Here is a 137,633-nt window from a genome sequence, read left to right as displayed (position 1 = left end):
TAGTGTAAAATGCTTAATAAGAGTTAAGTTTAAATGAACCGACATGATCTCGTATGACCTACAGCTCCTTAGTTTTTTAAAAATGTCTTTTCTGTTTATAGGAAAGTTATTATGAAACTCTGAAAGCGAACATTCTATGTTTAATTTCGTAGGTTTTCAGAATGACTAGACTGGCGTTATTTAAATCAGTTCTCTGTTATTCCATCATAAGAAACCTCTTCAAGAAATAAATGTATCATTGCTCTCCAATAAGAATAAAAGTATAGCAAACTTAATTTCAAATGTTAAGCATTTCGTTATGAATTGTTTAAACCAATTTTGAATGATTAACAAATGTTTTAGGAAATGTTCCATCTAATTTATTATTCATTGAAATACCTGCAATCTTTTTAGGATTACGGGTACACCCGCCTGAAGGCGCACAACGGCACCCATCTGCACTTCGAGCAGGTGTCCGACGACCAGGACGGCGCCATCGTGGACTCCTTCTGGGTGATCAAGGACTCGCACGGCTCCTACCCAACGCCTCCGTCCCAATAGTGCGTTAGTCAATCCGTTCTACTTAAATAAATTACGATTTTTATTACGTTTTTTTTTATAGCATCTTTTAATAAAAATAAAGTTAGAAAAAAATATCGAAGAAAAAAAATAAATTCCACTAGCTTAGATCTTGAACGTTGGGCTTTGCTAGACGGCTGCTCCCGCAGCTCCGCCTAGTAGACGGTTCCCGAGATGCCGGAACCGTAGTTGTACCCGGATCCAATGGGCGGCACTCCTCCGAGGGCGCCCAATCCTCCGCCCACCACGCTGTTGCCGTAGTTACTTGTGTAGTAGCTCGATGGATAGCCCCCGCTCCGAAGCGGGTGTTGTAGTACGGGTAGCCAGTGCCTGCCCCTGCTCCCAATCTGCTGTTGTAGTAGGATAAGGCGTAGGGATTCGAGTTGTAGGAGCCGGCGTAGCCGCCCAATCCCGATCCGTAGCCACCCAAGGCGGATCCGTAGCCACCGAGAGCGGATCCATAGCCACCGTATCCAGCAACTGCTGCGCCATCTGGGGAGGTAAACAGCGGAGGTCAGTAGGAGTTCCCCTGGCCCGAGGGCTCTCTCTACGAGATTCTATTCCACGCTCTCACCCTCACCTAATCCTCCCAACGCCCGCGATCCATAGGGATTGTAGTAGCTGTCCACTCCGATTCCGCTGCCGTAGGCTCCGCCGTAACCCGCTGCCAGTCCGGATCCGTAGCCCCCGTAGCCGCCGTATCCTGCTCCATAGCCTCCGTATCCGCCGTATCCGCCTGCTCCATAGCCACCGTATCCACCAACATAGCGCTTCTCCTGCTTCTTGTCCTCCAGCGGCGCATAGCTGCTGGCGGCGCTCACCTGGTCCTCCACTGCCACCGCTGCCGGCGCCGATGCCGGAGCCACCTGAACCAGGTCAGAGTCCGCCGCATCCTGGGCCCGGGCACTCAGCACCAGGCTGGTCGCTATCAGGATCAACTGTGCAGGAGAAAAAGTTACTTAAATGTTGAATAGAGGAGAATGACTATGCTATTTATGGGTTTCCAATCCTATTTATATGTGGTAGGATTTTAAAAATATTCTAAAGACAACTTGCTTATTTTTTTCAAGATTAAAAGAAAAATTAATTATTAGAGTATTTTAAACTTTTTGCTTTTTAAAATTATCTTTTAAGTTTGTCCAAATGATATTCACTAAACGTAATATTTGTACAGAAAGAAGAACTGATTTGAATCAACCAACTTAAGTATTCAACTTTTTAGTTCATATTTTGCACTTGATTTGACCAAAAAAAATACAACTTGGAAAAAAAATTAAGAAACACGTGAGCTTGTTTAGAAAAAGATACGAAAGTGAACACTTGATGATTAAATTGCAATACACAGTTTCGAAATTTAATTTTGTGTAGCACTCTATGAAACGATTTCCTAGAATGTTAACTGAATGAGTTAGGAGAAGATAATCCGAGAGAGATCCTTCGGCGAGTCCTTACAAAGCACTTCATGTTGTGGCTGCCTGTTTGTGGTGTGGTGTTCACTGCTTGCTGGTGGCTTGCTGCTCCTCGAAAACTCTGTTGCGCACGCGCCGCTCGACACTTGTCTAATGATTCCACTGCCGGCACAGCACTCGCTTTTATACTCACCGGCGATGGAGCGATCCCAATCCCAGCGAGAGAGCCCAGCGAAGTTGGAGCCCGGTGGCTCAAGTTGCTGCTGCTGCTGCATCAATCCCCACTCATATGTTAGTTATATTCTGCGCTGACATTTATGACGCATGCCACGAGCCACTGGCCAAATTATATGGTTAAGGCTCTTGGATCAATCACAGGGAATGCTGCATAATAAAAGAACTTGATTGAAAGGAAGCGATTTATTGCTAACTTAGGAACTGTTAACAGTTTAAACCAATTAAATAAATAGGTAAAATGTAAATGTGTTGTTTCTAATCATGATTCATTTACGATTATATCTCAAAGGACATATTAGAAGCATTTCCTGTATTCGTAGGCTCGATTTTGTTGTATTTTTAATTAAGTTTGAAATTTTAATTAAACTTTTATATACATTTTGAAATGATGATATAATGATGATGCATATAAATATGTATAACATATTAGGTGTCCTTCGCCCCAAGAACTTGATATAATACAAAGATCTTAGAGCTCCTATAAACTAATACAAAATGTGTATGCCTTTAATTTTAATTTAAGTGAGAATGCATTAAGGATGTATTTGACTTACAGGAACCACTCCCGTCATATTGATCTATATATTAACCTTGAAGGGCGTGTGCCTGATCACACATCATTATAAATATTCCCACGATCTGGGGATCAATTACACCACTCAGCACAGGAGAAACAATAACAATGATGACAAATGCTAATTGAATCATTAACTTGACCCTGGAACAGGTAATTGGTCAACATAAAACGCAAAATAGCAACACTAAAAAACAAAAACACCGACCATCCGAGTCCAGTCGAACGATTTAGATAGATAAATATTGAGGCTAATACGTGACTCATTTCGTGAGTGAGGTAAACTCGGGTTGGGTTTTCACTTTCCGGGCTTTATTTTTTCGCGAACTGAAGTCTCAGAAGTTCAGCACTTAAAAGAGAAACCCAAGCGGATCTAAATGTTTGATTTTGGCAACAAAGGGCACAATTGTCAATTGCCAGAGGGTGTGCACTTAGAGAGTTCGGGTTTTGGCCAAGAGCCGAGCAATTCCACTTTCAACCTGTGACATATTTCAAAAGCATAACGGCTCGGAACGAACTCTTTGGTGGGTTGAATGACTGCTGTCATAAATTTGAAAGAAGATTGAGAACTTTACGAACCTAACAAAAGCGGAAACATAGAGTAAACCTTAAGAAATTGAAGTAACTGAAAATGTTAGATACTTTATAAATAATATATACATATTTATTACCATTTATTATAATATGATATTACCAATTCTTATGATCTGCACATTAAATGGATTCTTTGGTTTAAAATCCAAAATTATACAAAATATCATCAAAGCATTGACATGTTCGATTTAAAATATACCTTGTTTTTATTTTTAATGGAACCAAAGATGTGTCAATAGATGAAAAATTTAATTAATTGGTTCTTGTGCGAAATTTTAAATTTTTTGATATTAGGGGTTTTTTTCTTGCACCTACCTCTAGATTCCCATAAAAGGTTACTCAATTGAAAAGTACAATCGATTTTACCCAGCACTTGGCCGGCCGAATGACCCATCTATATATGTGTGTACATATGTACATACCGTATATGAACTCACTGCCAATGGAGGCGATACTCTTCCATAGAAACCTGCAAAATATGTCAAAATAGTTGTCGATGCTATAGATTTTGCTGTTGCTGCCGCCGTCGATTGCGGCGATGCTGTTGTGGCTGTTCGGTGTCATTCCGCCCCCAAATCCATATGAGTGGGGCCACATTGTTCGGCCCACCGGGCATGTGAAAAGTGCTAACTGGCTGGAAGCTCTGAGGCAACACACCAAATGCAAAGGCAACAGCAACAGCAACAGCAACAGCAGCAGCAAAGGCAACCACTGCGATGACTCGACTTGGCCATGGGTGTACCGCGGCGATGGCCTGGGATTTTTTACCCCACTGAGACAATGATTCTTTAATGCCGAGGCCTAAAAGCCCATTACACGAGCAGCCCGTGAATCTCTCGGTACATAAGTGGTAGCCTCCAAAGCCAAAGACCCATTTCTTAGGCACCGCACATACGCGGCGAATATGCAATCAAGAAATCGCTGGCACAGGGAAAAATATTTATTTGAAAACTATTTAGGAGTGAATCCACAGGCGATGCTAAGAAGTAAGAGAAACCAAACCCCAGGAAGAAGTTGGAAATGTTTAAGTGATCGTTTGAGTGGAATATGTATTTATTGGGAAGTTATTTTTTGAGATTTATATACCAGCAATTCAAACATTGAAATATTGTTTTGTTTGTAAGCTATAAATGTTTTATGTAGTTCACTGCTACTATTATAAAAAATGTGATCCTGCGAATTTGGTTTAAAAGTATTTTTTCTCCAGATAAATATTGTACTATTAAAACTATTTGTAACAATAAATAGTTGGTTTTTTCATTTAGTTAAATAAACCCTTTTTGTTTGCTGTGCTTTCGAAGGGAAGAACCGAAAGCAAGATTAGACAGCCAAGAAACATTTTGCCGGGGCGTTGCCATTATTCGTTGTTCTAATTTGCAAAAGCGAATCACGCTCGGAGCCAAACAGCAATCTTGCATCATTCGAGTCAGTCGCACGCCCACCAATTATATTTACAAACAGATTTAATTATAATTGAACAACGGGCCGCTTAGCTGAAAAAACTAAAACGAACCAAATGAAACGAAAACCGCAAGTTAGATACACCACCGACCGTCAAACCGAGCAAATGAAGCTGAAAATTATGATTGCGATGTGGATGATGATGATGTTGATGATGGGAACTGGGAGGAGTGGGTGGTGCAGTGGTGCAGTGGGTGGCTAAGCTAATCCGCCGCAGAGCCACAAATCTCAGCCAGGGAAACAATGGAGGCGACAACAAAAACCCAACAAAGCACAACAAAACGAAATGAAACCATGGCCTTTTCCGTTGAACTTGCACTTTGCATAATTGCATATTACCATCAGCCAAGACCAAGAATACTTCGCACGATTATCCATGTGCATTGTGCGAACCCCCAGAGCCAAAAACCCTCGCTGATCCGATGACCACCACTCATGGATCACGGATCCGAACCCCGAGCTTCTGCCTTGGCCTTAGTTCATGACTCCAAGACACAATAGAATTTTGGGAGAAAATAGTTTATACTAATCCGAAATAACATAGCAGCCTGGACCCAATAAAATTGCTTGATTTTCAGCAATATTAGTTTGTTTTTAGGAAAAGATTAACAATAAAAGAGCATTTTTGGAAATTAAATATGAGCACCAGAAAGAAAATGATCAAGTATACATTGCTGATTCTGATTTATATTGTGTTTTAAAGGAAATATAAGAATAAATTGGTATAAAAGGTTCAAATAAACTTTCACTTTTTTTAGGAATATTTTCAAAGTTGACCAAAATGGTTTGGATTTTTATTGGTATTCCAAGTACTTTAGGCTTTGAAAAACGTTCTCATCCTGTTTCTTTATTTTGCAATTATATTCCAATTTTTAATCTTAAAAATAAAAAACCAACTGATGTAAACACGATCAGCTAATTACCATTTTTGAAGTGAAAGCCCTTCAGGAGATCAAACTTGCATAATACCTATCATAAGTGAGTTAATCAGTAAACTATACCACTTTTGTTGACACTTTTTTAGCTAACTTAAAATTTTGTTGACTTGTCCAACTTAAACTATGTAGACTACCTACCTTGAAATTGGATGCAATAATAAGCGATTGCCAATATGACAAACAACAAATAGTCTTGAAACCGTGTTTGTCAACAAAACATTTTTTGAATTCAGCTAATAATGTACTATTGCCTACTTTGTAGAGCTTGCACTGCAATTAGCACAATAAAGTATGGGATGCCAGAGGTCCAGCAACTTCAATCGATCGGCTCTCGAAGTGATTCATCTCCAATTGATTAGACGAGTCTCGTGAATAACTAGATGTCTCCAATGATGAGTTCCAGTTCCCATTCAATTCGATTTAAAGCGAAACAATGAATAATTGAGAGAAGAGGGCTGAGGAGCGCTGCTCAGATGCATGACATATCCATAAATCTCCAGTCAAGGTGTGGTTGGGCAAGGCATAAATCGAGGCGGGAGACAATGCATAGGGTACTTGGTTCAAAACATTTAGTGTCTCTAAAACCCCCGATCTTTAGAACCCAATTAAAAACACAGTTTGGATTTGAATGCTGTAAAAAATATACATATACAAATATATACAGGACTGGGTCGCCATATATATCATGTATTCGTGTATATATCAGTTTATTTAGTCTTCTTCAAAAGTTCTTTGGCGAGCTGCCCGCGGAGCTTCCCTCGTGAAATGGCACCTCGCCTAATCTAACTATTTTCTGTAATTTCACTTCTTTTTTCATTCTTTTCGTTTCGTTTCGTTTCATTTGATTTGATTTGATTTTTTTGTACGTTCTTTTTTGTCAATTTTTTCTTTCGATTTGTACAAAGAGTAGTGCTGAAAGAAAATTAGGTATAGGTTTTTATATATGACTACAATTAGGGTAATATCTGCATCGTCACTCTAGATCGTCTATCTCTGCTCTGCATCTACGCACGGGCAAGACAGAGACAGAGCGACATTTGCATTAGAGCGCGTGCGAAAAAGAGATGGGGTGATGAGACAGAGAAAGAGCGGGATGGGGAACACTGGGGGTACAGTTGCCATCGAAAAAAGTTTCTTTGACATTTTTTAGGTTAATCTTAGTGTTGGGTTATTGGGACAACTGATATTGCGAGGGTGTTGGGATGGGATGAGGTCAATTTGGCTGGGTAACAAAAACAGGATCATGAAGAGGGATGGGGGATATATGTTACAAACTATAACAAAATCAAACAATTCGTCTAGGGCTAACAAAACAAAAATCTTTAGGCGTGTAGTATAGAAACAGGATATCGTTCAAAATGCTTAAAATTATAATAAATATTTACGGGTAGGTTCGTGCACACATAGAGAGTAACTTTCTAGGTATACGTAACTAACATCGAATAGTGTTTGCATTTCTGCTAGTCGTTCTTAACTATACACATAGGTAAAATGTATTGACGAATCGAACTGAAAATAAGCTGGGGAAAATGCGAGGAAAGTCAGGTGTTGTATTGTGGGCCCAGCGTTTAATCTAGTGCCGAGAAATGGACTTATACATAAATAGTCGTCGATCACAACCGAACCCGACTCCATTCCACCCCCTTCTTCCCCGACAATTTTACAGTACTTTATATCACACATAAATGACTCCCTAATTTCTGACTCGGAATGGAGTGTTGTTGGCCTGGTTGCGAACCGATTTATCTAGCACTTAATTCTATTATTTGATTTGATTTGATTTAGTCGTGGTCTTTGAGGTGTACAAAATAAGAAATTAAGAAGAGTGGGTGGGTGGGTAAACAAATTATGTTAGGGGAGTGGGCCGTAATGGATAGTTGTTATATAGTAGTATAGTACTTTATGCATAATAATAAGAATAATATAAAAATAATCACAGACTCGGATTTGCTGATTGGAATCATATTTGTTTTTGTTATTTGTTTTCGCTATTTGTGTTTTCCACTACGAGTGTTGATCGGTTTGTTTCAACTTAGTTCTTAAAAAGCTAAAATCACTTGGAATAATTTTAGATGTTTATACAGTTATGCTGCCGCACGCTTTTATGTGTGCACGTAGTATAGTTGGTTTTTATTAGTCCATATATTATCATATTGTGTAGCATTAAGGTTACTAGAGTTATAGGTATTCCTATGAATATACGACTTTTTTATGCGCTTCCATTTAAATCTTATAATTTTCTAGCGTTGCGACTCTCTACAATTACAGGTTTTTTAGGCTCATAATTAGTTAGTTATATTTATACCTTTGTGTTGTCACATGAATAAAAGTTACAATTACATTACTGCAAAGTCAAGCTCAATTGTGGACTTGCTTGGACCAAACCGAATGCCACAGCATTGGGATTCGATTCGTTTAGATCATAATAGAGCGGTTTTAGTACATTTCATGTCACATATAGGTTTGCTATATCCCTACGGCGCGCCTTTGCCTTATCCCTTCCTAGATATCTTGAGTCGAGCTCAGATTTTCTTTAGTTACAATACAAATGACGCACATTAACATAATAATGAGCTTATCAATACAGTTAGAGCTTTCAAATTACAAAGGCTATTGCAGATCTTTCGAGGATTTAGGTTTGGGTTTCAGTAGAAGTGGCAATAATTTAACAATCTCTTTAGTCTAGGCATTAAGCATTATTTCAGATACGAGTAATGTAAATGAAGTTATGGCTGTTGTCCTTAATAGAATAATGTTCTCAGCTTTCAAACGGATTGATGTGTACACGAATGGGGGGGGAGTGGGTGTGTGGTACGTTCACATAAATATGATTAAGCGAATAGTGTGTGTGTGTGTGTGTGTGTGTTTGGGTGTGTGTAGTATGTACAATTACTTAATGGCTAGGGCATCTTGAATCTTCGTTCCGCTGGAACTGGCCCGTCGTTTGTTATGTAGAGTAAGACTGTATTCTATGTTCTATGCTATTGTATGGTTTGATCATTCTGCATTCCCAGTTATCGGTACCATTCTGTATCTGCGTTTTTTTTTCAGGCCATAATGGTATTGCTTTCTGTGTATATATACGTAATATGCTACAAACTTTCAAGTTTATTAGTTAAACTAGTTGACAAGCAAAACATAGTTCTCTATATGGTTAATAATCGTTACAAAGAACACAATGGGACAGACAATCAATTTCATTTACAAGCAACGGGTCACAAAGTAAAAAATAATCAATAAAATAATCCAGGTAGGGGTTATAACTTAATTACAAGGTAAACTTTTCAAGAGCTGCTTAATTTTGAGCTATAAAACTTTTTGTTGTTGTTGTTTTTGATTTTTTCTCTCTCTTTAATTTCAACCAAACTATCATTGTAAAAAAAATAGGGTTCATCAGCTCGTTAACTTACAACTAATCTGAAGTATTTATAATTATTTATAGTAGTGTAAGTATATATCATATTTAAATTGATTACATAGGCTATATGCATGCACATAAAACTGCATTTTTGGGTTCTAGTGGTTTTGTTGCTGTGGTTGTGGTTGTGGTTCTGTTAATTGTTTTGTTTTGTTTTGTTGTCCAGGTCAAGCTTAAAGCATCCCATTAAATTCTAAATTTAAATACAAGTTTTGGTTAAGAAAACGAAGCACGTTTTAGTCATTGATAAGGTTTGTACACTTAATGCTAAATGGATATATATATGTATGTATACCGGTATGGCGTACGTTGTAGACACCCGTACGCATACTCACCAAACAAAATGACATATACATATATATATAAGCCGCTATTTATATATAGACGTTGGGTATACAAGTCTACAGATCAACAAGTAGCAACTTTATAACTTAGAGCTAAAGTTCCTCTTACTACCTACGCCTCCTCGCCGTCGCACATGACATACTCATCTTACCCGCTACAGAGATAATCGAAATAAAAAAGTGTTAGGCTTAAGTCTAGGTCTCCTTATTAATCATGTTTGAGTACGATGCGGGCGGGTGCCTTGGAGCGCTGCTTGTGGCTGCTCCCGCCGCCTCCTCCTCCTCCTCCTCCGCTGCTTCCTCCCGAGGAGGTCTGTCGCTTCTCCAGTCGATCGAAGATGCCTCCTCCTCCTCCGCTTCCTGAGCCACCTCCTCCTCCTCCTCCTCCGCCGCCGCTCTTCCGCTGCAGTGCGTTCTCCTCCCGTTGCCTGCGATCCCGCTGCCTGCCGCCGTGCGACGACTGCTGCTGATCCCCTCCTCCTCCTCCGCCTCCGCCTCCACTGCCATTGCTGGTGGGCTTGAGCACCACCCGCCGCTGGCCGGAACTGAAGCTGGGCGCCGTCGCCGAGCTGCCACCGCGCACCACCTTGTGGTTCCGCTTGACCACCAGCAGATCCGGCGTGGCCGACCGCTTGCTGCTCGCCTTCTGCGGCGGCGGCGATGGTGTGGCCAACAAACGATCCTCCTCGTCCAGCAGCAGGTCATCGTCGTCGTAGTCCAGCTCCACTTCATCATCGCTCGGCGTGCCCAGGCGCAGCATGTCGCGCGGTTTCGGCGGAGTGCCGCCAGCCACGACTCCTCCACCTCCACCTCCACCGCCACTGGATCCTCCAATCGTTCGCGCCGGCGCCGCTGCATTCAGCTGGTGGTGCTGCTGCTTGGATGAGGGCACCAGGTGCTCGGTTATCGTGCGCTTCGCCTCCGGCGCTATCTTTGCTGCCGTTAGTTGCTTGCGCGCCGGGTGATGCTGCTGCTGCTGCTGCGACTGCTGCTGGTGACCTTGCGCTGGCTGGGCACTGGACTGCGATGGCGCCTGCCTGCTGCGAGCATTGCCGCCCGCATCCTGGTCTTCGCGGCGCTTCAGCGAGATCACCTTCCGTTCGCCGCCGGCTGGCTGGGCAGGCCGATGCTTTTGCGCTGCAGCTGCCGCGCTGGCAGATCCTTGTCCGGCGGCCGCCTCCTGGTCGTCGCGGGCTGGCGAGTTGTGCTGCTCGGCGCGCTTTTCCTAGAAAGTTTAGTTCGATTGTGGATTTCTCTTCGTTTCGGAAAGCTACAGTGAGGCTTACTGTTTAAAGGCTGGCTTCGGTGGCCGAAGGATTATTGTCCTTGCAAATAACTTAAGATCATGAATTCCCTGTAGTTATTTATCTATTTTAAAATTATATTTTACGAGTTTTAAAAATATATGTTTTTAGAAAACACTCTTTTGATAACTTTACTCCCGATTTTATTAAAAAGCTGAAAATCTACTCAATCTTAAAAAAACTAACTGAATAATTAAATAAACGGTTATTATATATTTTACGTTGCATCTCAACAAAAAGAAAGCCCTGCTATAGAATCCCAATATGTAATTATAACTTCTTTAAAAATTGTTTCTCCAGTGAAAAAAATCATATGAAGGCAATTTAAGATTTTTAAAATATATTTATTAATACCCAAGCCCCATAGGAAAATGCCAATTGATCATGGTTTTACAGGCCATTCTATGTATAGTACATGTTATATGAATAAAGACACGATATTATATGAATAAAGACACTTCCAGTTTACATATACATACTAATTGTCTTTAAAAGGTCGTACCTTACGTGTTGATTTTATTATAATCTGAACTGTTTTAACCTTGAGTTGTCAGAACCGCTTAATACAAAGTGAAGGTCGAAAATTTCAAGTTTAGTTTGAAGTACAAAGCAAAAATGGAAACAAATATACCTTTAACAATTACAAAAACTAATCTTTAAGATCTGCCCAGGAAAAGATTGAAGAGCACAAATCCTGTAAAGATGGTTTGGGTTTACCCTAAACTTTGAAATGGCTAAATCGTTAAAAATTCTACAAATTCGGGAATAAAGGGTAGGACCCAGAAAATGTCCTTCCAAATTCTTTAAAGGAACTTCCGAAGAGGGACAAATTAAAACAGAAAATACTTGAATAGTTTACAAGGAAACACTATCGGACATTTTGTATTTACATACATATATTGACTGATTATAACGGTACATGAGTACATTTAGTAAAGCAGAGTGTCAACCCTTTTTAATTTTTAATTTAAACATGTTACTTAAATTCAACGATTTAGCAATTTTAAAAGTGGAGAAATACCAGAGATATATGTATATATTTCTAAGTTGTGTAATGATCTGATCTAATAATCTAATAAATCTGTTATTTTCCTAAGTACAAAGATGACAGTTAACTAAAACCGCCTCCAAACTGCCTTTTCAAATTGTTCCGCGTTAAAAGATTAACAAGGAGAAAGTGCTAAAGCGGCATTACTATCATTGTTCCTTTTTAACTTCCTTCCTATTGTCACCTCTTTAATAATTGCAACGCTGTCAGGCATCTGCACAACCAGCCTTAAGAGCCTCAACTAACATGCTTTTCCCTAACTCTTTGGATATTTAAACTATTCATCAACCCCCTGCAAGGGCGTTGGAATGGTGTACGAGTATAAACCTGCACATTCCGATTGGTTAAACCCTGCCAGTTTAGAAGATTGGGGACTTACCTCGTGTTGCTTCTCCTCGGCAGCGCGCCGGCGCTTCAGCTCCTTGTCGCGCATGATCTTCTCGCGCAGTTGCTTCTGCTTCTCGATCTCCAGCCTGTAGTTGCGGGTCTCCTCGTCCTCGTCACTGGGCTGCAAGTGGAACAAGTTGAGTAAATACATTGCAGCCAATTAGGAAGTCTTTGTCTTGCACTCACCACACTGCGGCTGCTCGATTCCGAGGGACGGCCGCGAGGCTCGCCGGAGAAGGGATTCCGGGCGGTGCCTGTTCCGGCAGAGCCACTCCTTCGGCGCTTTGGAGGTGCCGCACCACTTGAAGCTCCTCCTCCAGCTCCTTGAGCACCGGCAGCACTTGCTCCGCCGCGATTCTCGTCCCGATCCCGACTTGATGCGCGTCGGAATCCTCGGTTTCCTGCCACTCGATTGGCGCCGTATCGCTCACGCTCTCGCTCCCGATCTCGATCCCGCTCCCGATCCCTCTCGCGATCCCGCTCCCGCTCGCGCTCCCTCTCCATGCGCTTCACAGGCGAGTAGCTGCGTCCTCGGGAACGACTGCGACTGCGGGTGCGTCTGCGTTCGCCCGCCTGCGCAGATGACACTGCTCCCGAGTTGGAACCCGACGACGGCGGCGAGCGCTCCATGCGTCGCTTCTCGAAGTACTGCCGGTTCTTGTTGATGAACTCCTCCTGCTGGCGCAGCAGCTCCGCCTCGCTGTTAATGGCGGGCATGAAGTGGGTCTCCTTAATGAACTTGTTGGTGGCCGCCTCCACGCCGCCCTTGAAATTCGGATTGATGAGTACCTTGCTGACGCGCGGCACCGACGACGAGCCCTGCTGCTGGGGCGGTCCGTTCGGCTGCGGCGGCTGCTGTGGCTGGCAGGGATTGCCGCCGGGCTGCTGCGATGGATGGCCGCCCGGTTGCAGCGGGACTGGCTGCTGCTGCTGCTGCTGCGGTGACTGTTGCTGCTGCTGCTGCTGGGGCGGCGGACCACGCAGTCCCATGCCGTTGGCGTAGTTGGGCGGGGCACCGGGCATCATGTGCGGCGGCAAGGTCTGGAGCGGCGGACGCTGCATGCGCGTGTTGTCGCCCTGCGGCCGCCAGCCGTTGTGCGGCCGCATAAACTGCGGATGCTGCGGCGGATGGCCCTGCTCGTAGCCGTACGATGGCGGGGCGTTGCGATAGAGTGGCGGGCGCATGCCCGTCTGCTGCTGGTGCGGACCAGGTCCTGGTCCCGGACCGAGGAGCGCTCCGTTGCGATAGCCGCCCGGATTGGGATTGTACGCCAGCGGCGGTGGCTGCAGCAGACCCAGACGCACCTGCTCGTGAGGATGCGGCAGCAGGTGCGGCACCACGACTCCGTTCGGGTTGTGACTGTGGTGCATCATGTGCGAATGCGTGGGAGTGTGGAGGGGAGAGGCAGGAGCGCTGTGTGGCTGTGGCGTGTTGGTCGGTGCTTGTTGTGGTGACTGGTTGGGTGGCTGAGTTGGCGGGTACTGGCCTGGAATTGGAATGAATGTCGGATTGTTGAGTGTCGACTGTTGTTGCTGTTGTTGATGGGTCGAATGGGTCGGATGGGTCGAATGGGCGGGTGGTAGTGACAAGGTGAGTGGGGACACGGGAACGGTTAGTGGAAGGAGGCAGGCGGCGGTGGGAGCAGCACCCACTGGCGTGCTCATCAGAGCCAGGTGCTGCGGTTGTTGAGCATTACCCGGCATGCCGTATCGTTGCGGCGGCGGCTGCATCCCGGCCATGCCCATTCGCTGCTGCTGGACGCTGCCAAACATTGGCGACGGGTTGCGCAGTAGGTGGTGGCGTGTTCCAACTCCGCGCGGCGGCTTGCCCATTTGGTTCTGCTGCTGCTGCTGCCCATGCATAAAGCGTCCACCTCCGCCTACGCGCGATTTGTCTGCAAAAGAAATATCAGTAATATTCGGCTTAAACAAGGAGCCTGTTTGACCCACCTCCATGGCCACCATGGTGACGCCTCTGCTGGTGCTGGTATGGCGACATGTGTGCGTGTTCCTGCTGCTGTCTCGTATTATTATCGGACCGCTCGCTGGCCGTCTTGTAGTTGGTGCGCTCCTCGCGCTCTTCTTCGTCCTCGCGCGGATCGGGCAGCTCTGAGATCACCGAGGCGGAGCTGGCACTGGGCAGGCTCTCTTGTGAGGATGCCAGCAGCGAGTTAAGGCCCAATCCGTGCTCAGTCTCGTTGTGGCTGCTTGAGCTCTCTGCTGCCTCCTCGCCGTTGCCATTGTTCTGGGCAACTGGTTCTCTCTTGGCGCTTTCTGCAGGCGGTGTCTCATCTTTCGGTTGCTGTTGGACATGCTGATCCGGGTTTTTGGAATCCTGAGTGGTCACTTTCTTTGTCACCAGCTCATTTGCTGGCTCTGGTGTGGCAGCAGGAGCTTCAACCGGTTTCGTTACAGCTCCACTTGGCTGGATTGGTTCAGTGGCTGCCGCAATGGGTGCAGCTGATTTTACAGCAGCTGGAGCAGTTGCAGGAGCTGGGGCTGGAGTGTAGGTCGAGGGCTCTGTCCTCGGAGGAGCCTCCGCTGGTGGAGCCGCAGCGGCAGCGGAGACCGCCTGCAACTGCTCCTTGTGCTTGCGCTCGTGCTGGCGAATCTGCTCCTGGGCCCACTCCTCGGCCTCAGCGCGCATCTGCAGCTTTACCTCGCTGGTAACATCCTTTTCGAGCTCTGCCGGGATAAACGATCGCTGATGTCAGCTGGGGAAGTATTTTGATTTTGGGTGCAAAACTTACCTTCGTCCGAGAGAAGCAACTCATCCTCGTCGGCGCCGAGCAAAGCCTGGTCATCGATGTCGTCGCCCAGTTCGTAGTTGAGCAGGTCATCACTGTTGGGGATAGGATGGCACATAAAGGAGATCAAGAGGTTAATACCAAGCTAAGACTTTTTCTCCTTCGAGGTTCCATTGAAAAAACCTCGCACACAGGCGCAAGTACACACGCACACTCACACTCAGCCGGGGGCATTCACTCACACGCACACCCACACACACTCAGCCAACCCGAAAATGTTATACACATGCAGGTCGCCCCCGCCACTGTTTGCTGCGGATTTCTAACCCCGCACCACCTCCACTCACGCTGCAACTGATCGCAGAAAGGTCCTTGGACCGTCGGGGCGAACCACCCACAGTCGAACACCCACTTACTTAATGTCCGACATTTTGCCAGGGCAGCTGTTGACACTCGGCGGCGCGCTTGTATGTGTGCCCGTTCCCGTCCCTCGTCCACTGGCCGAGTGTTATTTAGAAAAGTAGAACAGCGATTTTCTACTGGCAGCGCGGCTCTTTTAAAGCATTTTGCCAACTTTCGGATCGAATCGCACTCTCAGTTCGCTAAACCGCGCTTTAACAGTTAAAAATAACGCCCGAAAAAGTGTACAAAAACTTCGTGTCTTTTTCACACGCAGTTTTGCTATCAATTTTTAGAGGGATGCAACATCGATGTTTTTAGTATTGATAGTGACACAGTTACCGATGCCTATTCGATACAATCGATTGTTCGTTGGAAATGAGCGAGCATCGATTATTTTAATGTGGAAAAGTTTCAGATTGAAATATAATGTGGTATTCATTTAATGCTGCACTTCATTCGTATGCCGCGTATTAAATTCTAAAAAATCCGAATATGAAATGCTCCAAAAAGATGGTTTCAGGAAACCCCCTAATGCTTAATCTACATTTTTTTGACGATAAGGTAGCGCTGCCACTCGTTTCACAGCACTGAATCGCCAGTGTGTGATAGTTGTACAGTTTAAAATTTACCGGTGTAGCAAAGTCACTTAGCGTCCATTTTTCTTATACGAACTGATTGTATTATTTTACTGATTCGATCTAATTCCACCCTATGAAAGCGGTACCGATTAGGCCGTGACAATGATTTTCACCGAACACAAGGCGAAGATCCTGGCGATGACGGCGGCTCACACGGACGAGCTGCACGCGATGTGGTCGCGCATGTTCGAGCCGCAGACCTGTGAAGATTGCCTTGTCCGCTTGATGGACCACTCGAACAACTTCTACACAGATCTCCTTAAAGAGTCGCGCGAGAAGGAGCAGGGCATAATAAGCGAAATAGCGTCGCTGCGGACGGAAGCCATCGACCTGACACGGCTGCTCCACGAGTCGGTGGACATGGATGCGCTCATCCAGCCCGACGACATGCCGCTGGTCATCTGGCAGCTGAAGCTGGACAAAAGCGTCGATCACCTGCGCGAAGAGGTGGCCAGGCGCAGGGCAGAGATCACTGAGCTGCTGCTTCAGCAGGAGCAGCTCTGCGAGGAGCTGGGCGAGCTGCCCCAGCCGCTGCTGGCCGATACCCTGCCCCTGCCTGAGGAGATGGTTGCCTTCCGCGATCGCCTCGAGCAACTGCGCCACCAGCGGGTGCAGCGCCGGAAGGAGATGGACCAGCTGCGCCTGGAAATCAAGGAGGACATGAAGCGGCTTGAACTGCATGTCCAAACAGACACCGGTAAGCGGTTCCTTAACCAGGAGAACCCCTGCCTGAGGCCCGAGTCCTTCGAGCGGCTGCGCCTCATGCGCCAGGAGTATGCCGACCAGGTGCAGGAGTTGCGCAACCAGATCGACGAAATGCGCGGCAAGGTGGATCTGCTCTGGGAACGACTCAAACTGACCGATGAATTTGCCAAGCGTCGCGTACGGGAATCCACGTCCTACACGCAGCGCACGTACGATATCCTACGGGAGGAGCTGCAACGCTGCCAGGCTATGCGGCGCCAGAACCTCAAAGCCTTCATCGAGCAGCTGCGCATCGAGATCAACGAGTGGTGGGACCTCACACTGAAGAGCACGGAGGAGCGCAGGCGCTTCAACAGCTACTTCAGTGATCCCGAGAGCGAAGATGTTCTGGAGCTGCTTGAAATGGAATTGGACGAACTGAAGAACTTCTACAACAGCAACAAGAAAATCTTCGAGCTGTATGCCAACCGTACGGAGCTCTGGTCTCGCATGGAGGCGCTGGAGGCCAAGGCCAACGATCCGAATCGCTTTAACAATCGCGGCGGCCAGCTGCTCAAGGAGGAGAAGGAGCGCAAGGCCATGACCACCAGACTGCCCAAGATCGATCAGCAGATCACAGAGCTGGTGAAGTCGTACATGGCCCACGCCAACACACCGTTCCTCGTGAACGGAGAGGACATACTGGAGAGCATGTCGGCGGACTGGGAGCACCACCGGCAGTCGAAGAAGCAGCCCTCGGCGCACAAGAATTATCCCACCATCACGGCCAGCAAAATGAAGCCGCCCTCAGTGCCTCTTACGCCGAATACACTGAAGAGCAACAAGGCCATGAACGGATCCTCTTCCTCGCTGAAGAAGTCGCCTTCAAAGATGCACGCGACCAGTGAGGCGAAAAGCACGGGAAACCTGCAGAAGAGGCGACACCCCACTAACGGAAAGACCAGTCCAAAGCCAGTGGCTGCGGCCAAGCGGAATCTAATCTCGTCGCTGGAGTGCAACAATTCGGGGCCAGTATTGGGCGTCAATGGCCAGAAGCTGCTGAAGTCGCCGCAGAAGAAGGTGCGCGTGCTGGAGTACTCGGTGCGGCGAGGCAAGCCAACCGGCAGGCCAAGCACCGGCAGCCGGAATAATCGCAGAATCCCCCCGATTCCACAAGTCCGTGTGCAGCCTCCATCGAGCGAGGAGAACGAGAGCGAGGACAGTGAGGAGCCAGAAACGCAAACCTCCGTAGAAGCCTACCCCAATCACATTTAATTGGAATCAAATCGCCAACCGATCTGTGTTTAATCTATACCTGAACCGATGTATTTAGCTCACTTACTATCACGAATGCGGTTACATGCTTTACACTTCGCCTTCGAACTTTGTAAAGGACCTTATACTAATTTAGCTATTCGTGAAAACATGATGTAGTCGAAAACATAGACAACTTATTTTGAAAACTTTGTGTTTTTTACAAAATTGCATTGTTTTAGCTATGACTGTACTGGGTAAAAGAGCAATTTCTCATCTTTTAAATTTTAGTAAAATAAATATGTAAATAAAAATGCATTTTTTACATTATCCTGACTTGGTTATTCAGTTTGTCTTGTAATCACCGTACAATTTCAACATGATTTCAACAAATTCTTATAAGCTGGTGCTTATAGCACCTGATTTAAATTAACCGCATATCTTGCCATATCTGAATATATATTCTATTAAAACCTATTTAGAAGTATGTATAAAAAAATCAAACACATTAAACAAAAATGTATATTAAAAATATAAAACAAACACTGTGTTTAAAAATTGTAGTATATAATTACAACCTACAAAATACTATTAAAACAATTATATGTATTCAAAATCTGTTCATAATTTGATTGTATGTATTATGAAAACATTAATTGCAAACACATTTAAGATTTGTGGAAAACGAAACCAATCAATATTTTAACCTGAAATGTACATTTTGTCCTAGACCATACTTTCGGTTTGAGCTAATAAAATAGAAATGTGCCTCTAAAATAAGATATCCATTTTTGGTTATTTATTTTCCAGTTCGTTGTAAAAGTGTTTTCGTACCAGCATGGGTAACGAAAACCGACATAAATTAAAATAATAGTTAGTCTTCTGCTTGATTAGTGTGGATGCATTTTAACGTACTCTGAAGCCCTGGTTTCAGTATTTGTTGTTATGCAACACTGTTTTTAACCGGAGTGGCATCATTGGCTTGGCCGCCATTTCAGTTTGAATTTACCGAAAATTTCAGTCTGGCGTCATTGTCATTCAGTACTTAATTTCGTGCAGCGATGCACTCTAAATAAACTCACATTCCCCGTCCAGTACTTGACATACAAAAGACTACATCGAAGTGAAAATAGTCACAGAAAGCAAAGTAGTTTCCGAAATCCCCACAATCCCTAAAATCCCCAACACAACGATATCATGAATACTCCAAATGCCATCGCGGTGAAGGCCCAGATCCTGGAGATGACGGGCGCGCACGTGGATCAGTTGCACGCGATGTGGTCGCACTTGTTCGAGCCGAAGACCTGCGACGAATTCCTCCTCCGGCTGAAGGACCACGCCCACAGCTTCTTCACAGACCTGCTGAACGAGTCCCGCGAGAAGCAGCAGGCGATCCTCGGCGACATAGCTGCCCTGCGGGCGGAGGCCACCGACCTGACGCGGCTGCTTCACGAGTCGGTGGACATGGGCGAGCGGCCCGACGACATGCCACTGGTCATCTGGCAGCTGAAGCTGGACAAGAGCATTGAGCACCTGCGCGAGGAGCTGGGCAGGCGCAGGGCGGAGATCTGTGAGCTGCTTCTCCAACAGGAGCAGCTCTGCGAGGAGCTGGGCGAGCTGCCCAAGCCTCTGCTGGCCGATCCCTTGCCACTGCCTGAGGAAATGGACGCCTTTCGCGATCGCCTCGAGCAACTGCGCCACCAGCGAGTGTTGCGAATCAAAGAGATGGACGAGCTACGCCAGAGCATCAAACACGACATGAAGCTGCTGGAATGCTTGCCCCAGACGGACACCGAGGAGCGCCTGCTCAACCAGGTGGACCACTGTCTCACACCCGAGACCTTCGAACGACTACGCCACATGCAGAAAAACTTCGCTGACCAGGTGAAGGAGCTGCGCGAGCGGATCGACGACATGCGCGACAAGATCCACGTTCTGTGGGAGCGACTGCAGGAGGCGGACGAGTATGCCATGCGTCGCGTGCGAGAATCCACGTCATATACCCAACGCACCTACGACATCCTTCGCGAGGAGCTGCAGCGCTGCCAGGCCCTGCGGCGCCAGAACCTTAAGACCTTCATCGAGCAGCTGCGCATCGAGATCAAGGAGTGGTGGGACCTCACGCTGAAGAGCCAGCAGGAGCGCAAGCGATTCTCCAACTACTACAACGACTGGTACAACGAGGATCTGCTGGAGCTGCACGAACTGGAGCTGGACGACCTGAAGACCTTCTACAACAAAAACAAGGAAATATTCGATCTGTATGAGAGTCGCGCCGAACTCTGGTCTCGCATGGAGGCACTGGAGGCCAAGGCCAGCGAGCCGAATCGCTTCAACAACCGCGGCGGGCAGCTGCTCAAGGAGGAGAAGGAGCGCAAGGCGATCACGTCCAAGCTGCCCAAGATCGAGCAACAGATCACAGAACTGGTGCAGGCCTACGAGGCCCAGGAGAACACTCCCTTCCTGGTGCACGGCGAGAACATTCTCGAGCGGATGGCCGCCGACTGGGAGCGCCATCGCCAGGCCAAGCTGCTAAGTTCGGCGCGCAAGAAGGCACCGGCGTCGGCCAGCAAAATTATGCCGCCTCCGGCGCCGGGATCCACGGCTCCTCGTACGCCGCGCACACTGCGCAACATGTCGACCTTCTCCAGCTCCACGATGTCGCTGCGCAAGACGCCCTCGCAGCAGCACTTGCGTCCGATGAACATCACCAAGAGCACGGGCAATCTGCACAAGCGCCTCAATCCCTCCGCTCTGCAAACGGGCCCCAAGACGCCGAACGCGAAGCGCAGCCTTATGAACACCCTGAACTCGATGAAGGCGTCGCCGGCGCAGCGCCTGCTGACCGCCAGCCAGAAGCAGAACCAGCTAAAGGCCACCAAGTCACCGCTGAAGCGCGTGCGCGTTCTGGACAACACACTGCGTCGCAGCGGCGGAATGGGCAGACGCAGCGTGGGCACGCGCTCCTGCAAGAAGCCGCGCACCAAGTCCACGGATCAGGAACCGCCGAGCGACACGGACTACACAACTGATGAGAATAACGAGCAGAACGGCGTGAGCTACGAGGAATTCCAGCCGACCAGTCGCTCCTCAATGCTGCCCCGCCAGCGCCATCAGCTGGCCATTCCCAGGAAGCGGCACCCGGAGGTCAATGCCAATCTGCCGGTGCCGCGGGAGAGCCTCCTGGTGGTCCTGCCCCGGAGACCGCAGTAACTCCACCGGAGATCATCTTAATTTAACACGTACCTTCTACTCTTTACAGTTGGCGTTTCTTATTGTATTGCATTTTATTTTCTGTTTTACGTTTTTCTAATAAAAATTAAGTGTGTTGCTTGACCACGAATTATGTGTAGTTAGCCTTGCTAAAGAACAATCATTGTTAGTTAATTTAAAGACGTTGAATTATCGCATTTACAATCGGAAAACTTTGATCTTACTAAAACCACTGTCCGGCAACTTCAGGTTCATATTGATAACACTTTATTATTCCTTTTGAAAAGAGTTATATTATTTTTTAAAACTTTTTTTTAACTTACTTAAGATTATTAAATAAAACTACAGAAGAATCTAAAGCATTTAAAAAGAGTTCATTTTTAAGATTATACGATTTTCGTAAGATTTATCAAAGTAAATAAATGGTATGGTATTTGAGTCAGAAGAGGTTTTTAAAATGTGTGCAACATTTTGAAGTCTGCGTAATAGTCCCAAAATAATAATGTTATTTACAAGTACTGAAATATGAATGGTATAATTAACTACTTTCCATATTTGACAATTTTCATACATGTTATTATTAATAACACCTTATATATCATACAACTTGATCGAAATAAAACAACTTGATGTAACTTTAGATGTTTTACTATTTCAAGATTTATTGGCTCATCAATTACAATTATTAGGGGGATGGGAGCGATTTTTACTTTATTATACATACATGCGCACTGATGTAAGCTTTATAAAATGATCCAACCGCCCACATAGCGCATTAAAATGTAAGCAGTTCTTATTCGACTATTAAATACATACATATTAACACATTAAAACGGCCGCCCTTGTGATGTACCCCCTTCGATTGGGCAGCCCGGTGGCGGCGACCACTCTCCACTTCGCCAACTATTTACAGAGGGCAGCTTAAGACTACACTGGAATAGTTGTGTGTTCGGGATGCGGTGCAGCAGTGTCCCCAGGAGCAGGAGCATCCATAACCAAAGCCACAGCCAATGCGATGGCTATTTGCCCGTTTCACTGCCGCTCTGGCTGTGCTGACTGCTTCCTCCGTGATTGTACATGAGATGCGCTGAAACCAAAAGAGACAGAGGAATTAGACAAGGACAGTCAATATTATTGAACTATTTCTATAAGGGTGCGTCCATTTATAAGGCTGTTATTATATAAACTTGGGATTCATTACTTGTTATTATCTTTGTATCAGCTTTGAAAATTTAAATGCCCTTTATTTTATAAATCGATCTACACGAATTTTGGTAACACAACTTTTAAAATGTTTTCTTTTAAGAAACAAAAAATTCCCACTATGTAATTACTGTTACAGAGCAGAAAATGCACAAATTTTTCGAAAAAAATCACATATGATTCAAAATTAAGGAATACAATTTAAGCGTTTTAAAGGTACGGAAGGAGTTATGGTTCTAAAGTCTAATGAGATCAGAATCTCATTCCTGTTTATAAAAATACGGTGCAAAAGAGCAATGATGAAACTTTAAGATTATATTTGGTACACTTAATTTCAGCGGTGCTTACCCACAACGGCCGGCGGAAAATTAAAGGCGCCAAAGGGAGCCGTCGCATTCATCGCCGTGGGCGCGAAGCTGGCTCCATCGAGCGTGCTGGCTGGAGCAGCAGACGCTGACCCCGGACCGGGCAGTCCGGAGGATGTGGCGTTGTACGTGCCCGGCGAGTGGATGACGGCGGTCGAGGACGAACTCTCGGCCCCGGCAGCAGCAGCCACCGCCAGTTGGGGATCCATTCCTGGCTGATACCGCGCTGGCGGCATCACCACAGTGGTCAGATGCGACTGACCGCCATCGTCGAGGAGTCCCGTCCGCTGCAGGCGCCCCGTCTTCGTCTCGATGTGCTTGTTGTGGGCACTCAAGCAGTGGTTGCGCATGTTGTACAGCTGCAGGAAGTAGGCGTCGCAGTGCGGGCACTTGTACCGCTCGCCCGTGTGCCGACGGATGTGCGCCTTGAGGTCGTTGCTCTGCGTGAAGCTCTTCGGGCACTGGTCGCACTTGTACGGCCGTTCGCCGGTGTGCGTCCGCATGTGGATGGTCAGGTTGTAGGCCCGGTGGAAGCTCTTGCCGCAGGTATTGCACAGATTCGGTTTAGTGCCCGTGTGGTACCTGCAATAAAGGGACATTTATTAAAAAACATTTAAAAATATTAATAAAATGAACTATACACCTAATAACCTATAAATATATTTATATATTTAAAGAGGTAATCGTTTGTCTATGTTGGATTCCAATAGAGCTTTATATACTTATATACAACCCGTACTGGAACTGAGAATTGAACTTCACTTACCGCTCATGGACCTTGAGATCGGTGGCGCGCGGGAACGCCTTGACACAGTAGCGGCACTTGTAGGGCTTCTCGCCGTTGTGGCGTCGCATGTGCACGCGGAGGTAGTCGTTGCGGGCGAAGCTGTCGCCGCATATGCAGCAGAGGAAATTGCGCTGACCGGTGTGGGTCTTCTCGTGCTCCCTGAGCTGCGCTCGCTCGCGGAATGTCTCCTCGCAGGTCTTGCAGGCGTACAGGAAGTCCGTGTGCAGCAGGGTGTGCTTGCGCAGGTAGGTCTTGCTGGAGAAGCGCTTCGAACAGTACTCGCAAGTGTGCTCGGCCAGCTGCAGCTTCAGCTCACTGCCCGGCTCCAGGCCCTCGCCGTTGTGCTTGCTGACCTTGTGCCGCTCCAGGGCGTCCAGGCGCGAGAAGGCGGCCTCGCAAAGCCCGCACTTGTGCTCCTTGTTGCTGTGCAGGCTCTGCACGTGCGCCTTGAGGTGGTCGCTGCGCGCGAACGCCTTAGGGCAGTGCGGACAGTTGTGGGGCTTCTTCTCCAGGTGCGACAGCTTGTGGCGTAGCAAGTGGCAGTGGCGGGAGAAGGTGCGCTGGCACACCTCGCATCGGTTTTCGGGGTTTGGCTCGCCCTGCTTGTTGCGCCGCCGGCGCCGACCGGACTTGGTCTTCTTCGGCAACTTCTCGCCGTCCAGCGGCTCCTCCTTGAGCCGGAACTCGCCGTCCTCATCTCCGTCCTCGTCGTCGCCCTCATCGTCGTCAATATCGCTTTCTTCGTCAATGAAGTCATCGTACCGGTCCTCATCGCTGAGCGGCAGGTCTCCGCTGACATGTAGCTTCATAAAGTCCTCCACTCCCATCGGTGCTTCGTCTTCGCTGCCCACAAGCTGGTTTTCCTCCTTGATGCTGAACTGCCCGTCGCCGATGGCAATGGGTTCATCTGGAATTTGTGCAAAGAATTAGGCATTGGTTTGTAGACATATGAATCCTCCCATGCGAAAAACACTCACTCTTCACTGTGCGGTCAATCGAGTCCTCAGCTTGAGGTTCCGCCTTCTCACGTCGCCGCCGCTTCTTCTCGAGCTTCAGCTGCATGGCCAGGTCCACTTCCTCCGCCTCCAAACAGGGCTCCGGCTTGATGTGCAGCCACAACGTTTGGTTAGCCACATTGCCTTCGTCGTCCTCGTCCTCGTTGCTGGAAATGGGATTCGTGTTGCACTGAAAGGTGTCGCCAACTCCGTCGTGTTCATCGTCCTCCTCGTTTAGCAGCACCTCTGCGGAGACCAGCTCATCCCCGTCATCGCTCAGCATGGTGTTCTCATCCGCCGGCGGCCAGGTGCGCAGCAGGTCCTCCTCCACGAGCCGGTGCTGGTTGCGCATGTGGCGCAGCAAGTGATCCCGCCGGCTGAAGGTGCGCTGGCAATGGGAGCACTGGAGGCGGGCTGTCTGTTCGTGACTGCGCGCCAAATGACTGCGCAGCTGCCGAAGATGGGGGAAATGCTGCGGGCAAAACTTGCACTTGAACTCCTCGATCTGCGTGCCCTCCGTTCCAGTGGCCGTGCCCTCCTTGGTCGTCCTGTGCACCTGGTTTCGGTGCAGGCGCAGCTCTAGGCTGTTGAGGAACTGGTCGTGGCACATCTCGCACGGCAGCAGGGCCACCTGGTCCGTTTGGCTGCTCACCTCCGCTCCGCGGGCCTTCAACTGGGGCGATCGTCCTAGCAAAGCCACCAGCGAGCAGTAGGAGCGCTCCGCTTGCCGCTTGAAGCGGAAGGCATGGCGGGCTGCCTCCACACAGGTTCCACACATGTGCGGGGGCATCCCGTCGTGCCGCTGGCATTGGTGCAAAGTACACTCGTCCAGAATGTGGGCTAGATTGGCGCCCTGCTCAACGGGGGCATCTGCGAAGATGAAGTGCAGTTCCCCGTCCAGCGATTCTGCGTCTTTCAGGCAAACCCGGCAGACGCGGTCCGCATCCACCGAGTTGAGCTCCACGGACACCAACTTGCTGTCCACCGCCGGCTCACCTTCCGAATCCCGACCAGAACCAGTACCCGAACCCGGCTCCAGCTGTGGATGCGGATGCTGGTGCGTTGCCATGGCTGTTTCGCGTCCTCGAGTCCTTGCTATTGCATGTGGGCATCAACAATTAGCACAACTGCTGCTGCTGCATTTCCTTAATTTTCTTTTTACCAATACGAGGCGTTTGTTGTGACCTCAAGTGCGGTCATACTGGGTGTGCCATTCGCTGTGTTACCGCTAACGGTCACACGAAACATTGTGCAAAGTATCGATAACGATTTTACGTGGTAATATTTTTAAGCCAAACCGGCTTTATTCTACTAAATACTTGATATTTAGTCAACAAAATTCTTTGATTTCTATTCTTTTTTTTTTCTAGATATTACAATCGTTTAGCCTTTATACAAAAAATTTTCGGTCGCTAACCAAATATATTTAAAATATATATAACGAAATAGTCTTCATCTAAATAATCTTCAGGGAATTTATAATTTCAGCGGCGACATATTTATTTTCATTTTTTTAATACACCCCTCAGTTTTCTCAAAAAAAAATAAAAAAATCCTTCTGTATAAAAATATTTTTATTATCAAGAAAGAAAGCAAGCATTGCTAAGGCAAAGCTGATATACTCTTTCATTAAGGTTTACTGTGTAGTTTTTCTTTAAATATTTCACAGTTTTTCTATGGCAGGTTTATGATATAGTAGTCCGATCTTTATGGAAACAGCTTTTTAGATCTTTGGGGTCGGAGGTATCTTATTAACTGCTTTGCAAACTTTAGACTGAAATAAAAATACCCTCTGCAAGGATATCACAAGATTCATTATCACTAATAAATGTCATAACTATGCTAAAAGTTCTTTTGCAGCTCCTTCGTCTACAATCAGCATCAATTCTCCATCTGTGGGTTTCACCCAGGCAGCAGGATACTTCTTGTCCTGATCGACAAACACACTCTAAAATAAAAAGAAAATTTAAGAATTTAGAACGCAAAAGTTTTAAGAAATGTTGGAAGAACGCGACGCTTAGTAAATTTGCAACTTGCGAAACAATTTTAAAGCATTCACTGTTATCTTACCTTAACGACACTGGCCTTTCCAGCGCCCGTGACCACGAAAGCTACACTCCAGGCGTTATTGATCAGTGGCAGGGTGAAGGTGATCCGCTCAGGCGGCGGCTTGGGGGAGTTGCGGATGGGGATGACCAGTCGCTGGGATTCCTGGAGCGAGGCCGGCTGCTCGGGAAAGAGGGAGCATGTGTGGCCATCGGGACCCATGCCCAGGAGCAAGAGGTCGAAGCGCGGTAGGCACCCGCAGCCCACCTGATCCTTGACCTTGGTCTCATAGTCCGTGGCACAGTCATCCAGCGACTTGGTGGTATCGGCACGAACGAACTGCGAGTCCTGAATACCGGGGAAGTTTGTCAGCCACTCGGCTTTGTACGCGCCGTAGGTGGAATCGCCGTCATCCAGGGGGACATACCGCTCGTCACAGAAATAAAACACCCACTTTTCAGTTTTCAGGCCTCCCCATTTGAGGGCTTTCGTCAATAGCTGGATAAGGGATCCACCTGCCAAGAGAGCAGACGAGACACTTGACTTTGGGCGCACGAGTTCACGAGCAAGGTCACCCTAAGTTGGGCTTATCAGTACTTGACCTTTCCGACCCCGATCCTCACCTGAGAGTCCCACGTTGAACTTGTCCTGTCTCTTCAACGCCGCCTCGGAGCTGCGCACCAAAAGATCGGCCAGCACAAGGACCAGTTTGTCCTCCGAATTGGCCGGGACTATTCTTACCTGATTGCTTGGCTCCGACATGTTTGCTGATAATGAATCCCGACTCTCCGCCATGGTTTCCATAAATCACTTTTCGGGTTACTGACTATCGATTGCCAGATTGGTGAAATTTACACTGCAACTGCCGAGAATTTATTGAGTATTGAATTTTGATATTGGAGAAAAAATTGTACCTTAATTTTTCATTAAAACGCTTGATTAATTTTTAATAAACAAAGTAAGCTTAGCTCTCGGTAATGGTAATTGTGTAAATCAGCCTGTTTTCAATTCAAAATTATAGACATGTTAGCTTTAGGTTTTTACAACTATACAAAACTATGTTTTATTGACTTTGCTGAGAAATAATTAAAACAGAACTTGACTAAAAACTTTATTTTCTATAAATGGTAGAATAAAATCAAATGTGATCTAAAAAAATAAAAAATGAATTGAAATTTATTTTCTTAGGAAAAGTCCCGCTGAAAATATCGAAATGAATACAAAGAACCAAAGGTCCATCACTGATCACGATGTGGGCGATAGTAACCCACTATTCGCCATCATCGATAAGTTCTGCCGAAAGTGGTAAAACGAAAACAACACAAGATAAATTCTGCAAACACAGTTGCTTTTGATTTTTGCTTTCCTGTTTTGTTGCTTTTCAATAGCATACAATTTTTTCCGAGAACAGCAGGTCATTACATTTCGGATACTACCGAAAAATCCTGCAAAACCACTAGTCGCAGTACTTATCGAACTGAGATCGTTCGTCTCTAGCGACTAAAAAAACTAATTTCACAAAATTGCGTTGTATTTACGCTGTTAAATTTGCAAACAATATTTCGCTGGCCAAACAATACTTAATGCAAGGATTTCGGTAAAAGGACTTCAGCAGCAAGCCTAAGCAATTAGTGGCACTGTGTGTCCGAGGGCATTCGTTTGCGCAAATAAATTTGTACCCAGAAGACAGTTTTCGCAACAACAAACACAACAACAAAAGCAGCCGCGAAAAACGTGTGTGCGCGTGTTGAAAGCAACTATTATATATTTTGTATAAATTTCGGACGACAACAGTCCAAGATGCCCAAACGCGGTGGCGGTGGTGGCCGCGGGTACAACAACAATGTCGGCAATGGCGGCGGACGTTACTCGGCTCTTGAGGATTTCGATGGTCAGTACAGCTAGATAAAAATTTATAAGGCGACCACTAACTAACCATATATGTAATATGTAATAATCGTTGCAGAAGTGGAGGACCGCCAAAGGCGTAAGGATCGCAACAAGCGCCGCGTCAGCTTCAAGCCATCACAATTCCCGCACAACAAAAAGGATATCAAGCTGCGTCCTGAGGATCTGCGTCGCTGGGACGAGGATGACGAGATGAACGAAATGACATCAGCCGCCAAGGTTGGTCACCACATGCCCACATTAACGTTTGACTGAAATACCCAATTAAGTCTCTTATGATATCTTCCCAGGACCGACCCACCTCTCGTCGTCGAGGATCGCCCATTCCGCGTGGCAAGTTCGGCAAACTGATGCCCAACAGCTTTGGCTGGTACCAAATCACGGTGAGTCCAAGCATATTGCCTTTTATGTAGACTGCTCTGGTCCATATAGATACCAGATTTATAGTGGCAGTCGTAAAACTATTCTCTTTAGTCTGCAAGAATGTCATGTGATTTGCGGGTCGCCTGTTGTTTCGATATTACCTATAGGTCGCTAAGATACATACGATTTATTAATGCACACATACGATTATGATTTCATAGGTGTCTCTTTAATATAAAGGTTTCACTTGTGGTTCTCTTTAAGTGCTTCGGCATCCATTGAGAACTAATACCCTTGATTGTTTATTGTAAACACAAAATACTTTGTTTTTTCTCGTTTATTTGTACTCTGCCCGAAGGCTTTGTGTCCGCCACAACTAGGTACAATCGCCAGACTGGTCCATATAGATACCAGATTTATGAAAGCGCCGTAAAACTATTATTTTTAGCCTCTTCAAAATCATGTGATTTGATAGCCGGCTGTTGGTTAGCTTCGAGCCCGGAAACATCAGCCAAGAACCGCTTAGGTTGCCACTTCTTGTAAGCACTAAATGTTGCGGCTTGTTTGTTTATGTGTACTCTGCTGCCCCAGTGCTCCACTGACTTCTCGCCCGGGCCCGTTGTGTCTATTAATTAATTTCCCTCGTAAAAATCGTAAAGCAAACAAGCCAGCCAGGAGGGGGAAGCAGCTCAACAGCTCTACACAGCTAACGACAATCGCTACAACAATTACAATTGCAAGCCGACGAGCGGGCAAATAAATATTTATGGATGGCTAAACTCTGTCGGCCACAGTGCCAGAGACAAGTTTGCGTCCCCGCGAGCCAAAAAGTGCAGTGGAGCCGAGCCTCCGGTGGTTTTGGGCTCGTGGGATGACCCACTCCGAATGGGATTCCCAAGGCTTTTGGGCCTGCGGTCGGGCCATCGGCAGTTGGCCAATGGCCATCCTTTGCCCAGCGGCCCCGTTTTCCAGCCACACGTGGTGCAGCACAACGGGCTGATATCTCTCGACGGGGTCGTAAATGGCGTACATGCTGGCCTGGCTCACCGAACCCGTTTGGTTCCGTTCCGTTTGGACCTTTATTTTACCGACGGCCGGCAGACGGTAAAGACGTGTTCCCGCGTCCGACGACCAACGTCCGCAGCCCCAAAGCATACTCGCTGAATCTCAAGAGACCCGATTACGGGCCGACTTATCAGCCGGAGCGATTAGATGTGCGATTAGGGGAGACCGGTGAATAAGAGCTCAGCTAGCATAGCACCTGCACCGGAATAACCGCCCGTCGGCGATGGCTACTCTGGGCGCCTGGGACTACACCATCCTGGCGGTGGTGCTGGTCATCTCCGTGGCCATCGGCATCTACTACCGCTTCGTGGGCGGCAAGCAGAGCACCACCAGCGAGTACCTGCTGGCAGACCGCTCCATGGGCGTGGCCCCGGTGGCCTTCAGCCTGATGGCCAGCTTCATGTCCGCGGTGACCATCCTGGGCGTGTCCATGGAGAACTACCAGTACGGCACGATGTTCGTGCTGATCAACCTGTCGTACGTTCTGTGCACCCCGGTGGCCGCCTACCTCATCATTCCGGTCTTCTATCGCCTGAAGACGGCCAGCGTGTACGAGTATCTGGAGCTGCGCTTCGGCTACGCCACCCGACTGGCCGCCTCGCTGAGCTTCACCCTGCAGATGGTGCTCTACATGGGCATCGTGGTGTACGCTCCGGCGCTGGCTCTGGAGGCCGTCACCGGACTGAGCCAGGTCTTCTCCATCGTGATCGTCGGCGTCGTCTGCACCTTCTACGCCACGCTCGGCGGGATGAAGGCGGTGCTCATCACGGACATCTACCAGTCGCTGCTCATGTTCGCCGCCGTCTTCAGCGTGATCATTTGCGCCTGGGTGAAGGCTGGCAGCCTGGAGGAGATCTGGCGGGTGGCGCAGGAGGACGGACGCATCGATCTGAGCAACTTCAGTGTGGATCCCACGGAGCGGCACACGTGGTTCACCCAGATCCTGGGCGGCAGTGCCACCTACCTGGCCATCTACGGGGTGAACCAGGCGCAGGTGCAGCGCCTGATGGCGGTGCGCAGCCTGAGTGCCGCCAGGGCGGCCCTGTGGTGGTGCCTGCCCATCCTGTGCCTGCTGAGCGTGAGCACCTGCTTCTCGGGGCTGTGCATCTACTGGTACTACCGCCACTGCGATCCCCTGCTGGAGGGCAGGGTCAGCTCGCGCGACCAGGTGATGCCGCTCTTCGTCGTGGACACGATGGGCGGGTACACCGGCCTCGCGGGACTCTTCGTGTCGGGGATCTTCTGCGCCAGCCTCTCCACCATCAGCTCGATCATCAGCTCGCTGGCGGCCGTCACGCTGGAGGACTACCTCAAGCCACTGGTCAGCTGCTGTGCCAAGCGCACGCTCACCGATCGCCAGACCCTGTGGTACTCCAAGCTGCTCTCCCTGTTCTACGGAGCCCTCTGCATCGGCATGGCTTTCATGGCGGGCTCGATCGGAGGACTCCTGCAGGCGGCGCTCTCGATCTTCGGCATCATCGGAGGTCCGCTGCTGGGACTCTTCACGCTGGGCATGTACGTGCCCAAGGCGAACGAGAAGGGAGCCCTCGCGGCACTGGTCACCTCGCTGGCCTTCTGCTTCTGGATTGGGTTCGGCCAGCCGAAGCCTCCGCTGGTCAGCTTGGCCATGTCCACCGAGGGCTGTCCGCTGAACAGGAGTTTCGCCCGCGACGTGTTCCTTGGGAGAGCCAGTGTGGAGGAGCAGGAGGAGCAGCACTACTTCTACCTGTACAGGATTAGCTACATGTGGTACGCTGCTCTGGGCTTCGTCATCGCCTTCTTGGGCGGTTGGCTCCTCTCCTGGCTGTGCGCCCTGCTCAAGTGGGACGACAACAGGCGCATCTACCAGGACGCGGACTGCACGCTGATCAAGCACGATCTCTTCGTGCCGCCGCTGGCCAAACGGCTGCAAAGGCGCCAGATGCCCCTGCTGGTGGTCACCGGGACCAGTTCGGAGATCGGTGGCATCTCGGTGGAGACGGCCACGGCGCCACCGCGGCTGGACGAGATCGAGTGGGAGAAACCCAAGGCGGTGGCGTAGCTTAATCACTTTTCTGAAACTTCGGACCTGTGCTTTTCCCACCTCTGCCGCTTGCTTACCTTTGCGAATCCAATCCGGGTCAGCTGCACTGGGGACTCGGTTCGTCCCTCCAAGTGACTAGAACAAACAGTGGCGTATTTTAGTATGGTTACGTTTAATAGCAGTTGTATACGAGCCTAAGCACTTTTACTGTAGCTGTTGTAGAACTAATTGTCGAAAAAAAAAGGAAAAACAAATTGCAATTGCCTTTGTAGTTACACATGTATCGTATCGGAATATCATATCATCATATAGATCTGCCAGGGAACAACTCCCCGAATCTCGGCTAGCCTTATTCTCTTGTCACATTCGATTTGGCCAAGACCTGGGCTTTGGCTGCGGCGAACAGGGATCGCTCAGCGGGCATCGATGGCCTGGTCGGGCTGCTGGTCGGGTCCGTTGGCCTCGTAGACGTTGCGCTCCTGGTTGATGTGCCAGAGGGCCAGCAGGCGGACCAGCTCCTTGTAGCTCAGCGTGCTCAATGCCCGCCGATCGGCGGACTCCACGCCGGCCGCTTCCAGTTGCTCCACGAGATGAACGGCGAACTCGGGATCCTCCTCGACGCTGTGCTCGTCGTGCGGCGGAATCCTGCCCACGTACTCCGACTCCGCCTCGCTCTTGGCCACGTGCGCCAGCTGGTAGGTGATGGGCCGCACGTCCGTGCGCAGCTCCTGCTCCTGCTCCGGCGTCATGGGCAGCGACCACACCAGGCAGCCGCCGAGGGCCGCCGCCAGGAGCAGGACGTTTCCCGGGAATGAGAGAGTCATTTGGTTGCCGTGCGTCCGTCCGACTGCGGGTAGCTCTGCTTTGGCACTGTGCCGTCTCGTCTCGTCTTGACTTGACTCGACTCGCATCGCATCGCATCGCGTCGCATGGCATCGTCCAACGACGATCGTGGCCCGGACTCGGATTCGGACTCGGACTCGGGGTGCGCTCCAATTTCTGTCCGCCTCCCCGCACCACTCTACCCTTTCCCTTCCCCTTCCCATCCCCATTCCCCATTCCCCCTTCTGCCCACTTGACGGTGGTTCCTATCACTCACTTGGACGCCCCGTGGGACAGTGCTGGCGTCCATATTTGTGGCATCTGGCTTTTTGTTTGCCATTTCGATTTGGGAGACCGAAAATATTGTGAACTCATGAGGTCAGATCTGCTGAAAGTGCGTTTTTTTCTAAATACATTATTATAAGAAGTTTTGAAAGAAAAGCAATTTAAATTGCATTCGTCGATCTTAAAAGAATACCCCCAAATGTAACTACACTCTATAATAACCTTAATTTATTTACACCAATTAAAGTGTACGCTCCTTCATACAATCAATTGGATTTAAAATATCCCTAAAACTAGAACGAATTTATGGTTTCCAAAAATTAGGAAAATGAAAATGATTTTATATTGCATCAATCTAAAATATTATCACACTCTTTTGATAAATGTAATTTTAATCTAATTACACGAATTAAAATCTGTAGTTTTTAAACATTTTTAAGCCTTTATAACATCTTACCAAGGATTTGTTAGGTTCCACTTTTAAGATAAAAGATATTGGTTTAGCTAAAAATGAAACTTTGCGACAACACTGTCACTGGGGATGCTTTTGATTGAAAAGTCTGTTTAGGGTCGGTTAAATCATTTTATCTGCATATGCCATGCTATATGCAGCACTACGAGCACATCCCATCCATCGACCCCTCGTTCGCTCTTCTCCATATGTATGTTCTTTAATTGCCTTCGTTTGATTTCGCTTTTGTGGTTTTTGTTACGTTGTTTTGTCCGCCTCCAATTCAATTTATCTGCGCAGTTTGTGCCCTCGCCGACTTTTATTTTCTGCATGTTTGCTGGCCTAATCTTATCTGTTGCAGTTGTAACTCCACTCTCTGTCCGAAAACCCAGTTGAACAAGCCGTTGTAAAGTGAAGAATTGTTAATGGTTTCAAAAGATATGCTTTACCAATTACAAGTCTTAAGTAATCCACACGCTTTACAGTTTTCGTTTAGTATTAACTTGATTATGTTTTTGGTTTGAAAATAACCCGAAAAATTGGGATTCCATTTTTATTTAATTTTTGTAGTTTTAAGTTGCATACAACCCTAATTTATTATTCGACTGAACAGTTCAAACAGCAGTCGCATTTAAAAACATGTACAGTGGCGAGCAAAAGTGAGTGCATGTTCGGAAAACTGACTTTCGTCGTCAATAAAAACGGAACGGTACGAGATAATTTAACAAAGTAAATTTTTTTATGTTTACTATTTTATTTATAACAAATGCGAAAAAGAATCAATATCATATAAGGTAAATTCTAAAAGTTAGAAAGAAAAAACCAAAAAAACACGCATAAACTCACTTTTGCACGTTTGAACCAAATTATTTAAATATATCCATTTTAATATTTGGTCCGCAAACCCTTATTAGCCATAATTTTTTTAATGCATTTTGGCATTCCCTCTACCAAATTTTTTATAACATCTTCAGGGATTTGATCCAATTCCGATGTTACACGTTCCCAAAGGTTGGCCATGTTTGTTGGGGCTGCTTCTTACTGCCGGAGCCGTTTTTTCAAAATTGATCAAAGATTTTCAATCGGATTGAGGTCGGGACGTTGTGCTGGCCATTCCATTAGCTGAAAATGTTGTTTGCCAAACCATTTTTTGACAATTTTAGGTGTTTGCTTTGGATCACCCTTCTTGGTGAAAAACAATTTAGTCTTCAGGATAAGCATATTTTTCCATAAAATTGGGAAGATTGATTTTTTAAAATTTTAGGTAGTCCTCTTTTCGCATTTTACCTTCTACCAAATGCAGAGGGCCAACATGCCACCATGTGAAGCATCCCCAAACCATTATGTTTCCGCCGCCATGTTTTACAGTTTGCTTTACATGGTGCCTTTGAAGACGTTCACCGGGCTTGCACCAGCAGTATTTCTTTCCATTGAAAACGGTTAAACTTGGATTCGTTAGACCAGATAACACGTTTCCAATCATCAGTAGTCCAGTTTTTGTCGTCTTTAATATGTCCAATTATGCTTTAACGTTCTAGGCAGATAATGCAGGTTTAACGATTGACACATAACCAATGTTATGCAGTGCTCTCCTGGCCGTCCACTGGCTAACATTTTTATTAATGGCCTTAGAAGCACCCTTTGGTATGAGCAGCTTGACTTTTCACATTTTGGACATCATAAGTCGAGCATCTGAGTCTGTCAATAATTTTTTTCTACCTTTGACTAGCGGTTTGGGAGTCATATTTCGCCTTTTTTGAGCTGCAGTCCGAGAAACACACCGAAAATTGTCAAAAAATGGTTTGGCAAACAACATTTTCAGCTAATGGAGTGGCCAGCACAACGTCCCGACCTCAATCCGATTGAAAATCTTTGATCAATTTTGAAAAAACGGCTCCGGCAGTAAGAAGCAGCCCCAACAAACATGGCCAACCTTTGGGAACGTGTAACATCGGAATTGGATCAAATCCCTGAAGATGTTATAAAAAATTTGGTAGAGGGAATGCCAAAATGCATTAAAAAAATTATGGCTAATAAGGGTTTGCGGACCAAATATTAAAATGGATATATTTAAATAATTTGGTTCAAACGTGCAAAAGTGAGTTTATGCGTGTTTTTTTGGTTTTTTCTTTCTAACTTTTAGAATTTACCTTATATGATATTGATTCTTTTTCGCATTTGTTATAAATAAAATAGTAAACATAAAAAAATTTACTTTGTTAAATTATCTCGTACCGTTCCGTTTTTATTGACGACGAAAGTCAGTTTTCCGAACATGCACTCACTTTTGCTCGCCACTGTATGTGTATTTTTTACTAAAGTCAATATTCAAATCGAACGCAAACGGGTTTATAATTTAAAACCACTTAATGATTTTTAACTTTTTCGCTTATCAGACTCTCAACAATCTCAATTGCAAAGAAAATCAAGTCATTTCACTCAAATTTCTCATAATGGTACTTAAAATGGCAACGAAAAGACAATTATAAATATTGAATGATAGTAATTTAATTAGGTAAAAACGAAAAGTTTTTAAAACAACAGCTGAATGCTGTCAGAAGAAAAGCTTAATTGATTCAATAACTAATACATATTTTTAAACTAAAAACAGAATCCTTTTATAAAATTAAATAAAATGGCGTAAAAATATCTTAACTGGTTTAAATATAGAGTAAAGTTTTTTCGAATTTCGAATTGTCGTTTAGCTCTTCCTGAATTTTACATTCTTATCGACACCGCGTTTTTTAATTACTTTGACCACAATTATTTTGCCTGTTTTCAGGCGTTGAAAGAAAGCTTTTCCCTATGAATTTCAGCAAAGTTTCCATTGGCTCATAAATTATTTTACATCTCGCCGCATCGATGCCAACAAAGTTATTATTATTGTATATAAACTATTATGCATTATTTCTACGATCTGGCAAATGCAATTAACAATGTTCTTGAGTGACAACAGCAGAACGAGTGGAGATTGTCAAGTGGCTTGTAACGAACGACTTGGCCAAGTATTGATAATTGCAAATTGAAAATCGCAGTTGCCAGTCTAATTTGCATTCGGCTAATGGATTCCCAGCCGGCATGCGACCACTTTGGCTCGAGCATACTATATCTATATCTATATTCTATATGCTATATGCTATATGCTATATGTATGAAATGCGAATACGTGTGAATGGAATGGCCAAAACATTCCGAGGCATTTACGGACGGAATGAGTGATCGTTGTTGTCTTCGCAGTTAGTCGGTCGCCTTCTGACGGCAAACACGTGCCCCTTTCGTTAGTCATTCTGGCCGAGAATGGAAGCAGAGCAGTTGATGATAACCGCTCTCTCTGCGGGCCAAATGGCACTGACTCACTCGGCGGAACGGTCTATTTAGGGGGGTAAAACCAAACCACCGAACCACCCAACCACCCAAAACCCCAAACACCAACACTTCAACAATAAAGCGCTTCCCACTTTTCCGTCCCCCGACATTTTGCGTCGTTTACGGCTCTTTATTCTGTGGGTTGTGTGGTGTGCTGCGTGGTGTGTGTTGTGTGCTGTGTGGTGTGTGTTGTGTGTGCATCTCCTGATGTCATCGGCCAGTAATGCGTTGGATTGGATTGGATTGGATCGTCGCTCTTATCTCGCCAATTGAACCGGCGGAGGAGCCCCTTTCCCCATTTCGCCCCCCTCGTAGTCCCACTTCTCCAATCTGTCGTCCCACACTTGGTACAGTAGATAGTCGTGCAGAAGACCCCCAAAAATATTGGGTTTCTATTTAATCATTTGAATCCCTTCTCAATACATATTGAGCCAACTCCAACGACACATACAATATATATATAGATAATATGTTGGCAAAATATTTTCATATTTATATATTTTTTTTTACTTTTCAATTGAATGCTACATAACTATAACTATTGTTATTGGGATTGAGCTAAAAATTGATTTCAAAATTAGCAAATTACGGTCGCATTTCGTTTATCACAGAGGAATGCTCTAAAACCTTATCAATTATGCCATCTTATGACAATAAATGTAGAATTTTGTTTTGAACCACAATTAATACCCACAAAATAGAATTTTTTGGTAAGCTTGAAAAGCCTTATTTAAAATATGTTTACCAATAAATATGTTGAACAGAAAGTTTTTGGAAAGTATACTTTAAAAAATGTGTTTTTAGTGATTCAATTTTAGCAGAATTTGATTATGATTTGATTACGGAAACGGGTTGTGTAAATTTATTGTATGAATCACAAAAAAAAAACACTCAGTTCACAAAAATTAAAGAAAGAAAAAACCATACAAAAAGAGAAAACAAAATTGTTGAAGTTAATTTGTCATATTTCCTGCGATAACACATGTTATTCCTGGGAAGTTGTAGGTTGAATATCACTTGATTAGATCGTGGCAGATGTCGGATGATCTCAGCTCCACATTAAAATCCAGACAGTTGGAAAAACACAAGTAGATGATTTTCCGAAACCACATTGACTGCATTCGATTTGCCTGGGAATTCAGGTTCGTTTTGCCGGCATTGTAAGGCGGTTGCAATGTTTAGCGATTCAACAATTTATTACGAAATTGGTATTCAGGCGCATAACAATTATTAATTACTCGTTAACAGCTTAACTTGATTCGTATATTCATATTCACACTGTCGGTATGTACATTCCGGTATTCATACACACACACACCGCACTCACACACTCACACACACACTGAGCAAACACTCATGGCATTGAAATTGTTTCAACAAAAGGTGTAAAAAAAAATGGCATATATTTAGTGGATAGTAAGTCCATAACTGGATGGGATGGGATGGCCAGCTATTCCCTCTAATCCTGCTCGTCGTCGTTGGTGGTGGTCACCGTCTTCTCCTGTCGCGTGGTGCTGCTGGTGGTGTTCGTGGTGGTGCGTGTGAGTGTGAAGACCCCGGTGGTGCCGACCTCGTCCAGCGGCTGGGCAATGATGGTCGAGGTGGTGCTCTGAAATGGAGAAGGGTTCTCTATTAGTATCATCCACTTGACACACTGTGCAATTTGGTCAAGGTCTTACGCCGTTTTTGGTCTCCTCGGGGCTCCAGGAGCGCTTATCGTCCAGATCCTTCGAGCAACAGCTTCCCATCCTGGATTTTCTTTTTGTTGTTATTTACTGGGTTTTGTATGGATGCCTCCTTTTTTTTAAAGGGGGATCTGTCGCCACTTGTTGTTGCTTCAGCGCCGCTCGTCCGTCAGCGAATGCCGCGCCGTTCGCCGGTGTTCTGCTCACTTGTTAGCCAATTCAGCCCAACCCAAGCTGCGCCGTTCGTTGGCAACAACAACAACAGCAACAACAACAACTGCGACGGCGACTGCGACGCCGGAGTTGTCATGGCTCCATATCAATTCTAGAAATATGTCTCGGCGAGCTCGTATTTTTCGTATTGTGTTGAATACAATAAACAAGAGTGTACCCACATATATAGTAGCTCTTGTATTGTATGTGTGATTGTTGTGTGTATGTTCTGTGAGCTGTGCAAATACACCACTCACATTCCACCCACCAAGCACCAAGCACCACCACCCACCCCCTCACCTTTTTGGGGCGGAACTGGCGCTTCCCGAGAGTTTCCGATCCCCAGAAACACAGTCATCATCTTTATTTTCGAAAGCGAAACTGGCCTTGTCGGCTTAACGGTTCGATTTGCCTGCCGATCGATCAGGTGCGTTCGTTCCACCGATTTCGATTCAGTTCTCGATTCCCATTGTGTTGTCTGTGCTCGATTCTGGAAAAATGCTAAATATTCATATTCGATGAGAGGTAATTAAGCAGACTACACCCTTTGTTATGGGTTTAATGTGAGCATACAGGTACATCTGGAAAAGCCATAAAACCTAGACATTGATTTTAACAACCCAGTTGACCTAATAACTTCATAAGGGTAAATAATAATATATAATTATGGTTAGTCCTTGTGGTTCATTCAAGAAACATCTCTGGGTTTACTGTGTTTCAATTTCTTACAACTCTTTCCAATTTGAAATTAAAATTCTAGATCTAAAAGCAGTCTTATTGAAGCTTTAAATAAAATCCATTGAATTAAACATAATTATAAAGCCAAAGATAAGCATTGTTGAAATAACTTAAAATGTATTATGATATTACTACACCTACAAACAATGCTTGTAATTTAACTAGCCTGAAGGGCTATTAATTGTCATTGTTGAGTCACCGATTTAGAGCTTTAGACAAATCCTAGACTAAGAAAGCCTATTTAACTTTAAAAAAAAAAAAAGAAAAACTAATCTTAAAGGTAAAGCCTGCCAAAAGCCCATAAAACTTGATAATCAATTTTCAAATTGTTATTTTATTAATATTTCAGTGCAAGTGATACCGATGCATTTATTTATCAAGTTTTATTATAAAGTTGAGTTGTTAGAATTGTACAATTAGTCATTTTAAAATACGCTCTAATTTGTTTCGCCATAATTGGACTCGCAACTCCCTTCCATATTTGGGACTTTTGGGGTTCGAGTGAGAGGAGACAATATTATGTATAATAATAACAGCTAATGCCCGTAATAAATAAATTTATCGCATTAATGCGCAATGAATGAGTGGGCTAGATGCGCGGCCGAGCTGTGCTGTGTTATCTTGTTGATACTGTTGATATAAATAGGGTCGAGTGGCGAATCAGAGTGGTGGTCGGGGGGGTCCAGGGGATTCAGGGGGCATGGCGATCATTCACACGATCATTATTCGCCTGCGTCGGCGAATATGGCCCCCATCTTTGTGCCCGCTCGAAAAAAAACACGGAGCGATCGCACAAATTGAATTACCACTGATTCACTGATTTAACTCATTCTTTGTATGGAAAAATCTCTCCCTCTCTCTCTCTATCTATATATATGTATATAGCTAGCTATATGGGACATATGTGCATGAGGGCTGCAGTCTGATTAGATATCCCAGTCGGCCAGTAATTATAGCCGAGTGACCGATATTGGTATCGGCCATCGATGCTCTGACCTTCGCGTTGCCAGCAGGAGGAAGTGCCGCCAAATGGAGTTGTCTGCTCTCCACTCCCGAGTTCCATTCACTCCACTCCGGCTTGTTTGTCTGTCTATCTGTTTGTTGGCTTTGCTGTTTGCCACATCCGGATAAGTGCTCGTAATTAAATCACTGACAGTTTCGGCGATAAGATCGCTCCGCTCCCACTCCCCGAAAAGTGTAATTAGGCGTCGAGACTCGGGAGAGAATGGCATGCAAATCGACGAATTCGACGAATAATTCTCCTATCGTAATTGGGTGCAATGTGACGAGTGAACAGAGCCAATTAACGATGGTCGCAGCCATCGAATGAGGGCCCCTTTTTAGGTCTTTTTTTCTTCAACTGGATCAATTAGAATTTAAGTCGGTTTTGATTTTCGCTGTCCGAAACAAAAAGACAATCCTTATTCGCAAACACAAATATACCTTTATTGATTAATACTCGTTGAGGTAATTTCCTTTATTTGATATGCCGTGCAAACTTTATACCCCACTTTCTATCATGATACAAGAATTCGTTCGTGTTAAACAGGAAACAGATCATGGTGTACAAGTAGGGAATTATACAATATGCTTTCTATTTCTATAAACTTAACTGGGGAAAGTTGGATATTACGGCATGTTTTTCTACAGACTTGTACGTGCTCTTCTACGGTTTTGGTTTTTGAGATATCTCTGTTTTTTGTACACTCCCCGTCGATGGATCATGCAAAGCCAACACGAAATGTGGGCCACATAGAATGGCAAATAGAACAGCGCCCATTTCTGGGGCTTGTCATGAGTTGGCAGATGAGATAACTTCCCCCGTCGCTATCTTTTGCGCTAAAAAAAGCAATTCCGTAACCAGGTGTCTTATGAAACCCCTCATTTACCTCCCTTTGCAGCTCCAAAATGCACAGGTTTACGAGAAGGAGAAGCTACTGCGAGCCCTTTTGGCCGCAATGTCGCCGCATGTCTTCATTCCGCAGTATTGGCGCGAGGAGCGCAACTGCGTCATCTTCTTCACCGACGATTATGAGGTCGCCGAGCGAATCCAGCACCTCGGAAGGCACGCCCAACTCCCGGACGGCTATCGATTGATGCCGCGCGTGCGCAGCGGAATACCACAGGTGGCCCTCGATGACGCGCTCAAGGAGAAGATGAAGACGACCATGGCCAAGCGGTACAACGCGCAGACCAAGGCCCTCGATCTCTCCCGATTCCACGCCGATCCCGAGTTCAAGCAGATCTTCTGCCCGCTCTTCCGCCCGAACGTAATGAGCGCCGCCATCGACATCATCAGCGATAACATACCCGACCTGGAGGCCATCAACCTGAATGACAACTGCATGGCCAGCATGGAGGCCTTCAAGAGCATCGAGAAGCGCATTCCGAACCTCAAGATCCTCTATCTGGGGGATAACAAGGTGAGCAGAAAGCATAGGTAGATAAGTTAAGGTGATTTAAGGTGATAAAATGGTGGAGTTTAATGTTATTTTCATTTAGGAGTTGGGTGCACATCTACTTTCCATTTGAAAGAGTTACTAATGCGAATCCTATTTCCAGATACCATCATTGGCACATCTGGTCGTTTTCCGCAACTTATCCATCATGGAGCTGGTACTGAAGAACAATCCGTTACGTTCGCGCTACAAGGACTCTCAGCACTTTATCAGGTATACTATGGTGTGATTGGCTCTCTTCTAACCTTTCTAGAGGATGCCGCCGCAATAGTCGACGTGGGAGTTGCCGCGTCGGGAGTCACAGAGGAACTAAGATTAGCACATTTCCATTGTTCTGTTGTCTCCATTCTTTTTTTGAAGCGCATGCGCTGCAGAATCGTGACCCCAAAACCAGGATGAACTCCATTCCTTGCCAGACAATTGCACTTGAAAGGCCTTCAGCCAGATTTAAAAGCGGTTGAGCAGGCAAATGCACTTAAGGAAAAAATCTTTTGAAGAGAGCTGCCTGAAAGAAAGGCTAGCCAAATGCTGCAGAAGAGATTTTGAGCAGGGCAGAAAAAGAAACAATACAAAATATGAAAAAAAGAAAGAAAAAAAAAACGAAAAAAAAAAACCAGTGGAACCCAAAGCAATTGGCCGCCAAGCAAAGTGAACTTCACTTTCAACGAGGTGGCAACGCTGAACGAACGACACAACTGTACCAACGTGACACCACACACACACTTATTCGCACTTCCACATGGGCAGGCGGACATGCAGCAGTCCCGACACACGGCAACAACAACAAAGTTGGCAAAAAAACACCAAATATTAAAACCCTGAAATCGAGCAATCGATCAATAGCGATAAACCCACCCAACCACCCACCAACGCACCCCGCTACAACACACACGGGCACACACACGCAACCACTTCACGCCGGCGCACGCACGCATGCGCCTGCGCAGTTGCGCTTGCGCGACGTCCTCTTCTTAGCTGCGTGCCCTGTGCGCGTTGTTGTGTTGCGCTGTTGTGTCGCCGCTTGTTGATTTCGCGGCGGTTGCCAAGAAGAGGAGGCGGAGGGGGAGTGGCTTAAAGAGCGCCCACTTTGGGTGCGCTGCGTCTAGCAGGATAACGCAACCTGACTTAAAAAGGACCAAACGAACTATGAACATACAAAAACACACTCACACCCACTGAGAAACACAGACACACACGGACTTTCTGCTGGCGCCAGTGGCCACTGCGTTGTGTTGCCCGGTCGTTTACACATATGTTTACATTGTACGACTTTGTTGGGCGCATGATTCGCCTGCGGATGCGACGTGTGTGCGAACGTGACGCGACTTGTCGAACGCAACTGTACTGAAGTGACACAGCAGTCAGCTATGGCACGCAGCCATCACACTCAGCTTTTGCTTGGGTCCACACATAGAAAAAAGAAAAAACAGAAAAAAAAAGAAAAAAAATAGAAAACATGAATGCAAAAAAATACGTATGCATATAGAAAAGATGCCCAGGCACAATGCACTGCCCAATTGTACTTTTCCGCTGCACTCAAAACGTACCTTCAATCAAATAGTGGCACAACAATGGCCGAGCACCGAGTGCCTCTGCCTCTTCAGCTGCTCAAAGCTCCGCGAACATTTGTGAGCTTGTCGAGTAATGGTTAATCTATTGCTGTGGATCATGTGGGGAAGAGTCATCACCCCTGGCTTTGGCTTGGCTCCAAACGCTGCAGCGCATAGAGCACGCAAAAAACCCATTTAATTATTATTTCTCGCTATTTAACTCGCATATCTGTCATCGCCCTCCTGATAATGCCAACAAATACGGTCGAATATCCACTTCGAAACTTGCAGCGAAGTACGTCGCAAGTTCCCCCACCTTCTGAAGTTGGTAAGTTTTAAGTCCCATAGAATATTTCCGTATTTCCCCACCCATTTAGCAGCGTTATGGGAGTATCCCAATTGGTTTTCCTATTCTATTTACTTAAACCTACTTGACTTTACTAGATTTGAAATTACTGCAATGAAATTACTTTAGAAAAGTAGATGAAAACTGAGTTGTTTTAGGTTTTTAGAAAGTACAGTAAGTGCTATCCGTGCAGCAAGAAATTTCAAGAAGACATTCAGCCTTCATTTTTTCATATAAATGCAGAATTTATTTCCTTAGTAAAATGGGAAGGCTCGTAAACTGGTAAACTGTTGTTTCCAAAACGATTTCAAGTCTCCATCGCTGCTAATAACCCGCTTTAAAGATCCAAGAAACCATAATCCAATCAAATCCACATAGGACGGAGAGGTCCTGGCGCCCCAGGTCACTTTTGATCTAGCCGAGCAGGGGAGAATCATCGACACGAAGTCATGCTACCTGTGCGACAACTCTGGCGCCGAGGTGGTGCGCCAGTTCCTGGACCAGTACTTCCAGATCTTCGACTCGGACAGCCGCCAGTCCCTGCTGGATGCCTACCACGAGCAGGCGATGCTCTCCATCACAATGCCGTCGGCCAATCAGGCGGGCAGGTAAGTGAACCGCTTCTGAACCACACCGATACATCTCCTTAATCGTCCCATTTATCATTTCGGTGAAGCAGGCTGAACAGCTTCTGGAAGTTCAACCGCAACCTGCGTCGTCTGATGAACGGCGATGACCACCGCATCCGTCATCTCAAATACGGACGCCTGGCCTGCGTTTCCACTTTGGACGAGTGGCCAAAGACGCTGCACGAGCGTCGCACCTTTACCGTCGACCTCACAATTTACAACGTAAGTATAGTCCGGTCTTTGGTTTTACATTTTTAACAAATACCAAGCTGATCAGTTAAATTCCTTATAAATGAAAAAGTCCTAACAAATATATTGTATAAAGTCTATAACCATATACAACCTTTAACATGCGAAATATATACATTTAAATGTAACAGACATACAAATTATAAAATTTAAAACATTACTTGGTTAATATAAAGAATAGATTACTAAATTATCTAAAGTAAAATTACAAGTTCGTTAAGCCAACAAGTTAAAACTTGATTTAATATAAAGCTGTCTGTTTGCGTTTATATATTTTGCATTTATATTTCTATTTTTAAAATTAGAAATGTTTGGTTAACCTGCAAACTAATTATATATATTATATTTTTCCTCGTGCAGCCCTCGATGATGGTGTTCACGGTGACGGGATTGTTCAAGGAGCTGACCGGCGAGGCCAGGACTCCGGCCTCGATGCAATCGTACGAGCTGCGCCACTTTGCGCGCACCTTCGTGGTGGTGCCGCAGAACACGGGCTACTGCATCCGCAACGAGACGATCTTCATCACGAACGCCTCGCACGAGCAGGTGACCGAGTTCAAGCGCTCGCAGCACCAGCCAGCTCCCGGGGCCATGCCCTCCACCTCAGCGGCAGCGGCGACCTCCGCGCAGCCAGGAACATCCCTGCAGGGCCGCCTCAATCCGGGCGGCGTGGGCGTGGCCACAGGTCCAGTGGCCATTCTGCCAGCCGGTCCACTTACCGCAGCTACACCGGTAGTCAATAGTGTTCCGAGTGCTCCAGTGGCAGTTGCACCGGGTGCTCCCGCGGGGATTCCGGATGAGAACACCAAGATGCAGATGATCCAGGCGATGAGTACCCAGAGCCAAATGAATGTGGAGTGGAGTCGCAAGTAAGACACAAATTAGGTCACATAAATAGTACCTCTTGATCAACTAACTAACCTTTCTCAACAGATGCCTCGAAGAAACGAATTGGGACTACAACCATGCGGCCTTCGTGTTCGAGAAGCTCTTCAAGGAGAACAAAATTCCGCCAGAGGCTTTTGTTAAGTAAGGCTCAAGCTGTTGGTTGATCAGAGGGAGTCGCCTCTGCTCCCCAAAGAGGAAAGAGCAGAGCCAAGTGCCACTTACAGAGAATCAAGTGTTTTGTTTATTTGTTTTCGTTTGTAATTATCTTACAACTTTCCTTGAAATTGCATCCATCAAGTAAAATTGAAAAAAAGTAAAGAAGGTGTGCGCACAAGTGAGCAGCAGCGATCTTGTGCCACAGGAATCCTTTGATAGCCCTTTGATAGATATAATTAAGTCGATTTAGGTTCCGTTCGCAGACCCGCTGGCCTACATTAAAAGTTTACCGCCAGGAAGAGTCTGCGATCGGATTAAACCATAAGGCTTTTGAACTGTTTTAGCACCTAAGCACACACAAACACATACACACACAAAGCAAATTATGTATTCAACAATGTTGTCAATACAAAAACAAAGAAAAATTATTATTTTTTTATACAGAAATAAACCACATGTTAAACGAGCCACCAAGGTTTTCCTGCCCACAGTTCTATATATTATAAATACAATTATGTCGTATCCCGCTTCCCCAATCCCCCAAAGTAGCCTTAAATTTTTGTATGCCAAGACCATTAAGCATAAACCAGACTTTTTTTTGTGCGAGTAAAAGCGTTTAGTAATAGAGAACTTGGACAAGCAATAAACCATTGTGTACATTTTGTAGCGACTCAAAAACGGACATTAACCTTTTTATTTCTTAGTAGACAAATTTATTATAAATGCACTCAACATTAGGCTTAAGTAAAACTGGTATATAGGAAATATATACGTTAATATTAAGTGTAAAATCTTGAATAAATCTAAAATAACTGAATCAATTATATAAAGACTGCCTTTTAATTCATTTTGAAATGTAAGAAAAGTCCTGATATCTCTTATATTGCGACTGTTATGCAAGCAATATTAAACTGACTTTAAAAGGAACCAATTTTCCATAATTATTAGGATTTCTGATTTTTAGAGTGTATAGCTTTAAAGGACTCAGGCCGAATAGTTCGGCGATACTGATTTAACCCATTTTTAGGATCAGTTTAATACTGTCTTACAAACCTGTATCCAAAATATAAATCTATTGAAGGGATATAGAATATTTTTGTCTAAGCGCCACCTAGCTCTGACTGATATAAGTTATTTGATGGCAGGTGTCGCTTAATTGCATTTATTTTATCAACGCCAGATGTCGCCAATAAACAAGATTTTAACGCTAGGTGTCGCCAAAAATACAGGTTTTGAGCACAAGTTAAGTTTTCACTTAGAAAAGAAACAAAAACCTGTGAAAGTAAATGTATTTAATATGTAATGTAAAGAGATCTTACTGGATTTACAGTAAGTAGTACGTCTTTCATGAGAGGCATAAGCAGGGGCGGACGCAGAAAAAAATTTTGGGGGGTCCGGTCGAAAAATTTTTTCGTTTGGGGGGGGTCCGATCAAAAAATTTTTAGTTTATATGGTTGAAAGGCCGTGTGCTGTAAGGGAATTTGAAAAAGTCTGAGATTTTGGGGGGGGTCCGGACCCCCCGGACACCCCCCCTGCGTCCGCCCCTGGGCATAAGTGTAAAAATACAATAAGTATCTCAATAATTTGATACAACCCTCTGATCTTAATAATAATTTATTCGCGTTAATGATATCTTAAAAAAATGCGTATCTTAATATTAATGCTTTTGAAGGGTAACTGAGGTATAAATTACTTGACATTTTTCTTTATGTTTGGGGAACCTTCTTGGTTCGACTTCTACAATCTGAGGCGTAATCCTCGCACTGCTTGCATTGACTGCTTTAACTCCTCAGTTGGCCAGAAACCTCTTGGTCCCGCTAGAAGTGCAAATAAAACGGAAGTTTATTAGGTGCAAATTAAAATTCTAAAGATACAACGAGTTTTAAATAGGGACAAACAATAAGGTTTTTTTTTTAATATTTATATACCTAAGCATATATACCTGAAGCATTTTTGTGATATATTATATGATAGGTTCAAATTTACATATATATTACCATAAAAATCAAGCAAACTCTTCTAATTAGCTTTGTATTACAGTATCTCCCTCACTGCGTTGTAATTATCCACGCAGTTGTCAAGCAAAATTCTCATAAGCTTACAAAAAAGTTTGTAAAGAAGTAATTCAGAATAGAAATGCTTAAAAGCCTTATCAAAATGCTGCTTCTTAAAGCTATACTTGTTCACTAGCAGTTTTACAAAGATTACTCTAAAATATATGTGCCAGAAAAATGTTAATTTGATTAACTAATTCATTTAATTTCATACTGCGGAACAGATGTGCATTTATACTTATCACTCTAGCGTCCGTAACATATAGTAGCGTCTTAAAAACGATCATCAAATGTCTGTGCATCTATAAATATATAGATACTAGTCATGCCGAGGCATCTTTAGTTGTTTCTGTGGCAGCCAAGTGGTAGATTCTAGTGGAGAATGCGCAGACAGTGGTTTTATAAATTGGCCACGCCCATTGAAATAATTCATTGGAGTGGGGGGTGTCTGTTTAGAGGTAAACTCTAAAAAGTGATGGGTCCTTTGATTTGAATCGCAATTTACAATATATGCTCACTACTATGTATTGTTACAATTTGTAAAAATCCGCTTATCGCAATGGGGAAATGAAGGCGTCTAAATTCCAATTTAATTAAATCACCGAAACTTTGGGAAACCCGCTTCACAGCTTCACAGCTTCTCCGCTTTTCGCTTCTCCTGTGCAACATAATTCATCTAAACTTAATTCAACGCAACCAGTTTGCGGCTTCCCAACACCTTTCCCATTTCCGAAATTTGCATTGTTTTCGCTGGGACGAGACAGCGCCCAAAATGTCGAAAGTGTCTGGGACTCGAGTTCTAGGAGTCCTGGGAGTCCTAGAGCCCCGAACCTAGGCCCATTGTGCGTGTCCTTTGCGGAGCGTGTGACGGGGCAGGGGGACAACAAAGGAGTCGGATAACAAAAAGCTTTTCTACTTCTAGTTTCACAGCTTTCGGCAGCCGGATTTCGGATTTTGGGATTTTTGGCTTTTGTGTCGGCGGTGTCGGCGCCGTTATTTTTGGGCCACAGCTGTCCGGCAACTGGCCACTGGGTGGCATGCAACAATTGGTGGCCAGTGGTCAGCGTGAGAAGTGCGAGCAGGAGCGTGAGAAGCTCGGACCGCCCAGCATCCCAGGCCAGCTGGGCCACTCCTTTGGTCCACACAATGGCCAGCGGACCCCGAGCTCCTTTGTCATTCAAAATTAGCCAACCAGCTGGAGGAGAAGCTTAAGGAGAAGCTGGAGGAGAAACTGGAAGAGAAGCTGCAGGAGAAGCTGAAAAGCAAGCTGACCAGGATGCCGACATCTGTCGAGGATCTCGGTGATGGAGAATGGCGCCCAGAATGGTCAATCAAGTTCGGCTTGTTCCGGACCTAACGGTCAACTGGATGATGTCCAGCTGCCTCCGGGATGCCCTAAGCTTGACCAAATCTCAAATAGGCATTGTGAGTAGAAACCCATTGGGTTTAAGACTGGAAGTAGGCAAAGGGTGGAGCAGAACTAGCCCAGGGAAATGTTGGACAAAAGGTGGTCAAAGTATAAGCATTTCAATTTTGATTTGCCAACCGGTAAATTTTATTTGCTTTTTTGTCCTCATAAATTGTGAAAGTTATTTATCTGTTTTTTTCAACAAGCCATTAGCGGTAATAACACTACTGTACCATTTAAAATCAAAAACATAGGAGACTCCTTCTTTTCAGGTTCACTTTATTTTTTATGCCGTTTCAAAAATAAACATACAATACAATTTTAAATCCTAACTACAAATTTTGATTTCTTCTTTACAAATATTAATATAAGATCTAAGAACCGATAATTGGTCCGATAAAATATAAGAAAAATAATAGGTATTAACCAAAAAGTGAAAAGTGAAGTTTTAAAAATGAATGAGTTTCAATAAAAAATATTATTATTAATATAGAAGATCAAAATTTTTACTAAGAAAAGAAGATGGGTAAAACATTGAACTATTTGTGTATAATTAAATATGGTAATTAAGTTCAAGACATATATTTAATTTAATGTACTTCATTTCTTATTTTGAAACCTTGAAGGCAATAGAAAATGAATTTGACTTTGGCTTTTATTCAGGGGCACACAACTTTAATAGAATTCTTGCACTTTCAATATTACAAAGCATAAATCTATTTTAATTTCATTAGTTTAGTTATACTTTTGGCTTTAGAAATCAGTTGCCAAACGAATGAGGTACTTTAGAGATTCGCACAGTTTGTTTTGCGTATGAGGAGGAATTTTCCGCATTTCCTTGGTGAGAGCAGTCTGGAAATCGAAGGGGAAAGGACTCGCGATCGGGGTGACGATGTCAGGACACTTCTGTCCAGGACGATGTGTGCATGTGTGTGTGTATATACTAGTACACACCTTCGTCGCCTGACAAAAGTCAATGATCGCACGGCTGCTTAAAACTAAAACTGAAACTGTTGAAAAATGAGAGGAACGTGAAATCGCAATCAGGCGCTGGCGATCAGGATCACCACGAAAACGAGCAGAAGGACGCGGAGAGGGAGGTGGAGGAGGAGGTGGAGGGGATTGGCCTAATCCGGCTGACGCGGGATCAGGACACGCAGGCGCGACAGGACACTGCACTGAACAGAACAGAACCGAACATAAAAGGATAGAAAAGGGCACGAGGATTCGCTCGTTCACTCGGAACATTTTCGGCAATTACCCAAAAATAAAGAAGCGAATTAATGCAGCGTGTGTCTCTGTCTTCTCTGTATTAGTAACTGTATATAAGTGTGTGCAAGAGTGTGTGTGTAAGAGTGTCGTAGTGTGAGTGTGCTTAAGGATCAAGGGGTAAGCACACTCGCGGGACACTCGGCGGCAACTTTTGGGGGACAGACGAGCCGAAAAACCCACCAACACCAAGAAAAGAAAAAAAAGAAAGAAAAAAAAAAGAAAAAGAGTTTGCACCTGTCCCCAATGGAAGGATGAAGGGGGAAAGGGGAAGGGGGGGAGAAAAGGAGTTGCAGGACAACAGCCGGGCGAACGAAATTGAGGATAAGCAGTGCAGTGCAGCGGGATCGAGGATCGCAAGGATCGCGACGATCGCAAGGATCGCGAGGATCGACGGCTCGTGCCACTCAAAATTCCAGCTTAATTTCGCCGTTTGTTTGTTTGTCCGTTTGCTCGTCGGCTTTTGTTGTGTGGCCAAAAAAGTTGGTGCAACCGCACGTTGTTGTTGCAGTGTACAGTATACATATAGTACGTGGGTGCCGGTCCCGCCACGCGATTCGCGATCCGCGATCCTCAGATCCTCAGATCCTTGATCTCCCAAATCTCCCTTCTCCTTTTTTTTTTTTTTTTGAATTTTCCATGCGATCCTAACGCTTCGCGTGCGGCACTCATTGTTATGCATTTTAAATATGAATTTTTACGATCGACAGACATGCAAGGACCCTTGCACCTTATCCTTGCAACCAGCCCCCCTTCCCTCCCCCCTTTACTCTACCTCCCCCTTTTATTTTTTTTTAGCTTCGTTGGTGTCCCGAGAGCGTTTTGTGCGTTTTGTTCGCCGGCTAAATGGCCGTTAATTCGCGGCGTTAATGAGGTCGAGCGTCGCCAACGAGGATTCCGCCGATTCAACTGGCTTTCGTGTCCATATCCATATCCCTTCGTGTCCTGGCAGAGCGTGTCCCTCGTATCAGGGTGTTCCATTGCCATGTCCTGGGTGGCCTGCAGATGGCCGGGCATCTCTCGCCCTGCCAAAACTTTTCAATTTTCGGCTGCTTATTATCGTTATTACGGGGCCTACTTATTTCATAAACGATAATTACCTTCCATCGCCTTGATAAGCCGATCCCTAACTGCACACGACACACAATCTTCTCTCGATCGGGCGAGATAAGGGTGATAAGGAGGAAGACGGATGGGATATGGTATATGGGATATGGGATATGGGATATAGTATGCCACCTTTGGCAGTCCAGCTTTTACTAAAACAAATTATCTTTGCATTACATTAAGGTAATGGGAGGTAATGTTCGCATAATTATTATCATTATTTCATATTCTTACAATGTGTCCTAACTGTTTCACCCTACATTTTTGTACATCCAACAAAAAATATGCTGAGAATATTTAAGAGTTGGTTTTAATTTCCTCCCAATATTGTAAAAGAAGAACATAAAGATTTTTTTTATATAAAGAATTTGAATGCCAATATTAGCACTAAGTTTTTAAAAACCAACCTATTCATTTTTAGAATAATTGGTTCCTAGAAACTATATTTAATTTAGTTCACATAAATCTAATAGATAATTTTAAATAAACAAAACCAAAAAAAAGATCTGGAAGTAATTGTTGTGGCTATGTTAAAAGCCCTTTAAATACCAATTTAATATACAATACATAAGTTAAATACATAGTTCATTTTTTTTAATCTCATTTTAAAATCTAAGAATGCGTGCTTTTTACATAAAGGAAAAAATGATGAAAAAAGAGTTATTCAAATGCATTTAAATGTGCTTAAGGACTACGCATTCAAATTAAATTCAGCGTTTTTGTTCAAATCATTTCAAGACAAACTAATAGCAAAGGCAATAAGTTAAAGTAAACAATTGGCTATTGGGGTAATTAATCACTACTGAAGAGATAATGCATTAGTTACAATATTCGAAGATAACTTTATTAGTCAGTCTGAAGGATCGTAAAAATATTATGGCTCAATGTTCGAAGCAAAGTCTGGCTTTTAAAATGGATTGGCGAAGGGATTGGACCGACTGCAACTTGCTCAAAAAAGGGGGAATTAATTATGGCAGGCGCTCTTTTAATTTGCACGTCGCACTTGGAGGATCGGAGTGCCGTTGCTGTTGCCGTTGCAAGTCGCCAGTTGCAAGTCGCCAGTTGCTCTTTATAACCCCATTATTTGGGGCATTATCAGCTACGATGTGCTTACATTTCGTTAATGCTCTGTTGGCTCAGTTCCAGCTTGCGGCCAAAAACCACGACCATTATCGCCCCACGGGATGCCCCATACCCCATGCCACATCCCCCGTGCCCCGTGCCCCGTGCCCCGTGCCACATGCCACGCACCCCTCAAGCCATGATTATGTTTCGTTTCCCTGGCCTTCTGGCTGAACTGCCACCATTGGCACTTTGGCAATTCAATACCTCGCTGCTCGGCAAATATTTACTCTTGTTGCACATTGAAGTTTATGTTTTAATTTCTTCTCTTTTTTTCCTCTTTTTTTCTGTTTTTTTTTTTGGGCCCTGCACATTTTGGCCGGCCATCGATGGTTGGCTTGTAATTGAGCTGACAACATTATCGAACTACGCCCCCTTTAACCCTCTTCAATCCTTGCAGGAGTTGCACTTTTCAGCCTCTGCTCTCCGCTTTTGGCTTTCTGCTTTTGGCTTTCTGCTCCCTGAAAGCGCGTGCATAATTGCTTCATTTTTTGGGGCAAGTCCTCCTGGCTGCCAGTTCTCAGGTGGCAGGCAGGCAGGCAGGCAGGCGCTCACCTGCCGAGCCAACCAGACGCGTGCCCTTGCCACAGGTAAAACCAGCCAGCTGCCCTCCTCTCGATTACGCAATCACAACACATTAAGCGCTGATTAAGACACTTGGGAGCCTCTCGTATGCAAAAAGGAGCAGCGAGACCAAAGGACTGAAAGCCTGGGAGACTGAGAGACTGAAGGACTGAAGGACTGGGAGACACTGACACAGATCAGATTGCACGGGAGATCCTACACAAATTGCCAGCGAGTTACACGCGCACAAAAATCTTGCCTCAATTGGATGCCAACAAGTTACCAAGTAAATTCCAAGTTTATTGCAATTAAAAATCATTAAAGCAATCGGTATCAATTTTAGCCCATCATTCATTAACAATAAGTTCGAATCGCTTAAAAACGACTAAAATGAAATATAAGTAAGCATTATTTTATTTTTTACAATTTAGTTATTTATCACTCTTTTCGAAATGGAATATTCATTCCTACCGATCTTTATACTTAAAAATGTAGAAAATTGTTAGTTATGTTAGGGTTAAGAGAACAAAATTGACTAAACGATATTTAATTCGAAAAATGGAAATCCACAAGCTTTACACCTACAAATTATTTTTACACCCGCTAAATTTATGTTTATTAAAAGAATACCTATGAATTTGCATCTCCAACTCGATGAAATATTTGATGTCACTTACTTAAGTTTAAAGATTTCAATAGAAATAAAGAAAACATTTTGAATACTACAAGGAAGGATTGTAACTCTGAATGGTTTTTTCACTGGTATTGTGCATTTATGATAAATAATGGGTCTTAAAGTGGAATATCTGAATGTTATTATATATTTATACCACAATTTTAATAAACAAAGTAATGGTTGGTGATTCAAAAAAAAAATTAAAGTAAGATAAACAAATCAAGGTATAGTTTGTTGTTTTTTCTCCATAATGCATATGGTTTCTTTTAATAGCTACGTTTTTTTTTATCGGAGAGGACTTCCCATTTGCCATTTATGGATATCAAAAGTCAAGTTCTATCTTTATTGGTTTTTTATTTTCGCAACAATGCAACCAGGGGAAGTTTATTCAGATCGTAAAAGGCCTTCCCCTTTTTTTCTCACTTGGGTTTATGGTAATTCCTTTCAGTGGATCGCGATGCAAAGAGACAACGAGATGCAACGGAGAGAAGAAGAAGAAAAAGAAGAGGAGGCTGCAGCGATGCAGTTCGTGGCAGTTGGAGGGTTGCCACGTGCCTGCACTTCCCTCTTTCCTGCTCCTGCATCCTTCACGCTTCCCGGGTGAAATGCAATCCTTTGTCCTCCGCTTTCCGATTTCCCCCTCCCCCTCCCCCTCCCTCCTTCTTCTTCTTCTTCTTGTTCGCTTATCGCCTTTTGCTGTTCGCGACTTGATATGATAATTATGAAAGTCAAGAGTGCGCGGATCGTGTTGCAAGTGCAACAAGGAGGTAGGTAATCGGGTTGGCCAGCATCTAAGTTGGTGTCTTTGGTCTCCCAGGTGCAATACCGTTAACAGGGTTAACCGTTAGCCCGGCCAACTAGCGAGTGAGAAATGGCCGAAGAAAACGAAGCGAAGAACCAACAAAGAGCGGCGATGTCCTGCAGGTGCAGCTGGCGACGAGATCAAGGATCGCCGATTGCCGATTGCCGATTGCCGATGATAGGGTCCTGTTCGCCGATCTGACCCCCGAACCAACAACTATATATAGTTTATTTAGTATATATATATATTTGTGTCCTGAGTCCTGACTGAAGAGTCCTTTATTCCCGAATCCCCAAGGGAGAGTGTGCCACTTGGAGTGGCAGGCACTTTCGCTCGCTTTCGATCGCAGGATGCACGTTGCATGCCGCACGCGCTTTCTTTGCCACAACGAAAGGGAGGAGGGGAAGGGGAAGGGGAAAGAGGTCCTGCCGTGAGATTGCCATCATCCAATCAGCCGAGTCGCGGGTCCAAAAGTCCCGAATTCGCCACTCCAGTGTCAGCCAGAAAGTCGGAAAGTCGCAACAGCCAGAAACCCAGAAACAGCCAGAACTTATTAAAAACGCATTGAGGTCATCGCACCAGCAGAAGAATGAGTGCCGCGAATAACAGTAACGCAAGGAGGAGGAGAAAGGAGGAGGAGGAGGAGGATGAGGAGAAGCGGGAGAAGAACGCCTGAAGAAAGCCACCGATAGGGGTGCATCGAAGAAAATAAGAAACCAGAAGAAAGCGAGTGACTCTAGGGGCTTACTACGTACATATGTACATATATAGTAGTGGTGCTATTCAGATCTGAAAATTATTAACCCAACAAACGGTTAACTTGGTCAGCAAAAGCGCACTTTCAATAGGAAAGTTAAATCAGCATTTTTTATACCCTTGCAGAGCAAAAGGGTATTATAATTTCAGTCAGAAGTTTGCAACGCAGTGAAGGAGACACCTCAGACCCCATAAAGTATATATATTCTTGATCAGCATCACGAGCAGAATCGAAATATGTATGTACGTCTGTCCGTCTGTCCGTCTGTCCGTCTGTCCGTCTGTCCGTTTCCGCGCAAACTAGTCTCTCAGTTTTAAAGCTATCGTGCTGAAACTTTCCCAAAAGTTGTATAGTTGTTGCACGCAGTATATAAGTCGGAACGGGCCGGATCGGCCGACTATATCGGATAGCTCCAATACAAGAGAATGAAATGAAAAATTCTCACTCTATTGTTTTTCATCATATCGACTTGAATTCTTCAAGATGGCGTTTTCTAACTGTTATTGAATTTCGGATTAAATTTGATCAAAATCGGATAACTCTGTCATATAGCTGCCATAGGAGGGATCGAAAATTATATATAGAATTAATGGAAATAAATTGATAACATCGTTGTTTTTTATCAGACAAGTATGATTTTTTGGAATATAGAGTGTTCTTACGACTCTTGAATTACGAGTTAAATTTGATCAAAATCGGACAACTATATCGACATATTTGATGACTGCAAGGGTATATAAGCTTCGGCTTGCCGAAGCTAGCTTCCTTTCTTGTTTTAAAGCCAAAACAGTAACATTTAATTTGCAAAAAAAAAAGAAAAGACTCGGGAACCATTGTTCAGGACTTTACATATTTATTACACTTTTTTGGATCAAGTCCTTATAAAGCGGGTGCAACCCAATTAATCGTAGTATTTTTGAGCATAGTTTTATTACTTTTAAAACAACACTATCGTTAATAGCATTTGTTTAAATAATGCTATTATTAATTGCCTGGCATTTAACTGTCAAAATTGGTTCAATAAATGGTCATATGGGCCATTGGTATTTATTTATCTCAATCAGCATACAAATAATATACATAGTTATGAAATTATATGTTAATCAGTAATAGTTTCACAGTGAAAATAAAGTAAATGAGTTAATATGAGTTTTATTAGGATTTTACTTTTAAATGTTTGATAAATCTTGTTTTGCTTTTCCAAATGGGTATTGAAAAAAGAAAGAAGGGAAAAGAAATAAATTCAAAAAGGATTGTTAACAAGGATCCTTAAATTATATTACTAGAAAATCTCCCAGGCTGTGGACTTTTACTGAATCAACATCAGTGCTACTGACAAACTGGCCAAAATTAATAAGGACTTTAAGACATGGTAAGTGATACAGACGAAAGCAAACTTATTTTTAGATTTTCATAAATTCGAGGTGAGCGTCAGCAAAGATAAGGACACAACTTAAAAGGAGGCAAAACTTAAGACGAATAACTTGCTGCATTGAGTGGTTGGCTTAACTTGAATCGCGATGACGTCAGTGCCAGCCGAAATTCGCAATGGACGCAATAAAGAAGCAAGTCCCTTCAAGATTTCAAAGTACGCACTCGCCCATCCCACAAATTCCTTCTTATTCCGCCACGGGACGATTACAACAACAACAACTGGCAAAGGGAAATGCGAATGAAGAGAAATGGAAAGAAAGGGAAGGGAAGGGAAGGGAAAGGAAGGGAAAGGAAGGGAAAGGAAGGGAAATGAAGGGAAAGGGGCGGGAGATGCCAGAATAGAGACACACGAGGGTTGCAATCTAATGAAATAATAATAATAAAAAAGTAAATAAAGCAAAGGGCGATGCCTTGGGGCGAGGGGGAGCTGGGGGAACGGAATGGAACGGGCCAAGTACCGTTTATCATTTGCAGCCGCTTTTGATCCTCAACGGTAATTGTCGAATGGCGTGGGTGCAAGAAGGATGGCAAGTGTGCGAAGCGCGTAACGGGACACCCCCCACAAAAAACAGCAGGAACACGCTGGAATGGAACGACCAATGTGCGTTTCAACGCTCCCCATCCCATTCCATTTCATCCCATACCAGGACATTCCATCCCACTGCAGCTTATTTAATCTCGTACATAGGCAAAATTTTATATGACATGATGATCCGTTTGATAGTTTTATGTGCAATTTCAATTTTAAGGTTACAAAATTGTATGATTTCTTTTTTTGATTTATAGTTTTTGAAGTATGAAACGTACAATTTTTAAGCCACAAAAAACATTGTGCAGGGGCTTTACAACGAGCTCACATTCATAAAAGTCAGCCAATTCATCGGCTCCCTTGCAGGATATTTTAATGAAGTAGAGTTATTGTCACCTTATTTTTTACTGTGCACCCTACACCATCCCAGGCGATCCGAACCATCCCAAATCGAAATGAAAATCGCAGCATGGCAACGCACAGGACGCACGAACAAAAATGCGTCGCAGTTGCCTCAGGGGTGGGTGGTTGCTTTCGCTGTGGCTTTGGCTCTGGCTTTGGCCCTTTGGCTATCCCTTGTCGTGAACCCTCATCCGCGTCCTCGTCCTTGCAGGGGAGACATCCTGCCAGCCAGCTCGACTAGGTTAGCTAGGCTAGCTAGATGGAAGCCAGAGCCAGCCGGCTGTAAACATTCCTCGCTGACGCAGGAACGCATCTCGACCACGGCACAGTGAAGCACGTTCGGTGGTGGATTCCTGGCGGTCCAGCAATCCAGCAATCTCCAGTTAAGTATGGGGAAATGTCGGTGGTAATCCGTCAACTGATTGAACAATTTTCGAAGAACCACTCTTCATAAGACCCATTAGAGATTGTATTTTTGCAGTTCGCTAAAAGGCACTTGCCCACTCCTTGGGAAATCCCAAGATAACATCAAGTTAGACTATTGTAACCATTTCGTAGAGATTTGAATGGTTCATACAAATTTTGGAGGTACTTTGGAACTATATCTTAACTATATTAAAGTGGTCGACTTTGGACAACAAAATATATTGACTAATCAATGGGTTGTTCATTTGAACGATGTGTTTTCATATTTAAATGTAAACTATAAAATATTTATATTTCGTAAATGTAATTACATTCATTTTACAGTTAAATGGGACGATCTGGTGTAAAGTGTTAAGGCAAAAGAATTATATTTTAGCTGCGAAAGGTCCGATCTTGCAAACTAAGTATATTATCGAAACAATAAGCTTGTATATTATATTATTATTTTATTTAAATTGTAAAACTAGCCATTGAATCGTTCAACAAAGATGTTCTAGATCAAATCTTTATCAATGAACTCAATGAACTTTTATACCGTAATGTATCTAGGGAATTCATTTTGTTTGTGCGTAATAAGATGAATAATTCACTCTTAGAAAGTAACATGATCAGTTATCGGTACAAAGTGGGAGTTCGATAGACTAGGTGCTATCGAGAGATTTGCTGGGCTTTGCGCCCCCTTTGTTTTGTTGTCACTTTCATCCTGCACCCAGTGTCCCTGTCCAGGGGCGTAGGACCACATCCTCGACCTTGTCCTTGTCCCGTATTTTGGGGTTGAAAAACTACGCAAGTTTCGCTCGAAATTCGTAAACGGGACGCAACCAGCTTCTGTGAATGTGTGTGTGCGTGTAAGTGCGTCAGGCTGTGTGTGTGCTTCGCAGTCGATGTGGGTATGGGTGTGGGCTGAACTGGGTTGGTAACAGTTGGATATATGTGTACACACAAACAGATATATATATATGTATATATATATATTTTGCTGTTGCTCCGGGGTGCGCATCGGATTTAAGTGAACGAGGAATCGACGACGAAGAGGAACGGTAAAATGTAGGAGAGCAGGAAGTGGAAATTTCGATGGCAGCAAGGTCAGCGAAAGAGGGAGATGCCAGGATAATGGGAGAGAAAGGGAGAGTGATAAGGGAGAGTGCGAGATCCTAAGGCGATTGCAAGATTCACACTTTTCTAGTCCAAAATCTTTATCAGCTATTCGGCACCTTGTTTCCCTTTTGATAACCTCTTGTGTGGACGGTAAATCTAGTTGGGAAATATAAAGGTGTTTTATGTTTCATATATGAAACTGATCCAGAGTATAACCAATCTTATAACATGCAATTTTGTTCTGAATCAATTGTAGTAAATTAAAATTGTAGTACTATTTGATTACATATTTGTAGTTCAACATTTTTATTTACTATCGGTGCTAATACAATCGTTTTTCAAAAAAAGATATGCCAAGGATAAAGCAGCTTACAGATCGTAAAATTGCTTGCATATTTTCTGGGGAGCCGTTTGTAAGAAAAACAAATTAATATCTTTCTATGATGGTACTATTCATCATAGAAAGATATTAATTTGTTATTTGAAAGATATTAATTTGTTTTTCTTACTAATACAATATTAGTTATAGCATATAGAACGTTTTCTGGTTAAAAGGATTTATCTTACAAGCTACCTTGCCTCATATCCTCATATGGAAATACTCCAAACTCAGTTTGTAAAACTCATCAAACAGTTTCTAAAGTTTAATTGCTTTATAACAATAATAAGTTATTCATTCTGGTGACACTCGGCGAAGGGGTTAAATGAGAGCCAATGCCATGTGTATTTTCGGATGCAGACAGCTTGCCTCAAGTGGCAATCGTAGGTGGCATACACTTAACAATGCCTCAAAAGAAGACTTTTCCTCTCCTCTTTCGGGTTTTCCTCGTATCTTTGAATTTAAGTCGCGTCGCTCTAAAGCAGCTGTGGCAGTTTGAATTTTCCTGACATTTTCACGAGCCAGCAGGCAAAACAGACAGTGCCACTGAAAGAAGAAGTGAGCAAAGGAGAGGGGCGAGGAAAATGGGAAAACAAAAACGAAGAGGAGAGGAGAGAGAGAGAGAGAGAGAGTGGCAAGGGGAGAGGGAAAACGTCAGCGTCGCTGCTTGGGCCACCCTTGTTTTCAGAGTTTTTCCCCGAGTTTTCCGCTTGGGACAATGAATTTTCGCTTTTCACATTTCACACTCACCCCCGTCGGCAGCTGCGTCGACGTCAACGTCACTGTCAGCGTCACCGCCGACGTCGCTGTCTTCAGCAGGCGAGCCAAACCAATCAGATGGAAAATATTCGTTTATCCGTTGCGTTTTTCGACGTTTTTCCTTTAAGTCGGGAAACCTTTGAGAACAGCGGTGCCAAGTACAGGTCCAACAGCTGGCACAGTGATCCCCAGAAATCTAGGAGATAGCTAAATATGTTCCGGTTCTTAGATCCTATCCCGCATCTTCGTATTTATCTGTAGTTGGTAATATTTTTACAAGATTAAATCCTACAATTCAATTGCTTATCGGTTTTATTTTTAATAAGGAAAGGACAAGTGGTTGAAAACATAAAGCTAGTTTTTCATTCATACATTTATGTGGTTAAATAATTTATAAATTCTTATAGAAATTAATTTTTTTTACAAATAAATTACAAATAAAGTACAACTGATTTTTTTATGTATATCATTAATATTGGTGTAACAGTTCCAATAGCAAGGTTAGTTCACTTCCATTTTATTGGTAAAATGGTAAGGGAAAATGTTGCTGAGTTGATAAGTGACATTTTATTTAGAACTTTTGGTTAGAATTAAAACGGAGTTCAACTTTAGAACATAAATATTAAATTGGGGAATTTGGTTAAGAAATGCAAGTTTGTGGAAAAGATCATTTTACTTGTGATCGCGGACTTTTTGGAGTGAGTGTGGTGTAAGTCGGCTGCTGCTCTTTAAAGCGGATAAAGTGGATAGACGCTCAAACGCACACACACACAGACGCGCCAAGGAGCAGGGTCAGCCATTTTGGTTTACAACTTTCACTGTTTGGGAAAATGGGTGGGAAAACGCGACGCCGACGCCGCTGCTGCTGCGCTGCGACTGCGGGCAGCGGAAAGCGGGCGGAGAGAAGAGAAATGAGAAGCGAGAACCGAGAACTGAGAAATGAGAACAGAGTTTTCCTCGCATTTTCATCGGACGCAGAGCAGACACCTTGGAATTGGGATCCGTACATCCGGCAGGCAGTTAGTTCACTCGTCGCCGTTGCGTCAGTTCGTTCGACTCTCAGCTCACAGCTCAAAATTCACAGTTAAATAGAAATAGCTCACGACGCGCCGATTACAGCCAACTACAGCTACCACATAGTTTTCGCCGCCATTTGCGATTTTTGTTGTTTTTTCTTCCATGACCAAAAGTGACAAAAGGCCATAGCCGCAAGGAAAATAAGTGAAAAGCCACAATAAAGGCGACAAAAAAAAGTGCAGAATTGAAGAATCAACCGAAACCGAAAAAAAAACCAAAAATTCGTCGGGAATTCTTGAGGTTTAATAATACACCAAAGTGTAAGTGAAAGAGAGAGGGCGACAAGCCCAGAGAGAGGGAGAGAGATGGAGATGGAGACGGAGAGGGGGGAGAGAGTGTTTTCCAGCCTTTCTTTGTACGCACTCACGCAGCTATTGCCGTCCCGCTCGCACCCGCTCACTCTAATGCCACCCTCCACAATCCGCCCACAGAGTTGTCACCTACGCGAAAATCAATAAGCCAAAGCAAACAAAATGAAATCCACATCGACGGCGAAAATAAGCCAACAAAATATTACTTCCGACCGAAATCAATCAATGGAAAAATCAATTGAAAACTCATAAATATACAAATCTAGGATCCTGTCGCAAAGGAGCCTGGATTTTTTTATAGACCTTGAAGTAAATGTACTTGAAGAGCACGCGCTTTCAAGATGATTGATCCAAAACTAAGGGGTGAATGGACCATTAAATCCTTACACCACATATGGATAAACTTTGTCGCTTGCCAAAATAATATACGTTCTCTTTTATGATTGAGAAATTAATATTAAAATTGCCATTTTTATTTTGAGGAATGATACTACTAAATTCGTTACTCATTTTCACTTTTAAGTTTAATTTTTGGATATATGCGGCAACGTATTACTTATCTAGCAAAATTAAATAAAGTTTTTCCCGAATTATTCAATGATAAAAAGACTGCAAAAATTCTCTTCTCGTCAAAATTTTTGATATTTTCATATGTCGGAAACCTTTCAGAATAATTTGTTTTAAACGGTCATTAAAAAGGTTTTCTTGCATAAACTAATTAATGGATAATTACATTTATTTACAAAACTACTGACAAAAATTCAATTTCTAAAATTTAAGAAATATACGGTTGAATAACAATATACATATAGTTAAACTAAGTTCGGCGGGAAAAATTAATGAGTTTCAGATTGCAGATGTGGGTGTGATAGGGTTGCCCTACCTCATCAATCGACAGATTGCAGATGTGGGTGTGACAGGGTTGCCCTACCTCACCAATGGACAGGCGGACCTCAGTAACCATTACCGCTTCTGTCAACCCTGAAGGCTCGTACAAATTTTCACTTTCTCACTATACTGTTTCAATTTTTTCTCGCTCAAAAAAAAATCAAAAATTTACCCAAAATCAAAAATATACACTCACACAGACCACAACAAGCCAAGAGACCGAAAACTAGAAAACACAAACCGAAGCACAAGCAAACAAAACAAAAGAAAACAAAGGAAAGGAAAGGAAAGGAAAGGAAGGGAAAGGAGAGGAGAGGAGAAAGCGAGCGAGGGACAGATCGATAATCCACCCGATTCACCACAAACTGTTCTACCCCTTATCACTTATCACTTATCAAATTCCCATGTTTTGGCTTTCCATTTAAAATTTTGTTAATCGAAGATACTACCGAAAATAGTGATCTCCGACTCGTTAAGATTCCTTAGTCGCTAAACCTCGATCCCCAAGCCAGATCCTCCGGCAAATATTATTTTTTTTTTAAGTGAACTTAAGTGGAGAAAAGAAAGGCTGAAGGATACGATTCACTCGCTCTAAAAAATAAAGATTTCTAACCCACTTAAGATCCAATCCTAAAGTTTGACATCTCGAAAATCTTTCAATAGCGAACTTAAAGCAGAAATCGGAAGTTAAAGCGGATCAATAGCCTGGATCTCAATATCAAGCATCCTGTCAATCAAACCATCAATCGATAAGCTGCAGTTCAACTGAAAGATACTCGCGTCCCATTAAGTCCGTAAGTATCCCAGTGAAAATGCAATATGCACACACCACTTCTGTTCCTGCAGGACATTTCTGTTTTCCCAAACACTTGAAAAGTTGGCGCATGTCCTGCAAAATGGTTTACTCAACAGAACGCTCAATCGTTAGACAGTTTGCTGATTGTCTAAGTAGTGTTCTTAGTCTTTAGATCTTGAGACTCTTTATAAGACATTACAAGTTTCTACAAAGAAGGGGTTATAAGAATTCAATAACTCTAACTAGGAATTAAATAACTTATTCGTATTCTGTACAGAAAGCGTTACTTTTCTCTTTGTAGATAAATAAGATTGTTGTATCATTTAACCTTTAAGTAAACGTATTCCTTGCTTATTTTCCAAATGCATTCCTAGTCAGCGGATTTAGCAATTGTATAAACCAGTTTTCCGAACCCCCTGTAAGATTAGCATTTTCCAGTTCCCCAAGGAGGCCGCGAATCAATTAAAAACCTATAACTTAGCCAGCGATGGAGCATTAATTCCCCCGATTCCTTCCTCTGTCTTCCATTCATGCCTCCGATGAGAAATGCTCCTCCTTTTTTCTCTGGGTTAACTGAGGGGGCCACCAATCCACTCCACTCCACTCAGCTCCACTTCGTTGCAACATTGTACGAATGACACGCAGACTACGGTGGTCGCTCGATAAGCGGGATTGCCAATTGGCAGTGGCGAAAGCGCAGTCGAGTGGATGGGCTTCACTGTAGATGAACGGAGGTTGCGTGTTTGGCGTCTATTTTAAATGTCGACAGCGCAAGATGCGCGTGGCATGAATGGAAGCGTCTGCCCCGCCCCCTTTCCCCCTCCCCCTCCCCATCCCGCCCACTTCAGCCCCCCTCCTCCATTCTAATCTGACTCGTCTGCCTCTAAATTTAATACATTCTCAAGTGAGGCGAAATTCATGGAAGATGCGAATAAAATCGGATCAATTTTAAAGTTCAACAGCCGCTGAAAGAGAGAGTGAATCAGTGTATATATATGTACATCTGATATATATATATATATATATATTATATATATATATATATATATATATATATATATAAGTATGTTTTGGGGGGCCAGAATTAGAAGCAGACTGACAAATTCCTCAGAGTTTTGCGATTCGGGGAAAGTGGGATACGAAATCCCACAGATGCTCCCTTCGATTTTCAGATAGTTCGTCGCCTCAAGTTTTTCTTTTTTTTTTTGGAAAGGTTTAATGATGCCTTTGTGATATGTGAAATCCGTAAAGGTAAAGTTGTATATGTTTTGGATATTGTTAACTCGGCGTTGAGTCTTTTATAGCTCACTGATAAATGTTTGGTTTGCAAACTATAGATAGATCTTCCTAAATGATTTCTTGATTTTATAAATCAGCTTTAAGTCTTTACACATTAATTCTTTAAACATTCATGAGATATTCTTTTTTTGGCATCGTTAGTTACCTTCCTGGAAAGATAGGATTTTGTAGATGCTTTTCTCTTGGAGATCAAATAGTTCTTAGGCGAATTAATCTGGGTCGATCCTTGAAAAGGCTTTGTTGATTTTAATGTTTCTTTAAATCTTCGCTATCTCAGATTTTTGGTATGATTATAGTTTATTTTATATCCAACTTTCCAGTTCTGTTTAATTTTTGGGGTATGCTCAGTGGCCATGTAAAAAACCCTTTCTTAAAATTCTTATTTTAATGTTTTAATAGAAAGTAATCTTTAGTGAAGATCGATATTTCCATTCGCGTATTTTTGTTTGAATCCTTGGTTAGTTACCTGAATTGATTGTCCACTTTCTGCTCTTTCTGATGTTCAGCATTCACCCTTCACTAGCTTCTATATAATAGGGGTGGTTCAACCTTTCGGATGATTCCTTCGATTTTCAGGCAATCAATCTGCCTCCTTCGTTGATTTTAGCACTACTCAAAGATCTGTTTTAGCGCCCACTTAAATCCTAGATAGCCATTCCCTTTCGCACTTGAGTGCGCTTACTATCTCCGTTTCGATCTTCAAACATCAGTCTATCTCGTTCTATTTGCGGCAACTGTACCTCGTTAGCGCTCCTTTCTTGACGCGCGTTGTCCTTGAGGCAGGAAGGCTCTAAGAAAGCTTAGGTAGGCAGGCAGGCAGCTTTCGCAGCTGTTGCTGGCTCGCCTCATCCTCCGACCTTTCCTCCCCTCTTCCCCTTCCCCCTTTGCCTTCCCTTCGATGAACTCCCCCTCCCCCCGAAGGACTCCTTATCTAGTCCTCGAAAGGTGTCCTGTAGCCAAACGAGCTCGTTCCTCCACAGCACTTCGCATTCGATTGTTCAATGTCCTGCTCGGAATGGCGAGTGTGTGTGCGTCAGAGTCAGGATATCGCCGAGCTAACCCTAGGAATAAATCCTTCTCTCGGGTTGACTTAGGAAGAGTTGCGAAGAAACTTGGCAAGAAAATAACTTGTACAATTACCTGTCTCGAAATGTATTTATTTATTAATGGGGAATTAAGTATTATACTTAAACGTAGTTAAAACACAATAGCAAGTTATAGAAAAACGCTAAATATTAATTTTTGCATTAGTAGAAAGTTAACTGATTTTATAATAACTTAATATCTTAAAATGACTTGTATATTTTGCTATCTTATAATAAACTCTTTTTTAAAGAGAAATAGTTGTTTTGAATAGATATTCAGCTTTTAAAAACATTCTTCAATTTAACAAGCGGGTAAAGCATTTGAAACAAATTTTCGATTTTTATGAAAGTAAAACGAAATGCAATTTTTGCTGTCTTACAATGGGATTTGCTCTATTCTTAGGCGAAAACTTGCCTCATTTGAACATTGAGTCCTTGTTTTGCCTACATTTTTTTCAAATTGCTTCCACCACTCACTTTGGATAAAAAAAGTGGGCTTATGGGGTTTCTAATTATTAAAAAGTATCGCTCGAAGGCAAAAGATTGTTTCTTTTATTTTTTTGAGCAAACTGGTTTTGCAATTAGAGAAAAAGGATCGGATTGTTGAGATTGGGCAAATTATATAAAATAGGGATAAAAACACCCATTTTCATCATTCATGCATTGTTGATAATAGAGAACATATTTTGTTTTTTTCTTTTTATCAATTTCTTGTGTGAATGCCACAGTTCTTAAAAGTTACCCAATTCACCTAACTAAAATGATTTAATAAAGAATATAATTCAATGTTTTCTTTCAATACTTCATTTCCTAATTTTAACTTCACTCTGGTTGTAATAAATTCAAGAACTAGGCGAAATGTTTAAAATATTTCTTAAATGAAAAGTAAAACTGCCTTTATTCACTATTTCAATCCAGTTCTTAGGTGAATTTTTATATAAACTATTTCACATAAATCTATGCAGTGTATGTCAAAGTGGAAATGTGTATCATATATTTCAAAATGATTGGTTCCTGTTTGACGGACTCTTGTGTGGCATGTTGAACGCCACTGAGAGTGTGCAACAGGAGGCTAATAAAGCGAAATCCGATTGCCAGGCAGAGGAGCAATCCTGGGAGACACGAACACCTTGCTGTACGGGGTTCGTGTGCATTTCAGTCGCATTTGAATGCGTTCGCCATTGCATTTGCAGTTGGCAAATTGAAATCCACCACTGGCGGCCGCTGAGCCACCAAGCCACCAAGCCACCCGGAAACCACCCGGAAGCCACCCACAAGTGGCCACAAGGTGAGTGGACAAACGGACGCAGGCACATAGCTCTCGACGATTCTATTCGCAGTCGCAGGACGAGAGTCCTGTTCCCAGTGGTTGCGATGGCTGTGCGGGTGGGGGTGGTGCCAGTGGTTGGGTGCTTCGAGGGGGTGGTGCTCCTGCCGGGCTGCACTTCCGAGGGGTTGCTGCACTGCACTTTGCTGCGCGCGCGCCATTTTCCAGCGGAGAGGACACAAGCAACCAAAAAGGCGAACACAAAATGTGCAACTGCAACAGGCGTTCGCCATTTGCCGGCTGAAAAAGAAGAAGGTGAAAGGATTATAAATTGGTGGGGGGGGGAGGGGGAGGGGTTAAAGAGCGGGGTCAAGCCCGCCCACCCGGGGGGTTATAACCTTTGGCCGGATGATGATGTTGCAACCGCAGGAGTCGCCACCCTTCGAGCCGGGAATCGTTGGTGGTGGTTTGCGACGCTGCCTTCGCAAATGGAGAGACCGATGTGGAGAACCCCTCGACGGCGTTGCACTTTTGTTGCAAATTGCCTTGGCGAGGACAAAAAGCTTTACAAGCCTCGCCACCTCTAATTGGCTTGTCGCAAGGCAGGGAGGAGGATTCAAGGATACAACAAGGATGCGGGGCTGCAAGAAGGATGCGGGGATTCGAGGATTCGAGGAGTGAAGTGGCAGCAGAAGGGGTAGAACTAATTTAAACCATGTTCCATCATCACAGGGCCACCCTTGGCTGCTTGGCTGCTTGGCTGCTTTGAGATGAAGGCCTATTAAACGTCAATTAATGTCACCTTCAACAACTGCAGCGCTGGCTGCAACGCCGCTCCTGCCTGCAAGTCCTGCAACTCCTTTTGGTCCTTCAACCCCGTAACCTTTCCCTCTCTCCATTCGGATTGTGATTCTGATTTGGATTGTGATTTCTATACTGATTCTGTTTTCTGTTTTGATTGCGACGCGTGCAGGGCTCAAGTTCTGAGGGGAGGGGAGAGTGGCTAGCGGAGGGTCAGAGTGCAGTGTTGCATGCAACAAGTGATGACCGTCTCAATGCACCCGTAGAGCCATAAAACCGGCCAGAACGGGATTTGACGAGCTGCCAACGGAATGCCGCAGGAATTCCAGTTGATTTTCAAAGCGTTTCAACACCTCGCGTGTGATGATTATATCCTCGTAAATTTAAACGAGTGAGGGGAGGTGAACTGAATGGCTAGAATTGGGGAAAAAGTGCTCCTTCGACTTACTATCTATATCTATTTGATGCTGTAATCGCAAACTCTTTAATTGTTAAGTTGTCTAAGAGAGCGCTTTAATCAACATAAGTTAAAAAAACCACACGTATTACTATCTTATAATTATATCTTATTTTCTTCGTTAACGCAAATTAAAGATACAGGAATATTGGAATTAATTAATTTCAGAGTAATATATTTTTGAGAACGACTACAATGATAATCATTCGCCAAAGCATTAAGCTCAGATTTGTTCTACCAATTATATATTTGATTAAATAAAAATAAATATAATTAGTGGTTACAAGTTAGCGTTCAAGTTAAAGGATTTTAAAAATCTTAGACATTTTTGTGCATTTGTGTGGGTAATACAAAACGTTTGCACATGTTAATAATTCGAAGAACTTGCTTTGAAGGCTTAAGGAATTTAAAAATAAAAACGTTGCTATTGAGTGGTTCTACATTTCTTTTAAACTGTGTACTAAACTACATTATTTTCTATGTTTGTTGGATTTCTCTAATTTCATCAAATGGTTATGTGAAAACAGAGTTCCCCAAAGAGCGAACGTGATGCGGGGTTTTCAGACTGAAAATGCATTCTGGACAAGAACTTAGCACGTGACTAGTGAGTAGTTACTGCGTTTGCTATCCTGTTGCAAACTTTTCACCGCTAATCGCAGCTTTGGACTTGAACTTGTGGCTCAAGCTCAAGGACATGGTACCAACCTTGCCCCTATGTTCGCTCCATCCCCCCTCCCCCTTTCCCTTTTCCCCCTTTCGTACAGCTAGGAGTCTATGTGAAACCCGCTTTAAGTGTCCTTCCCCCTTCCCCCTTCCCTATTCCCCTTCTCCCCTCCTCCCTTCCCCTTCCCCTTCGCTTCGCCATCCCCTTATTGCTCCCACCACTCCCCTGCTGCTCGCATTTCGTTTTTCAATTTTTTGGCTGCTTTTTGCGTTACTTTTTTTTCTTTCTTTTCTAAGAAAAAAAAGCAGGAGCAGCAGCAGCAGCAGCACAAGCACAAGCAAAAACAAAAAGAAGAACGCCGGTATACAGAGCAGGCTATTGTGTGTTCGCAGTTCACTTCCTTTGCCGCTTCCTTCTTCCTTTACGGTTTTCAGTTCAGTTTTCAGTTCAGTTTTCAGTTTCCAGAGCTTAAGCGCCGCCGTCGTCACCATCGCCACACCAACACACACCTCGCACGTGTGTGTGTGTGTGTGTGTTTGCTTGCGAGTGTGTATCCATGTGTGCTTCGTTTTTTGGCAACGCAAGCAGCGCTGTCAACGGAGACGTCGGCGCCAGCAGCGAAACAGTGTGAGAGAGAGCGAGAGGGAACGAGTGAGAGCCATCCTGAGCATCTTTCGTCCCGCTCGCACGCGCTCCTTTAAGTTCGCTATTTTGGGGGATTTAGGGAAAATGCGAGGGGGAAAGAGGGCGGCGGGGGGAGAGGGACAACACGCGCGCGTCTTTTCTGAGCCGCTTTTTTGAGTGGGTTTTTTTTCGTTGCGGAGAGTGCGACGGCGAGAGTGTGGAGACAGGAATCCATACAGTCCAACTTCCATAGCTGGAACATGCAGTGTCCAGGCGACGTAGCTTCCACTCGAACTTTAATCACAAGCAGACCCAGTTTTTACATCCACAGCATCCTTGAATGAAAATCTATCTCTAATATGAAATCTATCTCCAGTATGAAATTCCCATTGAAGAACTTATTTCAATAGCTGATGGCTATAAAAACAAAAGTTCAGAATATCAAAAGTTTAGGTATCCTTAATTGCCGAATATCTTTAAAATGAGATCAGTTAAGTACGGACAAGTGTTAGAGAAAACTTTGTCAATACCAAGCTTTTTCTTCAAAGTTATTTCAAATACATTTAGGCGCAAATCTTCCATATTCTAAAATGTTAAAGACTCTAAATATGAAACAAACAGCATCGTTTCAAAGTACCTACATATTTTAAATATTGACTACTTTAAACTAAAATCAAGTAAATTTCTTTGGTTACTATGCACATTTTGTTTAAATCCATTTATTCCTTAATTCCCAAGATGGATAAAATTAAAAAAAAAAACAGTTTTGTTGATTGGATCATCATATTTTTAACTGGGCACCATTATTTAACTGAAATGAGTGAACTCGAAATTGTTTCATATTTTTAATCCCACACAACTTATTATATGACATACCTCTAAAGTTGTTAAGTCCCACTATCGTAGGTCTAGCTAACATTATTGCTAACTGGTTTTAAATTTAATTGGCTTTGATAATTGCATAGATTCAGTGGAAACATAAATTTATTGACTTGGTGGTCTTATTAATTTGAATAAAATAAAGCAAAGGAATTTGAACTAGATTAATATCTGGCTTAACTTGCCTAACTTAATTGGGAAATTAGTCCATACCTTAGAAGAATTGATTGTGTACCAAATTCAACCAGTTATAAGTATAAGTTTGAAATTAACCTTTTCTAATTTTGGACTTCATTGTGGTTATTTTCTTAAAACGATCTTCTTTTTATTCCACCTTAGGTATATATGTACATACATATTATGACTTTAATTATTTTAAAAGGGGTTAATCTGGCTTAGTAATAGGGCTTGAATTATTATAGACGCAATATACATGCATACATCTTTAAATATTGTTTATTAATTATATGCACAGTTTCAGAATTTTGTTTGAAAAAAAAGTTAATTTTCAGAATAATAATTAAAGTCTCCTTGTACATTGTATAAGGATATCAAGCATGTACGTTTATACTGATGATTGCCATGTATCTCATAGTTTCAGGTCATCGTGGGTAAAAGATACTATATCTGGGAGGGAATATATATCTCAAGATCTCGATCTCCATGCCCGGAGCTTTTCTGATAACCCGACTGAACTAAACCTCCATTTTACATTTCATCTGTCCCATTGTTAGCTTTAATTACCGCTTTATCAATTTCCGCGCCACTCAACGTGACGCCAAAGTCGCTCAACACTCGCCGTTTACTCGCACTCACTCGACTCAAACAATCGCCGAAAATTTTCGGCAATCGGCATAGCTCAACCTCACGCACACCAATGCAGTTTCGGTTTCTTAGTCTTTGCCTTTGCCTTTTGCTTTTGCCGTTGCCGTTGCCATTGCCGTTGCCTTTGCCTTTGCGTCTCCGCTCTTCGCCGCAGCGTGCCGTATGTGTGTAGCGTGTGTGTGTGTGTGTGCCTGTGTGCGTTCGTATCTGTGTTTAGGAATTTCGGCAGCGGAGAAGAAAAAATGTGAATTTTCGAGTGAAACTGTGGCGCTGCCGGCGTCGCTGCCGCCGCGGGTTCTGCCTGCCGCCGCCGCTCGGCAGACAGTTCAGTGTCTGAAAACGCTCCTAACTGTAAGCAACGTAGCGCCGCGACTCGCGGGCTGCCCCAAAAAAGCAGAAAGAAATTGTACAAAGCAACCGAAAAAGAACAAAAAAAAGAAAAAAAGAGAAAAAATAGCCAAACGCAAAACACCGAAAAATACGCCAGAAGAAGCGGCAGCAGCAGCCTTGAATCAATTTTTTCCTGTGTTACACTTACTTTGTGGTATTTTGTGCCCGCCGTGACACTTAACGTTTTTCGCGCCACGGATACTCTAACTTGGATACACGGATAACGGAAAGGGCCAGTGGATCCGCCGTTACAAACTATCTTGGCCGAGAAAATCCCGAAAGAAAACCGAAAGAAGAATAGGAGGGGGTGGTGAATAACGGGGGCTTGTGGGGGGTTTCGGTGTGTTTTTTGTTGCTGCTGCTGCTACTTTTTTCGTGGCATATTTTTTGACTTTGACTTCAAATCGTTTGCCTTTGCTTTTTCCTTTGCCTTTGCCCCTGTGTCTGTGTGTGTGTGTGTCACTGTGTGAATGTGCGTAAGCGTTTGCGTGTGTTAGCAACAACAACAAAGATTGTATTTTTTTTCTTATTTTTCTTGATAACATTTTGGCTTTTCCGCAAAGATACAAATAGTGTTGCCCCGAAACAGAAATTTTCCAAGTTACAAACAAACAAAATCAAAACCGCGCACCAACAAAATTTTTTTTTTTGAAGGCAATCTGACATCATCTGCAAAGCTCCACTCTCCACTGCGCGAAAAAAGAAACACCAGAAATCAAAATAAAATAATACAACAAATTCTAAACATCAACCGCAGGCGACAACATTCGACAACATCAAATGAAAAGTAAGCTAAGGGACAGAAAGAAACAAAACAAATGACACTCCGAAATTTCCGCGGGTTTGGGCCATATGCGAAATGGTTTATTTTCTTTCGCCTACTTATTCACCACAAAAAATAATAAAAAAACAACAAAACCAAAAAAATGCCAACAACAACACTCACGCACACAAACACACACTACACGCACACACGAGAGCCAAGATCAAAGTCAACAGCCAAAAAAGCTCGCTCACTCAGGTTTTTTTTTGTTAACGCTCTCACGCATCGTCCCGCATAAATCTCTTCTACATCTAATGCCCCCGCGTTCTCTGTCTGTCACTCTCTCTGGCTGGCAGGCTCTCTGTCTCTCTCGGCGGCTCTCCCACGCCGCCTTGATGACGAAAGCAAATAGCCGAAAAAGACAATGAAAAAGAAAGCTTGCCCCGCTGTCGACTTTTGCCGGCCGGCGATCGCAACAGCTGTTAATGTTAACCCTTGTGTGGGCGTGTTTACTCCCAACCTTCTCTCTCTCTCTCTCCTCACTCTCTCTGACTCTCTAAAATGGACCCCCAAAACTAATTGCATTTTTCCCGTCTCTTTCACAGATAACTCTTTTTTTTGGCCCAATTGACACCAAAAACAAACAAACAAAAAAAAAAACACAAACCACTAATGTAAATCTTTTGAAGCCCACAAAAAGGACGAGTTTAAAAAACAGCAACGCACAACCAAGTTTCGAGCAGAAAGTTTAAATTAAAACGACCAAAAAACGTAAAAGACAGTTGCAAAAGCCCGTGAAAAAATCAAAACAAGAAATGCAAACGCGACTTTAACACGAATCCACTGACAAACGCTTGCTAAACGCTTTTTTTCCGGTTCAACAGAGGTCAGCAAAAGTTTCGACTCGGCAAAAACAAAAAAAGAAATTACCAAAAAAAAAAAAAGCAAAAAGAAAAAATCGAATACAAACGTAAAATCCGTCAAGGACATGATCAAATCGAGTAATTGAGCGCGCTAAATTCAAAAAGTCATCATTCCACACAACAACACCCAAAAAGAACGAGAGTTAAAGTAGGAGTTAAAAGAAGACAAGCTAAAAACAGAGAGATAGAATCGCAAGTATCTACGAAATCAGTTTCGAAAGCAGCAGTTCGCGTTTTCGAAAGCCCCCTTGAAATTCAGAAGTGTTCGAGCATCGGTTATTGCACAAGTTCGGTTTCAGCAGCTACACTCCCCCCGATATATATATTATATATATACATCCGATATATCCGATATATCCGATCGAGTCACCAGTAGCCGAAGGTAAACGTAAACCTCAAACCTCAAATCACACACGCACCCGAACCGAAGGAGCACCCAACCCCAAAATGGCATCCGAACTGGATCAATTCGCCGACCTGGAACTATCGAAGGAGGATCGTGAACAGATCTTCGATCCGCCTCTGGATCGACAGCAGTTGGAAGGTGCTGGCACCTCAAGGTACGTACCCGCCACTCGATAAGAAACACCTCCGAACACCCCAAGATCCCCCGCCGATACAGATCGAATAACAGATCGCGCAGGCGGTTCTTCTCTATCCAAAAAAGAAATCCCCTCGAAGACATTATTACTCCTCCCCCCACCCCCAAAACAAACACTCCAAACCTCTCCATCTTTCATTGATCTTGATGTAGCTTTTGTAGTTTGTTGTATGACGCTTCTTAGCCTTTTTAGTGCGGGCTCCCGGCCACAAACACCCATAAACCCATGAACCCACGAACCCACCAACCCGCGAACCCGCGAACCCACCAACCGATGAACCCACCAACCCACGACCGACCCATTAACCCAGTAATCCGATACTCTTACCCCAGATCGAACCAGATCGAATCAGATCCGTACAAGTTAGTTCAGCAACTATCAGAACTGCGCGAAAATGGCGCCAAATGGTTTTTATGGCCGCGATTCGATGCGACCCTCCAGGGTTTTGGCCAGAAAGAAAAAAAAAACCCTGAATGGATGGAAAAATGAAAATAAGTTGAGGCTCTCATGAGTAATGGGAAACCCGGAAGGGTGGGGAGGCGGAGGCCAGGGCATCCTTTTTGGCTTTGAATAGGAGCTGTAGGAGCTGCTCGCTGGCAATCCACAATTGCACAAATTATCACGCCAAATAACATGAGGTTCGCCCCTCGCACGGTGGCCCTCCTACTTTGGTGCCCCCCCCTCGTTTTTTGGACATACAACGCTGCTAAATAGCAGCTAATTTCCTGTGATAAATTGGGCATATCACCGGTAGAGACGGGCGGCCAAAGCAGTGAAAAAAAACCAAATGAAAAATAACAAATGATAAAAAAAAAAAAATGGCTCTCAGGAAAAGGACCCTGAGGATCCTCAGCGCCGCTGAAGACCCTCGTCAAGTTCCCCCCTCGAGCCAAGCACTCAAGTGGTGTAAGCAAACACTGAGCGGGCTAGAAGAACACGGGTTTCGCTGGGTAGGCGAGGCCATCATCATTGTCACATGGAAAGCCCTCGGCGAGCGGTAGCCACTGCCTGTCCCTCCCCTTAGTAGCTCCTTTCCCCACCCCTTTCCTCGCCAGCGAATTTCGGCGATTTCTCGCAGATTTCTGGGATCTTGGGCCAACCCCCGATCTGACAGAATTGATATACTTGCCGCACGCTGCATAAACCATCGGGGGTAAAAGTAGAAGTAGGAGGAGGATGAGGAGGCTGAGTTGAGACTGAGGAATCCTTCAAGCAGGATCGCTTCCTTCCTCCTTCTTCCGGTGGCAGAAGGGGAGGTGCGGGGCAGGGAGATCAACGAGGCTCTGCCACTGGCAACCAAAGATCCAAATTCGACCCAGCTCAGGGAGCCAAAGATAATGTTTGTGTTGCACCTCTAAACAGATTACCATTTTTTGCTGTAATCACGTCGATAGGAAGGGAATCTGAGCGATCGGGCAGCCAGTAGCTGGGAACTTTTCCACACGGATTACGATAGTGTACAATGTCACACTAAGGAATCTGGGGAGTTGTTCCCACTTCTATATAGACACCAGACTGGATACCAAGCTGTTCGAGTTGGGACCATTCTATATCTAGTATATTTCATTTATTGGTTGGGAATCCTGTTTTGTTACAAGGAACTAACATGTTAGGCCAAATCAGTTAAGTATATACTTAAGGAATGTAAAGTTGTTCAATTTTAAAAGGAATCTAAAGGTAGATTGTTGTGGTGCTGCAAGAATTAAACAAGATCTACATATGGTATACAATTCATTGCCAAGTTAACATTTTTATTTAGATAAAAAGGGACTCGGAACATTTCTAATCAACCTGGTGAATATATGAAATGATAGGAATGTTAAAAGTAATATGTATATACGATTTGAAGTCTACGAAATGCTATGAGTTCTACAAAATACAGAACTTGGATTAATTGGGATTGCAATGGGATTGTATGCAGATGCATATGTATCAGGGTAGCTATAATGCTAGAGAGCCTTATAAGATCTGGTTGACTGGTGCAACGGCCCACCGCATCGCCCACAAACTTGTTGCATCCCCGAGCGATGCCCGCTGCGACAGCACAGCTTGTTGCGTGTTAAGCCGCTTGTTGCAACAACGGCTAAGCCGGCAGGCAATGGCAGGCAGAAGAAGTCGGGAGAACTAATTTCCAGCAGCGGGAATGCAAAGTAAACAAAGACCAGAAAGAGTCTCTCACCAGACCGAAAGGCGAAATCGTTTTCCTTTTCTGTGGCAATTGGCATAATCCGGCAAAGGAAACATGCCGCTGCCCCAGGAGGCATCTTCCTTCCTCCGCGACTCCGCGACTCCGATGCGTTGACTACTATGCTTGGCTCTAATTTGGACTCGGACTTCCACTTCCACCTCGACGTGGTCCTCGTCTCTTGGCTCTGGCTTTGGCGTTTAGGTTTTTCGGGATCTTGGGATGCTGGGATCTTGGGATGTTTGGGATTTGCTTGGGTTGTTCTGCTTAGAGCGAAGGAAGGGTTGACCCAGAACGCCGGCGATCGAGAGATGAGATCTCAGATCTCTGGAATCTCGAATCTGGAATCTGCTTGTGATGTTGTGTGTGTGTGCGTGTGTGTGTGTGTGTGTGTGTGTTGGTGATCTCATGATCAGGTTTCTCAGGAGAGTTGGCGGTTGGAAATATGATTTTGGCTGAGTTTTAGGGGCTTTCCTGCTGCCCAATTCATTGTGTGTTCCTTTCTTCTTCTTATTGTTGTTGTTGTATTTTACTTATGTTGTTTTTGTTTTTTTTTTTGTATTTGGTTTTGTATGCCTTTGTGTGTGTGTGTGTGTGTGTTTGTTCGCTTTTCTAGTCGCAAAACGCTAAAAACACGTTTCTCATATTTCCAACTCGCTCTCAAACATTTTTAATTATAGCAGCGGCTTGTGGCCCTTCTTCCGCTGGCTTTTCTAATGTTTGTTCACTTGCGGATGGGGAGGGGCCTTCGTTTATTCATTCATTCAGAGGAGGTTGCGAGTTGAGGCTGCTTGCCAATTTGTCCTTTGCCACTTTGCTGCCTCTGCAGCTTCTAATCGCAACCCCTTCGGCTGCGCCGCCATCTGTATCTGCGTATCTGCATAGTTGCGTATCTGCATAGCTGCGTATCTGCGCATCTGAATCTGCGTATCTGTGTCCCTGCCTCCTCGAATGCCACTTAGCCTCGCAGGAGAAGCGGCTTTCTGGAGGCCAGCAGCAAATTTGATTCCCATCGATGATTATCAACTGGCAAGGAGGCATTCGCAATCGCCTGCCTGCTGATCCTGATCCTTCCACGGCTGCTCGCCTCTTTGATTGACAGCCAAATTAGTAGAGCTCCTTGTTGGTGAATGTGAACGCCTTTTTTGGGGGTAGATTGTAAATGTGGATGTGGATGCAATCTAGCCAGCAGCTAACAGCTAACAGCTAGCAAACTAGCAGGCTAGCCAACTAGCTTTGGGCAACAGCTGCTGATTCTCGGATCAACGGAGCCTGACCTTGGTTTATCGCTCCATTCAGCCATTCATTCAGTTGATCAGTCAGTCAGTCAGTCAGTCGATCGCCCCCGCCTTTGTCGTCACTCCACAATGCCAGCCCAAATTGAGCCAAAACCCGATTCACATCACTCCCATGGATGTGTGTGTGTGTGTGTGTGTGTGTGTGTGGATTAGTGTGTGTTTGTATAGAGATGATTGTGCACTGAGCAAAAACAAAGCTCATTACATTGTCTTCTAAAGAAGTGCACATTCCTCTAATATTGCATTTCTATAATCTTACCAAGGGTTTTTCGTTCGGGTAGAAGTTTTAATATCTTATAACTATCCAAAGAAGGTTTTCGGATTTTAATACAAGATCTATCATTTCAAGTAAATGATCAATTCGAGATATATAATTTGAAATATTAGTTTCCGAATTATTCAGGATAATACGACTATAACAAAATCATAGGGGATCTAAATCATTACCATAAAATTGTTCAACGGAGTACTTTTAAATATAATAAATATAAACTTTATAGAAACAACCTTTAAGTTACTAACAGACACTTCGGTTGTTAACTATATCAATATAGATTACTTACGCAAATTGCAGTAGCTCTGCCATATATTTTCGCAGTGTACCTGCGTTCTGTGGAATCAAATGAATGAAATCAAGTACTGAGGGAATGGCGGGGGAGGCGGCCACACTTTACCTACATTTCTCGACCAAAAAAACCAAAATATTCTCTGCCCCATATTGGGCTTGAAGTTGAAGGTGGTGGTCGAAGGGGAAGGGAAATGGGTAGGGGAAGGGGAAGGGGGGAGGGGAGGGGCGGCTTAGGCGTGGCCCGCCAAATTTCCGCCGATGCGAATTGCGAGCTGAAAACTGAAAACTGAAAACTGCGATTGCTGGAAGTTGAAGTTGTTGCACAGCGGAAGAGCAGAAGGACACCGACTTTGGCAAATCGCTCCGGACAGCAAACAGGATGCACATTTTTTGTTTTGTTTTCTTTTTTTTCCCTTGGTCTTTTTTGTATTCCTACTCCAGGTAGACAGGTAGCCAAAATGTGCCCGAGTGTGCGTGTGTGTGGGAGTTTCGAGCACGTTGTCAGGTACAAAAGACAAGAACGGTCTTGGCCTGCCCTAATTTCAAGGTGATGCTGTAACCAGGTTAAGCATTTGCCAGTCCTTCGAGGAGCCTTCAATGATCCCTTTCTGATTTCATTTGGCATTGGGTTCGTGTTTGTCTTGTTTCGATTCTACGATTATATTCAACTAAATCACAAGCTCAAATCACTTATTCTCTGTTTTCCATAACTAAGCTCTTTCTTTTTCCAAAGAGAATAAAAAGAAAATATGTTCTGTGAAAAGATATTTGAATGACAGAAGGATATCAACATTTTTCCTATTTCAATGTTGTAATGTTTATTGATTCATCACATGCATGTTTGTTCCTAAAATATTTTGTTTCCTTTGACAATGTGTAATGCTTTTAAAGACCACGCAAAAACTAGTACATCGTTTTGCTTGAATAATGTCCTTAAATAACATCCTTAGTAATAGCAATCCTTAAAACTTCGTTTTTTGTTTTGCAAATCAAACAGCACTGCAATCCGATTGGTTATCGTTGATCGAACATCGATTATGCTGCATCTAATTCCGAACCCTCTTCCTCCTTCCACTGTCTTCCTCCCTCCGTCTCTTTCCCACTCCCGTGCGGTGAATTCTTGCTGGTTTCTGTTGTTGTTCTCCTTTTTTTCTACCACATTTTTGTGAGCTCCTTTTTGTGTTTGTGTTCATTAGAAATTTCCGAGAATTTGAGCGACAACGCACACATGCGCACTCCACTCCGACCGAAAAGAAAGAGAGGAGAATAGCGAGGAATGAAAGATCTGGAGATTCGTGTTACTGCTGGCTTAGTTTTCCAAAACCCAAAACCAAAGCCCAAAAAAAAAATAAAATAAACGCTGCCAAGGAAGAGGCACAAAAACACACGTTCGTGTGATTTTTGGTACAAGCTGAGAAAGAGGTGGCAAGACCGGAGCGAGTGAGATGGCGCTAGAATGCTTCATTCTTGCGTTTTGTAGATCGATGCATCACCCGTATTGAACCTGAGAAATACCTAAAGATACATATGTATGTACAAATATGTATCTTTGAGGTACTAACATAGGTAAAATACATTTGAGTATAGAAGCATTTGGTGTTTGAAAAAATAGCAAACAACCATATAATTACATCCATTTGTTGGTCAATGTAATTAAAAACCTTTTTGGTAGTTTACTCATAATTTTGAAACATCCCTTAATTCATTGCACATTTCATTAAATATAAATGGGAAAAATCTTTAAAAAAAATCAATTATTACGAACATTTTTTCAGGATTATATGTATTATAGAGTACAGATCGAAATGCTAGTTTGTCCTTATGTAAGGACTTAGAAACCCTTTTGTGTTCTGGCATCTTGTAAACTGTCTAATTTGTCAGTAGTTTCCGCTTTTCAATTGCTTTTAAGGACATAGTGCGAATTCAAAAGATGTTTCGGTGTCCTTGTGCCTGAAAAGGATAATGCGATCCGTATGTACCATTGTCGAGCTGCGCGAACCGCTCAAAGGATGGCAACTGTTGTTGTTCCGGTACACGTGTCAGGCGGCCACCTTTCCAGGACTTTCTTCCCCGTTAGGAGCACTTTCTTCCTTCGGCTTGGCACCAGCTGCCAGTTGCGATCAGTCGTCAGGCAAAAGCAAGCTAACCAGCTAACCAACCAAGCAACCCTTTTCCTTTTCGTGTCTTCGAGTGTTGTTCCCGCTGATCTTCGAGATCCCCGTGATCGTGGCGTGTTCGACACGCAGGTAGGACCTCGAAATTACCTGACAGCGAATGCGACTGCGACTGCGACGATGTCCTGTTGTCCTGATGTCCTGGTCCTCTTCCTGATCCTCGCCCTGTTTTCTGCTGCCTGTCCTCTTCCTGTCTAGCCCATTGTTTGTTTTAGTCGTTCTCCCCGCTGCCGCCACCGCCGCCGCTGAAGAAAGCATTTCACCGATGGGTTAAGGGTTGCGATCCCCGTTGCGATTCTCTTCCTTTCCCCTCCTTCCATTCGACTCGTTTCGATTCGATTCGCGATCAAGTGGACAGCTGCCAAAAAAAGCTTGCCTCGGTTTCTTTCTTCGGCGAGAGCAAAGCTCGGCGAAAGCTTTCGCGATCCGCTGCTGCCCAAACAATCGCGGTCAGTTCAACAGTTACTGGCAACTTTTTAATTGAAATCATACATAGAAGCGTAGACATTTGCTTTATGAATGGCTCTACTTACAAATTTTAATACATATTAAGTTCATTTGTCAGCACTGCTTATAATTATGAAAATAAAAATTGAACTAATATGTAGTTTCACTATGTAGCGATTTAAAATAAATATTAACGTTAATTAACGCCGATAAGTAGGCTATACTTTTTTATATACATATATTTCGGTCGGCCACCAAAAGGGATATTTAGGACGGGCAAACATATTTCACAAAATCAAAAAGAAAACTTATTGATTGACAAACTTGTTCCAGCATTAAAGTATTTTGACTGACATAGTTTCTCTTCGCAGATATATGTACATTTCCTATGCGATCGACCGCTGCTGTGGGTGCGAGTGCGTTGGTTTTATGTTTTTGGGGTTTGGGGTTTGCGCACTATCAGCGCTCCGTGATCAACGTGGCCGGCTGCTAGAGGGCGCTGCTGCCGCGGCCGTTGAACCGCCGAAATGAGCAGCGACGTCGACGGCGGCAGAGCTTTACTTTTCTCTCCTCTTATTTCTGTATTAACTTTAAGCGGGTTGTTGCCGCCTGTTTACAACTGTATTTACCGTTGCTTTCGCTTGATTCCGCCGCCGCTTTTGCGGTCAACACATGTTGCCAAACATATTTTTTACTGCCCCTGCGGGGGCGACGCTGACTGCGAAGTTGACGTCGGTGCCGGCGCCGACTAGTGTGCAATGTCACGTGTGTGTCACAAATAGCGCAGAGAGAAAGAGAGGGAGAGGAAAAGGCAGGCACTAAATGACCGGAAATAACAAATAGTTGACGCGCACTGTCGTCTTCGCTGATTGTTTGTTGATGTTGTTGTTTCGGCTTTGCCGCCTGTCAGGCAGCAACACAAACATGCTAACACACATACAGAGCCATACGCAGTACGCATGCACTGCGTGACGTAATCAGTTATTGCACTTTGCCAAAGAGAGCAACGGCAAAACAACAAAGAGCGCATGCAAAGTCGCACATGCAAAAATGAACGATCGCATTTAAAGCTGAATGAGAGCGCGAAAAAAGAGGAGGGAGAGAATCAGAGAGAGCCATACTACACTTGACAGCAAAGCATAAGAATGTTTGTCAATAAATACTATTATGTGTAGTAATTTCTTAATACTTTTGGGGTCGTTTAGCAATTTGAATTCGCAAGCCGAATTAAAAAGATCTTATTCTTCTTTTTGTTTTTATTTAAAAAAAAAACAAAAGGTTTTTAAAAAGGGAGTCTTTTGCTGTCAAAGAAAAATACATATTTTTCACTGTTAATGAGTTTTTAAAAACAGAGGAGTAGTCATTTATAATATCATATCTCCAAAAATTTTAGCAAATAAAAAAGTATCCCAAGGTTTTTTTCCAACTGGCCTCGTAATACCTCGAATCGGGACCATCTGGTAACGCCATTTAACGTAACGCTTAACGTGGTCATTTCTCTTTTCCCACTTCAGCCGTCCTCTTTTTGCACACACCCATACATGGGCGAAAGCCGAAGTTGTTCTTATTGGAGCTCGGCAACTCTCGCTCGTTCGCGCTCACTTGTCGGCTCTCCCACTCTCCTTCTTGTTTGTTGCTGCTTTTGCGGCGTATTGCCATTAACGTTGGGGTTTTTGTTGTTGTTGTTGCAGTGACGCCGCTGCCGTCGGCTCCCGCTATTTTTTTTTTCCATTTTTTTCCGCATTCACATACAGTTGCGTTCATTGAAATAGCCTTGCAAGATGCAGCTTTTGGATTGATGAGCTTAAGGTTGAGGACCAATTTTTAACAAAATGGATGTTTTACATACATTTCTTCTTGGCTAAACCCGGTTTTAGCCGACTTACTGGCGTGGCTTGCATCATTCTAAGGCTATATTCCAACTAGATTTTGGCCGCAATGTTCCTTATTATATTCTCTTATTATTTTTAATCCATGTACTAGGCCCAAACCATAATGTAAAGGTTGTTACCGTATACTTTAGTCGATATTCCATATTGGGTAGCCGGCGGACACATTGGGCCTTAAAATTTTAACTTCCTACCTTCTCGACAGACAAATCTAAAATATTTTGTATCTTTTACTACGTGTGTATGTATTTTCCCTCATTCATACTTTAGGATCAAACATTCTTCTTGTTTGGAGCAATGAGGTCCTCTAGCAACTAAAAATACAAACTTGTGAATTTTTTTCGTAAAAAAAAATTAAATATAAAAATAATCAAAAAAAACAATCTCAAACTTACCGAGTTTTTGGCGTTTTTATTATCCTTGTACTCCCTTAACAAAAAAGGCAAACGATCAACTTACGGAAAGAAATTTTCAAAAGCAAACCGCTAGATGTTTTTACTTCTGTTGCTCTGCTAATTCTATGGACACAGCTGTATGTATTCGCATTCCCATCGGTTAGTCTGCTCCCAGCCGCGTTGGCTCAGCTCAGTATTTAAATACTCTCTGCATTTTGCGGTCGTCTTTTTCGGAAATACGCGCGGCGTAGTTGCACAACAACAAAAAACGGCAAAAAGCAACAACTATAGCAATAACCCAACAACAAAACAGCAAATTTCACAAATCAAAAACTGAAACGGCAAAAATTATAAAATATTATAAACGCGCGTGTGTTTGTGTAAGTGTGCGTTGCCATTTGTTTTTATAGTTTTCCTCCTATACATCGAAAAACCTCGTTATTCTGCGCGAAACATTTGATAAAGTTGCAAAAAACCAGCGCCTTGCGTTTTGTTGAGCTTTGCTTTTTTGCTCGTACGCATTTGGCATTTAAAGAACAAAAACAACAGTGAGTGTAAAGAAGAAACAAAAATAGAGGTGTCTCGATTTTTTTCCACACCCTTCTGCTTCCTCTGATTCGTAGTTTTTGTGCAGTTTTCTCCTGTTTTTTTTCCACCCAACTGTTTATCAGACACCCACACAATTGCACTTCACAGAAAGTGGAAAAAACAAAAAGTCTTGCGTGTACCGTTATGCCGGCTTTTCTCCTTATCCCTTGAACCTCCTTCTCTGTCCGGTAAAATGTGTGTGCGAGAGTCAACAATAGAAATCAATTTAGATAAACTGACCTACTTCCTATTTACTCGCTAAACGCAACAGTTGGCAACCCTGTTTTGCTAGCCGCTAATTAGCCAAACACGTTTCTTCCAGTGGAAAAACATAACGGTTCACCGATATGTATCGATAGGCAGCGGCCAGATCGATTGTACTGCATTGTGTGTGTGTGTGAGTCATTCGTAGAGGGGGGAGGGAAAAAGAAAAGAACACGCCAGCGCATCCAGAAGAAATCACAGTCCAACGGCAAATTAAAGCCCATACGCATGACTAAAAGAAACAAAAAACGAGGAAAAGAAGAGCAGAAAGAAATAAACCAAAATCATATCAGCAACGGCAGCAGTTTTTTTTGCCCCTACTTCTACACAGTTTTCGTGTGATTAACAAGTGAGCGCGTGGATCGAGAAAGTGAGACGGAAGATGGTGGGAGGAGTAGGAGTGGGAGGAGAGCAGCGGAGAGTGAGAGTGAGAGAGCTTCTCCTTTTCCCCCCTTCCCATTTTTTTGCGGGCGTGTGTGCGTGATATATTTGTCATAAATGTTCTCTTTTTTTTGCCTTAGTTTTTTTTTTGCGAATTGTGAAATAGACAAAATTGAAAAGTTCATACGAAGGCAAAAAGAAACAACCAGCAGAAACCAATGCCAAAGTGTGTGATCGGTTAGCAGAAGCGAGTGTGCGGAAGGAGGTGAAAAATACAAATTTAGAGAGAGAGCGCCTTATTAGAGATAAGAGAAAAGTTTTGCACTGCAAAGACAACAATAGCAACAAATCAAACAACTACGTCCAGCGCAAATACAAAAACAAACACAAAATGCACAGCAACAACAACAGCAACAGACTTAACAACAACATAGGCAACAACCACTTTTATCAACAAAAACAATCGTTTATACGATATTTGGATCGGTGAGTTTGCGTGTGACCCACCCCCATTACCCTTGATATTCCCCACATATCCATGGCAAACACAATATTTTACTGGCTAAAGTATACGACGATTTATTTGGGGCCCACTGTACGCACATGTAAACCATGCACAAACGTAGATTTCAAAGTTAATTCATGCCAGCAAAAGGTGCGAATCCATCAAAGTCATATGTTGTGTATGTAGATCACATTCATAAGACCCCATTAGATAGCCACTCCCTTCCACCATCCAATGATTTGCTAATCTGTAGATCTGGATTAATCTGGCATTGAGATTCCCATTGAGATCCCTTTTTTTCCTCCTTACTGAAACCTAAAGAAAGCATCTTCACAGATCTTGATTTTCATTCAATTGGTATTTAAAGGTGATAGTACAGAAACATTGCGCCTTTAAATTGCATTTTTAATTTAAGAAAAGAATTAAGTTTCAAAGATTAAACCCATCGATTAGCTATAATAAAGATGTTTTTCCTTTAGTTCATGTAAAAATGCTGATGAAAGTGGAAGCAACCAGTTTTATAAGTTGGAGATAGTTTGATAAATTGCTACTAAGTGGATTAGAAAGGCGATAAATTATGCACTAAAAGTTTATTTTGATCCTACCCATCGGAATCCATAATTTCAACATTTACAATTTTCTAAAAGATTATTTTTCTGAATTGATTTTATTAAAGAAAATAAAGTTTGAAAAATGATATAAGGAAATGTGAGTTTCTCCTCCAACTCTCCAATCTACGACTACAAAGCTCGGCTTGAACTCGATTCTGTTTGTTTATTTGTACTAAGTGGTTAGACACAGCGCATATGGTCGTGCCACGCCCACCGCCCTGCAGTTGCATACGGCTCTTAGCCAACCAGCCTCCTCGGCCCTTCTTTCGACCACCCCTGTTCGCCATTTTGTTTACGTTTGCATGATGATGATAATCGCCAAAGCACAAACAAACCAACAAACTGAAAAGCAATTGTACTAATACAATGGAAAATGGAACAAATTTGTCATAGATACATATGTCCGTATATATGCATGTGCATATACAATAACGGGTAAGGTAAAAGCACAAAAATGTATAAATACGTGATTTTTAAGAATGGAGTCAATTACTCATTATCTTTATCATACTTTTACTATAAAAGTAAAACAAAAAAAAACAAAACCGGAAGTTGTTGAATCAATTTTCTGACTTGGGCAATTGGGTTTTAATGATATGAACAACTTACATTTTTACAGACCAAATATCTAAAGAAAAAGTGCAACCATAGTTTTTGATCACACGTACGATAAATGGTTTACCGTTAACGATCACCAATACAATGAAATGTTTTTCAATTTAAACTTGAAATTTCTTTGTTCTAAAAAATTACTTTGTAGAGTGTAAAGTTTTTCTAAGGAAATCAAGAAATGGAAACAGGATATTGATTATTTAATAATGTGGGTAATGATTGATTTCGAAATGAACGTTATTACTCTAACCGCACCTGTAGCTGGTTGGCAGTGGTGAAAATTAAAGGTGACAAATTCCCGGTGTTCGAATCGAAAAGCGCACTGTTTGTACATACATACATATGTATGTCCACTAACTGATGAGTTTCACTGTGGGTGTTGCTTTTTTCACTTGGGATGATGGGGTGGAAGAGGGAGAGGAGAAAGAGAAGGAGGGTGGCCATAAGAAGCCTTCCCACACCAATGTACACCTATTTAGGTCAAAACAGCTAGCAACAATTCAAGCGTTGGACATTTCGCTGCTGTTCTTATCTTCCTCCTCTGTTTTTATGCATTTTCCATTTTCATTCTTCCTCTAGTTGACAATCACCCCTCTAACCGAAAATGGATAAATGATAAATGTTAATATGTTAATGTTGTTAAAAACTATTAAGATACCAAAAAATTGTGTCCAAATGGCAGCAATCCTCAGTTTCACATATTCGAAACCACTTCAAAGTTAGATTTCACTATTTTTTTCAGTGCAGATGTAAGCTGGAAAACAAGTTTTTCTTTTCCATATGTTGACAAAACAAATTCCTTACCCACTTTTTATTTTTCGCCATTGGCGAAGTAGTTCTAAAGGGGGTGCAAGTAGATAAGCTCGGCAAATAACGATGCAAGGAGACAAGAAGCTAAAGGAACTGCAACAAATGGGAAACAAATAACCTTACTCGTTGCATATGACCGACTGTGAGTGTGTGCGTTTGTCAGCAACTTGTGGAATGCCATTAAAATAGAACAACACACATAAATACTTATGGTACGTGCGAATGTACAAATGTATGTAAAATGGCACATGCGTCAGCGCAGTGTAAACAAATACATATATATTTGTGCGCAAGTACCAAGATTTCCATATATTCATGAGACAAAAATAAAGTTGCAATACAAAAAAATCAACCAGCAGATTTCCGACTTTTTCATTCATAAAAATTATACAAAAATGAAAGAAAAGAAACAAAGAGGAAGGATGAAAGCAAGCACACACACGCGAGTGCAATGTGTGCACTGATAAAGCAGCAGCCCTGCGACTCTGTATGCATGCAAGTGTGAGTGCAGTGAGCGCCGCCTTTTTATAAGAGAGATAAAAGCTGAAAGAAAAGAACCTTATAAAAACAAAAATAAATACGCGCTGGCGCCGACGTTGATGCCGCTGCATTTGTGCATATGTATGTATCTATGTGCATATGTCGTATATTGATTGGATTTGGCAGGGTAAGCACACAGCAGTGTTTAAAATACTAGTATGTATCCGTTTTCGTAGAATTTCAAAGCCAGTTATTATTTGTTTGACTGGTTTGATTTTAAATTGTATAAATCCTATAAATTGTATGCTTAAAAACGCTGCCTTGTTAACAATATTTACTTCTTAATAAAACGAAAAAACTAACATTACGTTAGTTTTTAGAACATTTTAAATACTGTACTACTGAAAAAATAGAATTTTCTGCCCCCGAACGTAAGACATCGTAAGGTCGCACTTTGATAACAAAAATGTCAAGAAATATTTTCCAGGTGCGTATTATTGTACATGTGTGTGAGGGTGATTGCGTCAGAGGTCATTTGCTTAGAATCGGTCACATGTCAGGTTATAAAACAACAACAGAACACACGTGTGCATGTGTACGTACACATCTAGTAAATGAAAACAACCACAACAAAACAAAAAATGCAAAATTGTTGCACAGAGTACCGGTTAACGACTGTGTACGAGGGACAGAGATGCAGCAGCGAAAAGAGCGGAGGAGAGAGCGAGAGAGAAAACGATGCGCTCTCCTCTCCAATTGGATGCAGCCGGTGTGCTAGACGCAACAACAACCACGACACAAAACAACAACATCACGCAACGCAACGTCAACGAACTGCAACTTGTCATTTGCATCAAAAACAACAACGTCGACGTAAACAAAAATGCAGCGCAGCAGATGTGACGCATGCTCAGCAGATACAGTTAACCGACACAGTTTGAGAGTCATTGTGGAATGGGATTATCGAATTCCAGCGAATCCAAGATTTTCAGCGCAGCAAGAAGAAGAAAAATAGCAAACGGGGGCAGAATTTGCTCCACGTTTTGTTAGCGATTCCTGGAAAAGCGCCACAGCCCGAGAAATCGCCTGAGAAATGTGCTGGCATCAACATATAGAAAACCGGTCAAAGCGGGAGTGCAAAGTGGAGAAAATAGCAAAGAGAAAAAAAAAGCTGAAAGGTACAAACCGGAGGGACAAGGAAGCGGCGGGTGGTCTGTGAATGGCAAATGGAATGCTGGAATGTCGGAATGCGTCGATCTTTCTCTTGTGCTCTCTCTTTTTTCAAGTCGTAATGTACTGTAACTCAAGACAGATGGTCGCCATAAAAATGTTTTAGGTTCGATGTTTAACCTATGAATAGTTTATAGACATTTTAATTAACAAGATTTCGAAATGTTAAGGTATTTCTATATAATGTCTTAACATTTATATTTAAACGAAAATCTTAAAAATGAGAAGTAAAATATTCATACTATTCGTTTATTTTTTTTTTTTTTAGGATTGATCTACTGATCTCGTTTCAGTACCTTTAAAAATAATATGCTCGTATCACTTATGTTTTGAGCTTGAGTTTGACATTCCCGCATGTGGTTTGACAGCTAATTAAAGATCATTCATGAAAGGGAGTCAAACCGCAGACGACGTGTGTGAGAATCAAAAAATTGAAACTGTTAATTAAGAAAAGTGCCAAACACTCAAAAACGAATGAGATTACAGAGAAGAAACAAGAACAACAAGGCGAGAATGAACGAAACGAAATGAGCCAGCTCCACGCGTCTCCTCTTTTTCCGATTCCTCCGCCGCCCCTCTTCTTCTCTTTTCCTTTTTGGGGGCTTTCTGGTGTTGTTGTTATTGGTTTTTTTCTGTTAACTTGGTGGCGACGTCGGCGACGGGAGTGAAATTACTTCCAAGAAAAATAAACACGATATTAAATGTGCAACATTCCAGGCGTCGTTTGCGTTTGCCCTCACGGTCGTCTCTTTTCTCGTTCTTATTTTTATACGACTCTTTCTTTGGCCTCTTCGAAGATCAAAACCAACAATAACTGCAACAGAAGAAGGCAGAAGTTAAACTGAAAAAAACAGTTAAATATTAAAATTATAAATACACAGCACATTCATGCGTTCTGGGTAATCATATTTTGGCTCGGTATTCTTTGGCATTGGAACGTATCCAACGTTTTAAAAATTTAATATAAAATTTAAAATTTTAAAATATTGTCTTTTATTACTTTCTCCCTGTGCAAAAAAAAAAAATAAGATGCTTGATTTCCTTCCTTGTGTTGTGACTTCAGCTTCTTCGTCTTCTGCTGCTCTCTCTCATTATTATTGCAATTCCGTTAAGGCAGCAGGATGTTTATAACCTCGAAACTCGGGGTTTTCTGAATATAAAAATAAGTTCTTAAAATCAAAAGTCTTTAAAAACTAACTACATCTTGGTGGGAGGGAAATTAAATATATTTTACAAAATGTATGAGTCAGTATCAAAATGTTTGATAAAATTAAAATAAATCGTTACAAAATTATATCTATTAAATTTTGGATGGACTTGTAGAACTTTGTTTAAGATGAGTTCCATAAAAAAAAAGATAAAATATATTTTTAAAATTTCGGGGTAGGAGTATCGTTATCCAATTTTTTTATTGGATCCTGCTTGGGATTTGAATGTATTATTTTTGCACATCTCTCATACGCCCCCAAACACAAACACGCACAGCGTAAAAATGATGGCATCCTCTGTTTTGTATGTCCGGAGATCTCAGTTACATTTAGTGTTTTGCATCTCTTCGCTTATCTCCCCATCCAAATCCCTCTTCCGCCACCCAAAAATATATAAACGTACATATAAAAAACCGTACCCAAATCATTCGTACTCTCACGCTCGCTCGCTCAATTGTTTTTTTTAGATGCTAGTTGCACTGCTTGATCTTGCTCTGTCTATTGTAATTCTCTTAATCTGTATTCTCTCAGTGCTGCCAGAATCTGGGGGAAAAGCTAACAAAAACAAATTTAATAACTATGATACTATGCCTATTTGCTATCAGGACTCTATTATGTCTCGTACTATTTGGTTATGCAGAGTCTTGCTAGAATTTTTGTTTTAAAAACGATTGACTGTCATTAGAAAACTTTTTACCTCTTTCACTATAGTTCTGGCAACACTGCTTTCCTAACTCCTCGACTGCACTCTCTTTAACTGACTGCTTTCTCTTAACTACTTAATAATTTCTTTAATTCGCATATATTTTCTTGTCTAATTCATTTCCCATTTCCCCACTCACCCACTGCCGTCCCTCTTGTTTTTGGACTACTATCATTGCCACTACAACTACAACTACCACTTCCACTTACTTACAAACTACTACTATTTTTGTTTCTTTTGTGTTTGTTTGTTTTTCTTGTTCTTGTGTGTTTTTACGCTATTTTCTTCACAGTGTTACGACATCAAAAATCTTAATAAGCGGCATACCGATGCAAACACGTTTCGAAGACATCGAACCGCTACTGAAGCCCTATGGCATCGTCAAACAGTGTGAGGCTATTTCTAGTAAGGATCAAAATACTCAAACAGTACATATAACATTCGAAAATCCTGAGCAGGCGCAAAGGTATATACCCAAACTATACATCTTAAACTATTCTTCTACAAGACTCTCTTAACGGATTCTGCGGCCCAGCACCAGAACCCATGGAGAACCTCTTGTTTATTGAAGGTTTTTCGTGGGCATCAGGTGCTAGTCGTAGATCCCGATTATTATATCTCTATTTCGGTCGGGTTGCGAATATCTGGGGGGTTATAAGTTATAACATTATAACATTGTGCAGAATGCGTTTGTGTGTGCGTTTACCTTCCTCTTTACCCACATTTAATTTTTCTTCCAAATCACCCAAATCGTTTAATGAAGTGGCCGTGTTTGTCCCCCGAATAAATTATTGGTTGTAAATATAAAATATAATGTTGGAAAGAAATGCATGAACCTGTTGTTAACATGTCACCATGTGTCATTTGTGGTATCATTAACAAAAATAAATAAATATTTGTACCTTGTTTCCTAAAGATTAAAGTGTCAGGAATTTAAATATGTATCCCATATGTATTTAAAAAAAATCGCTGTTTATTTGGCTGTGAGGAAACTTAATATATTTGGTTCAATTTTGACAGATATGTATGTTACTTGTTTTAAATTTCGTGGTCTTGATCCCTCCATTAAGTTTATCAAATTTTTAAAGATGCGGAAGTGCATAAATTTTGTAAAATAAAGAGCATTGATTAAGGGCGTTTCGTACAAGAGCATTTGAGGGAATTGCAAGCGTTGAACATATGTACATATTTGTTTTATTGGAGTGCGATGGGGAAAACTGTATGGGATATAAGCTAAATCTTTCGAGCTAAATGTTGTGGAGCCAACACTTGAGTAACCAATACTTCTTGCACGCTTTCCTCTTCCAAACAGAGCTGCTGGTGGTCTGAACGGCGTCGAGTTCGAGGGCAGCAAGCTGCATGCCGAGCAGCTGGACAAGAACCAGCGGCGAAGCCAGCGCAACCAGCGCAATCCGTACCCGGGGATGCCCGGCCCCGGTCGCCAGGCGGACTTCCCGCTGCGCATCCTCGTGCAGAGCGAGATGGTGGGCGCCATCATTGGGCGCCAGGGCAGCACCATCAGGACGATCACACAACAGAGCCGTGCTCGTGTCGACGTCCATCGCAAGGAGAACGTTGGCTCGCTGGAGAAGTCCATTACGATCTATGGCAACCCGGAGAACTGCACCAACGCCTGCAAGCGCATCCTGGAGGTGATGCAGCAGGAGGCCCTCTCCACGAATAAGGGGTAAGTATTCAAATCTATTCTATTGAATATTATGAATAATCAATCCCTCTTTTCAATTACAGTGAAATCTGCCTGAAAATACTCGCCCACAACAATCTGATTGGACGGATCATCGGCAAGTCGGGCAACACCATTAAGCGGATCATGCAGGACACCGACACGAAGATCACCGTCAGCTCGATCAACGACATAAACAGCTTCAACTTGGAGCGCATCATCACGGTGAAGGGCCTGATTGAGAATATGTCGCGGGCCGAGAACCAGATCAGCACCAAGCTGCGCCAGAGCTACGAGAACGATCTGCAGGCAATGGCGCCGCAGAGCCTCATGTTCCCCGGTCTCCATCCCATGGCAATGATGTCGACACCGGGCAACGGCATGGTCTTCAATACGAGCATGCCGTTCTCCTCGTGTCAAAGCTTTGCCATGTCCAAGACCCCGGCCAGTGTGGTGCCGCCCGTGTTCCCCAACGACCTGCAGGAGACAACGTATCTCTACATACCCAACAACGCCGTCGGCGCCATCATCGGGACCAAGGGCTCGCACATCCGCAGCATCATGCGCTTCTCGAACGCCTCGCTCAAGATAGCGCCCCTCGACGCCGACAAGCCGCTGGACCAACAAACGGAGCGCAAGGTGACGATTGTTGGCACACCGGAGGGTCAGTGGAAGGCGCAGTACATGATCTTCGAGAAGATGCGCGAGGAGGGCTTCATGTGCGGCACCGACGACGTCCGTCTCACCGTTGAGTTGCTCGTGGCCAGTTCGCAGGTGAGTCATCCATTGTGTCCAATGTAAACCAGTGAATATGGTTCTTCATCAAATCTACTTACCATTGGAACTAAAATAATAACTATATTAGAACCTATGCCATTTGAATTGGTAAGATTTCAAGGGTCGAACTACCCTAAAAGACTTATTACTTCTCTTGGCAATAAACAGTTGTCAAATGCCATGATTTTGTATTAACTTTCATGAGTTCATGCGTTTAGTACATTACTGTTCAAAATATGATAATTCGCTCAAAATGCAATTAATCACAATTCTAAATAAAAGAAATATATTTTCATTTGGAGTTGAATAACCTGAGACAACACGCGCAAACAAGAAACTATACTGAAGCACAATAAATCAGTTGGGCATAAAATAACATAAATAATATTTATGTGTTTTTGAGTTGATAAAATCTAAAACCAGAACATAAATCAACACTTAATAGTACGAGCATAGGTTTATGGTTTAGGCCATCTTGTTGTATCTGTTGTACCATCTTGTATTGACTTATCTAAACCGTTTCCAATTCAAATTCAGGTGGGTCGCATAATTGGCAAGGGTGGCCAGAATGTGCGCGAATTGCAGCGCGTGACGGGCAGCGTGATCAAGTTGCCGGAACACGCCCTTGCCCCGCCATCCGGTGGCGATGAGGAGACACCAGTGCACATCATCGGACCGTTCTACAGCGTACAGGTGAGTCTTCAAGTGCAGTGCTCCTTCGATACCAGCTAACCCGTATAACTAATTAACTATTTTCCAGTCTGCACAGCGACGCATTAGAGCAATGATGCTGTCGACAAATCCGCCGCCAATCACCAAAAAACAGAAAGCTGCCAAAGAACAATTGCAACAACAGCAACAGAGCCTAGCAGGAGCTGCGACCAGTGGGTCACAGCAGCAGCAGCAACAGCAGCAGCAACAGCAGCCACAGTCGCCGTCGCAGCAGCAGGCGCTGCCGCCGCAATTGCATCACCAGCCAGTGTCGTCGGCGTCGTCATCGTCGACGCCGCCTGCACACCACCAGCAGCAGGCGTCGACGGCAGCGACCTCGCACCAGTTGCAGCAACAGCAGCAGCAACAGCAACAGCAGCAGCAGCAGCAGTCATCGCCGCCGCCAACTGGCAATGCAACTGCGGCCGCAGCCCAGCAGCAGCAGCAGCTGGCGAGCTCACAGCAGTAGGCAGGATTCACCAATGAAGAGGAGAACAGGCGCCGCAGCAGCAGCAGCAGCAGCAACAGCAGCAGCAGCAACATCAGCAGCAGCAGCAACAGCAGCAGCGAGATCGCCAACAATAGCCAAGGAAGGGTTTTCTACTGTTGATACTACCTCCACAACAACCACAATCTTCAATTACCCCTAAAAAGCCCCAACAACCCAAGAAGCAACAACCAACAATCAACAACCAACAACAACAACCACCCACTATTCACAGCCCTGTAATTACAAGCTAACCGTAGGCGCCACCTTTGTGCTGGCACAGGCGACGGCAAAAGTAAGCAAAAACCACTTGGAGCAGAAACATAAACAAAATCGTGTACACACATATATATATATATATATATATATATATATATATATAGAGAGAGAGAGAGAGATATGGGGGAACAACAACCGCCACATCGACAAGAAAAAAGAAGTAAAGAGCTTCGTGAAGAAGCTCTACTAGTTCATAGCAGTGTATTGCAACCTTTAAAATGAAGAACAAGAAGTGCAACAGCAGCAGTCACACAGCAAGAAAAATAACAATAACAACATTCTCCATTTGCATACTAAGAAATAAAGAGAAAACGTTAAATAGAAAGCGCTGTCGTTCACCCAAGCCACTAAACTAGAAACTAAAACTAAAACTAAAACTAAAACTAAAACTGAACTAAACTAAACAAGAACTAAAACACACCCCGTTCCGAACTTTGTGTTGTTGTTTCTGTTGGGTGCAAACTTTTGTGTCGCCTGAGATTTCGGCACCGCCCAAACAGTTTTTCCTCCTTTTCGAGGATAAGTTCATAGTTTTTTTTCTTTAAGTAAACAATATTTTCAACAACAACAACAACAACACAAAGGTTAACAGTAGCTAAATGAGAAAACCCCCAAAAACTAACAAACCCACAAATTTGAATGCAAGAAGAAGAAGAAGAAGAAGAGAAATTAATGGATAAAGAAGGAAAGTTTAGTAGTGTATGCGTTATATTTTTTTTAAATATATTTAACTATAAAACGTTAATTTTTAATTATTTTTTTTTAACAAAGATTTAGTAAGCCTACATTTAAGTGGAGAGAATAGAAGGAGAGAAGTGAGCAAAGCGCAAGAGAATGAGATTGAGAATCAGCAAAAAAAAAATGGGGAAAAACGTTTGTTGATCCCAACACAACCGAAAATTGTACACAAACAAAAATTATAACACAATTGCAAACAAAACAAAACAAAAAAAAAAAAAGAAAAAACTATACAGACATGAGAAGGACAAAAGCGTCAGAAAACACAAAAATTTATACCCATTTTGAGCCACATCCGCAACAACAAAGGTGATGAAAGTTTCCAACCGGGCACTCATTTCTGGGTTATAACAATGTATAACAGTTGACGACAAACTTACATATGTGTACAACGTGCAACAGTTGATGCAACTGTTGGCGCCCTCGAAGTTATACCTAGTATAACAGACCTCAACCCAAAACCCAAACCACCAAAAAAAAAGCAAAAAACAAAAACAACTATCTATGTATACAATATCGTTAAGAGCTGTATTGGATGATATGGATGATATTGACCGACGACGACGGATCAGTGTGTATATTGGGACTATATTGATAGGAAGGGATGTGGATGGAACAAGAAACGCCAGCGAGAGCAATGTTTACTGTACTGTACAGCTGTAAAATAGTTTTTTCGATGCCTGAAACGTTGTTTGTATGGGACGGATGGATAGATAGACGGAGACCAGTCATTTTTTTTGCGAAGGAAGGAGTTACAAGAATTGTTGATTATACTTAGTGCGAATGCAGCCGAAGGATATAACAAGGATGCAAGGAGAGAGAGAGCAAGAGAGAATAGGAACGCTGCAGCAAATGCAAGAGCGAGAGATAGTGTTAGAGAAAACTATTGTAATGTGTTTGCCTTGAAATGAAACAAAACTAACTAGAAATGAAATAACGGTGCTGAAATGTTAATTTTTTTTAATCGATCGTTAACGTTAAGTGTTACGTTATAACGTTTGAGCGTGTATGAGAGACAAGCTGTTATACATGGATGGGACACTGCACTACACAAGAACATAAACCAATCCAGCCAATCCAATCCGAACCGAACCGAATCGAACCGAATTGAACCCAAATCAAAGTCTAATTCATAGCCACAAAGCAATCAAAAGCGAAGGATGCATTTCGTAGAGATCGTAATCGTAGCGTAAACAGACAATATACAATATATAAATACAAATGCAAATACAAATACAAATACAAATACCTACCTATAGCCATTACCGTATGACCAAACACCATAGCTAGAGGCCGTAACCCAAGTAACTGAATCGGAGCAACAAACAATCAAACTACAATCGACCCAGCCAAAACAAGCAACAATAGCAATAGCCCAATTTTGTGTTGTTTTTGAGATAGCTTTTATCTAATTATTAACTGTATTTTTTTTTTGTAACGTAAATCTTAAACTAATTGCTATTCCATAGAGTTAATGTTACGAAATAGTTGGACGGACAGTCGAACGATTTAAATCAAAGCCCCAACCCCTAGCAATCCAACCCTTTTGTTTGTATAACACTTGCTTCAAAGGCAGACAGTTCGAAAAACACCGCATGCAAATCAAGGCAAATTAGACATTTCGGCAAAAAAAAAAAAAAAAGAAAAGAATCGAAGCAAAACTTATAAAAAATTCAACATTTCGGTCAACAGGCAACAGCAAAAACGAAAAACGAAAAACTTTTGAGCGGCACATTATTTTGGATGAAATAACATTGACAAAAAATTTTTGGAAAATAAAAACTCAAGCCAACAAGAAGCGTGTACAAGCTTTAGGACAGCCCAATTTTTGAAATATCACATTTCATTTGTTCTTTTTTAGGAAGAAACAAAAGAAATCTAGCAGAAGCAGAAAAGATGAAGAATTTTGAAGAAGATTGAAAAAGTAATTAAAATACCTCAATGTAAGTGCATTATCTTCTACAAAAAAATATAACTTAAAACAAACTTGCGAAGCGTAAAATGAATATTAATGCTAAAACATCCTAATGAAAAACGATTATGAAAAACAAACACTTAAAATGAAACGTAGTTTATAAGCAAACAAATAACAAAATGTAACAATGAATGAATCAATACGAATCTAACCAGAACCGGAAACAGAAACTGAAATTCAAAACCGCATTGGAGAAGGCATATCACCAAATCACTGAGAAAAAAAAAACGCATTTCGATGAGGAATTTTCAAAAAGACAAACAAGGCGAAATGAGCTTTTCCCCAAAGGTTCAGGCCGAAAGAAAAACGAAAACGAATCCTAATCCAAACCGAACCGAATCGAACCCAATTCAAATTCAAATTCAATCAAATCGACAGCAACCAATCAAACAATCACTCACCCACCAGAGCCCTGTGCGAAATAGTTTTGGGTCGAACTCCCCCACCCAGACCATATGTACCATATGTATCATATGTACCATATGTAACCAACCGAAGCAGATCAACCTAGAATCAGAGAGGGACGTAGGAGATATATAGGAGCAGGAGCGATCAGGAGGAGGAGGAGGGGATGGGATAATGGGCAGTGTATATAAGAATGTTGCTGGGCATTAACATTGATCTTTATATACGAGAATCAAGCCGCCGCTATATATGTATATATATGCGATATATATGTGTATGTTGGAATGCGTGACATTTTGTTTTGTTATACTTGAGAATCTATATATATATGTATATCTATATATATATATATGTGTATTAATATTATAAACATTGTCACTTGTTTATAACGAATAATTCTAAATAATATATACCTTTTTAGTTTTTTCCATGGAAAAATGTCCAAAGTTGTCAATCTAAAGACCTTTACATATGCATATATATCTATATATAGATATGTGGACCTATTCTTTAAAACGATATTTATAAAGAACGAACGGAATTTTTCTAAAAGATTCCAAAATGAAAGAACAAAGAAAAAAAAATATTATTCCAAACGCTGAATCAAAGAAAAGTCAGATCGATGAAGGGTCGAGTTAATAATTTAGCTATAGCTCTGGTTTATTTCGACAGGGGGTTTAACACGATAAAAATAATATATAGTTGAGGACAAGATCGGAGGAACTACTGAAAACTTGTGAGTTAGCGTGCGCGTTAAAAACGAAGACAAAGATAAGAATAAAGATAATGATAATGATGTAGAAAGAGAACTCAGTTAAGAACGAACGAAGATATGATGATGAGCGATTGTGAGGAGTGTGAAAAGCAGAAACGAAATTATTTTTTAGTATTTAGAGGCTATTTTATATCGTTATTAAAGCAGGTAGAAAAGTGAGGCAACGGCTAGGACGACAACAAGTGAAGGGAAGAACACCAGCGGTATGAGCGAAAAAATGAAGGGCAGTTAAGTGAGAAACAGAAAGGATACATTTTAACCAAACGGGAAATCGGAAAACTGAAACTGAAAAACTGGACAAAATTCGAAGAACCAGAACCGGTGGCATGGGTGTCGCATTTCGAGATCCCAGAGTACAGTTGACACCAAATGTACAAAGCTTTTTGGAGTACAATCTACTTACAAGATTGCTACCATTTCAACACATTGCATTTTTCTACAATCAAGTTAGTTTGTTTCAAGCGTTTTTCCAAACACCCATGCCAGTTTTGTGCAGTTTTTCTTTCCCGAAAACGTTAAACTAAGGTGTCCCATTGAGCAAAAAAAAAAGGAAATGAAAAAGAATAATGAGAAAAGTACTTTTTTGTGTTGTAAGTTGTGCCAAGTACTGATAACGTTTAAGGTGTGATAAACTCGTTTTTAAATTTAACAACTATTTAAACTATTAAAACTACTTACTAAAACAAAACAAAAAATTTAAATTTATAAAAAAAACTTATTATTTAACAAAAAAATGCTTTTGATGTACATTTTATACACAAACACACACACACACACGCGCGCAAGATCCAACTCTACAAAAACACACACCAACCCACAAAAGTACTTTGACAGCCGACTTCTTTTGGGAATAGGAAAACAAAACAGGAATAAAAGTCTAAAAACATCAGTTAGGAACACGAATAATCAACAACAACAATTTGCTTTGCTACCGGAATTCAGAAGTTCTAATTTAATTTCGATTTTTAAATATAATTTAACATTAAATGAAAACATACAAGTTTGTACTCTTTAAAAATGCAGTGAAATAATATGAATTGAAATGACGGAGAGGTAAATCGATGTCGATGAAAGAAGATAAACCTTTACACGCATAAAATATGTTATGAAACACGGATTAAGAGAAGAATACTTTTTTAAAAAGGAATATTTTTTTATATATGTACATATATATAAATATTTACAAAGGAAAACTAAACGAAAGAAAGGGAAAAACGTTTTTAGCGGTACAAACATGAGTACAAATCAAGTTTTATTATTTTTTTAAAACATTTTTTTTTTTGTCTATTATGAGAAGGGATTTTTACCTATCGGATGGAGTTTTCTTTAGGCATATACAAAAAAAACGGAGTTGTTTATTTTCTTCAATTGTTAGGCGCGTAAAAGTTAGAGAGCGACAAAAGCAGCCGAATTAGGTAGCCAGACAGAGACAGAAAGAGATAGAGAGGAAGAGAAAGAGAGAGGAACAGTTGATTAATGAGACATTCTATTAAAGCGAAGATAAGGATTAACGATAGGGATAACGATATAAAGCGAGTTTAACCGTAAGTCAAGCTTGACAACAGAACAGCCAGGAGAATCAGAATCAGAAGCAAAAGCAGAAACAGAAGCAGCAAACATAGGCAGAACGAAGCAGAAGAACAAGCGGAGAACCGTTAGCCACGCAGAGAAAGCATGAAGAAAGCAGAGCAAATAGCCCAAAAGCCAAGCCGCCACTCACACAGTAAGACACGAGAATAGGAGTATAATGAAAATCGCGAGTAAAGGACGTTAACCTAAACCAAACCTAAACAAGGATTAGGCCATTCTAGCGAAGATATAACAGCACAAATTTAATCGATACAAATTGGGGGTTCATTATTTTTTAGTTTCGAAAAGAAATTTGGACGCAAAATCAGCCAGAATCCAGAGCAGCCGGAAAAATTAAGTCAGAATAACAGGCAGAAGAGATCTAAAGAATCTGAAATCCAACTCACCCTGAAATACGACACAAAACGCAACTTAAATTGAAATCAACTGCAGAAAGCATTGAATGAAACACATCGGAACGCGTGAAAATCGCATGCGATTCTCGCAGGACTAAATCTACAAAAAAGCAACAAAACGCAGCAGAATGCGAGTAAAACAAAACACATAAACTGAAAACTAAACAAATAAAACCGAAACTAATTATATAACAAATTTTTGAGAAGAGAAGTCATGAAATAAAACTTTCAACATTTACTATATATTTTTAGCATTTAAGATCAAAAAATGGAAGAAAAAGAAAACCTATTGTGTCAGCCGTAAGAAAAATGTACTAAAAAGTTTACACACACACAAACACACTATACAAAAAAAGCAAAAAATCTAACAAAATGAAACCCAAAAAAAGCGATTAAGCATTAACTAAAAACACCCAACAACCGAAGGGAAGATGACCCCAAAGTTTTGAGTACACAACCCAACATACTAAATTCTTTATGTAAAATTCGATATGGAAACCTCTATTCGTAATGTAAATGTACAATAGCAACCACACAACATCTAGATTCATCAAAAGGATGTTTGATGTAGACAACGCATTGGAGCGAAACGAAAAATGAGAGGATAGAAAGGAAGAGGAAAGGAGAGCAAACGAATCGAAACAGAATGAGATAAAAGCGAAACTAGTTCAATAATTTCTCTTTGCCCCGACCACAGAGCTTTGTTTGTTTGTTTTTGTACATTTCAAGCATTTTGAATATATATACATATATATTTGATAGTCCTTATTTAATATTATTCATATATATATATATAAATATATATATATACTATACATATATTTTTTTATTGTTTCGATTTGTAATAGATTATATACGGTAATCAACTGGAGACTGAGCTACAACATATATTTAGTTACCGTTATATTTATTGCAAAGACACAAACACCCCCATGCACACACACATACACACCCATGCAAAAACACACCCATACAACCATATGCAACATCAACTATATCCTAACCAAACTCTAACTAAAAAACAAAAACAATAATCTATAAAACCATACATAACTATAAATAAATTATAAATCGATAAACTTGGCGTTGTGTAGTAAGTTTATTGCATTTTGTTTTTGATTTCCGATTGATTTCGTACTACCCATATGGGAATCTCAACGATTCCCGCTTATTTACTTTGATTATTTTTTAATTATTTTGTTGTTGTGTAATTCATTTTGCCGCCCTCGTCACCCGAACAAACACCCCGCACCCCTCCGGAAACCACCCCACATCTACCACCCCCCACCCAATCGCCCCCCCTTTTCTTGTCCATCCAGCGCCTGGTTTGCCTGTGTGATAGTAGTTTATAATTAAAACCAGCCGCTGGACACCCGAATGAGTCCAAAACTCCCTCATCAACCGACCCCCATCCCGCTCATATATAATTTTTTCAATTTTTGAACGGCGAGCAAACTATATAGAAACCACTTTACACATAATAAACGAAATCTTAAAAAAAAAAAACATAAAATTAAAGATGAAAATTTACAAAAAAATACCACTATTTTTACATTAATTATTTTTAAATTTACCCCTATTTTTACCTAAATTAGTCTAGAGCTTTTTTTTTGTCTTCGTCTACATTTTACACTTTAAGTTCATTTAATCTACACATAATCTACATGAGGATGTGACGACACAGGATGTATCTACATTGTACATTGTATCTACATTACAAAGCTAAAATATCTATAAATATTATAAATATAACAAAAAAAAGAGTAAAATATTATTAAAAAAACCAAAAAAAAAAAAACACAAAAAGTACTTCATTTTTGTTTTTATTTTCGTTGTAGTTCAGCAATTTTGATTTTCAGTTATTATTCTGCGTTGGTTTCGCTTTTTCGCTCTTTTTGAAATCGGTTTCCACTCTGAACCTACATCCCGAGCTCCCCCGATCGTTTCGAGAGGCTTTCGATGTTGTCCCTGTACCACATACAAACTTATAAAACCCATAACACCCCTATCCAAATCAGTGGTCTAAATTATGAATTTATTGTGAATTTGAGAAAGTTTAAAAAAGACGTCAGTCAGTTACAGTCAAATTGCGTGTGAGTACATAGATGTATACCTAACTAACTACACCGAGCATATATATGGAGTACACTTAACTAACATAACCTAAAGTAAACTAAAATAAAGGATAAATGAAAGAATTAACTACCTCAGCTTTGAATATTTCTATAGAAATGTTATTAAATGTATTTGAAAAGCGTAAGAAATATACAATGCATAAATACAAGATGCCGCCAGATGGAAAGTGAACAAAACAATGTCAAAAAGTAAAAGTTTTAGAGCTGCATTTATATAGTATCAGATCGATAAGGAACATAGAAACAAAAACGAAAAACGAAACCAAAAAAAATATATTAAGTGTACGTTTTGCATATTCCTATATAGTTAACTAAACGTAAAAGCAAGATGGGTAAACTTGAATACTACTATAACAATAATTTTGCGTCCATTTTTGTTGTTTCCTATACAAGAAAAAATTTGAAAAAAAAAAACTACGACAAAGTCACAAAAGGAGAAGAAGGAGGACAAAGGAGCTATATTCCCAATTACATTGTATAACTGTCTTTTAACCGCAAGCGAGATGCTACCACAATCGGTACACGATAACCACACACTATATATCTAATATCCACTCTGTGTATGTTTTGTATCTGCCATGGAATATGTACCCGAAAGTAAGCTAGATAACCACGTAAAGGACATAGGACATACTCGATGTCATGTGTGCCATAGTTTAGGGGCCCCAGCCACCCAGTATTTACTAGCGAGTACTTTGCATTTGTTTACCCCAACCAACCCGCAACCGGCAATGAAAAAGAATCAGAAGTCGTTCTCATTTTAACCGCCACCCCCATCAGCACCCCCAAAATCCTAGTATTCTGACCAGTTCCCCGGGTGCTGATCCAAAAACTATATATACAAACATAGGTGTATACATAACATACTAATCTGCGTAAGATGTTTTCCCCTTTTCGGTGTAACTAAATGTTAATTGCTAGCGCTCAATACGAAATTACCGTATACAAGAACCCACACTCAGCAAAAAAAGACACAAGCTTACTTAATTGTATCCCAAGGCCAAGGAAATATTAGAAAACAAGTTATACAACTAAACCCAAATACCATTTTGTGAACATGTGAAAAAGAAATCGAAAAGAAATTTACTCAATAAATGATTTTTCGTATATAAGAAGTGTTGCGTTGCTTTTATTAGGGGAACGGATAGCTTCCTTATGTTTTCGCATTTCTTTTAATATTTTTATTGATGTTGTCAACGGTTCTATCTTTCGGAAACATCAGTTAGCCTTACAATAAATAAATTCATTTTTGTACATATTTTTCTTATTGTAAACAAATATAATACCTTTCTATACAGTGTGCTCCTCCTTCCGAAGAAGTACAAAATCATGTAAGTTAATTAACTAAGTAACACATTATTATTTATCCTGAGGCCAGAGGCCTTGCAGACTTAAGTTCTAGATTCTAGATTCTAGCTAGGTGCATATTAAATTTACTTGAATAATATGATATGATATTACACATGGCTAAATTAAAATCGGTATCAAGTACGTAGTAATTACGCGCTCGACCTAAGGGACAATTGCCCATTTATCATTCAATATCATTTACAAAATTTATAAATCCCGTCTCTTAAATTCAATTGTTCGGTGAGTCTGTCGCGGCTAACGGTGGTTGGAGACTTGCCAAAGTCGGAGGATGTCTTCGCTAGGTCAGGAAGTGCATTCGGAGAGTTTTGAGGGTGAATTGTATGGACTAAGTGGAAAAACATCGGCTAAAACATTGGTTTCTAAACATCGACTATCGATTGTAAGACCAATGTTTGGCTCAATGATATGGCAACAGTGCACTTCTCCCCACGACTTAACGAATTTTAGTTTAACCGATTAAGAAAACGTTGTTCACATGTAAAGTGCCTGTTAGGAGAAAGCGCCTCTAGCGGGAACGCCAAATCGTTCGCGTTCAAGCGGAAGCGCTCAAAAAAGAGTTCGTCAATCGAAAAAGCGATATATACTAAAAAAAAAAGGTAGCGATTTTCTGCTTACCGCCAACATTTTGTGTGTGAAAAATATCGATATATTGATACTTTGATATCCCTAACACACATCCCCAACCCCCACCACTTCACGAATTTCATTCGCTAAGTGAGCACGCGGCTTCGTCTGATTCTGCAAAAGAAGTTTTTATTCTGTGACTTTTGTGAGAAGTTATCAACTGAAGGTATTGTGCTATTTTATATACTTATCCCATTCGAGGCCCCAACGCTTGAAACCAGCCGGGGAGCAAGTGCATGGTGCGCCCCGAAAATTGCCATTGATTTTTTTCTCACGTCACCTTGCGCTAGATTCTGTAGTTATGTAATGTGCTAATTTTTTTATTGTGTCGGTGGTGGTTTCACTAATTTTTTTTTAAGTAAAAGAAGCAGCTTTAGTTTGACTGCACCGAAATTAACGCCATGTATGGAATGCGAAAAAAGCCGAAAAGTGCTTACATAATTTGGCGAAACAATTGTGTCGAATAGGTGTTAGCCCTAAATCAAACACGTAATGAAATAGTCGTGTAAACACCCTTCTAAGAATACCGGACTTTGCTCCGTTCAGAAAGTCGGAAATGTCAAAAAAAAAAAAAAAAAACTAAAGCCACGCTGGATAATTTTTCCCCCATTTTTTCATTCTTTTTTTGCAACCACGCTGGAACTGCCAACTTATGCAATTGCCAACGAGTTGGCAGTTCGGCTCGTCGGAAAAATTTTGCACATCAGCGGTCTTTTCTTTAAAGAGAATTATACTGATATTAAGTCAAATTGACTTGCATTTGCATATCTAGGGGCGAATAAAGAGAAAATGCAGGCGAATTATTAGTGAAAAGTGTGACAATTGATGGTTCTACTGCCCAGTTAACGCACACATCTGCGAATGAATTCCATGTGCCAATAGCGCCCTCTCCCTCGCACCTTTGCCAGACACCAGCTGCGCGTGCAAGTGCTTAGCGTGTGTGAGTAGGCAAGCGAGTGAATGTGCCGTTTCTTAAGAGAAATTGTAACCATTTCTCTTCTCCCCTTTCTCTTCTGACCTGCTTTCTTTAAAGGTAAAAAGTTCTTACAAAAAAAAAACCGCCATTCCGAAACGGATTTCCCCAGTTTTCTCATTTCTAACCCCTTAACCCACTGTGACGTCAAACGTCGACTTGCGTCTAGTATTCATGTGATTTTATGTTTATTTTGCCCCTTTGTGTGGCCTTTTAGCGCCATTTTGCACTGATTAGAGATTAATGTTTATTATTACATCTTTCTGGCGAATCGCATCACATTTCTCGTCGCTCAGCGGAAATATTCAGCGTAATTTTCCTGCTTATTCCACACCCTTTTCGCTAGGTCTTGGAAATCCGATTCGCACACTGAGCGTTAAACTTGGCCGTCTTCTTATTTTGTCGAATCGGCTTTTTGCACCAACTCCGTTGCACTTTTAGCTATTTTCGCTCTTTTTTCATTAGTTGGACGCTCTCAATAGTTTTTTATGTAATTTTTTGCGATAAGCAGACCTTGAAAAAGCGTCGCAGACACTTATATAAATAACTGTATTAGCAGCAGTGTTTATCTAATCGCTTCACGCACTTTTTTTTTTAACCTGCCGCCCTCCTTCCTCGTGCACGAAAGAGAAGGGTAGAGCGGGATGGTAAGAGCGAGAGAGCGGCAGGCGAACGTCAAAAGCCAAGTCACATGCTAGCAGTGTTGTACACACTATCTCTTACAATAAATGTAAAAATAGCTAAACAATGTATGACTAAAACACAACTTCAGCAAATTAAGGCATTTCAAGTACTTATTTTAATTATTATTTTAATTATGTAAGCAAGAGTTATTTGGTCTTCAATTATCTGATTAAAAAACTGTGTTGTGTATTATTATTGTTTTTTTTTGTGTTAACTAAAAGTTTTTCCCTACAGAGACTTAGTAGACTAGAAGTTGTGCTATTAGTTTTACAACCGTAATCATTATTTAAACATTTTTCTTACTGTAAAAATAATTGGGCTATTAACCAGTTCATGTTATGTGATAGCCTGGTACTCCTACGTGAATTTAGGCTGTCGATGTGCATTCTGTTTAAAAGCACTTTGTTAACTAATCCCTGCTTTTGTTTGACGAAAGGTTGTAAAAATAGCCAGATCTGGCTATAAAAAAATTGTTGGACTGTCAACACTGTCTGCTACGCAGCTGACTCGTCGGCACTTTGCCAAATGTAAAATGTTGTGCGTTTCTTGTATTTTTTGGCAACCGTTTAGAAAGCGCCGCCGAAAACCTCGAAAGGGGTAAATGAAAAACAATTGGCCATATATGCATTTTCGGGCATGGTGAAACGAAACAAAAAGTGTTTTCCAATGAGTGCGATTCCTACAACACTTCCTCTTATGCAACACGGCATTGAATTCTTAGCACTGATAAGCGTCGATCTCTCGCTCTTTGTCTGCCCACACCCCCAGCCGCCCTCTCTCTTTCGCACACGTGCTGTTGCCAACCGCTTGATGGAGCTCTCGCATTTCGCACACTTGGCGAGAGCTCTCTCTCTCTCGGCCTCGCTCAACTGTTGCTGAACTTGACGACGACGTTGACGACGTCGACGTCGCCGCCAACGCAGGCAGCACAGGCTAGCTCGCTGATTTCGGCGAACAGAACTTTCACAAGCGATTCAGTGGCCGTCCGGTTCAGACTTTCTGACTTCCAAGGAACAAGGATAATTTTTTTTCGGTTTTGTGCTGTGATATAAAACACATACAAATAGTACGTATGGCCAACCAATTGGGAATCAATTAAGTCAATAATGCAAATGGATTCATCATCCCACTCAAACAAAAGCGAAGTAAACGCGTGTGACTCTTTCTTTTTTTTTTCTGAAAGCAAGCCAGAGCAATGCAATTTGCCTGGTTATGTAAAGCAAAAAGAGTTGAACTTGAATAATTTTTGTTCTGGTGTGTGGTGCTGGTTTTCTTATGAAATCAATAACAATGAATTAGAAACAAACTTAACCCTGGATTCGGATACTACTCAGCCTTCGATGGGAGCTTTCCACGTGCAGCTGTAGAATTTTTCCAGCTGAGGCTATTACATCACGAGGTCTTCTCTCTTTTGCCGAAAAGTTCGCTCTCTTCCAGTCAATCGAAAAGTCTAACCCGATTAGATAACGGTTGTTTGGCAGAGCAGGGCCAAAGAGAGACGCTGTTCTCTTTGCCAAGTGTTACATAAACCTTTGTCAATGAAATGCTAATTTAATTTCGCTGAATTTTATTGAAACAGACACAAGGCACAAGAAGAGCGCCTGCTCTTGAAAATCTAAAATTATCGAAACTTCAATGGCGAATAATGCCAGCTGCCAAAAAAGTGTGGCCTCTATAGCCATCTTGCTCGCACCCAAGCCAATGCCCATATGCTGGCATTTCCATTGAACTTTTTCAATTCTATTCTCTTTTTTTTTTTTGTGGTGTGGCAATTATGCAATCCCAAACATTACTCAATGAAAACCAGTAAAAGGTCGTTTTAATCGACTAGAACTGCAAATGTTTTATGCGATTCCAAAGCAAATAATTTGGATAAACCATGTATGCCACGTAACGCATTTTCCCAACCCAAAGTTATTAATACAACTTTAGTATTTAACTACAAATGGGTTAAAACTGAATTTAATTTTTCAACAATATTAATTTACTTCGCTTGCTTTAAACCACGTGGCACGTTTACCCGACCAATATACTTTTTCTCTTTTTTTGCGCAAACCAGTTTTGCCGGCGACTGCTAACACACATACCAATACGATGATTTATATATGTTTATTTGTTGTAACAAAAGTACTTAGAACCTTATATCATCAATATCATCAAATATTAACCACATTTAGCTTTAAGTTTCACTGCCTTTTTATACTAATAAACAATATACTGCATGTTTAACATTTTCGCGTTATTTAAGTTTTCATTTATCGCTAAAACATTTTATCGTACACCCATTTTCATTTAACCAAGTAGTGTCGGTCCAAGAAAGTGCATGTTTTGTGTATCGCATCCCCACATATCATTTTGAACATTGACAATTTTCACATTTTCATTTGGCTTTGGGCTATTCTTCTATTGTGCCTTTTGCACCTGTGTAAAGAAAGTGAATCGTACATCCACCATACAATATCGTAAACCGTATACCGTATACCGTAAATCGTAACATTATGCAACGCATGGGGAGCGGTTCCTGCCTCCCAACCGTATATCAAGCACCACCTGCATGCCGTGGGGATATCATCCATAACATCACAGAAGCATCACCGTCATCGGTATGGGTATTATCCATCAATATCATCCAACGATGGCGAATGAGGAGAGCGAGATTAATTGAGGTTTTCGGGCAATTGCGCAATTTACAGCAAAATGGGCAAGGATTTCGATGCTGTTGGATTCGTCAAGGACTTCGCTGCCGGAGGCATCTCCGCAGCTGTCTCGAAGACTGCCGTCGCCCCCATTGAGCGTGTGAAGCTGCTCCTGCAGGTTCAGCACATCTCGAAACAAATCAGCCCCGACAAGCAGTACAAGGGCATGGTTGATTGCTTTATCCGCATTCCAAAGGAGCAGGGATTCACGTCGTTCTGGCGCGGTAACTTGGCCAACGTCATCAGATACTTCCCGACCCAGGCTCTGAACTTTGCCTTCAAGGACAAGTACAAGCAGGTGAGTTATCCCACCCACCCATTACGCCTCCCAGGCGCAAGCCAAAGAAAGTCTGATAATAACGCACGCTTGTGATGTACAGGTCTTCCTGGGAGGTGTTGACAAGAACACCCAGTTCTGGCGCTACTTCGCCGGTAACTTGGCCTCCGGTGGTGCCGCTGGTGCCACTTCTCTGTGCTTTGTCTACCCCTTGGACTTTGCCCGTACTCGGTAAGTTTGCAAAATACATCAAGATATCATGATCAGAGAATAACAAAAACTCTTCCGAACGAAAAAAAAAAAAAACAAACAGCTTGGCTGCTGATACTGGCAAGGGTGGTCAGCGTGAATTCACCGGTCTGGGCAACTGCTTGACCAAGATCTTCAAGAGCGACGGCATCGTTGGATTGTACCGCGGCTTCGGAGTGTCCGTGCAGGGCATCATCATCTACCGTGCCGCCTACTTCGGCTTCTACGATACTGCCCGCGGCATGCTGCCCGACCCCAAGAACACACCCATCTACATCAGCTGGGCCATCGCCCAGGTGGTGACAACCGTCGCTGGCATCGTGTCCTATCCCTTCGATACCGTGCGTCGTCGCATGATGATGCAGTCGGGTCGCAAGGCCACCGAGATCATCTACAAGAACACACTGCACTGCTGGGCCACCATCGCCAAGCAGGAGGGCAGCGGTGCCTTCTTCAAGGGCGCCTTCTCCAACGTTCTCAGAGGCACTGGCGGTGCTTTCGTGCTTGTGTTGTACGATGAGATCAAGAAGTTCTTGTAAATTAAATTATTAAATTATTCAACCAGCAAAATACAACAACAACATACAACAACAAAACAAAAACAAACAAGAAAACTAAACACTACCAGCTAATTATGTTAGATAACTGAATGAGAACAGCTAAAGCAACAGCAACAGCAAAGCAAAGTTTTGATCTGCAACCAACACCTCTTACCAAGAAAAAACGGCAAGCAATAACAACCCTTCCTCCCTCCCCCTGATATAATTACGAAATTATATTAATTATAATAACTGGGAACTAATTTACGGAACGATGGCCAGAGTCAATAGAACAACAATATGCAACAGCAATGCTAGGAGGACCGGAGACGACTCGGCTCATGAGCGAAGACCCGCTACACTGAAAGACGAACGAACATAGCGACGATATTGATTAGTATTGTTAAGTTTGGGTTAGGCTATTCACTATATCCCATCATGCTGCTGGGTCGCCCCACAACTCCTCAGCCAAATCAGTGTTACCGATAAGATGCAAAGAATCGATCGAAGACCTGTAGATTCTTTCGCCTCCGACACGACAAACAAACTCAACTTCGGTTGGTTTAAAAATATATAAAAATTGATAAAAATAGTACAATGTTGTGTGTTTTCTTTCGCCGCCGTGTATGCTATTGTTTCATTCGATGTTCGCTTTATTCAACGGGCTTAGTTGCACCAGAGAGTCGTGTTTCTCTGTCGTAAACCTTCACGAAAAATGTGCGAAATGGTATTTCAAATTTGTACATTTTAGTAGCATACTTAATTGGCTTTTATGCTGCTATAAAATTGGCCTAAAATGTTAACTATAGGTTGCCTATGTTTAGTTATTGAAAATTTAGTCGCGAATAATCCCCATTGATATGTAACAATAATTAAAAGCAAAGCGGGGTTTAAAGTTTTAGCTCTTCACTTAAACAAAATTTAGTGTTTTGGCAGCGAAAATTAAAGTATATTTCTTAGATTTTTACAATTTTACTCTTTGATCGAGCCTAAAAGCTCACCTATAAATTTTCTTCAAATGCAATGCGTGCAAACAGAATACTAAGGAAAAGTTCTACCAATATAGAATTGTATTTCTAGATTATTTAAATCTCAGATGATTTGCTTTTAGTAAATACTCAGCGATGATTTCAATACTTCTTATATTTGAATAGAATTTTTATATTCATATTTAAAGAGTAAGAAAACCATAAAATTAGCAGTTGTAAATATTTTCGATTTTTTTGATAAGTCAGCTTTTACAACATTTTTATGTTTACTAAAAAGTATTGGGGAAAAAAAACTATAATTTCTTTTTCGGGAAGCCAAATTAGATATATAGCGTTTGTATTTCTTTACCAAATTCAGTTTTAAAATAAGGAAATGTGAATAAATCTGTTTATTAAGAACATGATTGCAATCAATTAAAAATTTTGTAGAATCCCTTGTCTTTGTTGAGGAACCTTCCGAATTCACATTACAAAAAGTTTTTGGACAAGGTCAGAGTGAAACCTTTTCTCTTAAATGGAAAAATCGGAAACGACGTTGGCCAAGCCAATGCCTTCGAATGGAATTGAAGGCAGTGGGGTCAGAACTTCGTATGCCCATACTAGTTCAGATCTCGGTCGTTGTTGAATCAAAATTATAAATTGTAAAAAGTGTAAATCGGCTTTTATTCTTTTTTACCCACAAAGATTTGAAGACTAACAATATCGTTTTAAAAAACAAGCAAACAGTAAACCAACATGGGCGATGAAGGCGGTGGCGGTGGTGGCGGGAAGGGCGACCTCAAGTCCTTCCTCATGGACTTCATGATGGGCGGTGTGTCGGCGGCGATTGCCAAGACGGCGGTGGCGCCCATCGAGCGGGTGAAGCTCATCCTGCAGGTGCAGGAGGTGTCCAAGCAGATAGCGGCGGACCAGCGATACAAGGGCATCGTCGACTGCTTCATCCGCATTCCCAAGGAGCAGGGATTCTCGTCGTTCTGGCGCGGCAACTTGGCCAACGTGATTCGCTACTTTCCCACGCAGGCCCTCAACTTCGCCTTCAAGGATGTCTACAAAACGGTGAGTGGAACTGGATGGAGTAATCTCTTAACTGCTATAACTAAAGCACATAATTCCCGTAGGTGTTCCTCGGTGGCGTGGACAAGCACAAGCAGTTTTGGCGTCACTTTGCCGGTAATTTGGCCTCTGGCGGTGCGGCAGGTGCCACATCTCTGTGCTTCGTTTATCCGCTGGATTTTGCCAGAACCCGGTGAGTTTTTCCTTTTAAATGTAATGCATTAGAGTCGATTAACTAAGCTACGAATATGTAAATTAATTCAAGCCTACTTTCTGCAAATACTCAACTGTCAAATCCACTTTGCGATTAATTATAGTTTATTTACTCGGGAACTGCACAACTGTCATGTTTAATATATCGCATAATTGCATTCTTATCTGATAACCATATGGCGAATATTGCGTCTGGTAACCGCAAATAATTTCTCCATATATTTTACATGATGATCATTATTTATTCATACATTGAGTAATTATTTTTCCTCAACAATTAATTGTGTAATTATAGATCATTTGTAATTTAAGTAATCACTTAAATTTTAATTAGGATTTCAGAAAAATTTGTCAAGCTCAGTATGTATAAAACATAGAAAAGATTTTAAGCTAATAATTTCCAATATAAGATACAATCAGACAATAACTCAACTGACAATAAGAATTATGTGATGGATATATCATTTAATCTTTTAATTTATTTTTATTGATTTTTAAATAAAATGGATAATAATAAACATTCGAGTCGAATGAAAACAGGATTGCTGAATACTTACTTTGCTTTAATGGCCAATTAAATACTTCCAATGACCAATCCACTCATTGTTTAAACCATAAAGGTGAAATCGCGTATGCTTTAAACATAAAATATTGCATAGCTACTGATATACTGATCCCTTCGACGCTTTCTTTTGACAGTCTGGCCGCCGACGTGGGCAAGGGCGGCAACCGGGAGTTCAACGGCCTGATCGACTGCCTGATGAAGGTGATCAAGAGTGACGGACCCATCGGGCTGTACCGCGGCTTCATCGTGTCGGTGCAGGGCATCATCATCTATCGCGCCGCGTACTTCGGATTCTACGACACGTGCCGCGACTATCTGCCGAATCCGAAGAGCACGCCCTTCTACGTGAGCTGGGCGATTGCCCAGGTGGTGACCACCGTGGCCGGCATTGCGTCCTATCCCTTCGACACGGTGCGCCGTCGCATGATGATGCAGTCCGGCCTGAAGAAGTCCGAGATGGTCTACAAGAACACGGCTCACTGCTGGATGGTGATTGCCAAGCAGGAGGGCGTCGGCGCCTTCTTCAAGGGCGCCCTCTCCAACATAATCCGTGGCACGGGCGGCGCCTTGGTGCTCGCCATTTACGACGAGATGAAGAAGTACTTTTAGATGCCCGTTGCCCGGCCGATTAGAGGAGCAGTGGCAGTTGCAGTTGCAGCACCAGCTGCACCACACAGAACACGGCGAGAACCCTCCGTCATCAGCACACCGATCTCATCCCTTTTGCAGTGAAGGACTGCGGGGAAACAACCAACCCGATTAACCGCATGACGGCTGCCCTTCATCTCGAGTTGTGTTCGCAGCGGTTGAGAAAATACAAATAATTTATTGAACTTAAATCTTTGTTGCGCTCTTGTTTTGTTTCGTTTCCATCGCGTGGTTTGTTTTTGGTGCCTGTGTCTATTCGCCAAGGTGGGTCGCTTTCCACATTTCTCCTAGCACATTTAATTTTAATTTTAAAAGGTCAAACTCTTTTCTTTTTTCAATCAATGTAAAGCTTTTAAAAGTTTTTACCAATAACGAACCAAAAAAAGTTATATAAAATATTGTTAAGCCTAATAAGACCTACAATAGTTCAATAGATTGCCGAAAATTGTAACTAGCCATCCCAAGATTTGAAAATGAAATTGTGTTTTATGAAAATGCTTAGATTCTTTGGAGCGCCCACCCAAGTCATTTCGCAGATGTGTTCGTGTGCTGGTGGGTTTTAACTTAACTGTTAGTTAGGCATTAAAATAACATTAAGAACACATCAAGTCGAGAAAGGCTCTGCTTTCCATTGAGCTGACCGATTTGTTCTCGATATGTCCTCGCATAAATTAACAAAAAAAGACAAACAAAAACACGTTGACGAAGAAAAAAAAGAGGCGAAGTTACAAGTACGCGAACTGCACTTATTCGGTAAACATTTAGAAATAATTCTACGCTAAGATCCAGCAGTGAGTTCTCGGTGGACTTAGTGGGTGGCCCCGGACCTGTGGGCGAGGAACAGGAAGTACGTGCCCGCCGCGTAGGCCAGGAAATTGAACAGTCCGAAGACTCCGGCCGCCGTATACGAGCCGGCTCCCTTGCCCGTGGCATCCGACCACCTGGCCAGCTGGACAATGAATCCGATGAAGTACAGCAGGGTCAGCACGGCGGTGGTGATCAGTTCCTGTTTTCGGTTCGGGAAGAGTTGAATGGTTAGCACGAGTATATTCTGCAGATCCATAACTATGGTTCACTATGATCACTCACCGAGAAGATCCAGTTGACGGCCACGTTGAGGGCCTCGCGAATGCCCAAGAAGTAGGCGGCGATCAGCAGAATGGTGATGATGAACGAGATCACCACCACGAACATGAAGAACGAGGTGGCCGAGCTGATGGGCGGTGAGGCCAGGGCCATGCAGATGATGCCCAGCACCTGGGAGCATGAAAATAATTTGGAAAGCATTTGGAAATAAGTACAAGGTTTCCACAGAATAGATCATAGAATAATATAGTACATATATGTTGTTTTACCAAGCACAGATCTTTAAATTGAACAACTCAATTTGTACGTTTAATAACAATCCCCTTTATAAGAAAATTCGTTGATATGGAGAAATTTAAATGGTTTTTCAAAGCCTATTTTCCAGCTGACTTTAACCTATTTATGCACATTCACAGTGATTTTAGTCACTAGAGAAATAATAACATACGTTTGAACTTCTATAACAACCTCTGATATATGGTTTCTTTTTTAGCGATAGTAAGTATTACATATATACAATACTTTTTGTCTGTTTTGCATATTTGTTTGAACTTAATGCTTATTAAATGCAAAAATCAGTACTGAAGAAATGAGTTTTCGGCTATGGACTTTAAATAGCAATTGTTTCCCATGCCCACCCAGATCGTGATCTCCAATTAAGGGGCGCTTCTTCAAGGTCCCCATTTTTGTATCTGGAGTGGGAATGTGAGAATGTTATGTCACCATTAATTGACTGCGCATTATGAATCAAATGCACTGTTTCAAAGGTTATTTTCCGTCTAATTAAGCTGCCAGTTTTGAGTTGACTTCGCTGTAGTTATTCGTTTTCTTTTCTGATTTGAAGATCTTGCACATAATTTAGCATTTTCACTTTACAAAAGACTAGGATTATTTTCATTACGATTGGACAATTTAGATTGTTATGCAAAAAGAGGTTTATTCACGATCCTTGTTATTAATTGTCACACAAATAAAAATGGAAACTTGTTTGGGAAAGTATAAGAATTTAAATTTTAAATGCCCAATGTATAATGTAAATATAATTTAAGTATTGTAGAACGAAAAAAAGTAAGAAAAATATTTTTATAATATTCATAAATTTATGCAATTGTTGTATATTTATAAAGTTGTTTGTTATTTTTTAAAACACCATTTGATTTTATACAAATATGCACAGCAGTCAAGACCTCGAAATTATTTCAACAAAAATGATTTTATTTGGGTATGATTTAAATGTGACTTTTTTTTATAACAAGTCATAAATAACGGCAAACAAAACTAGCTCTTTTGTTTAAAAGTGTGGTGTTAAAAGTGATTCATAGAAACAATCTACATCTAATCTAATCTTCGAAAAGCTACAAATATCTAAACTCTGCCTGTGAAATCTCTTCTACATTTCCAATTTGTTTAAAACTAAGGCGAGTCTTAGGCTTGTGAGGTTGTTAAATGTGCTTAAATGACTCAATCCTTTCGGTTTTCAAGCAAAACAAATCAAACTTCAAGTCGCATTTGCGAACCGTATCGAAATGCGCGAAAAGGCGCGAAAAGTCGCAGTTCGATGTGGATGGTGAAGTACCTTTCAGAACTTGTCACCGGATGACACACATTCTCCTGCGACTGAAGCTCAGGTGACGTGGTTGTTTGGGCAATTAAAAGGCAATAAGCTTTTGGCGACACAAAAACGAGAAACCAAAAAAAAAAAAAAAAAAAAAGAAAGAAAAAAACAAATGAAAACAAGCAGGTGCGCAGTCGACTTCGGCATTTGGTTTTGGCTAAAACAAAAGGTACACGAAAAGTGAAAGCTGAAAGTTGTAGCCGGGCCAAAAGCGACCTGTTGATAGCAACATGTTGTTGCTGCTGCTGCTGCTGCTGCTACGTTTTTTTCTGCTTTTGCTTTTCCCGATGCCGCCGTCTCCTTTTGTTTTTGCCACCTGACAAGCAATTAACTAACAGCGGCAGCAAATCAGAGGTTGATTGAACTGTCAGCGATTTGTTGATCTTGGATTGCATTCCCGCTTTTTCGAGTGGCGTTCTCTTGTTTTTCTTTCTCTATTTTTTCCATTTTCCCAATGCTCGCACTTCACCTCAAAGATGGCTGTTGTTGTTTTTGTTGCGCACCCCCCAACAAAATTTGCGTCACTCTTCAAAAATAAGAGAAAGATATCTGCCTGGGAATTATACGAATTTTATCTTTTCTAAACATAATTTATGGATCCTCTTTTATTTGCACTCGTGTGCGTATATACCACACTATACATGTATTTAACGACACGATTTGCATATAGATGGGCGTAAATATGTGTTTACTGGCGGGGTCTGTCGGTCACAGCTTATATAGTTGATTAGTGTGTATGGCATGTGTGTTTCGTAACGCTCCAACAGCCAAACAGCCAAACAGCCAACAGCCAAGACAAACGCCCTCACTCACTTGGCTACAAAGAACAAGAACTGTAGTCTGCTATATAGAATATACGATATATACAACAAACATTATACATTATATACATTATATTATATGAAGTAACGAGCAATTTGCCTTGTGGAGCATGAAACTGTGCGTAGAGTGGAGCAAATGCATCAAGGTATGGCGATCGATCACGGCTATAGGCTATAGCATAATCATGTACGTTTTTTCTGCGCGATCAATGACGCGAATCGCCACTGAAATGGATCTGCTTCTTGGCCTCCAATTATACGGTCTGGGCTCCCGGCGACGTCTGCTCTCTCTGAAGTTCAATGGAAGCCACAGAAGTTCCATTAACCACAAAAAACAACCAGACTCGAAAGGGAATTAATAGGCCTATGGCATATATAATGGCACGAAATCATTTTACTTTGCGTTTTATTACTGGAACTGCTTCTAAATAGGTACATTTTAAATTCAAATATTGTTTTATCGATATTTGCTTGGCATGGGATAAACAATACAGAAAGCAGTCATTGCTTAAGATAAGCACAGTTCACTGGCCAAATGGTAAACAAACATACGATATGGTTAATAAATCTCATAAAAAATATGTAGCCTTGTCTGCTTGAAGCATTTGCTACCTATTTTTGTTAACCGGGCCAAGACGGAGCTCGGAAGATGAGCTCACTTTCTGAGCGCAGTGCACTTAGTCAGCGTCAATTACCTAAAATGTAAACAATTCATTCGCAAAACATGTATTTGCATAGCTGTGTGCAGTTTGTACAGTGCGTTACGGTGCTGTAGGACCCAACCAAAAAAATATTGCATATTATTTTGAGTAACTTTTCCCTGAGAAATGTAAGTGAGTTAAAGACATGATACTCTCTTCAAACGAAACATTCAATTGCACAATTGTCAGTAGCTATTTATTTATTTTTATAATACAGGCAAACAAGCTCTCATCTTTTATGAAAAACAAAATGTTCTACAAATAGAAAGTTAGAATGCAATGGTTAAGCTTGTAGGTCGGTGTGTAAAATATACCTTTTCTGATCAAAAACAAAATACACCTTGCAGGGTTGCATTCCTTCTTTATTTTCCCCGAACCCATTGATATACAAAGTATGTGCAACCAACTGACCTGAATAGATAAATAATAATCGATTCCTTACTTCCGATAGCTAGCTTAATTCTTAAACGTATACGAAATGATAGCCCACACAACCCACGTCTTTCGAGGCTTTGCTATCAGTGACAACAATATGGGCCTACGTATATGGAAGGCACTGTATTTGCCCATAAACGAATGGATGCCGTAACGATCAATCGCATTCTCCAAGCCACAAACAAACATTAGCAACTGGCTAAAACGACTTTCGGGTCGAATCCCGAACTCCGCCCCCGCCATTCCTTTCCATTCGATTCCGTTCCGTTTTGTTTTTGTTTTTGTGGTAAAAATTTCTTGAATGACACCGAATGTGTGTCATAGTTTCCGCTTTTGGCGAGAACATTCAAATTAAAATCCACGACAATAGTGCCAAACATTGTTGTGTGCTACACGGATCGCCAGCTTCCAAAATATCTTACGTAATTGCTATTATAAAAAGTTCTCAAAGGCAGGGACCAAGACCAACAAAACTTAATAATAAATCGTGCTTGGCCCGATTTGCATATATATATATATGTATTTCGCCTGTGTATATAGAGCACACAATTGGCCATGGAATGCATAACTCGTCCACATATACACATACAGATGCCCGATTTATGTATGAACATATAGGTTTTGGGGCCATTCGGGGTCCAAAATGCTAATTGCCAGGGCAGCTTGATAAGATACGGCCGATAGGGCTTCTATATCTGGATGGTAACTCCTGGAGGTACAGAATTGGCTTTTGGGGGATTTTTTCACGCGGGATCAAGGGGCGTATGAGTAATGGGCCCTGGCAAACCAGCGATCGGCGGTCAGGTGGCTGGCATCAATTGCCTTATCACTACGTTAGCTACTGAATATGCTGCCCCTTCGCAACCCCCTTCTTTCCGGCCAACTAAAGCGGTCGCCTCATTATCGCCCACCTCACTCGGATAACGGGGCGTATGAGTAACGCCCGATTAGCCGGTCCTCCATCTATCCGCGAAATTGGGCAAAATGAGTCACGGTCGGTCAACCGGTGGTAAGTATAGTTATACTGTAATTAGCTGTTTGAACAGTGATATTCTTTACAAACATTGCAGAACATGCTTACACAAACCTCATTGTTATTTTAAGATGTGTTAAAGTACATAAATAATATTTGCTGCTTAGCAAACTTGTCTGTTTGGTTTTGCAACAATTTCTTTAATTGTATGAATAGAAATAAAAATGTATTGAGCATTTGCAATAAACATTATTTTGTTAAAAAAACAATACAAATTATTTTAATTTTAATTTATATTATCTGAGTGAATTTCTTTTAGTTTCAAGCATTCATAAAAATGTATATAATAAGGTGTAGTTGGATAAAAACACCGTTTTTAAACAAGTTTCAAGTTTAAAGAGCGTCTAAAAATAGTTACCCACCAGAACTGTAAAATATTAAACATAACCTCCCGTTCCGCAAGCCAATTTCGAGGCCTTTCAAACATTTTCAAATGACCAAATTATTAATTTAGAGGGCTAAGTCCTCATGATTCGAGTTGGGAACCAGCAGGTGCATACTCGTATATGGCCCTGTTTTTTTTTTTTGTGGCAACGCCAAGTGAAGCACTTTTACATATTTATATTGCGCTGAGACTATCAGCAGACTATCGCCAAAGGCGGCCGATAAGATTAGTTGCCACAAATATCCCATTTTGACAGACACAAAGGAAGGCAGAAACAAATGGTCATTTGTGACATCAACGAGAGATAGATTGTCGTTTCGTTTTCGCTGGATCAGTGTGAGATTTCAGAAACTTCACCGCGATAAAAGAAGCCAACAAGAAGGAATTTGTCCAAGGATTTCTTTGTCGGCCAACCTCGCTTGCCAGTTATAATCGGAGCTTGGCGCGGCAGAAAATCAATAAATAGCACTTAATAGTCGACAGTTTATTGCGATGGTAATCATATCAGCAATTTCTCCCTCCCCCTTTCCGCCCGATTGATATTGATTTTCTCTGACAGCCGACGAGCGGTTAATAATGCATTTTTCATGTGTGCCCCGTCAGTTGTCGGCGTCTGAATCCTTTGTCCTTGGCTCCACGAAAATGCTAAGTGTGGCTCCCAAAGTGGGGGGTAAAAGACACCCCCCTTATCTCGAAACTTTCTACACCTGATGACCAGGTGATACACGCAGGTTAAGTGGAGGTACCCACACTTGTGATCGCAAGTTGCGAGCTGCGAGTTACGAGTTGCGAGTTGCGAGTATCTCGTGTTGGCGTAAATGCAGCGCCCACACGACTTGATTTGTGCCCATTGCGGCTGTGGGAAAATGTGAAGCCAAAGCTCCGAATTCCAGGCCAAATCAAGTGCTCAGTTGGCGGCTAAAGCTCTTGCCAAGAATTTCCGTTCGGTGGCAAGTTGACCAGACCACATGGCCATGGGCTCACGTGTCTGCAGCTCCCGCCAGTAGACAACTGGCCCTATCTTATCCACCTTAAGTCTAATGAGATCCTGACATACCTATATACCATACACACTCATTGGTACACACTCGTATATTTGCTGAATTGAGCACACATCGAGGGACTCTGGGCTTTCTTAGGTCCCCAGATATCTCGATAAACACTGGCGTAGATAAAACTGTTCAATTCAAGACGATAAGAGTTCTTTAAAGTACGCGTATTCGTTTCTGTTTCTCAGCTTTACTGAAGCTTTGTAACCCCCTAGGGATCATTCTACAAAATAGTTCACAACCAAAATAGTTTATTGCTCTTCCGGTTTGTAATCTTTGGAACTTGAATTTCTAGCAACTTAACATTTAAATATTTAGAACAACACAAGCACTCTTGTTGAACCTGATAAACATAAAAAACTACTAGATAAATCTTTTTTAAATAGTAAGAACTAGAAATTGTAGGGTCTTGAATAAATATTAAATATTATTTTCAGAGTAATATGATTGAAATGTGGTTTATTGTGTCAAAGAGGCATGTACCTATAATTGCTCATCCTACTGAGTACAATTTTCTTTCTGTGCAAACCACTTTACACGTATTTTTTTTAGCTAAGTGTACTTACAAACTGGACAACTTTGAGAATGCCCGGGATCGTGCGGAAATAGTCCAAGTTCAGGCGGATGGCGCCCCAGAAGTTGCCATCGGCGGACGGGTTTGCCCCGCCGGGCGGACCATTTGTGGTTGTTGTTGTTGTACGCTCGATATTGACCACGGTCTCGACCATATTGTTGCTGTTGTTGTTCTGTTTCAGTTGTCGGCGGGGGAGTTTAGCTGGGCAACTATTTTTAAACACTTGTCGCGATTGTCACAATAAAATAAGACAAAAAATAACCACCGCTGTGTCTATATGTTGTCCGCTGGTCGATCGGCGGCTATATGGCTATATGGCTATATCTATATGTGTGACGCCCTCGCGCGCTGATTTCAAAATACTGAGTGTGCGTATATAGCTAGCTAGCTGTGTGTAGTATCTGGTAGTAAGCAGTACAGCTGCGGTTCGATTCGATGCGATGCGATGCGGTGCGATGTGCTTTGTCCACGGCGGTCGCTTGTCGACTGAACTGCGAACTGCGAACCGCTGGCTGCGCCGCTGCAGCCTAACGGTTAACCAACCGAGCGCCGCTCACTCTCCCTCTACCTCTCCCTCTCGCTCTCAGTGGCTCTCCCGCTCGGTCAGCTAGCCAGTTGCGCGCGCCCTTTGGCGACGCCCCACCGCGCACCACCCACCGCCCAGCGCGCACCTCCATCGCCATACACACCACCCCCCAGCGGGCAAACTAGTTTGCTGCGCCTGCGCCGCCGTCGCCGCCGATTCTTAACCACTTAACCACTTGCACAGTGGGTCAATTCACAAAATTATGAGTTTCTTACTTGGTTTTTATCACCATCGAACGGACAGGCGTACTTCGATTCCGATCGTGATGCTGATCAAGAATATATATAAACTTTATGGGGTCTGAGGTGTCTCCTTCACTGCGTTGCAAACTTCTGACTGAAATTATAATACCCTTTTGCTCTGCAAGGCTATAAAAATATGCAAGCTAAATCACAATAGGATGTTAATCGATTTATATTTTTAGAACAGATTAGTATATAACTTTCGAATTTATTTATTTTGTAATTATTTATTTATTTATTTATTTATCACACATATTTCTTTAGAACAAATATAGTACCTGTTTATTATTTTCAAGTTCTTATTTCAACTAAAAGACGTAGTACAGAAACATATTCAATTCTGTCAACACGGCGGATGAGTAATATTTTTTCAACTGAACTTCATAAACCTTTTTAGAAACAAGGCATACCACTCCACTAACCTAGCCAAATATCAAATTACACATATTTTTAATAACAGTAAAGCCACTATATTGGTTGCTTTGCCAAGTTTTAAGAGTATTAGTTTTTTGAATTCAAGTTGAGGAGATTTCTGAAACAGCAACAATTGATATGTCAAAGAAGATTTAACTTTTTCTTTGATTTGATTGTTAATCTGGTAGACTGCATTTTCCTGCCCCCAGCTCGCTTGCTGTCTCTTTCTGTTTCACCGCTGGTCGGTCGGCCTTCTCTGTCTTTCTGGACGCCCACCGTTCGACATTCGCAACTGGTTTAACGTTCTGATTCGACTTTTATGGCTGCCGCGCTGCAGCGGCCGTGGGTCGCATCTGATTGGAATTTCCTAACTGTGGAGCGTGTTGTGGATGTTGTGGCAACAGTGGGTGGCATGTGCGCTGCACAGTGGTCCCCGGCCAAGAAAATGGAAGAAATAATAGAAGCCAGTACTTAATCCTTAAATAATTGTGCAAGAGTTTTGGAAAAAAGTGTTTCTTCGAACAAGAAATGAACTGAAGTCCCCAGGATAACTCATATTTTTTGTAGTTATAGAAGTAAAATTTTTAGCAATAAATACTTATTGAACTTTAGTTCAATTTTAATTTAAGATAAAAATCAAATAAGTTTAATGTTTTAAACTTTACTGAATCAACAGTCATTTTTTAACTTGCTTATGATATTTATGATTTAAATTTATTGAAAATTGTAAATTGGGGTTAGCGTGAAATTAAGCGAGTTAATGCATAATGATTTCGGCACTTGTTTATTTTTATATTTTAAGGTGCTCTTCGTACATTTTCAAAGTCAATTTCGAAACAGACTCTTTCTTCTGGCGTAGAAAATCGTTGGAAATGCAGTTCCATGCTGTGATTCTCTTAATGACCGGCAATCGGAATTTTTCCAGCGCAGGGAGCAACAGAAAGTTTGGGTATGCTGAACGAGAAGACGACCCCTTCGAGTTACCTCGTAATTAAGCGTGTTCTCGTACTTATCACGATCTTCTCCACAGGTTGTCTACACGTGTCATCGATATGGAGTCATCCCACTATCATAATTGCCAAGGAAGTGAAACAAGACGCGGGGTGGTTGGATTTTTTTTTGGTTAGCTTTTATTTGGGTGCAGTACAAACTATGACAAAATTTGCCTAATAAATAGAGCTTTTTTTTGGGCTGCTCAAGGAGCCTAGACTATGAGTTGCGGATCAACTGGAAAAAATTTGGTTAAGGACATGGACAATCCGTGAACGGACCTCGTATACAATTTTGGTTCAGCTGTTCGGAAATCTCAATGGAAATCGCGATAGGTATGTGCATAGAATTAGGTGGTAATTGCTTAAATAAATAACTCTGCTGCCTTGCAAACAAAAGGAATTTCGCTGGATCACAATCAAAAACAAAACCATGCATACATATGCTCACATGTACATAAATGTATTAAGGTATTAACGCAAAAACGGTTAGCGATGCGAATGTCTTGGGGGCCCGCAAAACGGGGGGCACTGGGAAGGACTAGATAACAAGAGCAGCACGGCCTGCAAAACTACAACTAAGCGCAACTAACAGGATACGAACTCTGCCGGCATTAACAGTTTGACCACAGGAGTATTTCAAGTACAAAATATCATCTCATTCGGAGCGACGCTGGCTATGGTTCTGGCTCCTCTCTCAGTGCGCATCCTTCGTGTCCAGCTCCACCAACGGTGGCACTGGCTCAGCCTCGGCACTCTGGCTTCTGCTCCTGCTTTGGCTTTGGCTGGGGCTCGGGCTTGGGTTGCCGCTCGGACTGGGACTTGTGCTGGGGCTGGCGTCCGGGCTCTTTGCCGGCTCACTGCCCTTCTGCTTCAGCGAGGGCGAGGCTGCCGGGGTCAGAGGGGCCGGCAATGACGGCGAGGCGGACGGGGAGATAGCTGGCAAGGGGGCGACTTCAGCCACGGCCTTTTCCTTGGTCGGCTCCGCTTTGGGAGACTGCGTCTGTGGCGGCCAGTGGTTGGACTTGATGACACTTTGGCTGCCGCCGGAGCAGGAGGGACTCTCGGCGAGGGCAGCCCTCGATGTGCCCGAGGTGGAGGCAATATTGTCGTCTTCAGGCTTGACTGCCTTGTCCGTGTCGCGCTTCTTTTCCTTCTGCTTCTCCTGCTGCTCCTTTTCCATGTCGGCTATCTTCTTCAGGTAGAACTTGTCCTGCGTCGGACATTCAAGGTGAACGCAATGGAAGATCTAAAATGAAGCAAAACCTTAGTTTTGTTTCGCTCTACTGACTGACAAATACCCACCTCATTCGCCGTGTTGCGAGTGCCCACGATGCGGATGAAGACCACCGGGCGCGGGGTGAAGTGAAAGTTCTGCCAGGAGCGCGCCTTGTCGTTGCGTCGGTCGACCACCATCTGCCAGTCCTTGCGGTTCGTCGAGGTCTCGATGTAGAAGCTGTAGGTGCGATCGTCGCAGTCCCACAGCAGCAGGCGCATGGAGCCCACGTGATAAGGCTGCCCCAGACGGACGACGATCTCGCCGCTGCCCAACTGGTGGCACGTGTAGCCCGAGTCCCAGTCGTACCGCACATAATCCCCGTTGATCAGCGCATTGCGGGTGCGACTCACTCCGTCCGTCACGATGGCGCTCATCTCGATGGTGGCCACGTTCGCCTTGGGCGCCACGAAGTGATCGACCAGCCGCGGCACCTTGGCCGTGTGCATAGCCTCCAGTCCCACCACGTGGAATACCTTGTCAAAGTGAGATTGAAGTAAGAATTAGCAAATTGCATTATTCAAATTACAGGTGCCCAACCGGTTTACTCTTGCAATTAAAACTTCTACACGCGCGGGAATTAAAAACAATTGCTTCACTGCTAAATATATTTAATATTAAAATTTCTGAGAAAAATAACCTCTTCTGTAATTACTACTCTTAATCAAAATAATTATGTATTACATATTTAAACAAAAACCATCATGATACATTCTGGTAATTGTACAACTAAAAAGCTAACTCGCAAGTTAGAAACAAAACACATTAGTTAAATACGCAGTCTGTAATTCTGAAGACATAACCGAGCAGTTCATAGAGCAAAGTGCGGGATTATTATTACGAACACGCAGGGAACAGTGGCGGATCCACGGGGGGGAAATTAGGGAAATTTCCCCCCTTGGAACCACAGAACCTGAAAATTTTACTTGTTTGCTATGGTTGACTTTTCAAATATTACCGCTTTGTTTACCTAAAAATTGGGATGGATAATTTTTGTTTTATAATTTGTACTGTATTTCTCTCGCAATAATAAGTTTGAACCCCAAATCGAAGAATAAGTTCAATTTCCCCCCCCAAGAATCGTCTCTGGATCCGCCACTGGCAGGGAATGATTAATGCTCACCAAATCAGACGGGATAGCTTCTATTAATTTAAAAGTAAGTATCCAAACCTTTAAATTTAAAACACAAGTTAAGGAACAATGACTATTTCTATTTTTGAAATATCTACATCTACAATGCTGGTTTCTCAAACTTCTTATTAATAACTACTCCTTTCTGGACTTTAACCGCATATGCTCAACGACCATGAATTAGCGTGGAGTATTAACTTTTTTTTTTACAAATTTGATATGCTTGGCTTACCCGATTGACAGTGTTCTGGGTGCCCACGAGGCGGATGAACCTCACTGGCCGCGCCGCGAAGTAAAGGTACTGCCAGGAGCGGCAGTGGTAGTCGCTGTAGTCGACCACGCGCTCCCAGTGCTGCTGGTCGCCGGACACCTCGACAAAATAGGAGTACGCCCGGCTATCGCTGTCCCAGAGCAGCATGCGGATGTGGTTGATCATGCAGAGCGTGCCCAGCTCGACCACAATGCCCGCATCGTTGCTGTCCGTGATGCAGTGGCGCGTGTAGCCGTGCTCCATGTCGTACGTGGTCACATCGCCGTCGAGCAGGGCAGAGCGGCACTCGCCCTGAATGCAGCGGGACAGGAACTTGGCCGTGGCCACGTTCTCCTCCGGCCAGAGGGCCGCCCGGTAAGGCAGCGTTTTTGAGGTGCTCCGCTCGTCGATGGCGTCGAGGATCTTGTCGGGCTCCAAAATGCCCGATGGACGCACCACCTGCAGCAGGTGCTCGAGGTTCATCAGTGGCAGGCGCACGAAGCTCACCACCGATTTGATGTCGACGTTGGGATTGTAGCGACTCCACTTCCACACGGCCAGGAAGATCTGCACCTCGGGGGCGAAGAAGCAGTCGCGACGCAGCACTTCCTCCAGTGATTCCTGCAGGGATTGCCATTGCTTAAGGGATTTGTTTTTTAGGAAGGATATGGACCTACTTTTGACAGCGTTTTGAAGGAGTCGTGCTGCAGTAGATCGGCAGCATTGCGGTCCATGAACATGAGGCACACTTGGGTGAGTTCCTCCAGGTTGTAGAGTCGCGCTGCATCAAGGATCATGCAAACATTGTTGAGGGCGAGGTACTGGCGCAGATAGTTCGAGATGGCCAGTTCCAAGTCCTGGAAGCCGTACTGATTGGCCATGCCCAGGACATCGATGACAGCATCCTCGTCCAGGGTGGAAAGAAGCAGTGTGCCCGAGTAGATGTAGCGCAGCAGGACCTTGAACGGATCTAGTGGCACCTCTAGGGGTATTTGACGTTGGGTGGTTTCCGCCATTCCGCCGTAGAGCAGCGCCCGGAAGTATTCGCTGCGGGCGGCCAGGACGACGCGGTGGGCGGGAAGCCGCTGCTCCTCAACAATGAATTCCACGTCCGCGTACCGCTCGTTCATGCACAGGCGGGCCATGTCCGCCGAGAAGCGATCGCCTAGGTCGATCTCGTCGGTAAATTCCTGCTCCTGGCCGCTGCCGTTGTTTTTGCCGGAGCCACTGGATGCCGTGCTCTGCATTCCGCCGGACAGTCCGCCGCAGCCCTGCATCTTGTGATGTCCCTGGCTGCTCATCCTTGCTGTACGTGTGTGTGCTGTGCTCGTTCCCTCGTCACGTAAATTTATGTTGTGTGAGGTGCGTGCCAGAGAGAAATGTTAACAATTAAAGCCTCGGCTGCTGCGTCAAACCATCGATAATAGCGATGTATCGATAATATCGATGCTTCTCGTCTGGTTGAATTGAGTTTCGAGACCAAATAGAATCTGATTGGGTTTGGTGTGACCGCTGGTTCATCTTACCGAAATACCGCGTATTACAATAACGCATTGTCCCGACAAAGCTCTTTCCCGCCAGCTTAATAATCCAATGCGCAAAAAATCTGTATATTTAATCTATTTGTTACGTTTGATTTTATTTTGTACAATTGTAAATAAATTGTCTCGGCTATTTACTTTCCCTAAGAAACCGCTCCCAATTCCATTTTTATCTTTCTAGCAAGATAAGCATAAATAATTGCATTACCTTTAGAGATAATTTTCTGTTTTTTACCCGATTTGTTGTCAATTTAAATTTAAGCACTGAAATTATTCGATATTTCATACGAGAAAAGTCTATGGTGAATGACTGTAGCGAAAACATCGATTAGACCAAGTCTTGCCGTCATAAGCATCGATTACATCGAGCAGGCATCGAATGCTTTTCCAGCTCCACCGAGCACGGTCACTCTGATTTCGAATTTCAGCCCGTTAGGTCGACAAAAGAGCAGAGCGAAAAACACAACCACAGCAAGACACACACACACACGGACAGCACTTGTAGTTTCTGGTCAGAAGAAAATAAAGTGAAAAAAACTGCGTTTCTTAGCCAATTACCTGTTCATCACCATCATGAAGTTCCAATACAAGGAGGAGCACGCCTTCGAGAAGCGTCGCGCCGAGGGTGACAAGATCCGTCGTAAATATCCGGACCGTGTTCCCGTAAGTACTCTAATATATATATACTTCCATAGTTGTGTGTACATACGTGTGTGTGTATGTATGTACGAGTTTCTGTGTATGCGTTTGTTTTGCGTCGTTTTTTTTTTGTTTGTAACGAAGAAAATCAATACTGCGCATATTGGGTATTTCGGTAATTGTTAATAATTTTGCAATTGCACATTGGGTGGCCTGGGTAAATTCAAGCAAATCAGGTGCATAAAATTTTTTTTATCTGGGAAAACACTTGCGAAAAACTCGCAAATGTAATCCAAAATCGTCCCCCTACACACATATACATGTAGAGAAAAAAACAAAAAAAGAGAACAAAGCAGCCGTTTCGCTTGCTCAGCTGTGAAGTGTTGTTGTTTTATACTGCTAGATTTCATCTGCTCTTCTTTTTTCCCCTATCATTTTCGTTTGTACAGGGAAAAAATTTATAAGTGATCAGTTTGCTGTTTTTTTTATTGTTATTACTTTTTAGTTGCAAAGACTACTTTAGAATTTTTAAACAAAAAATGTAAAATCAAATGTATAATGGACTAAATCAAAAGTTTAATAATCAATAATCCACCCTTTTTTATCAGTGTTCGAACCAGTTGTTTTCGATTTTAATTTCGTTTATTTGCTTGCAAAAACAAGTGAGTACTGCGCATAAAAAAAGTCACTCACTAATACACGCTAACACAGCTTGTTTTGTTTTCACAACACAAACACAATCTGCGACTGGAATTAGTCATAGATGCGCTAAAAACAAAAAACAAAAAGGTAAAAAAACAAAAATTGAGGGGTACCTCTCTTCCTTTGTTGTTTTTCTGCTATTTCACCACCTTATCAGCAAACTCCTTTCGAAAAATGGTGAAGGTGCCCCAATCGCAGCGAAAAGTGCATTAATTCTCGCGCTCGCCGCTCTTGTTTTCGATTTTGGTTTCGACTATATATGCACATATTATTTATTTATTGCCTGAGTCCCAGTGTTATTTTCGTTTGTTTTTGGCAAGTGCACAAGTGCCAAAAAACAAATCACAAACCAAAAATCACATAACAGCTGAGCGAGGGGCAAGGCCAGCTGGTCAGACCATATACAATATGTATGTACATATATCCGAATTCTATATAGTACGTACAATACTATCTAATACCTTGATTTCGGCCAATGACGCTAACGAATTCTGTTGGGGAATATATCAGGGGTGGCAAATACGATAAGCGGTTTGCTAATTTAGTATTCATTATGTTGCCCCCGCTTCCTGCTCAAAAGTTTGCCAAACCAGTTTATCGGTAATTTGGGCAAAGGCTAACTTATAACCTCTTGGCTAGAATGGATTGTCTAGGCCAGTGAGCCTGCGAGTAGCTTATTCTAATCTATGTATTTATATGGAATGCAATATATAAGATAAAGCACTCAAGTTCAAATATTACCAAGAAGGTTAATTCTATCCAAAATTCTTGAGTAGATATTGACCATCAAAAAGAAACGGAAATATACTTATATACTTAATGTTATCCTATGGTCCCTTATGTACAGTGTTTTAACGGACCAAGTAAATAAAAGAAAATATTGTCGAATAACGCAGATAAGAATTTATTTAGTTCATAGGGTGCCCCTTCAATGGGTTTGTGAATTGACGCTCAAAATATTAACAACAAAAATTGCTTTAGTAAAAGATTTAAATTTAAGTAACTATTGAAATTTAATTTAAAAGCTAAAAGAAGCACGAAAACACGTGTAAGTAATTACATGTTTGGCATTACGAAATTCTTGAATGCAACACGAAATTACTCATTTCAATTACGAAATTATTCATTTGAGTTTCAAGATACTTGTATTGTTTCAGTCAGAGTTAGTTTTTTTCTTGCCAAGATGCACCTAACTGCAAAAATGAAGCAAAAAATGTGATTTTTAATAATGATTATTAATAACTAATTCGAAAGATTATTTTCAAAGAAGTTTTTTAAAAGAAGCATCTAAATAAATTCATTCATGATACAAACGCATTGCCGAAATAACGGATTTATTGTATAATATAAAACCTGAATTCAATCAAATTGAACAGGTGTTCGTCTATTTAGTTTTCCAAGGTAGCACGTATTCGAACACACGCCACACTTGCGTTTACTTTGAGAAATGCAAATGCCACTTATTGCCAAATATGTGAACATTTCTTGGCACGTATTCGGGTTTAAGAGTGCGCACATAATAACCAAATTGCCCTACAACTTGAACTCACATCCTTTACTTTTATAATACATTATAGGTGATCGTCGAGAAGGCTCCCAAGGCGCGCATCGGTGACCTGGACAAGAAGAAGTACCTGGTGCCTTCCGACTTGACCGTCGGTCAGTTCTACTTCCTCATTCGCAAGCGCATCCACCTGCGTCCCGAGGATGCCCTCTTCTTCTTCGTGAACAACGTCATTCCACCAACATCGGCAACCATGGGCTCCCTGTACCAGGTAACTACTGCCCCCACACGATGCTCCTGCTTACGGAACCTAACCCACTCTCGTTATTGAAGGAACACCACGAGGAGGACTGCTTCCTGTACATTGCCTACTCCGATGAGAATGTCTACGGCATGGCCAGGGTCAACTAACTCTGCTCCGGCTTGCATCGGAAAACAACCCCCTATACAGAAATCTATATATAAATAAATATATTTTGTGTTTAGCATGCAGCTTAAAATATGGACGCGAGTTAGCTAAACGAATTGAGGAAAACCGAAGGAAATGCCACACGAAAAGAACTTGATAATGATCTGAACCAGGGCAACAAAAAAAATCCACAAAACAGAAAACTACAAAAAGAATTGTTATGTGAACCTTATTTTATATGTATACAATTTCTAAACGCGTTAGTATTTCAATTAAACTCTGCTTTCTCCTACCATTAACCCCCCGAAAACAGATCTATTCACACATATTTCTTCGGCCCATCTAATTCCCATTGCTGTACTTGATCTGTGCAATTGCACATGTACTTTACTTTGTTCGCTTATTTCGATGATTTCACACCCTTTTTTTTTACAATACAACAAAATTTTGTGCATATTTAGTGTGTATGGTTACGAATAGGACTCTCTCGGTTAAGTGTACGGTAATTAATCTATTATTAAATAAACAAAAACCATAAAAATACACATAAAATGAGTGTTTATGGGGCTGGCCTAATGGTTTATCTTTAGTTTCATATTTGTTGGGGATTAGTTTTCGAAAGTCGCCAGCGTCCAAAGTTTTTATTATGATTAAAACCGATCTGATTTAGAGATAAACAAATAACAGGAAGAAGTTATTTATTACTGTTTCGTTTTTCTTCTTTGTTAAACGAACAATGAATCCTTATCTTTAAAAAAAAAAGCTGAGTTCGTTCGAAGCGATTTTGCTGCTTCTTAGTTAGTTTTTTGGTTTACTTACAGTAAAGAAATTATGTATAAATTTATTCTATGATTATCTTTTGTAAGATTAGGGAAAACTTTATTTCTTTCTTCTATGACTGTAGATAATTAAAAGAACATTTTCATTCTGGCTTAACTGGTTTATTGATATTTTTGTTGTATTTTCCTTTTATTGGTAAGTTATTCTCGTTATGAAGTTGCGAATTCAAGATTTTACAAAATTTTTTACAATTAAAGCCACGTTGTAAATCAGAATATTGTAGTTAAGGCATGCAATTACACATTAAGTTGGATGACGAATTAGCTTTTACTAGCCTTTATTTATTTGTTTTTGATCTTATCACAACAAAGGGGACTTATCATCCATTTAAATATTCCGCCCGTTATGGGCATCACTGACTCCAACGCACGTCTGGCCACATTGCTGCAGTGTTGCTTAGCTTGCGGGGGCGGCATTTACGGGCGCCGCCAGTGTTGCCAAACGTGGGTTCAGCCAACAATCAGTCGATCGGCTGCGCTACTTAAAATTATTAACAATTCGCTGTTTTCATGTGAAACATCGTGCCAAAAAACACGAGCCAAAAGCAGACACTCTCGGAACCAGGTAAATACACCTGGGCAGCCTGCAAAAAAAGCCGGATAAAAGCGGACTAGTTACAAAACAGACCAAGGAGGTGCAAAAAAAAAAAAACGAGAAAAAAACGTAACTGCTGCGAATTGTTTGTTATTGCTGTGCCAGTGTCGTTGTTGTTGTTGGTGTAGTTGTAACTCGTGACGATAGAAATTAGTAATATAGTTAAAAGGTGTCACTTAGTTTAGTTCATGAATTTGTGGGTGCAATTGATTTTTGTGGCCTGTCTGCTTTGTTGTTGTCAGGGGGTGGTTTAAGCCAACCAAACCACCCACCACCCCTCTTGGGTGTTTGAACTCCGGCGTGAAAAACAGCTGCAACGATTGCCACATAAAAGAAGTTTAAGTAAAGAAAGAAAAGAAACCTCGGGGGAAAAACTGCGCTTATTGAATTACGTTGAAACACGCTGACTAGACCAAAAAACAAAAACAAAAGAAAAGAAAAACAGCAGTCGTGTTATTGTCCACTCAGCTTGTTTTTGTTGTCTTTCGCGCCGTTTGCTTTGTACTGCCCTCTTCTTCTGTTTTTCGCTTCTGTTTTGCGCTTCTGATTCTAAAAGTCTCTGCTGTTCCGCTGTTCTTCTTCTTTCCCCGCTTTACGCGCATGTGGATTCGTTTTATTGGTGCTCGAGTATCGCATGATAATCTCACTCGTAATGGTTGTTGTAATCGTTGTCTCGCTTTTGTTGTTGTTGTGCTTTTCCGCCACTCACATAAACACACATACGTATCTATGTCAACTTGCCGAAAACTGAAGCATTTTTCCCAGCAAATCAAATTCAATTGAGAAAACTATCAACCAACCCGCATAATTTAAATTATAAAAAAAAACGAGAAAGCCGATGTTTTAATACCCTTATTTTATACAAAATGAAAACTGTGCGGTTAATAGTTTTCGTATAAAATTTTGTATCCAACCAAAATTTAGAATACAGTGATAAGTTGTGTAAAGTTTAAATTATTCAATTCTAGACAATAAAATCGTATTTTAATGTCAATAAGGTTATTAAAATCGTAGAAGTGCATTAATTGGATTGCACATTAATTGGATTAGGAAAGGATCATTCCTTTAGAAAAGTTACAACTGCTGTGTATAAATATAACTGGAAATCTACAGATTAGCGAAATTAGGATTTAAATATGCTAGTTCAAAGATAATTATATTAATCAAATTGTAAAACCAAAATATTTCTGTTAAAAACACTGTTTAAAAAGTTTGCCTTGTCTCATGACTTAGGATTTTGAAATAAGCATCAAACTTAAAATTTCAGAATGAACACAACTTTGTTTGAAACGTCAGTGCTTTTCTAACATTCTTACATAAAACAAACCCAAGCTCTTTTATTCATTATTATACATTTGTACAATTTGTAAGATTTTCAAGGAAGTAAGCGTTAAAATGTGAGTAATAAGGTATTGAATGTTATGTAGGTACATATAAAAATGTGCAAAATGCTGTAATGTAAACCTTACCTTTTAAATATTTAATATTTCGGATAGATTGATTATTTCTATTATAAATAAAATTCTTTTTTAGTTAGCCATCCATTGTTTTTAAAGGAACATTTATTTGGATTATGTATTTATTTTATATTGAAACGACAGATAAAAAAGATATCAACGAAGCGCATTGAGTAGTTCTACTGAAATGATTTTGGTACTCTTAGTTATCTTTTAACCTTAAGCTTGGGTGGCAAATCACTTGTTCATATCTTTTGGACATTTATCCTCTTATCACTGCCATTTCCTAGTTATGAATACTTATGCATGCGCTCAGAGCTGATGGCTAGGCAACGTCTGGTCGAAACGATAGTACTTCTTGCCAGGGCATAACACAAACAATTCAAAATCAGGGCGACCACGTCGGAACAATTCGAAATTAGAGTCACTTGTACACTTTGCACCCCAGCCAGTTGAACGCTTATCAGTTTATCAGGGCACCCGACGCGAACATACTTTTATTTAGTTTTTTTTTCACGCACTGCAGAATATGCGAACCGCCGCCAAACGGTCGAAATTTTAAATTTCTTAAATTGCCCGGACACACACGAGAGAATTCGAACCGATTCGACTAACCTATTGGGTATTCCATTTGGTTTTATTTTATCTCACAACACAGCCGCTTGCAAGTCAACCGCTTAAATGTCACAACACTCGAAAAAGGACAGCAGCAGTAGCCATGCGGCCCAGGGCAATCGACACAGCAGCGGCAACACCAATAGCAACAGCAACAGCACCGGCACCGGCAGCGGCAAGAGTCACCACAAGCGGCAGGCGGCCAACGGCAGTGTAAAGGCCAACAGTCACTCCTCCCACTCCCACTCCCACAGCCAAACGCCGTCGAAGTCGACCAGCAGCAGCAGCAGCCTCAGCCTCAGCGGGAGCAGCAGCATGCAGGACACCAGCTCCTCCATCACCAGCGCCGCCAGCTCCGGCACATCCTTGCTGGCGGCGGGCAAGGCGGCGCCGCCGCTGAGCCGCAAGGAGAAGAACCAAAAAGACAAACAGCGCGAGCGGGAGCGAGTGGAGCGCAGCCAGCTGGTCCTCTGGCGGCGTCCCCTGCAGACCACCAAGTACTGCGGCCTCGAACTGGCCGCTCTGCTGCGCACGTGGAGCACCAGGTGAGCGGAATTGCCTTTCCCAGCCTTGAAGCCTTGATCTAATCTCCGTTCCACTTACAGACTGCTGCAGCAGCGACTCCTGCTGGCCGCCCTGATAGTATTAGGCATCGTATTTAGCGTAATTTACAAAATAGACGGCCCCCACCAGTTGGCCATTGAGTTCGTGCGTCGGAACACGTGGTTCTTCGTCTACTGGCTCGGTCTGGGCGTCCTTTCCTCGGTGGGTTTGGGCACCGGGCTGCACACGTTCCTGCTTTACTTGGGCCCGCACATAGCCAGCGTCACGTTGGCCGCCTACGAGTGCAACTCGCTCCGGTTTCCACAGCCCCCCTATCCCGATGAGTGAGTATTTCAGCAGTCATAGGAAACTGCCTAGTAATTATGAACAGACGTGCAGACAATCTATACTAAATATTCTTGTTGTTTCACCGCACAGCATTATCTGCCCGGAGGAGCCGTACGACAAGCGGGTGCCCAACATCTGGTCCATTATGTCGAAGGTGCGGATGGAGGCCTTTCTCTGGGGAGCGGGCACCGCGCTCGGCGAACTGCCGCCCTACTTCATGGCCAAGGCGGCGAGGCTCTCCGGCTACGATCCAGAGGACGCAGAAGAGCTGGCCGAGTTCGAGGCGTTGAACGCGAAGCGTCACCAAAAGAACCTCAGTCTGATGGACAAGGGCAAGCTGTTCATGGAGCGCGTGGTGGAGCGCGTCGGATTCTTCGGCATTCTGGCCTGTGCAAGCGTGAGTGGTGAAAATCCAGCGTGGTTCCTAGATAATCAGTCTTGAGAAAAACAAACATTTTAAATGTAACTAGTGAAGTGAGATGTGATACTCAGAAAGGATTGCTTTTGTCTCCATAATAATACAACTTGCATTTTCAATCAATACCTTAAATTTTAAATTTAACAATATGATACAAACAAACTTTTAGACTGCCAGAATGCCTGTTAAAAAACTTTTATATTCAATTCTTTTACAACTCATTAGGAAGAATTATGCATGAATTTCTCTACATTCTAAAATCATTATATTTTACCACTAATAAATCAATATCAATTGTATCCAATACAATTTTGCTTCAGAAATAATTTACATTCATTTTAGTCTGTTGACAAGTAACTAAAGTACTTTGATATTTACTAATAATATTTAATAATTGCTTAATAATAATGATAATGATTAATAATAATAGCATATTACTTTATCTCATTTAAATTCATTATTCTCTGGAACTCTGCTCTCCATTGGCTGACGCTGCTTTATTAACTTGTGTTATTTCCGTTGCAGATTCCCAATCCCCTGTTTGATCTGGCCGGAATAACCTGCGGCCACTTCCTGGTGCCATTCTGGACGTTCTTCGGGGCCACGCTGATTGGCAAGGCCGTGATCAAGATGCACATCCAGAAGATCTTCGTGATCATCGCCTTCAACGAGACGCTGATCGAGCGGGCCGTCGACCTGTTGGCCTCGCTGCCGGTGCTCGGCCACAAGCTGCAGGAGCCGTTCAAGTCCTTCCTGAACAATCAGAAGCTGCGGCTGCATCGCCAGCAGCGCGGAGCGGCGGGAGCGGCAGCTGGAGCTGGGGATTCGGGCAACCTGCTGTCCAGGATCTTCGAGACGTTCGTGATCGGAATGGTGTGCTACTTCGTGGTGTCCATCGTCAACTCGCTGGCCCAGAGCTACCACAAGCGGCTGCACAAAAAGGCTGCCGGCGGAGCTGCGACCACGCCCACTCGACTGGCGGGGCCGTCGAAAAAGGCGGGAAAGCAGAAAGCTTTACGGGACTAGAGAGGATCGGTAGCATGAATGACTTCTGCTGAACGTTTTTCCAACCCAAAAAACCAACATCCCCCCTTAATTTGTTTAAATTATTTTGTTTATTGCGGCTTTCGCTCTTAGTCAAATTAAATTGTATGTGAGTGTGGCCACGAGAGAGAAGGATGCGGATGGACAGCCGGAGGAATTTACCTTGTAGACTAGATTAGGAAAAAATGAAGCGAGTAGCCGCAGCCACCACAATATATGTAGCAAGAGCAGAATATATTTTAGTAATGTACAAGAAAAACCCTAGCAATTTTTTGTGACTATCGTTTCGTTGTAACGAAAGTGAGGGAGACGCAGCTAGTCGCGCCTAATGAAAAGCAAATTGTGCAAAAGTTGTGCAAAAGACAAACAAGCCAGAGTAAACAGAGAACCCAAAATAAAATGTAGCCATGAGCAAGAAGCAAGTATAAAAAAGATTTAAAAACGCTGAAAATAAACGAAATATGGATTTACAAATTACAGCTGGGTGTATGCCTCAATTTAAATGGGATTTTTAGTGGGTCAACTGGGAAGTGTGTGTCGGGCTGACAGTCCTGGTTGAACAGATATTATTATTTAAAGGTATGCCTGGCTAAATAATTCATGTTAAGTGCTATAAATAATCTATGTAAAATAAGCCTACATATGTACGTATCTGTTAAAAACTAACTTAAGCAGTCTAGCCGGAAGGTTTTTGATAATCGTGGGAATAAGTAGCGATTATAGCGACTCCTGGTTACGGCCAATAAAAAGAGAACATTAACTTTGAAGAGAAAGGAAAAACTGAAATAACTACGTGCAGAATAATAAATAAAATATGGAAATACAACTTAGCGGCATTTCGATATTTTATTTTAATAAAAAGAGTGAGTATTCGGTGCCTTGAAATATATTTGTGGCATTTTTAAGTTACCAATAATACAAAACAAATTTTAAAAATGGTTGCTCAATAGTTTTTTCTGTGCATATATGTAA

The 137,633-nt window shown here is 42.4% G+C and overlaps 18 protein-coding genes across 32 annotated transcripts in view; 10 read left to right on the top strand and 8 right to left on the bottom strand.

The window, feature by feature from the left end:
• LOC108091203 (acid phosphatase type 7) overlaps window positions 1–653 on the top strand; it is a 10,296-nt gene extending 9,643 nt beyond the window's left edge. Inside the window, exon 4 of the mRNA XM_017190287.2 lies at window positions 394–653. Coding sequence (XP_017045776.1) covers window positions 394–540 — 147 coding nt within the window. The 3' untranslated portion in view covers window positions 541–653. The remainder of the gene's footprint in view (window positions 1–393) is intronic.
• LOC108091204 (heterogeneous nuclear ribonucleoprotein A1) lies at window positions 618–2,105 on the bottom strand. The gene is given in 4 exon segments (XM_017190289.2): window positions 618–853; window positions 856–1,050; window positions 1,133–1,496; window positions 2,011–2,105. Coding segments are annotated over 4 exon segments (711 nt in total). The 5' UTR covers window positions 2,023–2,105; the 3' UTR covers window positions 618–713.
• Window positions 2,106–7,712: 5,607 nt separating this feature from the next.
• On the bottom strand, window positions 7,713–15,730 carry LOC108091219 (neurogenic protein mastermind). Of its 2 annotated transcripts, XM_017190321.1 has the most exons (7): window positions 15,436–15,730; window positions 15,023–15,114; window positions 14,223–14,957; window positions 13,970–14,167; window positions 12,459–13,759; window positions 12,265–12,393; window positions 7,713–10,758 (listed from the first exon to the last, which is right to left on the bottom strand). In XM_017190321.1, the coding sequence occupies exons 1-7, from the start codon at window positions 15,447–15,449 to the stop codon at window positions 9,742–9,744; spliced, it is 3,486 nt and encodes a 1,161-aa protein (XP_017045810.1). In that variant the 5' UTR covers window positions 15,450–15,730; the 3' UTR covers window positions 7,713–9,741. The 2 variants fall into 2 exon arrangements, with proteins under 2 accessions (XP_017045810.1, XP_043063365.1); XM_043207430.1 differs by having other exon boundaries at window positions 12,459–14,167.
• Window positions 15,731–16,020: 290 nt separating this feature from the next.
• Window positions 16,021–18,327, top strand: LOC108091243 (protein regulator of cytokinesis 1). The gene has a single exon (XM_017190356.2). The coding sequence runs from the start codon at window positions 16,162–16,164 to the stop codon at window positions 18,016–18,018; it is 1,857 nt and encodes a 618-aa protein (XP_017045845.1). The 5' UTR covers window positions 16,021–16,161; the 3' UTR covers window positions 18,019–18,327.
• A 658-nt stretch (window positions 18,328–18,985) lies between these two features.
• Window positions 18,986–21,349, top strand: LOC108091214 (protein regulator of cytokinesis 1). Its single transcript, XM_017190311.2, has one exon. It carries the CDS (start codon window positions 19,195–19,197, stop codon window positions 21,208–21,210), a length of 2,016 nt encoding a protein of 671 aa, XP_017045800.1. The 5' UTR covers window positions 18,986–19,194; the 3' UTR covers window positions 21,211–21,349.
• Window positions 21,350–21,842: 493 nt separating this feature from the next.
• On the bottom strand, window positions 21,843–25,755 carry LOC108091213 (zinc finger protein 845). Its single transcript, XM_017190310.2, has 4 exons — window positions 24,543–25,755; window positions 23,545–24,472; window positions 22,762–23,360; window positions 21,843–22,297 (listed from the first exon to the last, which is right to left on the bottom strand). The coding sequence occupies exons 1-4, from the start codon at window positions 25,627–25,629 to the stop codon at window positions 22,230–22,232; spliced, it is 2,682 nt and encodes an 893-aa protein (XP_017045799.2). The 5' UTR covers window positions 25,630–25,755; the 3' UTR covers window positions 21,843–22,229.
• Window positions 25,756–26,116: 361 nt separating this feature from the next.
• LOC108091192 (probable 6-phosphogluconolactonase) lies at window positions 26,117–27,437 on the bottom strand. Its single transcript, XM_017190272.2, has 3 exons — window positions 27,230–27,437; window positions 26,631–27,121; window positions 26,117–26,508 (listed from the first exon to the last, which is right to left on the bottom strand). The coding sequence occupies exons 1-3, from the start codon at window positions 27,408–27,410 to the stop codon at window positions 26,398–26,400; spliced, it is 783 nt and encodes a 260-aa protein (XP_017045761.1). The 5' UTR covers window positions 27,411–27,437; the 3' UTR covers window positions 26,117–26,397.
• A 449-nt stretch (window positions 27,438–27,886) lies between these two features.
• LOC108091189 (nuclear RNA export factor 1) lies at window positions 27,887–46,484 on the top strand. 5 transcript variants are annotated; one of them, XM_017190269.2, is made up of 10 exons: window positions 27,887–28,497; window positions 28,573–28,733; window positions 28,805–28,897; window positions 41,427–41,948; window positions 42,088–42,197; window positions 43,826–43,862; window positions 44,259–44,488; window positions 44,560–44,731; window positions 45,119–45,627; window positions 45,692–46,484. In XM_017190269.2, exons 1-10 carry the CDS (start codon window positions 28,407–28,409, stop codon window positions 45,789–45,791), a joined length of 2,025 nt encoding a protein of 674 aa, XP_017045758.1. In that variant the 5' UTR covers window positions 27,887–28,406; the 3' UTR covers window positions 45,792–46,484. The 5 variants fall into 5 exon arrangements, with proteins under 5 accessions (XP_017045758.1, XP_017045757.1, XP_017045756.1 ...); XM_017190268.2 differs by having other exon boundaries at window positions 44,557–44,731; XM_017190267.2 differs by having other exon boundaries at window positions 28,784–28,897.
• On the top strand, window positions 29,951–32,219 carry LOC108091191 (putative sodium-dependent multivitamin transporter). The gene has a single exon (XM_017190271.2). The coding sequence runs from the start codon at window positions 30,166–30,168 to the stop codon at window positions 31,981–31,983; it is 1,818 nt and encodes a 605-aa protein (XP_017045760.1). The 5' UTR covers window positions 29,951–30,165; the 3' UTR covers window positions 31,984–32,219.
• Window positions 32,119–32,859, bottom strand: LOC108091193. Its single transcript, XM_017190274.2, has one exon. It carries the CDS (start codon window positions 32,787–32,789, stop codon window positions 32,379–32,381), a length of 411 nt encoding a protein of 136 aa, XP_017045763.1. The 5' UTR covers window positions 32,790–32,859; the 3' UTR covers window positions 32,119–32,378.
• Window positions 38,065–38,812, bottom strand: LOC108091194. Its single transcript, XM_017190275.2, has 2 exons — window positions 38,569–38,812; window positions 38,065–38,498 (listed from the first exon to the last, which is right to left on the bottom strand). The coding sequence occupies exons 1-2, from the start codon at window positions 38,635–38,637 to the stop codon at window positions 38,349–38,351; spliced, it is 219 nt and encodes a 72-aa protein (XP_017045764.1). The 5' UTR covers window positions 38,638–38,812; the 3' UTR covers window positions 38,065–38,348.
• Window positions 46,485–61,573: 15,089 nt separating the features above from the next.
• LOC108091161 (insulin-like growth factor 2 mRNA-binding protein 1) lies at window positions 61,574–95,270 on the top strand. Of its 6 annotated transcripts, none has more exons than XM_017190197.2 (8): window positions 61,574–61,925; window positions 72,606–72,738; window positions 73,320–74,197; window positions 90,880–91,053; window positions 91,900–92,274; window positions 92,337–93,045; window positions 93,586–93,741; window positions 93,809–95,270. In XM_017190197.2, exons 3-8 carry the CDS (start codon window positions 74,085–74,087, stop codon window positions 94,226–94,228), a joined length of 1,947 nt encoding a protein of 648 aa, XP_017045686.1. In that variant the 5' UTR covers window positions 61,574–61,925; window positions 72,606–72,738; window positions 73,320–74,084; the 3' UTR covers window positions 94,229–95,270. The 6 variants fall into 6 exon arrangements, with proteins under 6 accessions (XP_017045686.1, XP_017045683.1, XP_017045685.1 ...); XM_017190194.2 differs by lacking the exon at window positions 72,606–72,738 and adding an exon at window positions 63,528–63,658; XM_017190196.2 differs by lacking the exon at window positions 72,606–72,738 and having other exon boundaries at window positions 61,575–61,925.
• Window positions 95,271–104,570: 9,300 nt separating this feature from the next.
• Window positions 104,571–110,546, top strand: LOC108091162 (ADP,ATP carrier protein). 2 transcript variants are annotated; one of them, XM_017190201.1, is made up of 4 exons: window positions 104,571–104,699; window positions 108,884–109,184; window positions 109,267–109,394; window positions 109,477–110,546. In XM_017190201.1, the coding sequence occupies exons 2-4, from the start codon at window positions 108,888–108,890 to the stop codon at window positions 109,949–109,951; spliced, it is 900 nt and encodes a 299-aa protein (XP_017045690.1). In that variant the 5' UTR covers window positions 104,571–104,699; window positions 108,884–108,887; the 3' UTR covers window positions 109,952–110,546. The 2 variants fall into 2 exon arrangements, with proteins under 2 accessions (XP_017045690.1, XP_017045691.1); XM_017190202.1 differs by lacking the exon at window positions 104,571–104,699 and adding an exon at window positions 107,131–107,256.
• A 969-nt stretch (window positions 110,547–111,515) lies between these two features.
• Window positions 111,516–113,610, top strand: LOC108091229 (ADP,ATP carrier protein). Its single transcript, XM_017190334.2, has 3 exons — window positions 111,516–111,996; window positions 112,059–112,186; window positions 112,906–113,610. The coding sequence occupies exons 1-3, from the start codon at window positions 111,676–111,678 to the stop codon at window positions 113,378–113,380; spliced, it is 924 nt and encodes a 307-aa protein (XP_017045823.1). The 5' UTR covers window positions 111,516–111,675; the 3' UTR covers window positions 113,381–113,610.
• LOC108091230 (CKLF-like MARVEL transmembrane domain-containing protein 3) lies at window positions 113,578–121,604 on the bottom strand. Its single transcript, XM_017190335.2, has 3 exons — window positions 121,111–121,604; window positions 114,509–114,676; window positions 113,578–114,425 (listed from the first exon to the last, which is right to left on the bottom strand). The coding sequence occupies exons 1-3, from the start codon at window positions 121,270–121,272 to the stop codon at window positions 114,228–114,230; spliced, it is 528 nt and encodes a 175-aa protein (XP_017045824.1). The 5' UTR covers window positions 121,273–121,604; the 3' UTR covers window positions 113,578–114,227.
• Window positions 121,605–123,467: 1,863 nt separating this feature from the next.
• LOC108091224 (BTB/POZ domain-containing protein 9) lies at window positions 123,468–127,515 on the bottom strand. The gene is made up of 4 exons (XM_017190329.2): window positions 126,685–127,515; window positions 125,990–126,628; window positions 124,655–125,101; window positions 123,468–124,598 (listed from the first exon to the last, which is right to left on the bottom strand). Exons 1-4 carry the CDS (start codon window positions 127,306–127,308, stop codon window positions 124,047–124,049), a joined length of 2,262 nt encoding a protein of 753 aa, XP_017045818.1. The 5' UTR covers window positions 127,309–127,515; the 3' UTR covers window positions 123,468–124,046.
• A 433-nt stretch (window positions 127,516–127,948) lies between these two features.
• Window positions 127,949–131,347, top strand: LOC108091225 (gamma-aminobutyric acid receptor-associated protein). The gene is made up of 3 exons (XM_017190330.2): window positions 127,949–128,211; window positions 130,467–130,664; window positions 130,727–131,347. The coding sequence occupies exons 1-3, from the start codon at window positions 128,122–128,124 to the stop codon at window positions 130,802–130,804; spliced, it is 366 nt and encodes a 121-aa protein (XP_017045819.1). The 5' UTR covers window positions 127,949–128,121; the 3' UTR covers window positions 130,805–131,347.
• Window positions 131,348–132,053: 706 nt separating this feature from the next.
• On the top strand, window positions 132,054–137,138 carry LOC108091238 (vacuole membrane protein 1). 4 transcript variants are annotated; one of them, XM_017190347.1, is made up of 5 exons: window positions 132,054–132,206; window positions 134,563–134,853; window positions 134,914–135,195; window positions 135,290–135,596; window positions 136,143–137,138. In XM_017190347.1, exons 2-5 carry the CDS (start codon window positions 134,624–134,626, stop codon window positions 136,641–136,643), a joined length of 1,320 nt encoding a protein of 439 aa, XP_017045836.1. In that variant the 5' UTR covers window positions 132,054–132,206; window positions 134,563–134,623; the 3' UTR covers window positions 136,644–137,138. The 4 variants fall into 4 exon arrangements, with proteins under 4 accessions (XP_017045836.1, XP_017045833.1, XP_017045835.1 ...); XM_017190344.2 differs by having other exon boundaries at window positions 132,067–132,206; window positions 134,352–134,853; XM_017190346.2 differs by lacking the exon at window positions 132,054–132,206 and adding an exon at window positions 132,842–132,891 and having other exon boundaries at window positions 134,352–134,853.
• Window positions 137,139–137,633: the final 495 nt, after the last annotated feature.

This window comes from Drosophila ficusphila, unplaced genomic scaffold (genome assembly GCF_018152265.1).
Source record: "Drosophila ficusphila isolate 14025-0441.05 unplaced genomic scaffold, ASM1815226v1 contig_198, whole genome shotgun sequence".
NCBI lineage: Eukaryota > Metazoa > Arthropoda > Insecta > Diptera > Drosophilidae > Drosophila > Drosophila ficusphila.
The sequence above is the reverse complement of the archived record's forward strand: the minus strand, read 5'-3'. Positions and strand labels throughout refer to the sequence as shown.

What these genes read in the sequence shown, in the direction of transcription:
- LOC108091219 (XM_043207430.1), bottom strand. An exon ending in AATCGAGCAGCCGCAGTGTG is followed by an intron (nt 12,394 to 12,458) that starts GTGAGTGCAAGA and finishes TTCCACTTGCAG; the next exon opens with CCCAGTGACGAGGACGAGGA. An exon ending in CCGAGGAGAAGCAACACGAG is followed by an intron (nt 10,759 to 12,264) that starts GTAAGTCCCCAA and finishes TAAACTTTCTAG; the next exon opens with GAAAAGCGCGCCGAGCAGCA.
- LOC108091243 (XM_017190356.2), top strand. Translation starts at nt 16,162, where the DNA reads ATGATTTTCACCGAACACAAGGCGAAGATCCTGGCGATGACGGCGGCT.
- LOC108091214 (XM_017190311.2), top strand. Translation starts at nt 19,195, where the DNA reads ATGAATACTCCAAATGCCATCGCGGTGAAGGCCCAGATCCTGGAGATG.
- LOC108091213 (XM_017190310.2), bottom strand. Translation starts at nt 25,629, where the DNA reads ATGGCAACGCACCAGCATCCGCATCCACAGCTGGAGCCGGGTTCGGGT. An exon ending in GATTGACCGCACAGTGAAGA is followed by an intron (nt 24,473 to 24,542) that starts GTGAGTGTTTTT and finishes CACAAATTCCAG; the next exon opens with ATGAACCCATTGCCATCGGC. An exon ending in TTTTCCGCCGGCCGTTGTGG is followed by an intron (nt 22,298 to 22,761) that starts GTAAGCACCGCT and finishes TTTTGGTTTCAG; the next exon opens with CGCATCTCATGTACAATCAC.
- LOC108091192 (XM_017190272.2), bottom strand. Translation starts at nt 27,410, where the DNA reads ATGGAAACCATGGCGGAGAGTCGGGATTCATTATCAGCAAACATGTCG. An exon ending in GTTCAACGTGGGACTCTCAG is followed by an intron (nt 27,122 to 27,229) that starts GTGAGGATCGGG and finishes CTCTCTTGGCAG; the next exon opens with GTGGATCCCTTATCCAGCTA. An exon ending in GAAAGGCCAGTGTCGTTAAG is followed by an intron (nt 26,509 to 26,630) that starts GTAAGATAACAG and finishes TTTTTATTTTAG; the next exon opens with AGTGTGTTTGTCGATCAGGA.
- LOC108091189 (XM_017190266.2), top strand. Translation starts at nt 28,407, where the DNA reads ATGCCCAAACGCGGTGGCGGTGGTGGCCGCGGGTACAACAACAATGTC. An exon ending in GACTCTCAGCACTTTATCAG is followed by an intron (nt 42,198 to 43,825) that starts GTATACTATGGT and finishes CGAAACTTGCAG; the next exon opens with CGAAGTACGTCGCAAGTTCC. An exon ending in TCCCCCACCTTCTGAAGTTG is followed by an intron (nt 43,863 to 44,258) that starts GTAAGTTTTAAG and finishes AAATCCACATAG; the next exon opens with GACGGAGAGGTCCTGGCGCC.
- LOC108091191 (XM_017190271.2), top strand. Translation starts at nt 30,166, where the DNA reads ATGGCTACTCTGGGCGCCTGGGACTACACCATCCTGGCGGTGGTGCTG.
- LOC108091193 (XM_017190274.2), bottom strand. Translation starts at nt 32,789, where the DNA reads ATGACTCTCTCATTCCCGGGAAACGTCCTGCTCCTGGCGGCGGCCCTC.
- LOC108091194 (XM_017190275.2), bottom strand. Translation starts at nt 38,637, where the DNA reads ATGGGAAGCTGTTGCTCGAAGGATCTGGACGATAAGCGCTCCTGGAGC. An exon ending in CCGAGGAGACCAAAAACGGC is followed by an intron (nt 38,499 to 38,568) that starts GTAAGACCTTGA and finishes TCTCCATTTCAG; the next exon opens with AGCACCACCTCGACCATCAT.
- LOC108091161 (XM_017190197.2), top strand. Translation starts at nt 74,085, where the DNA reads ATGGCATCCGAACTGGATCAATTCGCCGACCTGGAACTATCGAAGGAG. An exon ending in AATCCTGAGCAGGCGCAAAG is followed by an intron (nt 91,054 to 91,899) that starts GTATATACCCAA and finishes TCTTCCAAACAG; the next exon opens with AGCTGCTGGTGGTCTGAACG. An exon ending in GCCCTCTCCACGAATAAGGG is followed by an intron (nt 92,275 to 92,336) that starts GTAAGTATTCAA and finishes TTTCAATTACAG; the next exon opens with TGAAATCTGCCTGAAAATAC.
- LOC108091162 (XM_017190201.1), top strand. Translation starts at nt 108,888, where the DNA reads ATGGGCAAGGATTTCGATGCTGTTGGATTCGTCAAGGACTTCGCTGCC. An exon ending in TCAAGGACAAGTACAAGCAG is followed by an intron (nt 109,185 to 109,266) that starts GTGAGTTATCCC and finishes TGTGATGTACAG; the next exon opens with GTCTTCCTGGGAGGTGTTGA. An exon ending in TTGGACTTTGCCCGTACTCG is followed by an intron (nt 109,395 to 109,476) that starts GTAAGTTTGCAA and finishes AAAAACAAACAG; the next exon opens with CTTGGCTGCTGATACTGGCA.
- LOC108091229 (XM_017190334.2), top strand. Translation starts at nt 111,676, where the DNA reads ATGGGCGATGAAGGCGGTGGCGGTGGTGGCGGGAAGGGCGACCTCAAG. An exon ending in TCAAGGATGTCTACAAAACG is followed by an intron (nt 111,997 to 112,058) that starts GTGAGTGGAACT and finishes TAATTCCCGTAG; the next exon opens with GTGTTCCTCGGTGGCGTGGA. An exon ending in CTGGATTTTGCCAGAACCCG is followed by an intron (nt 112,187 to 112,905) that starts GTGAGTTTTTCC and finishes TTCTTTTGACAG; the next exon opens with TCTGGCCGCCGACGTGGGCA.
- LOC108091230 (XM_017190335.2), bottom strand. Translation starts at nt 121,272, where the DNA reads ATGGTCGAGACCGTGGTCAATATCGAGCGTACAACAACAACAACCACA. An exon ending in TTCTCAAAGTTGTCCAGTTT is followed by an intron (nt 114,677 to 121,110) that starts GTAAGTACACTT and finishes TCATGCTCCCAG; the next exon opens with GTGCTGGGCATCATCTGCAT. An exon ending in CCGTCAACTGGATCTTCTCG is followed by an intron (nt 114,426 to 114,508) that starts GTGAGTGATCAT and finishes AACCGAAAACAG; the next exon opens with GAACTGATCACCACCGCCGT.
- LOC108091224 (XM_017190329.2), bottom strand. Translation starts at nt 127,308, where the DNA reads ATGAGCAGCCAGGGACATCACAAGATGCAGGGCTGCGGCGGACTGTCC. An exon ending in CCTTCAAAACGCTGTCAAAA is followed by an intron (nt 126,629 to 126,684) that starts GTAGGTCCATAT and finishes CAATCCCTGCAG; the next exon opens with GAATCACTGGAGGAAGTGCT. An exon ending in CCCAGAACACTGTCAATCGG is followed by an intron (nt 125,102 to 125,989) that starts GTAAGCCAAGCA and finishes CACTTTGACAAG; the next exon opens with GTATTCCACGTGGTGGGACT.
- LOC108091225 (XM_017190330.2), top strand. Translation starts at nt 128,122, where the DNA reads ATGAAGTTCCAATACAAGGAGGAGCACGCCTTCGAGAAGCGTCGCGCC. An exon ending in AATATCCGGACCGTGTTCCC is followed by an intron (nt 128,212 to 130,466) that starts GTAAGTACTCTA and finishes AATACATTATAG; the next exon opens with GTGATCGTCGAGAAGGCTCC. An exon ending in CCATGGGCTCCCTGTACCAG is followed by an intron (nt 130,665 to 130,726) that starts GTAACTACTGCC and finishes TCGTTATTGAAG; the next exon opens with GAACACCACGAGGAGGACTG.
- LOC108091238 (XM_017190344.2), top strand. Translation starts at nt 134,375, where the DNA reads ATGTCACAACACTCGAAAAAGGACAGCAGCAGTAGCCATGCGGCCCAG. An exon ending in CTGCGCACGTGGAGCACCAG is followed by an intron (nt 134,854 to 134,913) that starts GTGAGCGGAATT and finishes TTCCACTTACAG; the next exon opens with ACTGCTGCAGCAGCGACTCC. An exon ending in CAGCCCCCCTATCCCGATGA is followed by an intron (nt 135,196 to 135,289) that starts GTGAGTATTTCA and finishes TTCACCGCACAG; the next exon opens with CATTATCTGCCCGGAGGAGC.